Source organism: Telopea speciosissima, chromosome 11 (assembly GCF_018873765.1).
Source record: "Telopea speciosissima isolate NSW1024214 ecotype Mountain lineage chromosome 11, Tspe_v1, whole genome shotgun sequence".
Classification (NCBI taxonomy): Eukaryota; Viridiplantae; Streptophyta; class Magnoliopsida; order Proteales; family Proteaceae; genus Telopea; species Telopea speciosissima.
Window position 1 is genome coordinate 911,752 of NC_057926.1, and position 144,179 is coordinate 1,055,930.

At 39.8% G+C, this 144,179-nt stretch overlaps 3 protein-coding genes across 4 annotated transcripts; 2 read left to right on the forward strand and 1 right to left on the reverse strand.

The window, feature by feature from the left end:
* The first annotated feature begins 9,704 nt into the window (after positions 1 to 9,704).
* Positions 9,705 to 10,895, forward strand: LOC122646151 (protein MODIFYING WALL LIGNIN-1-like). The gene is made up of 3 exons (XM_043839643.1): positions 9,705 to 9,818; positions 9,945 to 10,150; positions 10,413 to 10,895. Exons 1-3 carry the CDS (start codon positions 9,705 to 9,707, stop codon positions 10,660 to 10,662), a joined length of 570 nt encoding a protein of 189 aa, XP_043695578.1. The 3' UTR covers positions 10,663 to 10,895.
* A 17,525-nt stretch (positions 10,896 to 28,420) lies between these two features.
* On the reverse strand, positions 28,421 to 77,651 carry LOC122645919 (protein decapping 5). The gene is made up of 7 exons (XM_043839326.1): positions 77,266 to 77,651; positions 62,289 to 62,389; positions 53,028 to 53,099; positions 52,028 to 52,909; positions 29,134 to 29,331; positions 28,920 to 29,030; positions 28,421 to 28,825 (listed from the first exon to the last, which is right to left on the reverse strand). The coding sequence occupies exons 1-7, from the start codon at positions 77,405 to 77,407 to the stop codon at positions 28,682 to 28,684; spliced, it is 1,650 nt and encodes a 549-aa protein (XP_043695261.1). The 5' UTR covers positions 77,408 to 77,651; the 3' UTR covers positions 28,421 to 28,681.
* A 17,011-nt stretch (positions 77,652 to 94,662) lies between these two features.
* Positions 94,663 to 114,762, forward strand: LOC122645920 (protein BOLA4, chloroplastic/mitochondrial). 2 transcript variants are annotated; one of them, XM_043839328.1, is made up of 4 exons: positions 94,663 to 94,689; positions 94,738 to 95,029; positions 109,863 to 109,930; positions 114,357 to 114,762. In XM_043839328.1, exons 2-4 carry the CDS (start codon positions 94,751 to 94,753, stop codon positions 114,508 to 114,510), a joined length of 501 nt encoding a protein of 166 aa, XP_043695263.1. In that variant the 5' UTR covers positions 94,663 to 94,689; positions 94,738 to 94,750; the 3' UTR covers positions 114,511 to 114,762. The 2 variants fall into 2 exon arrangements, with proteins under 2 accessions (XP_043695263.1, XP_043695262.1); XM_043839327.1 differs by lacking the exon at positions 94,663 to 94,689 and having other exon boundaries at positions 94,709 to 95,029.
* The last annotated feature ends 29,417 nt before the right edge of the window (positions 114,763 to 144,179 follow it).

A 144,179-nucleotide genomic window follows, 5' to 3' on the forward strand; every position in this document is an offset into this window, starting at 1 on the left:
ACTCACACCTAAGAACTTTCTCTTGTGGCGTGAGCAGATCTCATTTTTTCAACGGCCAACTCCTTTCTTCTAATTTTGATGGCTCCAAGGTTTGCCTTGCTACTGACGTCGATAATTCTGATTAGCACTCACAGGATGCCGCTATTATGAGCACGCTCTTTGCCTCCATTGCAGAGGTTCTACCATATGGACTACGCTTCATACCTTCTTTGGTTTGACGTCTTCCACTCACACTATGTCTCTCCACATCAATTTTTAGAATCTCCAACAATCATCGGATCGGTCTTTGTTTATTTGCAACGTGCTAAAAGTTAATCTGATGAACTCGCTACTGTCGGAAAGCTGATTTCCCCTTAGGATTTCAATATTTATGTTCTTCGGTCTTCAAAACCTGATCTTCAAGACATTGTTACTCCTATTATGACTCGCTTGGAGCAGCCTTCCTTTACTGAACTTAATGCTCTTCTCATCAGTCACAAGAGCATGAAATCATTCTAGAACATGTGTCTTACTAAGGTCCCTATCACTACTACATCTCCATCAGGAAACACATCCCAATGCAGCTCCTCTCTTGCTCCCTCCGACAACCGAAACTCTTCCACTGGGCGTAGTTCTTCTCATGGTCGTGGGGGCTGTAATAGTGGTAATCATTCTAGCCAAGGACATGGTAGTGGTTGTACTCTCTGGAACAAGGCCGTCAGTAGGGCTCCATCTGCAACCACAACAACCATAGTACCCATAATTGTTATTACCGCACTCCTTCCTTCCCCCTCCCCCATCAGCCATTGTACGCATTATCCCCCATCCTTTTACCCTACCTAACATCCCCAACCTTTCTACTCGTCCTACCCTACACCTCCCCCATCCGCTTCCCTTACATGGTACCCAGATATGGGTGCCACCCATCATGTCACCTAAGATCTCCATGCCCTATCCTCCTATGACAGTTATAATGGCAATGACGATCTACAAGTTGGGAACGGTAAGTGTCTTCCTATTCATCATATTGGTAATGATTCTCTTTCCTCCCATTCTTCATCTCTTTCTTTTTAGTTGGCTAATGTTCTCCATGTCCCTTGTATTACTAAACCTTTGCTCTCTGTACAAAAGTTTAATTAATAAGATAATGGTGTATATTTTTATTTTTATCCATCTTACTTTCTTGTGAAGGTCCAGGTCACCAAAGTGCCTCTTCTCTCCGGACTGAATCAAGGGGGCATATACACCTTTGACACTCATTCTCCCTAAGCCAATATTGCCGAATAGACTACCATGGATTAGTGGCATCACCGTCTTGGCCATCCCCATGATTGTCTTTTACGTCAAATGCTTCATCTTCATCGATTACCGTGTCTATCCACATGGCTGAGTCATATTTGTTGTGCTTGTCAATTAGGGAAGTCTAGTCATGTCTCTTAAAAGAAACTAGTTCCCGTAGTTGTTTCCTCTTGATTTGTTATTTAATGATGTCTGGGGTTCCTCCCCTACTCCATCTATTGTGGAACATCGTTTTTATGTAATTTTTATTGATGATAACATGAAGCACATTAGGTTGTACCCTATGGTTTATAAATCTGAAATATTTAGCATTTTTAAGACCTTTAAATCCCTTGTTGAGCGTCAATTCTCTCGCCCCATTAAAGCCATATAAACTGAGTGGGGTGGGGAATTTCTCTCCTTTTCCACCTTCTTTTCTCAACTTGGTATCTCCCACCGTGTTGCCTGTCCTCATACACATGTGCAACAAGGTGAGGTTGAGCATCTCCACCGCCATATAGTTGAAATTGGTTTATCCGTACTAGCACATGTGTGATCCCTAGGCATTACTGGCATTTTACCTTTGAGAGGGTTCTTTACCTCATCAGCCGTATGCCGTCCAAGGTGTCTCATCACCTCTCTTCGTTCAATTGGTTTGTCATAAGCCCCCCCCCCCCCCCGACTATAGTTTTTTGTGTGTCTTTGGCTGCATTTGCTATCCTTAGATTCGTCCCTATATCAGGCACATAATGGACTTTCGTTCTATCCTGTTTGTCTTTCTTGGCTATAGTCGTGCACGTATTGGGTATTGTTTCCTTCACCTTCATCCCAATCGGTTTTATATTGCTAGGCATGTTCGCTTCAATGAATCATCATTTCTATTCACTATTAGGTCCTTACTCAGTCCACCTCCCACCCCACCTCTAAATCCATCGAATCTCTGGGGTGCTGCCCCTACGTGTGTTTCTCTACTTCTACCCACACCTCCTACTGCTCGTACGACCCCTATGTTGCCAGACCACTCCCCTCCCCCTGCCATCTCTCCATCACCATCGGGCTCTTCACCACCTATTAAAACTCACTCAGTGACTAACCTTTATCGCTCTCCCCTACCACTCATCACTGCCACTACCCCCCTTCCACTGGCCTCCAACTGATCCCCAAACCATCACCCTCAACCCCTACCTGCCCAACTCCGGTTCATAACATGACCCTATGCTCCAATCTTTCCCAATCTCAACTATTGGTTACCACCATTAACCTAATTCATGAACCCACCCGCTCTCCCAGGCTCACAGGTTTCTCGAGTGGTGGGCAACAATGTTTAGGAGTTCAATGCCCTGGTTCGAAATAACAATTGGTGCCTTTACCTCCCCATCTTGGAATGAACTTAGTCAGTTGTAAGTGGGTGTACCGCATCAAACGTTAAGCTGATGGTTCCCTTGAATGGTACAAGTCCCGACTTATTGCGAAAGGATTTCACCAACAACATGCATTGACTATACTGATCTTCAATCTCGTGGTCAACCCTACCACCATTCGGACAGTACTTACCATTGTAGTCAGTTAGGGGTGACCTTTACGACAACTAGATGTCCATAACTCCTTCCTTATTGGCGTGCTCAATAAAGAGGTTTATATGTCTCAACCTAAGGGCTTCAAGGACTTCACCAGGCCTCATCATGTTTGCAGACTTCATAAGTCTCTGTATGAATTAAAGTAGGCTCCCCATGCCTGGTTTCACACTCTCCTAGACGCTTCTTGCATTCGGCTTTAAGGGGTCCCAGATGGATCCCTCCTTATTTATTTTTCATTATGGCATGGACTTTATATGTGTACTTGTATACGCTGATGACATTGTGGTTACAGGCAATTCCCTTTCCCAGGTTGATCATCTATTGTATCAACTTGCCTAGGATTTCTCTATCAAGGATCTTGGACTACTTAGTTTCTTTTTGGGCATTGAGGCTCTTTCTTCACCTAAGGGATTATTCTTATCACAGGGCCGCTATATCATTGACTTGCTAACTCATGCTAGTATGGCTGATTGCAAACCCGTACTTACACACATGGCAACCACTGCCAAGCCATCTGCTTCAGGGGGTGCACCTATGGCTGCTACAACCAAATATCGATCTATTGTTGGTCCCTTATAGTATATTACTCTCACAAGATCTGATGTGTCATTCGTAGTCAATAGAGTGTGCTAGTTCATGCACTCACCCACTAAAGACCATTGGAGCCTTGTTAAATGCATCCTGCGTTACTTTAAACATACTCAGTCGTATGGGCTGCTCCTTCAGCATTCTTTTGGGTTTTCTCTACTACCAGTCACTGACGCTGGGATGGTATTGGAGACTACAAGAAATCTACAAGGGGCTATGAAATTTATCTGGGCAATAATCTCATTTCCTGGAGCTCCAAGAAACAGAAAATAGTGGCTCGGTCTTCCACCGAGGTTGAATAAAAGGCATTGGATGACATTGACCAAATTACCCTTCATACTAAATAAACTTCTTCCATTATTTTTCTTATTTCTACTCTTAAAGAACCCTAATGGCAAATAACCATCCATGGCGGACCAGGACATGGGGGGTTCGCCATATCCATTCACTTAATAGTAAAGATTTCCACTTTATGATTAACTTTTGCCACAAGTAGAGCTTCTTCTTGGCCGAGAGGATTTTGAGGGCAGTTGCAGCGGAGGGAAGATCACAGCAATTAAGCGATTCAATAGGGCTCAAAGCTGATTGAAACAAGGTGGTACACAACCTAGATGGGCTGAGAAAAAATGAAACAGATCAAAGGTATCCAGAGAAGGTGGGAGATGATAGCTAAGGTTATCTTTCCCTTCCATTTCTGAAACCTAAAACCGAAAACCACTTCTTCTCATTCTTTTTCTTTTCTCCTCCACTGAAACCATCTCTCCATTGAACTTCAAAACCCACTTCTGTTCCATAGACCAAAAACCTTTTCTCCTTTGTTGCATTCCCTTCCAGTTCTATTGTCCAAAACCGCACCACCCATTGTCTATTTCACCCACACCGAGCTACCATTATTTCTCCAAAAATCCTCCTTTGATTTTCTTCATCTCAAGCTCAACCATGATTGGTACCTGGAGCTAATTGAAACCCTAGCTTAAAAGTGAAATCGAATAGAGAGAATGGAAGATAGAGAGACCGAGAGAGAGTGAGACTTTGAGCTGGATTGAGACGAAGAGGGTTTTGTGAGTTGTTATTACTGATCATTATTGTCCATGGTCCATCATCACTACCCATGGAGTTGCAAGACGATCAATGAAACGGAGAGACCGAGGAAGAGGGATTTCAACATCCGTGAAGACTCGAAGATCGACCTTGTGTTCGATTGGTTCTGCGATTTGATCGTTGCATCTCCGTTTGTAAACAGTATCAACATCATAAAAAAATCCACCGATTTATTTTTCTTGTATTTTTTGTTTGTTTCCATTAACTCTATTTTAACTCTGGTTTTTAATAAATCCTTTCTTATATTGTATCATCTGATTTGATCAATACACTACTGCGATTGAGGTCAACATTCACTGGAGTTCAGCATTTGACCATTGGAAATGAGGGAGAACAAGAGTTAAAGAGAATGGGTTATAGGTAATACCCTAAATGAGCTCATAGGGAAAGGGTGAGATTAGTAGTAGTTTTAGGCAGCTTCTGCAACTCCTTGGCCAATAATCCTTTCTCCTGTTGCGGTTTCTCTGGCGACTGTGATGCGGGTGCATTCCTTGAAGCACACCATATACAGATCTGAGAAAGATGAGTTGCAAGTGGTTGTAGCGGCGTTGCAGGGAGGCCGAATCAGTTGTTAGTCATCGTTTGTGGGGAAAATGAGTTACAGGAAACATTCTTAGAACTCGTTTGGGAACGTTTCTGTTTTTTATTTTTGACGTTTTTTAATGAAATAAAGTATTTGGATCCACCGGTCTATTTTTATGTGCCAGTGATACAGGCCGGGTAAAAAAAACAAAAAACAAGTAAAACACAAAATTACGAAACAAGGTAAACCTTGTTTCTTCAATTTTGAAACGCTTCAATTGAAACAAAATAGAGACTTTTACAAATCTGTGCCCGATAAGTTCTTGGACACTAGCGAAGGGACTTTACCTAGCGACATCGTCTTCTCCATTTGTGAAGATCTGAAGGTCTCCATCGACGAGACAGAAGCTCCATCTCTACTCTGCGACATCGTCTTCTCTTGTGCCCGATGAAAAGAGACTCCCTAGCTCCATCATCCTCTCCAACGAGCCGTTGGTTCCTTGTGACAGCGTCTTCTCCAACGAAACCCTAGATCTGTTGGTTCTTTGCGACATCATCTTCTCCAAAAGGTAACCATTCTTCTTCTTCGTCTATTTTCTGTGAGCCACCATTCTTCTTCTTCATCTATTTTCTTCTCTTATTCCTCTGGTCTGCTTCTCTTCTTCTTCTTCTTCTTTTGTTAAATTTATTGCTTGCGATTTAAGCCTTGTATTCTGATTTTTGCAGAAACCCTAAAAATCGAAGTACTGATTGTGTGGCTTTTCCCAACGATCGAAGTTCAACTCACAAGTTCTGACCTCTCACACACCAATCCAAGCTCCACAAGTAAAACCCCTCTCTACTACCTCATATTCGTCTAAAAAACCCCTTCTTTGATAGAAGTGTATATTGTCATCTGCTTGTGCCAACAACTAAGGCCCCGGCTAGAGAACGATTCCGTCAACTTAGAAGGGGGGGTCAGATTGATCACCGGTACAGCTATTTCATGTCTTTTGTCTTCTTAGATCAAAATCATTTGTGATTGCAGATCAGGCGTGAAATCAGATATTTTTTTTTCTTTCGTAGCCTACAAGTGGGAAGAAGTTTGATGAAATCCATGGGTTTAAATATCAGATTGGAATCCCCTGCCATAAGTGCACAGAGATCTCTTCTTTTAGCCATTGTCTCTTTCTTTTAGTCACTAGCTGATTCCAATATATTTCTTAGCATGACACCTCAGGGGGTCATGGAAATCTTATCTCCAATTATGCATTACCATCTATATCTCCTTGTATTTATCCTTTCTATTCTTGTATTTATTTGTTTCCTTGTATATAGGAATAGTTATAGGATTAGATTACTATTATCCCTTGTATATATTACACTTCATAGATCAATGGAATTACACAACCGAGATTGCAATTGCAACTCAACATAATTATCATCTTATCAATATTAAACCTTGATGAAATCGTTTGATCATGTTCCTACATTGGACTTGAGGAACCAGGTTGAATATTTATAATTCGTAGAGGAATAGAAAAGAAGCGAAAGGGAAACGGATTGAGACTCAGGTTGGTGTACCTCTAGTCAGAAGTTAAGGTAGTAGATTGACTGCTATGAAGTCTATTCATTTCATGGTCCACTGGAGTTGGGAATTGGGTTTTGGGTTTTGTACTGAAAAACTTGTCATCAACCTTTGTTATTATTTGTAACTTGCGGCAGTAGATTGGTATAATTGTATATGGGATTTCTTCTCTACTCTTCTCAAGATGTGCATTTCTTCAATATTTGAACTCTAGAAGATAGATCCTAGATAGGTCTTTCAACTGGTTATATTATAAAAAATTGGAATCCTCAACTTATGGAGCTTGAAATCTGGCGTTTATGTTTGTTTTAATTGTCCTTTTCAGTTTTCTCCACTTTCAGTTCCCTACCCAATTACCCATGATACACGATGTTCTATGATCCTATCAGAAAATGTTAATTTTGTTAACTGACTTGAGCTGGGTTTGTCTCAAAGTCCCTTTCATGAGATGGGATCCTTCAAAATTTGGACTCATCTTTCCACTCACCTTCTGGCCTCTGGGCCTACAATTCTTTCATCTGGATTTGGGTTTGAGTTATATTTGGTGGTGGAGGATTGTATTCATTGTTGCAGTATTTCTTGATTGGTTCTAACCTTGTATGCAGAATTCCTATATCTGTTTTGTAGGTATTTGTCATGTTGCACTTGCTTAACCAAGCATATTGGTGAGTGAATTAGGTCTCATGCAGGGTGGACATGTTTGTTATAGGCTGAGTAATCTTCCATGGCCTGCTTTAGATTTTTTAGAACCCAACTTTCTGTTGGATATTGTTAGAAGAGATATGATCTCAATTGATCATTTGCCATCATTTTCATGGTACAATATATAACTTGTTCCCCTTCCCCCCTCCCCCCTCCCCCCTCCCCCCCAAACCTCCAACTTAGAAGATGGTCCTTGTGAGCACCCAAGAACCTCTTTCTGAATTGGATTTTATAATTATTTACCCATCCCTTGCTGCCCATATACACACACTCACACACCCGAGCACAACATGCAAAGATGTTCATTTATGATTGTAAAGAAAACCATGGTCTCCTTAAGATGTAGTTGTAAAAGTAAATTGAATGCAATGAATAACAAGAATTGGGTTACTTGTAAACTTCAAACTCCACTTGTTGGATCTTTAGCTCAAATTGGTAGAGCACTTGGAACATGAGCATGTTTCAAGCATGTTCTAAGGGGATGGTGGTTCGAATCCACCAAGATCCTTCTTGGATAGACATACATGATCATGGTGGATGTTTTCATCTTTAATTTTAAATAAGTTTAGTCAAGTAATGGCATTTCTGTAATTATTCCTTAATTTGGTAAAAGGTGTTTCAGAACAGGTTTTATCAAATGGATTTGTGTTTTTTTTTTTTGTTCTAAAAACATTTCTGAAACAAGTTTATCAAACAATATTTTAAAATTCAGAAACATGTTTCCAACACAGAAACACAAAAAAATAATGACGGTAACAAACACATGTTCTTGAAGCATTACCAAACGCATCTTTACCATTCACAACTCACGGAGTAGATTTATTTATTAATTAATTTGAAAAGCAGGGAAGGAGAGGTACGCATAAATAACAAAACCTCACGAGTGGATGTGTAATTAGACCTTACCTCAGGGGAGATATGTGTAAATAACCCAAAATTTTTGCCGATTCAAGCGGAGCCTATGAATTTTTTTCTGTCCGAGACAATGGTTGGAATACATACATGGTCAAGGTTGAAGACTTGGATTGAAGTTTGAAAATTCAAGAAAAGGAACCGTCAGCTTTGATGGATGTTTTGTTTTTTCTCTGAATTGGTGGCACAGTGACATTCTTTGAAAGATGGGTTTGGAGTTTGGATAGTCTGGGAGGCCAAAAAGTCATAAAACGAAGTCGACTTGAAGCACACGTATTAGTCCCATAAAAAAAAAAAAAAAATTTAAGAAAACTATAAATTATTAGAATGTTAGAAGCCCATCACATCTGGACCAGGAGTCCTTTTGCCCATTTAATTGATGCCGGTATAAAATGGTGGGTGGGGGCATGGATGTCGAGTGATTCCATTCAAATCTCAATCCCAATCTGATGTTGAGGTGCTGATGACTCATGCTGGGTGGGGTTCCCTCCTTGAATTGGAATGCATAAGCCAAAAAATAAAGTATCAGCCATTCCTTCTGGGGCCGGGGGAGGTGGGAGTTGGGAATAGGGGAAACCCAAGCTTATTAGAGGTTTGGCTTTGGATAGGAATACTACAAAAAGTAATAGGCATTCCTTTTAGGGTAGGTCATGACTCATGAGAAGAAGAGAAGAAAAAGGTCATTAAGCTTAGAGTTGAGACAGACCACTACTTATTTTATATTTATTAGTTTAATTACCACAATTTGCCCAACCTCTTATAAGCTTCCTTAATCTAATAATACTATTTTGAATTCTTCTGGCAAGCCAGGCCAGCTAAGAGAATAAAATTTTATTCAAAAAGGCAAGATTGATTAGAACGAACATCTCTATCTATTCAATTTCTTGTAGGTTACAAGGAAACCTCCGACGATCAAATGGTAATGGATAGTGATGCTCTTGACCCACTTGCCATTTGATCAACTAACCTCCCCCTCATTGGTTCCCACAACCCCAAGGTGCTTAAGAACCTTCTGGGGAAGAACCATTGAAAACAACCACGTCCATGAGCATCTGTGTAAGGACTATATTCTATAGAAAATGTCATAAGGTCAATGAGGCATTAATTAATTCATGGTTGATTTGATTATTTGCACTAAGAACCATGAAATATGTAGAAAACCATTTACAATTTGGTGTTCCACAAATCCATAACTCCACCTAAGAAACTAGCAGTTCTGATGAACTGAGTTTTAGATTCTTATCTTTACATAATAACAAAATCTGTGAACTGCCCAGTTTAGAATTGGAATGGTGTCTCTCCTTGCAAGCAATGAAAGACTTTAGAAGAAAGTCTCAACAACCACCACTAGGGAATAAGGCTCTGGGGGAGGCCAACAGCCCTCCTTATGTATGTCCCTTCAGTAATCTCCAAGTTTCCTGTTTATTCAAGTTGGGCTAACAGCTTCTTCCAGCACCAAAGTTGATCGAGCTTCTCGAATGGAGAAAAACAAACCCTCCTTTGTGTTACCAGTTATCTGTTCAATCATAATTATCGCTCTTGGCCTTGTTTCCTTCTCGGCCTGTATTGCTGCGGAGTTCAAGAGAACACGGGTAAGATTTCTTTTCCATCACATTTGGATTCTTAATTTACTTCTCTGGGTTTTCTTGATTAATGTTTTGAGTACTCTAAAGCTGATTGATGATGTCATTGCATTTTTATTTTTTATTTTTTTGAAGTTAAAAGATATGAAATTGGATGGTGAACTCTGTTTTCTTCCAAGAAGTCCTGCATCTGGGTTAGGACTTTTGGCTTTGATCTGTCTCCTGGTTGCTCAGATAATCGGAAACTTGTTGATTGGAAGCCAATTTTGCTTGAAAGAGAAGAAAACCAGTGACCAAGCCAAAAAGCACAGGATAGTAATCATCCCTGTTGTTCTATCTTGGTAGGTAACAAATCCCTTTTCTCAAGCCAGAACTTTTCATTTAAAATGTGAATATTGCAATTCTGAATAACACTAAATCCATAATATCCCACCAGCAAAAAAGCTCAAACTATTGAATTGGTGGGCAACCAACCTCTTAATTGCATTCACGAAATCACCAAATGTTTTGCTAGCTAGCCCTGAAAACAACTTTTGAACCAATGTTTTGGCCTATTGCCCTTGATTGTGATTTTAGTTGGTTGCCATCCTGCACGTTCCACAGGATAAGCTCTGGATTATCAATTATATTATTGGGTACAGCAACAACTATGAGCCAGAGGCAGCCTTACGGCAAAGGATGGTTAGATGGGGAATGCTACTTCGTTAAAAGAGGTGTATATAGCGGATCAGGTGCACTAGTTCTGGTTACAGAAAGCCTAATACTTGGCTCAGTGTTCACCATTACAAAGACAAGACATTGGAGAAAGCAGGTTGAACAGGAGAAGAAAGTTCATGATGAAGAAGCACGATGAGATTAAAGAGGTTGTAGAAATTAATGATGAGCCACCCACAGGAGACAAGTCTTCTTCTCCCTTCTCATGATAACCAGCCACCGGGACCCAACACCCAAGATTGGAAGAGTTGGAGGAGAGCAGGTGAGAAGGAAAACCAACTCCACCAGATAAAACTACAATTGCACAGAACTTAATTAAAAAAACAGTAATACTGGTTTTTTTGTTTCTACACTTTTTTTTTTTTTTTTTTTTTTTTTTTTTTTTTTTTTTGTTTTGTTCTTTTTTTAATTGAGGGATTGGGATTGTCAGCAAAGTTGAGATGCTGGCTTTGGGTCCCTGTCAAAGGAAAATCAAGAACCACAATAAAGAAATACAAAGCATTCTTGGAAAAGGGTTCGTCCATCTTGCTGCATTCGTTCAAACTGTGTATACTTTACATAATTGAAAATAAGAGGACTCTGGATTTGAACCAATTGCAAATGAAATCATCAATATTTTCTTCTTTTAGGTGTTCTGACTTCTGATTTCTTTTCCTCTTATTGTCAAATGAATCAACCATTTGCATTTGGATTTACACATTAGAAAAGGGCATTCAATTACAAGTATGTAGAGTTTAAAGAATTGAAAATTAAGAATCAATAGCAGATCAAATCAAAATTCTTCCTCTTTCGTAGACCTTTTTTTGTATTTGGATGGAAATCAAAGAAAATGTGTATTCATAATTATTATTAGGGAGAAAGAACACTAATCGGTCGCGTTGTTAGTGTGGCTCCTGTGCCTAGACACAAACCAATGCCTTTGTGGACGAAAAAACATTTCAGCCCCCAGTGAAATCGAAAATCACATCTAAATTAATGCCTTTCTGCGCATTTTCATTGGCTACCATGCTAGTGTAGAGGCTACATGACCGGTTAGCGTTCTCTTGCCCCTATTTTTTATGCATAAAATATATTCAATGAAGTGCAAAGAAGACATGGAAAGCTCCCCAATAGAGGGGGAGCAAAAGAAAAGAAAAACAATCACCCTAGACTCACCCTCAGGGATCCTAGCAATAGATATCAGCCTAATTGGAAGGCACCAAGAACCAACAATATGCCTATTCTTGAGTATCCACACAATCACCACAATAAGTATCAAGCCTGCTGTAGATTTCAAAGGCAATGCAATTCCAAATTTTCGGGAAAGATCTTATTGTGATGGTCCATCTTTTTTGGTAATGTTCCATCCATATGTGATTGATAGCGGCACAAAAAGTAAACTTCCCCACCTTGTCACATGAGGTCTTTCCCTCGAAACACTTCTGAATCCACTTTCATTCCCCTTTAAAGGCCTTGATTCTTCTCTTGAAAGGCCAACATTGTGAAGCAACCCCTCCCATAGATGACTGGAGAAGGGGCAAGCAAAGAACAGATAATGGATGCTCTCTAACGCATTCCCGCACAAGTAGCAACTAAAGGACACAGATATCCCCTTATAGATGAGGAAGGATTGTATTGGAAAAGACTGAGTGAGCACTCTTCAGGCAATAAAGTTGTGCTGGGAAATGTGATATTTGAGCCACAATGTTGTGCCACCCATCGGACTGCACCAAGTTCCAAACTGGAGAAGATGGGGGATCGAGAGATTTAAGAGTACGATCAAACTGTATGCAAGTGCAACAAGGACCGAAAGATTTAAGAGTACGATCAAACTATACGCGAGTGTAGTGGGGATTGAGAGGTTTGAGAGTATGATCAATTCCATTACAATCAAAGGAATCCCTATGGTCTCCCGCTGTGACCTTTGTAATCAATCATCTATTTCCTGGAGTGTTTCTTTTCAAAGTCAATATGGAGCAAGTTCCTAACATTTTTTGGGATTAATTGGCAGTTCCATAACTCCATTGGAGATCTTCTTGTATGGTGGAAATCTAAGGTCAATTAAATTAATTTAAAGGAGCCTTGGCTGGCGGGGTTAATTCTAATCCCATTATTCATTTGGTTAGAAACAAATACTCGACGATTTGAAGGAAGAAAATCTTCAGCAACTCAAATTGTTAGATCGGTTGTTAAATCAATCTACAACGTACCCTAGAAGTCCACTGGTGCAAGCCGAATTCTAATTGGATTAAACTCAATGTATACGGTTGTTCTTAGGGCTGCAACAGGGTCGGGTTGGGCCAGGCTTTTTAAAACCCTAGCCCAACCCTAAGTGCCCTTAGCTGGGCCCAGGCCCGCCCTGACCCTGATTCATGGCCTAAATACCTTGACCCTAACCCTGACCCTGACGGGCCAAGCCCATCCCAAGCCCACCCTGATTGGCCCTGGCCCTGCAATAATTAAATTAAAATAAAATTACAAGATAAAAGATATGAGAGAGGAGGCTTGAACCCAAGACCTTTTGGTAACTATTGGATTTTACACAATACAAATTGTCAAATGCGCTAAGTACTTATATACATATAATACCTTTTATTTTTTAATAAATAAAGAAATTTCTTCAGGGCCAAAATCAAGGTCGGGCTGACTCGAGGTCTCAACCCTAACCCGACCCGACCCTGACTCAGGGCCAGGAATTTCTGGCCCTAACCCGCCCTCAGGGTCAGAAATCTTAGTCCAGGCCCTGTTCGGGCTTAGGGCGGGCCAGGGCGGGTTCAGGCCAACAGGGTCAAATTTGCAGCCCTAGTTGTTCTTTAGGTAATACAGGAAGAGCAGGCTTCAGAGGTGTATTCAAAAATAACTTGGGACAGGTTATAATTGGTCCTTACCTTGACTTTACACCCACCGTTGATGCAAAGACACCTCCGTTAAACGATCCAGATTAACCCAGCCATGAATTTGAGAGTGCACACACCCCTCTACATCTATAAATACACCCCCTCTCACATTGAGGAGGGTTACACAACCTTTACATACACTTGACATGAGCTTCACTTAGCCATTGCACCGCCTTCCCTTGGTGATTCCTTATCCATATTGCATTGAAACACCCCTCCATCTATACTTAGCCTCCATTCAAGAGTTTTAAAGCCTTGGTCTCAGCCTATCACTCCCTTCACCTCTTGAGTACTATAATTCTACTTACAATGTCAAGGTTCGAAGACACCAATCCGAAAACCCCGGCTTGCCAACAAAGTGCAACTTGCGGAGAAACAAGAGAAGCCACAACAAGCGGCGATACTTGCTCAACGTACAAATCTCCTAAATTACACAAGGGAAACCTCACATCTCTTATTTCGATCTTCTTTCACTAGGTAGGCCCTTTGGTCTTTGGTATTATTCAATTTTTGGTGTTTTTCTTATCTTCATCGCTTTTTGCATCTCCATGGGAAGTGTGATCCCGTCTTCCTAGGCGGTGATCACATCCTATTATTTCTTCTCTTCTTCTTCATGTTTTCTCTTATGTTGTATCTCATTTTCCATGCATGCATCCCCATGATCCCAATCCCCCATAGTTTAAGACTCCCTCATACACACTCACCATTGGAATTTTTTTTTTCATTCCCATGTTTTTCCATACATGTGTATTAAATTATCATTTTTGTTCACATGCATTCATCAAATTATTATGCTTAGCCTAGAGTCAATCATGTTTAGGTTATTTAGGTTTTTGAGTCCTTTATTTTACATTCTAGTATACTAACCCTTACCTTGCAACCAAACTTCTGGGTATGTATTCCCTTCGTTCTGTCCTTGTATCTTACTTTCCCATAATTTTACTTGCATTTTGTACTCTACCAAAGCATGTTATGCCATTCCATAATGCCTAGCAATAGAAGACCGGCTTGACTGGGCGGACTGGGGTACCTAATACCTTCCCCGAATCGTAACTTGACCCGTACCCAGACCAACAGACCATTTGTCCCCAAAAGAGCGTTTATGAGAGTCATTACATTACAATCTTGGGTCCTAGACCCTCCTCTTGGTGGTGACTCCAACATTCGATTCACTTCTCTCTTCTCCACAAAAGAAGGATGAGGTGGAGGACATGTGGCGATCCCCCGCCATGCGGTCATTGTCCTCACAATGGCGACTCCACTGAGGATAACTTTTACTTATGTAAACTATGTCAGACTTTAATGTGCTTGCCATATATATTGTACTGTAATAACATGCTTTTTCTTTTATTGTGTGCTTTTGGATGCTAACTTCTATGCACTAACTTTGCATCATACTCGCATACACTATCACACACCGTTGGTCATCCAACTACTACAAAGTTCTACCCCATTATTTACACCTCATAGCGTAACCTTGGGCCCGGTGTATAGGCAAGCGGCATACCCTTGGTGAAACTACAACTCTTAATACCGTACCATCTGATATATCAAAGAGTCTTGCACCGTCGTACCGCTTGATCATCTTACTCGTAGGAGTGGTGAAAGATATATAGGAGCAACTTGTTAAGGGAACCCTTTTTTCGGTCCTATTATCTTCTAAACTAGCATGCATCATGTAGGGATCTAGAGCCCAATGCTTAGGTCATGACACACTAACTGTAATATTGTTTGAGAACCGAACTGGCACTTTGTTGAACTCGTTTTTAATCGGCCTGATCAACCTTGATCTTGTCTTGGGCTTACTTCGCCATATCGTTGCCTTTGACATTTGGGCCAACTTAGAACTTGATCAACTTAGCACCCACACTTACTAAACCTCGTTTGGGATTGGCGTGTTTGTTGTGAATTTGTTTACGCATCATGTTGCATATCATACCCTCCTTAGGATGACATACTAGGGGTACGAGGTTTGCCACAGAACCAATTCTTTCCCAACCTACCTTATGGTCTAATCGTGACCCTATTCACTAGGAACCATTACTTCAAGATAGCAAGATACCGGTTCTACAAGTAGTAGGACCAGAGTTAGAAGAAGATTAGTCTGTGTTTCAAAACCCCTAAAACTAAAAATGCCTGACGAAGCCATCCGAGTTGATATTGAGGAACTCAAGACCCAGATGCAACAGTTAATGGGCCTAGTGACGAAGCTATCGACAAGTATTCTCGTTCGGGCTAGTCCAAACCAAAGTCGTACTTGACTTCATGGAGGATCCTCACAAAACCCTAATTTGGCCTTAGAAGATGAGGTCATTACTTCTGGACTACAACCTACTACAGATTCAGTCGAAACCCGACTTTTGAAACAAAAGGTCAAGAAACTAGAGCATACCATGAAAAACATGAAAGGGGTGGAAGACCAAATGATCAATTCTGAGGGACTCTATTTCTTCCCCGAGGCACGATTACCCGAGGGCTTCAAGTGGAAATTTGAGAAGTTCGACAGAACTGGAGACCCATGAGCCCACCTTAGAGTGTACGTCGGCCAGATGAGAATCTGAAACTTTTATGAATAATAGATGGGCCAAGCATTCCAAATGTCTCTGATCGGGCCCACTTTGAGATGGCTCATGTCCTTGGACTCATCTCAAACCTGCACTTAGGATGGCATAGTGAAAGCCTTTAAGAATCAATATTCATACAACACTGAGATGTAGTTGACCCATCGGGATTTGGAAACAACCAAACAAGAGACTAACAAAGGGTTCACCCAATACCTGATGAGGTTTAGGTCCAAGGCTACGTTGATGTGGGACCGGCCCACGGAGAAGGAACAGGTCAAGATGATCATCAAAAATCTCCAAATGTCCTACAAGACTCATCTGTTTGCTCAACCTTTGACTACCTTAGAGGCCTTGTTTGAAGCGGGTCAGCAAGTTGAAGATGTCTTAAACCCTCCTGAATTAATCCAAAGGAACTAAAACAAGGCGTGACTCTGAACAATCAGCAAACTGGGGCTTGAAAGAAGACTTCCCCAAATAAGAATATTGAGGTGAATGCGATAGCACCGACCATAGAAGCTCCACTTGTGACTGAGAATAATGCCCCAAGGGCAGGGGCGAACCGACAGAGAAGATAGTTTACAGACATAGGCATGCCATTGAGTTTAGTCCTCAAGAAGTTGATTAAAAAAGGACTCCTAACTAAGATCCAGCCGGCTAACTAGTCAAACCCATTACGAAAATGGTACAAGCCCAACCTCTTCTGTGAGTACCATCAACAAAATGGACATTCAACCGACAAGTGCTACCAACTGAAACATGTAGTTCAAGATCTACTTAATGAAGGGAAGTTTGCGGTTCAGCCAAATCAGCCCAATGTTCAAAATAATCCCCTTTCGCAACATGATGGAAATTCTAAGTCCATTAACAATCTTGAAGAGGAGGACCAACCCATTAATTTGCAAGCCTTGATCACACCAGTCGAGAACCAACCTGATCCTCCTGTCACAGAATGGACTGAAAAATTGGTCCAAGCCTTGACCACTCTCGGTCTGACAGAAGCTCTACCTGATGACTTCCTCATGATAAACATAGGAGTTGACAGTGATGAAGATTCTCACGAATCCGATGACGAGCTTTCCCATCCAGAGGAAGAAATCCCCGACGAGTCAATACCAAAGAGATGCTTAAACGAGGAAGGCCAAGAAGGCTACTATGTTGATGTTACTACTGACGAGCAATTCTATGACCCACCTCATGATCCACCTTCTGGCCCAATTGAAGTTACTCTGTCGCATGATCATACCCAAGAAAGGGATGCCATAACCGTCCAACAACTGAGACATGCAATCATAGCACTCGATCATGGTCATCGCAAATAAGATGAGAATCTATACAACATCTTAGAAAGGACTTACCAATTCATAAAAGAAGCCGACTCGTCTCTTAGGGTTCATGTTGCAAAGAGCCCACATCCATTTGGACACCATAGCCGAAGAGCATACTGACAGTATGAGCGAGACGAAGACATAAGGTCCTTACCAGGGATTACTCAAGAACTAAAGAATCTGGCCCAATTCATTCGAGGACATACTAGGGACATGGAAAATCACCGGCAAGGCATGCAAACATTCTTTAGAGAATGCCAGGATCAAAATGAGGAATTAGTTTAAGAGAGCTGGAACATTATTACGGCCCAAAAAGAGCTAATGGAAGAACTCTGTGATGTCAATCGAAGGATGGACGAACATTATTGGAGACTATGGGATAGGCACACCAACCTTTAGAACAGTGTCCAAGATTATTTGGAACCACAGCCGGAAAACTCTTAGGGTTCATAGTAAGCCATAGAGGCATTGAGGTTGATCCTACCAAAATTAAGGCAATCATGGACATGCCACCACCAAAAATCAAAAAAGAAATCAAGAGTTTTCTTGGGAGAACCCAATACATCAGTCGGTTGATTTCTCGGTTAACCGTGGTGTGTGAACCAATCTTCAAATTACTCAAGAAAAATGAGCCAAAAGAATGGAACGAACAATATCAGACTACATTCGATACAATCAAAGAATACTTGGCCAACCCGTCAGTATTGGCACCTCCGATACCTGGCAAACCTTTGTTGTTATATCTGTCTGTAATGGACACGGCCATGGGAGCAATGTTACCAGAACATCAGGAAGATGGTAGAATAGAGCAAGCCATACACTACCTAAGTAAGAAGGTTATGGACTATGAAACCAGATATACAACTTTGGAAAAAATCTGCACGGCTCTGATCTGGGCCACAAGGCAGTTGAGGTATTACATGATAACCCACCCAGTATTCTTGATCTCGAGGATGGATCCAATCAAATATCTCTTTGAGAAACCCACCTTAACAGGGAGATTAGTACGTTGATTGCTCTTATTATCAGAGTTTGATGTCAAACATGTGACATAAAAATCAATCAAAGGACGAGCAATTGTTGATCTCTTATCAGCGCATCCAACCCTTGAAACCAGACCCTTAGAAGACGTATTTCCCGACGAGGACATTGCATAGTTGGAACCAGAAGATACCAACACAGTCTGGCAATTACTATTTGATGGAGCAGCCAATCACAATGGTTGTGGAGTCGACATACTACTAATCACACCTGACGGGACCCATATGCCCCAGGTGTTTAAGCTAAATTTTGAATGCACCAACAACATGATTGAATACGAAGCTTGCGCCATAGGACTTGAGGCCGCCTTATCAATAGGACTCAAGAAACTGGAAGTCTATGGAGACTCTTCCTTGGTCATATACCAAATGCAAGGAAAATGGAAAACCAAGGACGAGAAGTTGATACCATATCAAGAACATGTGGAGTTGTAATCTAAAGGGATCAAAGAAATCACTTTCTCCTACCTGCCAAGAGATAACAATCAGTTCGCTAATGCACTAGCAACTTTGGCATCTATGGTTGAGATGGAATCTAAAACAAAGGTACATCCATTATCGATTGAACTAAGACATCAATTGGCGTACGTCAATCACATCTATACCTTGACGATTGATGGAAGACCATGGTACGCAAACATTGTGGACTTTATTAGGGAAGGACGGTACCCTAAGGATATTATGACCAAAGAGAAGCATTTCTTATGGAGATATGTACACAATTCGTCCTACTATAAGACATTCTTTATAAGAGGTTATATGGAGTACAACTATTATATCTTGATGAAGAACAATCAAAGCTATTCATAGATTAAATCCACCAAGATATATACGGGCCTCACATGAATGCAAGAATGATGGCCAAAAAGATCCTTAGATTAGGATACTATTGGAAAACCATGGAAGCCGACTGTGCGCAATACGTGAAGAAGTGTCACAAGTGTTAGATTTTTAGCAACCTCATACATACACCACCTTTGGAGTTTCATACTCTAAGTTCTCCCTAGCCATTCACCACTTGGGGCATTGATGTCATAAGCCAAGTGATCCCTAAGTCCTCTAATGGTCACGAGTACATTTTAGTAGCCATCGACTACTTTACCAAGTGGGTGGAAGTGCAATCTTATGCCAAACTAACGGCAGCCAAGGTGGCTAAGTTCATTAGCAGCAACATCATATGCCGATATGGAATCCCCTGTGAGCTCATATTAGATCAAGGATCTCACTTCAGAGGAGAAGTGAAGAAATTGTGTGATAAGATGAACATTCAAAGACATGCTTCTTCACCCTACAGACCTCAAACTAGTGGTGCAGTAGAAGGCGCCAATAAGAACATCGGGAAGATAATACAAAAATGACCGACAAACACAACGATTGGGCCAACAAGCTACCCTATGCACTTTAGGGATATAGAACCTCCATCCGAACTTCGACTGGGGCAACGCCCTACTCATTGGTCTATGGAATGGAAGTATTCCTTCCAGTCGAATTAGAGATACCCTCTCTACGGGTCATGATGGATGGCAATATTCCCGAAGCAGAATGGATCAGAACAAGATTTGAGGAACTAAACCTCATTGATGAGAAAAGGATGCGTACCATCGACAACATAAAGAAGTACCAGCAAAGGATGATACAAACCTTCAACAAGAGAGTTGTGTCACGCCAACTATCCGTTGGTAATATGGTGCTTAAAGAGCAAAGAGCACCATAGACGATCCACGGGGCAAATTCAAGCCTAATTAGAGTAGCCCTTACATGATCAAGGAGATACTACCTAGCCAAATAGTTCGAGTAGTGGAACTAGATGGGATCCAGCTCCCTTATTTAACAAACATGGATCAGCTCATGAAGTTCTATGTCTAAAGTTTCCTAAACAGAGAAACTACATTCGACCTAATCCCTTAAAAACCTAAGGGTATGTAGGCATCTTGGTGGAATAACATCAGGACTGGTCACACTTAAAAAAAAATAAAATCAAATCCATAAAGTTCAATCACAAATTTAAATTTTCGTCCATATCAAAGTTCAAAACAAGCACTTATTCAAAAATAACATAAAAGAAGCTACTCTTGGCATAAAAAATAAAAAATAAAAAATAAAAAATAAAGATCCTAGCAACTCAAGTCTTCCACTTTTTTCTGCAACTTTGCAATTCTCGCCTTCAAAATAACCGGGTCATCTGTATCTTTGCTATCATCTTTCTCCACTTCCCTGGAACATTTGGAACTTGAAGAACTTGAAGCTTCGTTCCGCTCCCATATCAACCTCCTCCTTACAGTCTTCTCCTTTCCCTTTCTTTGGGTCTTTACTCATTCTTCATACTCCATAGTCATCCCACTATCATCAATAGCTCCTACATTCTTCAGTATTGTCTTGGTCCGCCACAGACTAGCAATCTTTGCCACCAACTCCTTGTCCAGTTTTTTAGGGAGATAAAAATTCACCAATTCCTAGGGTACAACCTAAGTCAATCCATATTGTCGACGTAGTCGATTGGGTATGTAGAAGGAGGTGTGACCTAACCCCAGCAGGCTCACATAGTTACACACAGAGGAGTTCAATACTGGAGCATTAACATGCCACCAAGAGCACCGCCAACGAATGTCATCAGAAGAGATATAGGAAAGAGCACGCTCCTAGGTATCCCAATGGTGGTACTCCATCACTACTGAGCAGAGATGATAATGCTTAATTTTGAAGTCTCCCCTCATAGGCTTCAAGAACTTTAGCCTCTCAAAAAGCCAAATCTTTCATAAAAACAAAACGAGGGTAGTTCTAAAAACATGGAAAAATAAGAGAGAACATCATAGAAAAGGAGAGCAAAAGAATACCTGCAACAAGTAGAGACTGCCACAAAAATATTCACTACAAGGGGTGTGGCTCCCACTTAAGATATCCAATCCTCTCATCGTTTCCGGCAATACGATAGGAATGATATCACTACCCCGTTGGACTTGCTTGACAACCTACATCAACACAGGTGAAGCCCCACGAGCACCGAAACGAAGAAGGAATTGGGCAATTACATAAAATAGGAAAGCTCTCTTCCTACACTCCATGAAGCCATCCATGGTCTACGTTAACCCGCAAAGAGGCGAATAGCTGCCAAGATATCAATATGGTGACCATGCATAAAGTGGAGAAGATAACCCCTTTCCAAGCCAAAGAAGGACATGAAGTCTTTGGAATAGTCATCTTTTAGAATGGGACATACCTTAGCACCATGACGAGGAGAGAGGAAGTATGCACAAAATTCTTCATAGATAGGACATACCTCAGCCATGTTGAAATGAAACATATGTACCTCTGGGATCCAATAACGGGAGACACCCCAAAGAAAGTACCATGTTCTTCATGTCCACTAGAGGCTGGAGATGTAACCCTTCCCAAGGCTTCACGATCGTCCCTTAGCATAGAATCGATCCAAGAACTCAAAGCCTTGTCTTTGACTAGGAAGAAGAAAAATCAGCAATCAAGTGGAGGAAGATGAGAGATTTCTCAAAGGAATACCCCAAGAGCAAGGGAGGAGAGAATGGAGAGTTTCCCCACTCCTTAGGACCCTTAATAGAGCCCCAAGGATGAGCAAGGGCTCAAAGAGGGAAGAAATATCAGAAAATCTTGCAACTGGACTTTTAAAAAAGGAAACAATTCAGAATTGGAAACACGGAGTCGACAATGAAGGACCCCGAGTTGACAGCGAACCATGCCCACTTCGACATCGACACACTGTCGAGGGTTCAAGCTCGATGTTGACGCCCAATGGTTGACTGTCGGGCAGTATACTTCTATTGTCTAAGTTCATTCGACAGTTAGACAATGACATTCGACATCCATAATACCAACCTCGATGTGGGGATACCCCATCACTGTCGATTGATAGTGACTCAATGTCAATTGTTGTAATTTCACAGCTAAGAGCGTCTTTGCATTTTTGGGCAATCCGCACTGCATCAGTGGGTCCCTGCCATCTCGACATGTCAGCCTATACCCTAGGGTCACGATGGAGCATCCCATACTATTTCAACCATTCGACTCATTCAATTGGTCAAAAATCCTAAATTTGGATTAAAACATCAATTAATCAAAATCACTCAAAATTATTTATAGGTCTCAAAGGCCTGAAACTGTACTTCATCCATATCCCCAAAAAAAAAACAAAACAAAACCAAAAACTACTACTCTCCACCCTCCTCTCTAGACCCTTCCTCATCATCATCCTCATCAGCATCACTATCCTTGTCACTCCCCTCCTGGCTGTCCTCCCGGTCCTCGTTTACCTCTGTCTCTTGGTCATCTGCGGGATCATCAATCCGGATCATCGAGGACTATAGCAACAAAATCTCTGGAGTTGGGGCAGGTTGGATAGTAGCCAAAGCCTCGTCTCTTTCCTTCTGGAGCCGGTTGGCAATCACCTTGTACCCCAGAATGTCACCCTCCTGCATCACATACCAAGCATTAGCATCACCATATATTTCTGTTATGTACTAATCATACAGGCAACAATACAAGAAACACACAACTCACCAGCTGGAGAATCTGCTCGCTTCTGAGAGGCAGCGAATTCCTTCAAACCAGCGACCATCCTCAATAGGTCATTGTACCTATAGCCAGGAACCTACACCACAAATCGATGGTCAGCTTCCGTGAATGAAAGGAAGTGCAAAAATGAACAAGGTTAAGCTACTTACGATGTCATAGCCACACGGAAAGCCAGCCACAAACGAAGAAGGTCGAGGAATGGGTACCTCCTTGCCCAAACAAACAAAGGACCACCCCGGCACCTGGAAGAAAGCATTCAACACCTTGTGCAAACACAAAGGCGTCGAAGATGATCTAGCCCCAGTCTCACCAATAGGAGGAGGTGTCATCATAGGAGTGGACTCGAACAAGGAGGCCTCACGGGTTGAAGTACCAGCAGTAGCAACAGGAATGTCTCCAGCCTCGTAGGGCTCAATACCAATCGGGGCCTGACATACACCAAGGATCAGTCAAAACTAAGATACAAATTGGGTACCAAAGCATAAAATACACTAGATGCAAAACTTACCCACGGACTAGAAGAAGTCAACCTGCACACATGAGCTCCTTCATCCTATACCTGCGGTAACATCCCCTCGAGTTCATCTCAACGAAGGCTCATACATCAATGCCCTTCCTGAACCGATGCATCTCCTTCTTTAAGAGCCTCTCTGGCTCTAGCATGAAGCCAGGAGGCCATGTGGGAATGCAAGGCCTCTCAACACCAGGCCATTGCCTATAGGCTCTGTCACCCAGGTACCAAGCATACCAAGAAGGCCCGACAAACACCATGCGCCGAGGCACAAGTCTCCTAACAGCCTCCAGTCGAGCTTGCATGTCCAGTTTAAGAGACTTAAAAGGATGCCACAGCACCTGACAAGCAAACACAATCAAGATTAGTGCCCAATTATAAAACGAAGTAAGACAAGACAAGAGAATCAAAGAGCAAATTCTTACCTCCTGTGGGGAAACCCGGTCCAATATTTCCCTAACAACGGACACTGGGACAGTCTTGTCCTTGGGACGGGTGTTATCAGCTTACCACATCCCCGCCCTTAAAAAAGTAAGAATTATCCCGAGACCTCACTCTTGGAGCACGTACCCCCAGGTAATCATAACACCAGCACTACAATCAAGACAAGAGAAAGTATCAGTACAGATAACAGATCAAGTCAGTCCAAATACAGAGAAATACAAGAAAAAAATAATGGATTACCTCTGGTACAAACCAAGTGCCGTTGATGCACTGGGTGTGCCACATGGCCAAGGAATCTAATCCTTAGCATATAGGCATAGCCTGCCCCAGCTCAGTCGAAGGTCTTCACCTTTGACAGATCTTTGAGGAACCACACCATGGAAATATGGATCCTCATGCCACTACTGTTAAACAAGGTGTTCCCCAAGAGATAGAGGATGAAACACCTTACCAGCTGATCAATGGTGTCATGGCTGGAAGAGTCAGTCACTATCTTCTTGTCCCGTGTGCAACGAAACCATTGAACCGCCACATTCGAATTTAGAGGAAGGGATCTGAGCTGCTTCTTCAAGTCCTCATCCGAGTACTCCCAGCCGCCAGGGCGCCTAGTCACCGCCTCACCACCAAATGAGAGGCTAGTATACAGAAAGTAGCAGAGGGGCATAATGGCCATTTCACCCATAGGCAGATGGAAAGTGTGAGTGGTGGGCCACCACCTCCCAGCCAGAGCCTGAGCCAGAGATGTATCGAAGGACCTAGTCTGCAGGAGAGCTAGATCCTCGAAACCGGTAGCTGCTATCCGCCTCTGAACGGCACCACAAAGCTAATTATACCAACTGAGGATGATCGTACGTGACCCATACTTATGGTAGGTCATAGGGTCCTGCACATCAAGAACAAGGTAGAGTTCAAAATCAGAACAAAATCCCCAAGAATCAACAGAGCAAGCAAAGAATGCTACTACCCCAGTGGAATCCAATCAGGAACAATCCACTCAATGGAAATCCCTCACAACAGTACAAATACCCGACACAAGCATGACAAACAATAGAGCAAACACGATCCAAAGATCATGCAAGCACAGGTTTCCAAAATGGGAAAATAAGCATAACACTCATCATTTGTTATTTGTCATCTCTTGGTGGTTTGCTTCTACTAATACTTTCAATCATGAACACTTGTTCTGATTCTCCACCAACATCCCCAATCCAATTAAGTGCAACGGTGCGTCATACTCTTCTTATCGCTGATGATAGTTTCCTTCAGTCCACCAAAGAAGCAGGTTGACAGTTTCCTCATTCCACCAAAGAGGTGGGTTTGGATTCTTGTCTATTTCTCAATGATGATCAAATTAACATCAGCTATTATTATGGATCTTTAGGTTCAGCAGTTGAACGAAGGCAAAAGCAATTGAAGACGATGTCAAGACTGCACTCAAAAAGGGCATCAAGTATTTGGCTCCCTTGATTGAAAGAATAAATAAGAGACTGGCATCTTGGAAATCTAACGTGCTCTCTTTTGCAGGTCGTTCTGTTTTAATCAAGTCTGTTTTGGTTTTGTTACCATCTTATCTTATGAACTGCTTCTCTTTTCCTTTGAACACCTGTCGGAAAATTGATTGAATTTGCCTTAACTTTTGGAATGGTGATTCTTCAAGTAGTAGGAAAAAATCTCTTATCTCTTGGAACAAACTCTATGCTCCCTTAACTAAAGGAGATCTTGGATTTAGGAAAGCTAGAGTCCATAATGATGCTGTCCTTTTAAAATTAGGCTGGAAACTTTTAACTGAGGAAAATTCTTTATGGGTCAAGGTTATCAAAGCCCGTTACTATCCCATCTCCTCTCTGTTTTACCCCAGAACCCGCCTAAAGAAAGGATCTTGGACCTGGAACAATATAGCCCATATTATCCCTACCCTAAGATCCTTCAGTTTCCAAAGGATTGGAAATGGTCACGAAACTTTTTTCTGGACTGACCCTTGGATCCCATCCATCCCTAGATTTGCTATTCACCTTGATATGTCACCAAATAGATACCCGGAAAAGGTGTGCTTTTTTAAAAATGATCTTGCTTGGAATGTTGATTTAATCACAGCCTCTACCCCTAACCTTGTGTCAAATATTACCAATATTCCTTTTTGTGAGGGCACTGATAGTTGTGGTGTACCTTAGGCAAAGATGGAAGATTTAGTACTAAATGGGTGGCAAATTTTCTTTACTCTAATTCCACTAATCGTGATATTTCTGTTTCCTCTTGGTGAAATTTTTTTTGGAAGCTTAACTTGCATCTTAAATTTAAAATCTTCTTCTAGCGTGTATTACATACAAGGATTCCAGTTAAGAATATTATTTCGAAATGGACTCAGATCGATCCCACTTGTGCTTTCTGTGGCACTTGTGATGAGACCCACTGGCATATCTTTCTCTCATGCGATTGGGTCAAACGTATCTGGGCAGCTAATCCTCTGGGTCTAAGAACTGAGCTCATTACCCACCCTTCTTTGGAACATTTCTGCATATCTACTTTCCCGAATCACAAATTTGACAAAGCATCTCTCATCTAGTTGTTTTCAATGTTTATTTTAACCTATTATTTTATTTGGGATGCTAGAAACAATCTCCTTTTAATTCTACTAAGCCTAATCCCTTTGTCATATTGAAAATGATAGAACAGTGGATGAAGGATTTGCACATCTCCCCTCCCAATTTTCCATCCCTGGTTTTAACTAATTATGATGAGGAGGTATTAATCATCAATCATTTGCCTAGTTTACCAATTCTACAATTTCGTGTTTTGTTATGCGCAGGAGTTAACTCCAGAGACTTAAGATCTTCTAGATAGGCATCTTGCATTTTGTTAGATGGCAAATTCATTTTGTTCACTGTAGATTCTCTAAGAAGCAACCATGATATGGAGCCGGAGCTAGTTGGAATCACTACTGGTTTAAATTTTACAAAGAAGAGTTGGTTGAAGCTTAAAGAAGTTTGGTGCTCAAATAAACTACTGCCTAGACTTCTTCCAACTGCATCCCATTCTCCTTGGCCGCTGGAAGTCCTAACCTATTTTTTACAGATCTTTGAAAACTCTAAGGGCGTGGTATTTCGACCTATTCAAAATGACTTTTTGCTAACTACAATCATCTTGTGGGCCCACCAAGCTTGTAACTTAAAAAATCCTTGTGTATGAACCACATAATAATTTGCCATCTAGTTAATATGAATTAGCAGAATGGCTATCCTTCGAATGTCTTCAAAATGGCCATGGCAGCTTTTTTGTTTTGATTTCAGACCTCAAAATCATGCTAACTTCTTTTAAATCTTTTGTAATAACTAAAGTAGATAGGCATCAAGTGGCTATAACTCAAAACTATGCCAAAAATAGGAAAAATTATCAATTCAACATATCGGCTATGCAACAAAGAACTCTTTCATCTTTTTATTTCTCCTATCAAACATCCCATACTGTGGAACCTCATACATCTCTTTTTTGACTTGGCCGAAAAAAACTGACAACTTTGATAATATTACTTTCCATTACTGTAAAGCTAAGACTAGAACTTGCGTATCCCCACCGTACTCTCTTGTTTAGGTTATATAATCTTCTCTTTTCATCAAAATATAAAGACTCAAAACTCAAAACTATGCCACTACAGGTAGGATTTCTATGCCCTCATTCTGTAATTTAGAGAGCATTCCTCAATGTAATTACTAATCTTAGGGAAGTTTTCTTAACACCCAAAAAAATACCCTAGCCTCAAAGAAAGAACGCCATCTGGACTTGTGCGTTGCGCTGACCCTACGCCCAGACACAGATGCACAAAATGATCGCCAACACCCACGATTTTTTACTTTTCCATGGGGGTGCAGCTGTCATTTCACACAACCCTTTGTCTTGGCACAGGGGCAGCGCACCGCACTGGTTAGCATTCTCTTTCCCGAAAATCATACAAGTATCTTGAGAGTTAAAATTGTCCAATACGGTATCAATCCGAACCAATCCTGTGCAATAATTTCCTGCCACAGCAACTTAATTCTCTTGAAACTTTGCGTGCATGTAATCAGCAGTAACAGCTACCAAAAAAATAAAAAGGTAATCAGCGTTTGGCCTTTAGTCACCTGATAAACCTTCAGCCCAGACCGAGCTCATCATATAAAACCCCAGAAAAAATACACAACCATGAAATGGTAGAAGAATAGCAGTTTCCTAGCCAAACAAAAAAAAAAAAAAAAAAAGTGCAGCAGTTACCGGGTAAAGGTTAGAATACCAAATTTGAGATGGTGGCCCTACAATCACCGAAAGTGACTGATCTTAAAGTACCCCATATCCCCCTCTCAACATTATCTAATACATGTCCCGAACTCACCCAAAAATGTGAGTTAACCAGATTAAGGAGCCAACATCTTCTGTTGGGTTATTTTTGGCTGCAGAGCCCCAGTTGACATGGTTACCATCACTCTCTAAACACAAACAATCCCAACCCCCCCCCCCCCCAAAAAAAAAAAGGGGTAAAATAAATAGCCAAAGAACTGTAGCTTCACTCCTTAATTCAAACAAAGTCGGGATGAAAATTGTATGAATTAATGTATCGGGGAAAAAAGACAAAAATAAAAGGCAGACAAAACATGTCACTCCCTGAAGATGATTTCCATAAGCATTAAGCATACTGTGATCTGAACTGCCCATCAGCACATGGAAATGACCAGCCCATAACCAAAAAAATGATGGGCCTTCCCTTACCTGTAACTCAAAATAGCTAAAGTTTCAACTTGATAGAAGCTCCAAACACCCGAGGAATTTTAAACAAAGACAGGTGTGGCTTGTGTGCACCTCTGGAACAAATGGAAATTCAAATTGTGCTAAATGGGCAAATGACCGCGCCCCCTAGGACCATATCCATATCCCCTTCCCCAGTTATAGTAAGAGCCCCTGTAATTCCCAGCACGTCCAATTCCACGGCCACCACGACCCAAATAAGGCCTCTGCTGGAAATCGCCAAAAGTCTGCAAGCCAAATAATGGATGAGATCACAATCAGTGATTTTCCCCAATTACCCTTCCATTTCTAGGTGGAACAAATAAAACTGGATCAGCTAACCTCGGTATCAAGCTTCATTCGCTCAGAGAACTTGGTCCGTCCATTCCTTGCTGCACGGGTTAGTGAATTACAAGAAAGTGTGTCGAAGAAGTCATCCTTGTTATATACAGGCTGCACAGGAAAAGATCCCAGAACAATTGTTGTCAATCTGTTCCAGCAAGCAAAAAATGGAGAGAAAACTTAGTCGTATTTTGAACAGATTCTTATGACCTACTTTAACAGTTGACTTTGAAACCTCGTTGTCACCGTGCCCATCTTCTGCATATTGATTAGAAGGACTGTCCTCTGTTCCTTCTTCTTCATGCCTTTCTTTTGCCTTTCCAAGGTAGCCCCACACTTCATCCTTCCTAAACTTCTCATTCATTGCTATAAAGTCAAATTCTTCACCGAAATCTGTCAGAGACTGATGAGACTGCACAAATATTACAGAAAGCAGTGGACATAATCAGAACACGAAACATGAACCTTTATGGTGTTGGTACTTGATACTGCAACCACCATAAACCATATTTCTCCCTGTTCTATCGAAGTTAGCTGTTACTAAGGTTTGAAACACGTTTAATAAACGGTTTGCCGCATTTTTTTCTTATTGATAGCATTGTTCAACCAAGAACAAGAAAACTACAAAATGATCATGAAAGCACGGTCAAACCAAACCAAACCAAAATAAATAAGATACATTTGAAGCCAACAAACTAAAGTATTTGTTTCCATACGAGTGTTACTAACTATAGAGCATTAGTCATCTCAGATCTGTGAGAATCATCAGCAAAGTTTACAATGGATCACTCAAATAATATCTTCTGAGTAAAAAATTACAATGTTGGAATTCTACGACAGTCTACAGAGCAGCAGGTTAATACCCTCCAATTGGCATCATCCACAACAAACAAAGAGAGTAACAACCTCCTCAGTGTTGTAATTATTCCCAACCCCCCACCCCCCACCCCCAATATAAATATAGGTGGAGTGCAGGGGCCACACGTGCGCAGCAGCCAATGAGAGAGCGCACGCTGACATCTTGGGGGTGCCGCCTTTCATGGGGGGTGGAGCGGTCTAATGCAGATTTGGGGTCCCAAAACCATATTCAGATCGCTTGTGAACCCACCCAATTAACCAATAGCTCAAACACTAGAAGGGAATGGCAATTTTGTAACAAACCAGAATGTGTAAAGGGGAGGAAGGGCAATAATGAAGGAGAAATAAAGAGAGAGATGAGAGGGGTTTAGAGAGAAGAAGAATTGAAGAAGAGACGGAGAAGACGAGAGCACACACTCACAGTTGGTAACCCGCAGGTAAAACCATCTTTTAAATTCAATTCAGTCCAACTCTTACATAGGTTACATTCTTGCATTTAAAGAGAAAAAAAAGACTCCTAATAGTAATCTTAACTGTAAATTAAATTCCTAAATCAACTCTACTATTAATTAGCCTATTAAAACTTAAGTATGGAAAGGACTCCAACACTAAGTAGCCCATTTAAGATTAAAGATTACCAGATAAAATCCCAACTAATAAAAACCCTAATAAATTAATTAATTAAATACCCTATTGAACCTAACGACCCAATTGGACCCAGTTCATCTTCGCATGGATACCCAAATGGTTTGGGGCGGTCCAAGGCAGTGCACCTGCATCACAGTCGTTTCGCCCTCCACTGTCTGGGCATGCCCCCCCCCCCCTCTCCCACACACACACACAGACAAAGAACATTTTCCCATCTCTTTGCAATCTGAAGAACAGGGAGGTGGGTAATGCCGAATTGGGTTGGTTGGTTCGATTCAGCTGTGAACAAGTTTTTTGGTTCAACCTGATTTAATTGTCTAGGTTCAACCTGAAATCTTATCTGATCTGTCCAGTCAGTAATTCAGGTCGTGGAGTAGTACTAGGGCAGTTTATTTTCATCTTATTTTATTATACTTTTATTGTAAGTAGTTGGCTGGATTAGGGACTTTATAAATCCAGCTATATTTTAGGTTGGTCAGATTAGGACACCCACATAGGCAGGTTGCTTGGATATAGTTTCCTTTCAGTTCACGATTTTTATTCCTTTAGGCTCCGTTTGGTTGCAAGGGGAATTAAAGGGAAGGGAAGTGAAATTTTTAAACTTAAATAGGAAACTTTTGTAATCATTACCCCATGTGACTATATCACTTGCTCCAAATCATTCCATATTTGGTTATTAAATTTCACATTACTTTGCATCCAATTCCCTTTGGTTTAAAAAATAAAATAAAAATTACATGTAAAATGTATCATTACTAAATATGGTACGATATTTAAGTACTTTATACAATCACATGGGGTAATTATTACAAAAGTTTCATTTTAAGGTTTGAAAATTTTCCCTTCCCTTCCCTTTAATTCCCCTTGCAACCAAACATAGCCTTAGTATTTTGAGACAATCAAGAATTCTCCTTTTTTCAGTCTGCGGCAGAGATGAGGTTACCTTATCTGATTAAGTTGTTGTTAGGTGGTTGAGTGAAGATAGAACTCCTCCCAAAGCAGTTGGTCGATGGGAAGGAATTAAGGATAAGTTTTAGTTAATAAAGGACTGCCAACTCAGCCCATCAATTGGTAGTTTAAAGTCCAGTTTTATATCTGCTTTCTTCTATTTTAAGCATTATGAAATGATTGTAAAGGCTAACTGTTAAATTGTATGTAATAAGCCGTGGGGGGTATATTTGGGTTTTACCCCTTCACCGACTCAAACTAGTAGAGTCGGTTAGTGAAGAGGCAGACATGTTTTTCCTCTTGAATTTTATAATAAATTGAGCTCTTGGGCTGATCTTATTGATCACTCAAGCATTACGACATCAGAATCTGTTCTGCTAACATGGTATCAGAGCCATAAATCTGATCTAGGTTACAGAACAGCTCCCCCCATCGTTTCTCTTTCTTCTCTTCTTCTCTTCTTTTCTCGATCTTCTTCCCTTTTCTTCTTCTTGGTTCTAATCATTCTTAAAGGGCAGCACCAATGAGGTGATCAATTGATCTAGTTGCTGCCCTCCTCTTCACCTCAATCAATCAATCAATGATTTAGAAACAAAATCTGGATCGATAGCTGCTGCCCTCTTTCCTGCGATTTGGAGTCTTCACCTTTTTTTGGAGATCAAGTCTTCTCAGCACTAGAGATCGAGTATTCCTCTATTGGAGATCCACATCTACCATTCTGGACAGCATCTATCACATCCATCTTCAGAATTGATTTATTTTTCCACAAATCGATCTGAGTTCTAGGGGTAATTTGGCTCATCGATTTGCACATCTTACTTGTTGCTGGTTGTTGATTGATGGGCACTAATTCAGACATCAGTACAGCCACATCAGGAATGGAAGGACAGACTCGTAATGAGTACCTTCCCTATGCTGCCGCAATAAAGCTTGATGGTACCAACCTAATGTGGTCTAGGTCTACATACTTGACTATTGCTGGTCGCGGCCTTACAGGACGCATTACTGGGACTACTTTGAAGCCATCTGAAGAAGGGGCTGCCCTTGATCGATGGATCTCCAATGATTCCCTAGTAATTTCCTTTCTTTTGAATTCTATGCAATCTGATCTTGCTAGTGGATACTTGCTATTGGATATTGCCACTCAAATCTAGACAGTTGCAAAAGAGACCTATGGACATGTGGGAAATGATGCTCAATTGTATGGACTCTGGAAAAAGATTCATGACACCATCCAGAAAGAACTGTCCACCTCTCAATATTATGCTGTTTTTCGTAGTCTGTGGCAACAGTTGGATCATTACAGTGATTACCAGCCTACTAATGCACATGATATTGCCACTTATCGTAAGCATGTAGATAAAATTAGAGTGTATGATTTCCTGGCTGGGCTGAATGTTGAATACCATCAGATTCGTGTTCAAGTTCTTAGTAGAATACATTTTCCCACCCTGGAGCAGGCCTATGCCTTGGTACATACTGAAGAGACTCGTCGGGCTGCCATGCTGCAAGTACCCACTACTGATCAATCTGCATTATAGACTGCTTCCAGCCCTACTCCTGTTACTGATGGATCATCTCGCACTAATACCTCCTCTAAGGAGATAGTTAAGTGTGAGCATTGCAACAAACCTTATCATACCAAGGCTACATACTGGAAACTCCATGGGAAACTTGCAGATTTTGAGGCCAAACATGCTGCCCGTGGTAAGTCCAAGACAAAGGCCAATCACACTGAGACAGTCACCACCGCACCCATTACCAAAACTAGTCTCTCCCAGGAAGAACTTCAAGCCTTTCGTCGAATGTTGAAGGGTTCATCTGCTGCCACTGCTTCTTCCACTCCTGCTGTAACAGCTCCTACATCAGGTTCCCATTTTGCTCATTCAGGTATTCCTTTCGGTGGTCATTATGCATCGGTTGTATCCAGCCCTTGGATTATCGACTCCAGTGCCACTGATCATATAACAGGATCATCTAGTCTTTTTCATAAATATTCTCCTTCTTCAGGCAAGGACAAAGTTCGAGTAGCAGATGGTTCTCTTTCTTCCATATCTAGAAAGGGTTCCATATGCTACTCTCCATCCCTTACCCTATCCTCTGTTTTACACATTCCTAATTTTACTACTAATCTTCTCTCAATTAATAGCTTAACTAGAGATTTAAATTGCAAAGTAACCTTATTTCCGTCCCATTGTATTTTTCAGGATCTAGTGACAGGGAAGACGATTGGATGTGGTAAGGTGCATGGTGGTTTCTATTTGCTCGAAGATGGTTGTCCTACTCCACAAGCAGCATTACCCTCTCCATTACATCAGCTCCCTTTAGCTACTTCTGATCTCCATCACTGGCATTGCAGCCTTGGTCATCCACCTTTGGGAACCTTGTCTCATATTTTTTCTAAGTTAGTTCAACATTGTAATAAAGACGAGTTTTTCTATGAGGCATGTGTTTTGGCCAAACAAACTCGGTCTACTTATTTACCAGTTAATAAAAGTCCTTTTGTTTTTCATTTGGTGCATACTGATGTATGGAGTCCTTCTCGCCGAGCATCCATTTTTGGTCATCGATGGTTTGTAACCTTTATAGACTGTCACTCTCGTACAACATGGGTCTACATGATGCAGCATAATAGTGAAGTATTCCAGTGCTTTCAGCTATTCCATAAGATGGTTCAAACCCAGTATCAAGCTACCATTAAAATTTTTCGGAGTGATCACGGCAAGCAATACACTGATGGTCAGTTCCAGATGTATCTTGTTGATCATGGGATAATTCACCAAACAAGTTGTGTCAATACCCCTGCTCAAAATGGAGTGGCTGAACAGAAGAACCGTCATTTGTTGGAAGTCGATCGTGCGCTCATGTTTGCCCGTCATGTTCCTTCATAGTATTGGAGCGATGTTGTCCTTACTGCTGCGTATCTCATAAATCGTATGCCCACTCGCATTTTGGATGCCTGTTCTCCTATTGAAGTCTTGCAGGGGTCCTCATCTTTCTTTGTTCCTCCAAAAAATTTTGGTTGTGTTTGCTATGTTCGGGACACCCATTCTCCTAGAAAATTGGAACTCGTTGTTTGCGCTGCATTTTCTTGGGCTATTCTCCTACCCAGAAAGGATACAAATGCTATTATCCTCTTACTCGCTATACTATAGTGAGTATGGATGTTGTATTTCATGAGGTTGTATCCTCTTCACCTTCACCTCTTCAGGGGGAGAGTAGTAGTGAAGATGTGTTGGTTCTTGAAGACTCTGTTCCATCTCTTGATAGTGTTGTTGTTCCTGTCCCTATTCCTAATAACCATGTTTCTCAAAGGGAGAGTGGTGCAGATATTGCAGTTTCAATTCAGGGGAAGCGTACTCCACGTGTTCAGAAGAAAATTGATGATCCAAATCTTCAAACTTATCAGAGGAGTCGCACCAGAAACAAGCAAGTTGAGACAACCACCACTCCAGCACCTATACCTATCCAATTGTAGTATCTTGAACCAGATCCGATTTCTCCTGGTAATATTTCTTCTCCTGAGTTACCAAATGCTCTTCGTAAAGGTACCAGGGCTTGCACCCAGCATCCTATCTCTTATGTTGTTTCTTATGATTCATTATCTCCTTCCTATCATACCTTTGTTTCCTCTCTTTCTTCTATTTGCATTCCACAAAATTAGCAGGAAGCTATTGCAGATACAAAGTGGAAAGCAACTATGGTAGAAGAAATGAAGGCCTTAAAGAAAAATAATATATGGGAGCTTGTGTTTCTTCCTCGAAGGAAGAAACCGGTTGGTTGTAAGCGGGTCTTTATGGTCAAGCAGAAGGTTGATGGTAATGTGGACAGGTACAAGGCAAGGCTGGTTGCTAAAGAGTTCACACAAACATATGGAATCGACTACCAGGAGACTTTTGCTCCAATGGCAAAGCTTAATACTGTGAGGGTCTTGTTGTCATGTGCCGTAAATCTGGGATGGGATCTTCAGCAACTTGACGTGAAGAATGCTTTCCTCCATGGAGAGCTTGATGAGGAGGTGTACATGGATGTTCCTGCTGGTTTCTCAACTGATACAACCAGTAGCAAAGTTTGCAAGCTGAAGCAGGCGTTATATGGACTGAAACAGTCCCCTCGGACCTGGTTTGGCAGATTTCACAAAGTCATGACCTCTGTTGGTTTCAAACAGAGCAATGTTGATCACACCTTGTTCATCAAGAGGACTAGTGACAAGGTTACTATTCTCATTGTATATGTTGACGACATTGTGGTTACTGGGAATGACAATGGTGAGATTATTCGTCTCAAGGATTTTTTGGGACGAGAGTTTGAAATAAAAGATTTAGGAAAGCTAAGGTATTTTCTTGGGATTGAGGTTGCTCAATCATCCAAAGGCATCTTTCTTTCCCAAAGAAAATACATCCTAGATCTCCTATCAGAAACAGGATTATTGGGTTGTCATCCTAGTGACACACCTCCGGAGCAATTGACAAGGGCCGTTATCAACGGTTAGTAGGAAAGCTGATTTATCTCTCTCAAACACGACCTAAAATTGCCTTTGCAGTGAGCTTGGTAAGCCAGTTTATGCATGATCCTTATTCCACTCATATGGATGTTGTCCTTCGGATCCTCCACTACTTGAAGTCAACACCAGGAAAGGGAATACTTTTATCTCATGATAAATTTCGGGTTGAAGCCTTCACCGATGCTGATTGGGCTGGTTCCCCGGACCGGAAGTCTATTACTGGGTATTGCACATTCGTTGGTAGAAATCTAGTCACATGCCAGCAAGAAGCAAAATGTTGTGGCTAGATCGAGTGCTGAGGCAGAATTTTTTGCAATGGCCCAAGGAATTTGTGAGCTGTTATGGCTTCGAAGTTTACCCCAAGACCTTGGTGTTCCTACTCCTCTTTCAGTGATGTTATATTGTGACAATAAAGCTGCAATCAGCATTGCTCATAACCCAATGCAGCATGATCTCACCAAGCACGTGGAGATTGACCGACAGTTGATCAAAGAAAAGCTTGAAAGTGGATTGGTTTGTGTACCCTTTGTGAACTCTAGTGATCAACTGGCTGATGTGTTACTAAGGGATTAGGAGGAAAAAAATTTCATCCTTTTTTGTCCAAGTTGGCATGTCTGATATCCATACTCCAACTTGAGGGGGAGTGTTAAATTGTATGTAATAAACACATGGAGAATGACCGACACTTCATCAAAGAAAAGCTTGAAAGTGGATTGGTTTGTGTACCCTTTGTGAGGTCTAGTGAGCAACTGGCTGATGTGTTCACTAAGGAATTAGGAGGAAAAAATTTTCATCCTTTTTTGTCCAAGTTAAGCATGTCTAATATCTATGCTCCAACTTAAGGGGAAGTGTTAAATTGTATGTAATAAGCCGTGGGGGGCACATTTGGGTCTTTACCCCTTCACCTGACTCTAACTAGTAAGAGTTGGTTAGTGAAGAGGCAGGTATGTAATTTTTTCTCTTGAATTTTATTATAAATTGAGCTCTTGGGCTGATCTTATTGATCACTCAAGCATTACAACATCAGAATCTGTTCTGCTAACACTAACAGCCGCCACGATGTGATTGTGGAACAGAATTTGTTTTTTGAAAGTGAGATTGTGATGATCTCCTCTCTTTCTTTCTCTTTCCACAGGTCACTATTCATGGATGCTGTTTACAGTCCCAGAACAGTCCCTTATCTCCTCTTCTTCCCTAGCACATCGAGTTCTTCTCTTCCAGTGATCTGAAACCCACCACCAGCAGATCTATCTATCAGATTTGCATCAGTGGATCAAAGAAATAAGAAATCACGGCCAAGCGAAACAAGCCCTTATAAGAGAAGAAGTGCCTATAGAGGTTCTGGATGGAAAAAGAAAGCTCAAAGAGTTCTGTTATAGCGGCAAAAATGGTCCTCGATTAATGGGAAAGAAACCAGCTCAAGAACAACTTCAGATATCCTGCGGAAGGGGATCATGAATCTCAAGGAGTGAATCAAGAGGCAAAAAAGGATTCAGGTGTATAGGGGACAATAAGTACTTTTATAGGAGAATCCGTGGTGTTCAGATACCCCTCTTAAGTTACTATTTCCCGACCTATACAACATGCAGTCAATAGACAGGCTCTAGTAGCTCATCATTTCCATATTGTGGATAGACCATGTACTTTATATCCAAATAAAACTTTAATATTAGGATATAATCCTCTCGTTGCCGTTTTACAGATTATCACTAGTGATGAAATAAAAGTGGGCTGAAACTGAAGAATTTGGAAACAGGAAGCTCCCCACTGGATTTTTCGCGTAAATCCAAATACGAGGTTATCAAAGTGATGCAGCAGCCAAGGGCAAAGTCAGGAAATCTCTAGCCATGGGGGTTTTCAGACGCCTTTTTTAACCTAGTCATAGGCTTTTCTAAAAGCTCTTATCTTTTCTGATGCAGTAGCATTATTGTGGCTGGACCGCATGACCCAATCTGGAAACCCAAACCAGAACCCAACCAAGCCTTTAGTCTATTAAGGGCTGGTAGGGATTTTTATTTTATTTTATTATAGAGTTAGATACACATAAGAGATTGAATTGAGTTGTTTAGTTTCCTTGTTTGAGTCCACGTCAGTTTTAAGATTTTATATTTATAAAACATCAGCTGAGATGGATTAGAGATGGAATGAAGAAAATTTAGTCGGAATTGAGCTACCAGAACTTGTTGTAGCCAAGATTTGGCTGCCCATCGATTCAGTCCTCTTTCTCAGGTGATTTCTCCTTAGCTTATTCTTCCATTTATTCTTCTCGTTCTTATATTCCCCTCCAGTTTTTTTTTTTTTTTTTTTCTACTTTCTGTTGAAATTCTGGAACTCTACATACAGTAACTGTTCAGTGGTATCAGCAGCCACCTACGTGGTTGCGTCAAACTCCTTAAACCTTTCCCTTTCCCTCTCCGCTTTTGGGAATTACTACCTTACCCTAGGGAGATTCAAACCCTAGTTTCAGTCATAAAAAAACTAATTATTTGCTAATTATTTGGGGTGGTTATCAGTTGGAATTAATAGGTCTTTGAACTTTTAACTTGCACCAGAATATTCATACAAATCAGACTTCATATGAAAGAGCTCTCAGCTGAAGCAAACAGAGTTACCAATGGCTGTGTACGACAAGAGGATGAAGACAATAAGTCTCCTTAATTAAAGATACGGACTTGTCTCCCTGATTTTACAGAATAACCCTTACCTTTTAAAACATGATTTGGTTTATTCCCAGTCCTATTTCAATTTCCATACTTGCTCTTCCCTTTAGAATTAATTCCTAATTTGTCCCTTATTCTGTTACCATACTCTTAAGGGCCTAACTTGTCTACAAAATTACAGAAGTGCCATTACCTTTAATTTTTAGTTGTTCAGCATTTGGGTGGGCCCATAGCGACCTATAATCAGGGTTTTGAACCCCGAGTCGCATCATCTTCTTTTCTAGTTTCTATTTTATAGTCCTTCTGTAACTAGGATTACATAGCTTATAGTCTCTGTTCCTGATTAAAATTCCTAATACAACTAGGATTTTTAATTTCTGTCGTTTCTTTTCCTATTAGAAAATAAATTAGTAAGTACTAAGTAGAGGGACTGCCTTGGGCTATATACATGTAAAAGCTCTTAATTGAGACCACAAATTTACGCAATAAAGCTCTGTTCTCCAAAGCTGTGTGGCCTCATGTAGCTTGTTTAGGTAGATTCCTCACAAACCTAGGTGGATCCATTTGGCCTTTTCAACTAAATCCCGTATGCAACTCTATTACACATACTTTAGGTCCATAAAAGTGACCTATTACATTGGAAACCCATGGGATCAAAGGCCCAATGATGCAAATTCATCACCAAATAGGACTTGTTTGTTCAGGAATAAATCTAGGGTTGGGTTATATACATGTTGGGCCTTTGATCCCATGGATTTTCTATGTAGTAGGCCACTTTTATGGGCCTAAAATATGGGTAATTAGGTTGCATACGGGATTAGCTGTCTGAATTCCTTAGTTTTATTTTTATGTAATTAGTGATCATGTGACTTGGTTAAGTGGTCATGTGACAACTTAAGTGATCATGTGACTATTTAATTGTCATTTAAGTTGGGCTGGATTAGGACTCTATAGGTCGAGCCATGTTTTGAGTCTATTTCCTTTGTTATTTCACTTTCCTAGTCAGTTTAGGTAACCTAATAGGTTAAGGATTGGGTTAGGCCATTCCTTTTTGGCATAGGAGTCTATTTTTGAGTCTTTTATATAAGGTTGTAAGGGGGGGCAAGTATTGAACACGAATTTTGACATTAATGAAAAGCTTTTTGCTGCTCTTCTTCACCATTGAAGATTTTTGTCTTGTATGATCAAGGCTAGTGGGATCGGTGTTTGATCTGATTAACACCTTGCAGTGGGAAGCCCGGGTTATTCGTTGGTGGATTGATGTTTGATCCAATCAACTCCTTGCGGTGTGAAGCCCAGGTGGTTCTTTTGAAGCTCTCCTGCAAATTCTTTGAAGATCTCCTTCAAGTTCAAGATCAAGATTCAATCTTTATTCAAGAACATCAACCAAACAAGTTGCTGCCAAGACTTCTCTACAACGACAATAAGTTTGATCCATCCCATCAATAATCTTTCTTCTTCTAATCCTCTAAACCACCAAACCCTAACATCCCCTCCATCTCAAATCAAAACCCAAAACCCTAATCTTGCCCAGCCCAAACCAACCGTCAGAACAATCTACATATCTGACCAATTATCCCTCATACCCTCCTAAGAAAACCATTCAAGTTTGGTTAACTTTTGTCCAGCCAAACCCTAGAAATCCATTTTTTCCACTTTTCAAAAACCCGAAACCCTAACCCTAAATTGCAGTTAATTCAAAACAGCATACTTCTCTCCATTAAAACATCTCAGGACCTTCACTGTTAGACTCCCCTACCTTGACTTCACATAACCCATACATCAAACCCTAACCCTAATTTCACCAAAAACCCTATTTTGACCTAGCCGATTCACCTGTTCATAACAGATCCTGGTTGATTGGCTCCTAGTTGGTCCTCTACCAATCTAGAAGTACATTACCCAACATATATATAACCCAACCCTAGACTTATTCCTAAGCAAAGAAGCCCAGTTTGGTGATAAATCTGCATCATCAACCCCTTCCACTTGACAAGGAAAGAGTGATTGCAATCCCTCTCCGTGTCATGCTATACGTATCATCTACTACATCTTCAATCTCGTCATTAACGGCAGTAGGAAGTTGTGGGATCGTAGAAACTTGTTTGGTATCTCGGTCATCGGAAATTCAAAATGATGGCCCAAATAGAGAGTAAGGTTGGCCACATTGAAGACTTTGCTAATGGCCAAATCTGGTGGAAGATCAAGTACATAAGCATTGGGGCCAACTTTCTCCAACACTTTGTAGGAGCTCATCCTCCAAGGGTGCAATTATGTGTTGACATTTGGAGCAAATCTTTTCTAAGCAATACAAACCAACACCATGTCTCCCGGCTGAAGCTCGACATGTCATCCATGACAATCAGCAGCCGCCTTATAGACTTCATTATTGAGGGCAAATCGTCTACAAACATCTGCTTGGACTTCTGTAATATGGCACAAGAACTCATCAGTTTCAATACTAACTCGTGCCTCAGATGGTAGTGGAATAAAGTCGATTGGTCATTTGGGCTGAACTCCAAGCACAATTTCAAATGGAATTGTTTTAAGACTAAACCTAGGTCAGATTTAGTCCCAAAATAAACCCACAATAACCAATAAGCAGTCTCAGGTATAGGATGTTAACCAAAACAGGTTCAGCAATATAGGATGGTGCTGGAACGAACGTTTCAGCCAATAGAATGGACCAATATCAAGGTCGAGTTCAAGTAGGAACCAGTACGAAATACTCCCAAAGTTTGGGTCAGTTTGGATGACCAGAAACAGCCAAACAGAAAATTCACAAAATTAGAAGGTAAGAGAACTTAGCTGTAGAACCCAAATCAACCAACAGAATAGGATCAAACTCAGGTCGAGTGGAGTTTGCATAGGGGAGAAGCTCTGCAGAAAACTTCACTCAATTTTGATGGTGGGATTGAGAGATCTAAAGGCTGCACCAAAATTGAAGGTTAAGGCCTACAGGCCAAACCAGCCAACAGCAGGGTCCCAGGTTGGGATCGAGTGTAGTTCTCCTTGACAGGAGTCAGCCCTCCAAAACTCAGCTCAATCTGATCAGAGATCTCTGAGTTATGGCCTCCACAAGTTGCAGCAGCCAGACTGGATCACAGGAGCAGAAAGGGATCTGCAGAGGTGAGCCTCGATTCTTCTTCTGGTGGTGATCAGCAGCAGCAGTCAAGTGGTTGAATGGTCGAACACTTCTGATCTTCAGAAGCACTTGTTTGTTCACAATAGAAAACACAGAACACAACAGCAGTAGGCTTGATTGGATGTAGGAGACAGTTGGAAGAGAGGGATAAGAAAATAGAAAGTAAAAGATAGGATGATTTAGCTCTCCCAGCAAGGCTCCTGCAGCCCTTCAAGTTCCACGCATAACTTGAGAAGAAATCATGTTTTGCTGAAAGCAAAATAACTTTCATTCAACTTAGTAAAATCGTGGGGATGGCTGTAACAACCTTACAAATAAATAGAAGCAATACTTGCTTCCCAAGAAAAGACAGAAATAGAAACTAACTTATTGACTCAATCATAAGAATTAGAAACTGCCTTAATAACTCAATGACTAACTTAGGAAAATAAGTTACTAACTTAACTACACAAGTGGGGACCACTATAGTGACAATCGGCCCTCACTTGTTTACAAAATCTTGTCATAAAAAAATGACATAACCCCCTCCCCCAACGATTCTGGGTTTGAGAGACCCAGCAACTCCCAGCCTAGTTGGGCTAGCCCAACTTAAAGTTGGTTGGCCCTATGGCCCAGTGGGTTGGTCCACCAGTTGGTGAAGTGAACCAGCCCTTTTTCCTTGAGTCTTCTTAAAGTATTTCTTGCCAAACAACTTGGCTTCTGCATCAAGAATACAACCCGTCGTCCTATTGACAAAGCTGTTGCGGGAAAATTCGGCCACATCAAGTATCAATGGCCACTTCTTTTCATAATCACAAACAAGGCACCATAACAAATTACCCAAGCTCCGGTTAACCACCTTGGTTTGTCCATCAGCCTGAGAATGAAAGACTGTAGAAAATTACAATTTTGTATTGGTCCTCATCCACCTAGGTATTCTAAAAATAATTCGTTAACTTAATGTCATGATCAGAAACAACAAACTCTGGTAAGCCATGAAGTCATAATACTTCCGAAAAAGAGTGTAGCAATATTTGAAACATCATCATATGTCCTGCTTCCCACTTGGCCGTGGTCCTCCGCTAGGCCAGCGCCCCTCTGCAGCGGCTGCTTGTTTGTCGGTGACGCTCCGTTTCTCGTCTTGGCGGCTGGTCGAAATTGTGCTGAGACAGTTGGTTTAGGATTTCTGGTTCCCTACCTGGAATTGACTAGGCTGCCCTTCTCCTTCTTATGGGCTTCTTTGCTCTTGTGGGCTTTTGTATTTCTTGGGCTTCCTTCTCTGTCTTTATGCCCATGTGGGCTTTTGATTTTTACAGGCCTAGCCTCCTCTAAGGTAGGCATTGTAATTTGTTTGTGGCTTTGTGGCTTTGTGCCCTTGTACGCTCTCTCTCCCCCCCCCCCCCTTCTTTTCCTTGGTAATGAATTAAATTATTTATTCATCCAAAAAAGAGTGCAAATTTCAATGTCCCCATCATTAAGCATAGTAGAGCAGCAACAACAAGAAGAATAACAACAAAAAAAAGAATATAGGAATAAGAACATAGAAATCTCGGTGGTTTCAACCGAGATTTCGTGAAATATTTCGGTTTCAACAAAGGTCGAAACGAAAAAAAGAATATAGGAATAAGAACATAGAAATCTCGGTGGTTTCAACTGAGATTTCGTGAAATATTTCGGTTTCAACAAAGGTCGAAACGAAACTGGGTGCGACTAAGTAAGAATGTAGGGCTTTGGCCGAAATTTCAGTTTCGACTCGGTTTCGAGTGGTTTCGCCTGTTAGAGGAAAAGTAAAAAAAACAAAATCCCAAATTTGGTACTTTTGGCCGAATCACCTACATTTCTTAGTGGAACAAAGTGTTGGGGACTACTACAATGCATCTACAGTGACCATTTTCCGCATTTAACCAAGATTTGTGGAAGATTCACAGTTAGGTATACCTTTTGTCCCCAAAGATTTCGAGCCTTCCCAGAACTCTGTGGGATTAACTTAGAGTTGAAGGAACAATTTCGAATGGGTGTTTTAACCTTGGTTGTACACTTTGTGTAATATTAAATGGTTTTTCTTCATTCCTAATGCACATTTTAGCTGTTTCCATTGAATTTTGAGTGTTCTAATACTAAATTATGTGTAGAATAAGCTATATTTGAGAAAGTGTACAGCAGGGTACCGCATACACTGAAGGTTTAAAGTATCGGTATCGGGTATCATATTGAAAAGGGAGATTTTAAGAGACGTATCATATCGGAGAGACGCAAGATACGCTAAAGATATGCATGAAAATGGTCAAGAAACATATGGAAATGATTAGGATATACGCAAAATACAATTTTGAAGCATAAGACACTATAAATAAGTAATATGTAAAATATATCATCTATGAAAAAGAGAACAGCGTACAACGAGACAAGGTGCATTCAATTGATTATATATAAAGGATAAGGTTTCATATATGTACTAATACCCAATTTTTTTTAGGTATCATATCGGTAGTCGGTATAAGAAACGATACGTATCGGTTAGTATCAGCAGATACGGAAGAGGATACTTAAAACCTTGCATACACTACCAACCTAGGTTACAAAATCAAACTACCATTTCGAGTGAGATTAGAAATGCTTAATTAGGTTTTCTTACAGTTTTGGGCCTGTTAGAATGTAAATCGTGGGCCATAATAGGGTCTTGGCATTAGCGTCAGAGCCTAACCCCGAACAAGGTACTAAAACTCGAAACTCGGTACCAACTCGACCCTTGGAAAAACCGAGTCAAGTCGAGATCTCGCCGAGTTGGTGCAATTATATTTTTCGACTCAAAGCCTCAACTCGGTGGGGTTTAGACCTAGTTTGGGTCTAAAACTTGGTCTTCAACCTATTTTAGGCCATTTAAACACAATGGCACTATCAGATTTGGCAAAAACAAAGTCCAAATATGAGTTTCACTTCGGACCATAGGTTGGTAGGCGACGACGTACTAAAATACCCTACTCTACATATAATGTAGTAATAGAAAGCAATCAAAACATTCAATTAATGTAAAACAACTTAAATAAGCATTAGAAATGTTAAAGACTTAAAGTGTACAATACATCAATCTTTAAACAAATGTTACATAAAATGTGATATTTTAATGTATTCAGTCCCAACACGATCCACAAAGAATTCCCATGTCATAATGTTGTTGTAGTTTTGCACAGAGTTTGCCACAACACTCATATAACTATTGTCATCAGTATATGCCAAGTCCCCTATCCTAGGGTATGGAAGAGGCGGTTGCCATGAGGCGTGAGATCCACTGCTACTGTCATATTGAGGCATGTATGGCTCTGGTTTGGGACTGGGAATATGGGCCCAAAACCAGACACAGTGCTTTGATTGTCAAACTCATGTGTTGAAAAAAATAGATTTGGGGAAAAATAGTTTACCTTTGAAAAATCCTTCAAATTTGTGGTGAATCTTGAAGATGTGTAGTTGAATCCTTCAAATGTGTAGCTGAATCACCTCTCCCGAAGGTGAAGTCTTGAAATCCACAAGTAAAATGAAGAAGGAGCTTCAAATGGGGAAGAAGAGAGTAGTGTTAGGAGCTTTGGACAGAACTCGACCAAGATATGTCGAGTTCTGTCAAGTTAGGTAAGTAAAACAAGAGGTAGATGGGTCGAGTTTTGGGTCTACCCGAGATCCGAGATCTCGCCAAGATAGTGTACTTTTTAATTCCGTATTGGAATTCGACTCGGTTTCTCAAAAAAACCGAGATCTCGCCGAGTCGAACCATGATCCCGAGACTCCCTTTAGGCTCTTCTATTGGGGACTTTTTTGTCTTTTTACCCTTTCCCTAATCCCTATATGCTGTATCCCTTTTCTCTCTTCTCTTTGATTGAATAAGATAGATTCTTTTGTAGCTGCAACTCTTTTCTTCCTTCTTCTTCTTCTTCTCTACTTCCCCTTCTCTGATTTTCGCAGGTACTGTAACATGGTATCAGAGCTGACTTCCTAGGCCTGGTACAAATCTGAGCAAGTCGGTCTTCTCTTTTCTTCTTACTTTTTCTGTTCCTTCATCTTCTGCGATTTCTGGTTACCTCAACTAGAGGTTCACGAACTTAAGGCATAGTTATCAAGGCGTCGCCATGGCGTCCATGCTACTTGGTCACCTTGGACGCCTTGGGCTCCATGGTGGGCGCCTTGCCACCATGGTGGTGTCGCCTTGAATTTTGCCCCTCTAAAACACCATGGTCGCTTTCCCGCCTTAATAACTTTGACTTAAGGAAGGGGGTGATTTTTCACCCCTGTAATTGTTGGTGTGGTTTGATTGCGGATAGAGTGCATATAATGTAAATCTGCTATTCTTCAACTCAAAGCAGATTTGTGAGTTGTTCGTGGTGATGCTTATGGTGGTGTGATTGGCAATCGATTGCCACAAGTGCTTATTTGATGTTTGATGAAGATTCAATTCATGGGGGCAGCAATCCCATCGTATTTTCCTGCAGTTGTGATTGGTATTTGATGATTTGATTACCAGCAGCAGCTATATTGGTGTGATTCGATTGGTGGCAGCAGGTGTTTTGGTGTTTGTGGAAGGTTTTGGGTGAAGTGCTTTCCCTTTATATTGGTGTTTGTGGAAGATTTGGGTCCTTCTTCAAAGAGACAGCATGGGTTACGAAGATAAGAGCAGTGCGATGGTTACTGAAGTAGTGTTCTCCTTTTCTAATCGAATCTCGGAGAAGAAACTTGATGGTATTACCAATAAACAGCAATGGCGGAAAATTATGAAGCTGGTTCTAACAGGTCGAAATCAGCAACTACACTTGACAGGACCTACACCACCAGATGATGCAATGTGGGACACTGTTGATTAGGGGTGTCAATAAAGCCCAGCTGGCCCGAACCCGCCCTGAGCCCGGCCCGGGCCCGACCCTGATTTTTCAACCCTGAGGGCAGGTTTGGGTTTAGTTATAGTCTGACCCTGGCAGGGTCGGGTCGGGTCAGGGTTTAGATCCTGGGCCTAGCCCGGCCCGGCCCGACCCAACCCTATATTAATTATAAGTATATAATATTACATATATATATATATATATATTATATACTTAATATAAGTATTTTCTTAACAAAAAAAAAACAGAAGAGAATTGTAGAGAGATAACTACTAGCTTTGTCATCATCATGAAGTGGGAACCCATAAAAAGAGTAGATCATCTACTATTTTGATCAGGGCCAAAAAAAGAGTCACTGACATGATTGTTATTTAGTTGTAGCCCCTATAAGCTTTCAGGCCTATTGAGGGGACACCGTTACAATTGTAGAGAGAGAGTCTATACACACGCCGTTTTTTTCAACATATTTATTAGCTGTCCCATAGGTTGAGATCCTATGTTACAAAAACATGGTCTAATGAGACACGTGGACAGTGCCATAAATCAGGACCAACCCGACCCTGGCAGGGTCGGGTCAGGGTTGAGAGTTTCCTGACCCTGACAAGGTCGGGTCAGGGTTTAGGGCAGGCCCGGCCCAACCCAACCCATTGACACCCCTACTATTGATGCCAGAATTCTTGGGCAGATGTTGAACTCGATGGAGAATCATGTTGCGGATTTGGTTACTCACATCAACACTGTGAAGGATTTATGGGATTATTTGTGGGTACTTTATTCTAGTCAAAATAATTTGTCCAGAATCTATGAATTATCACAGGAGTTCTATAGAACCGAAAGAAAGGGTCGCTCTATCACTCACTACTTTGCTGACTTTAAGCGAATGTATGAAGAATTGAATGCCCTTCTCCCCATTTCGTCAAATGTGAAGTAGATGCAAGTTCAAAGAGAACAATTGGCGGTTATAGGATTTTTTATCACAAATTTTGGATAGTGAGAATATTGCCTCTCTCACATATACATTTGCTTGTGTTCTTGGCGTATCTCGTTAGAGTTCTCGTGACTCCACACCAGCAGCTGATAGTTCTGCCCTAGTTTCACAAACTGGGGCTGGTGGTGGTAACCGTGGAGATGGTGGTTACCGTGGGGGAAGTCATGGATGTGGGACTGGTCGTGGAGGTGGTCGTGGTACAGGACGAGGTCCAAATCAGCCAAGTAACAGCCATGGTTATGGGCATTCTAATGCCCCTTCTGATGGTTCGGGTGCTGTCCGGATTTGTCATCATTGTGGTCAGCCTAACCACATTCAGAGATTTTGTTGGAAGCTTCATGGGAAGCTTGGACAACAACAATTTGCAAACTCCGTTGCTAGCAGTGATTCAGTCCCTCAGTCTCAACCTTCTGAGGGTAAGGAGATCGTTATGTCAGACGAAGAGTATGCCCGGTACAACCAATTTCAGATTTCACAGCCTACTTCCACTGCTACTTTGGTTAAGACAGGTAATGCCACTGCATGCCTTTCTGTTGCTTCTCGTCCCTGGATCATTGATTCAGGGGCATCAGATCACATGTCAGGAATGTCAAGTATTTTTTCTTCTTTGTCTCCGTCATCATCCAGTGTTACCTTAGCTGATGGGTCTTTAGTAAAGGTTAAGGGCACTGGTACTGTACATCCTAATTCTTCATTGTCCCTGTCCTCAGTTCTCTATCTTCTGAATTTTCCATTTAATCTCATGTCCGTAAGTAAATCAACCAGTACCTTTAATTGTTCAGTGACATTCTACCCTGATTCATGAATTTTTCAGGATCTTGCTACGAAGAAGACGATTGGTAGAGAACGTGAGTCAGGGGAGTTGTATTTACTTGAAGGCTATCAGTTTGTTGCTTTCTCCAGTGTTGCTTCTCACCATCAGATCCATTGTCGGCTTGGTCACCCTTCTTTGGAAAGTCTTAAGAAATTAGATTCTAGTTTTCATTCTCTTTCTAGTCTTTAGTATGAGTCTTGTCAGTTTGGGAAACTTCACCATGTGAGTTATCCCCCTAGAGTCAATAAGAGATCTATATCTCCTTTCTCTTTGGTCCATTTTGATGTTTGGGGTCTGTGTCCTGTTGAATCAAATTCGGGTTTTGAGTATTTTGTCACTTCTGTTGCTGATATGATTATATTTAATGAAAAATCGGTCTAAATTATTTTCAATATTTTGTGCCTTTGTTTCTGAAATTCAAACTCAGTTTGGTGTGAATGTGAAAATTCTTCGTAGTGATAATGCCAAAGAGTATTTTTCGGCTCCTTTTTCTGCTATTATGGTCCAACATGGTATGGTTCATCAATCTTCCTGTTCTGACACACCACAACAATATGGTGTGGCAGAAAGGAAAAATCGTCATCTTATGGAGGTTACTCGTTCCATGTTATTTGAGATGAAGGTTCCCAAAACCTTCAGGGCTGATGTTGTACTTACTGCATGCTATCTTATTAATCGCATGCCTTCATCCCTTTTGTAGGGCAACCGTCCTCATTCTTTATTGTTTCCAACTGAGCCTTTGTTTGCTTTGCCCGTTCGTATCTTTGGTTGTTTGTTTTTATTCATAACCATAAGCTTGGATTGTCTACGTTAGATCCAAAAGCTATTAAATGTATGTTTCTTGGATATTCTCATACCCAAAAGGGGTACCGTTGTTATTCACCATCTTTGTGCAAATACTTTATTACTGCAGATGTATCCTTCTTTGAATCTACGCCATATCATGTTGATCCAGTAAATGCTTCTGAGTTGGACGATGGCTTCCCTGTGTATATTGTTTCGTCCCCTGATCCACCGCCACCAGCCCCTGCATAGGAATTACCGCCACTCCAAGTGTATATCTGCCACCACAAAGTAGCTACTGCACCTCCAGTTCTCACTGACTCGACCACGTCTTCCTCTGCTGTAGATCCTACTATCGATAGGCCTCCAATTGAGCCAATTACTTCTGATCTTGACATCCCTATTGCTAAACGGAAAGGTATCTGTAGTTGTAGTCAGCATTCTATTTCTAACTTTGTTTCTTATTTGGCTTTGTCTTCTTCATTTCGTTCTTTTCTATCTGCTGTTGAGACCATCCATTTCCCAAGTCTGTGATAGAGGCATTGTCTAGTCCTAGCTGGAGGACAGCTATGGAAGAAGAATTGAAGGCGTTAAAGGTGAATGATACTTGGGATATGGTACCGCTGCCCCAAGGGAAAACTGCAATTGGTTGTCGATGGGTGTATGCAGTGAAAATAAATCCAGATGGTTCTCTTACCCGTTTGAAGGCAAGACTTGTTGCTAAAGGCTATGCACAAGTGTATGGTGTAGATTATTTAGATACCTTCTCACCTGTTGCCAAGCTTACCTCTATTCGAATTCTGATCTCTCTTGCAGCAACATTTCCCTAGCCTTTATTTCAGCTTGATGTTAAGAATGCATTTTTACATTGTACTCTATAGGAGGTGGTCTATATGGAGCAACCACCAAGGTTTGTTGCTCAGGGGGAGTCTGGACTGGTGTGTAGACTAAAAAAGTCCTTGTATGGACTAAAACAGCGCCCCCCCCCCCCGGGTGCGTGGTTTGGCAGATTTACTGAAGTTCTTGCTTTTGGCCTGTCAAGGTGTAGAAGTGACTACTTGACTTTCATAGACAGTCAGGTGCAGGGAGGATTTTTCTGATTGTGTATGTTGATGATATTATCATCACGGATGATGATTCTGTTGGTATAGCTGAGTTAAAGTCATATCTTCAACAGAAGTTTCAGACTAAAGACTTGGGGAAGTTGAAATATTTTTTGGGAATTGAAGTGGCTTAGTCTCAGAAGGAAGTGTTTTGGACCTACTCACTAAGACAGGAATGCTCGGTTCTAAGCCCGTTGACTCACCAATGGATCAGAATGTGAAACTTGTTGCTGAAGGAGATGCTCTCGATGACCCTGAGAGATATAGGAGATTGGTGGGTAAGCTAAACTACTTGACAGTTACCCGAACCGACATTGCCTTTCCAGTTAGTGTGGTGAGTCAGTTCCTTTCCTCTCCTCAAACCTCTCATTGGGATGCAATTGTTCGTATTCTACGATATCTTAAAAAGGCTCCAGGTAGAGGAATTGTGTATCGAGATCATGGCCATAGCAAAATTGAAGGGTTTTCAGATGCCGATTGGGCGGGATCTCCAATTGACAGGAGGTCGACCACTGGGTACTGCACTTCTGTTGGAGGAAATCTGGTATCATGGAAGAGAAAAAAAGTAGAGTATGGTGGCTCGTTCCAGCGCTGAGTAAGAATATAGAGCTATGGCACATTTGACATGTGAGTTAATGTGGATAAAGCAAATATTGTGTGAGTTGGGATTCAAGACTCCAATTCCCATGCATTTATGGTGTGATAACTAGACATCAATTCATATTGCTTCTAATCCTGTATTTCATGAGAGGACGAAGCACATTGTAATTGACTGCCATTTTGTTCGAGAAAAGATGCAGGGTGGGTTAATTCTTCCAAGGCATGTTCGAACTGGAGAGCAGCTTGCAGATGTATTTACTAAGTCATTGGGTAATGCGAGGATTGAGTATATTTGTAACAAGCTGGGCATGGTTGATATATATGCTCCAGCTCGAGGGGGAGTGTTAGAATGTAAATCATGGGCCAAAACAGGGTCTCGGGATTAGCGTCAAAGCCTAATCCCAGGACTCCCTTTAGGCTCTTCTATTGGGGACTTTTTTGTCTTTTACCCTTTCCCTAATCCCTATATGCTGTATGCCTTTTCTCTCTTCTCTTTGATTGAATATGATAGACTCTTTTGTGGCTGCAACTCTTTTCTTCCTTCTTCTTCTTCTTCTCTCCTTCCCCTTCTCTGATTTTCGCAGGTACTGTAACAGGGCCAAAATATGGTAATTTGACCACCAAAATGGCCAGCCGAAACATGCAGAGCTACGGTCGAAACCCGAAATATCTTGGTTCCAACCAAGGTCAAAATCGAAATCTCAAACCTCAAATAAGAATAATGATGATCATCATCATCATCATCTGATCAGATCTTTATCAAACCGAATCAAGGTAGAACCCTGTTTGATTTATTATAAATAGATCTTTAACAATCATATTGTACCTCAATTCAATCAGGATATATACACTAACTACTAAGTTGCTGAATCAAATTTAGACCAGAGACTTATATAATGATGCGACACATTGACAGCTCAAACTGACATGAAACCTACAGTATAATTGACCTCATTCAATGCCTTATAAATATGAAAATATAAGTCTAAGTAACCAATATTCCCTGATCCATTTATAAAAATGTTTATAGTTATTAAAACCTTCAAAAAATAACATATGGAGAAAAAATCCTGTGCAATACTTGAAACCTACACTTAATAAGGTAACACCTAAAGAATTTTACAAAGCCATCAATTTGCAAGTGTGTGATCATATATTGAAGCAACAAAAATAACAGAGGTGACAAATTTGCAGCCAAAGACAAACACCAACTGACCTGCTGTGAAGAGAGAGGCAGAGGCAATAATGGCACTTGAAGTGGTGTAGAAACTGAGGATGAAGTTGTTGATGATTCTGCCATCAGACCATCCACATTTTTCTGATCAGAGTATGGTATCTGGATAGATGAAGATGCTGGTGGTCCAGGCTGTGTCAACTGGTCCGGAGTTAACAGAGTCGGAGGTTTTGTTAATAAAGAACCTGAAATAGAACCAGCAATGGAAGGTGAAGAATAAGACAAGGACTGAACAGGAAGGACTGACAATGGGGCAGACCCACCTTTACCAGAAACTGAAGCTGCAATAGGATTTACATATTGACTAGATAAAGGAAGTGAAGATACAGTTAATAAATTAGAAGAAGAATGAGTAGGCACAGATGCCTTAATGAACATAGAAGCTGGTACATCACTAAACGAAGTAGAAATAGCTGGATTAAGAGAGGGTGAAAATTTTGAAGGAACAGAATTAGCTGTAGGAACATTTGAAGGTACAGGAGCAACAGGTTCTGATAAGTTTGTCATGCTAGTACTTAAAGATTCCTGAACTTCAGAATACAGCAGCTGATTCTGCAGCGTCAATGGAACAGAAATGGTAGAAGGAGGCTGAAAAGGCATAGATTGCTGTTGAGCCTGAGGAAGACCACCTGAAGATCCATAATACCCTTGCCAGTACAATGGCATAGAAAGAGATGCCTCATTGCTGTTTTGAGTAGCAGGAGAAGAACCCCAGTGGGCTCCTGGTTGATACAAAGGGAAAGCACCAGGATAGGCTTCTCGGGCCAAAGCAGTTGATTCTCCATGGGAGCTTAAATCTGTCAAAGTCCCACCACCAACAGAAGCTGAGTTTGAAGAACCAGAAGGTCCAGAGGCATAGTGTGACTGTAAAGAAACAAAAGCAAATAATTGGTAAGGGCATTTCCCTAGATGGGAAAACAATAAACCCTTCAAAATGATGATTCATAGCAAATTGCCACCATATAAAGTAAGGCGCAAATACCTGAATAATAGCAGTATCATTTTGTATATGCTGTTCTGCATGAACAGGCGGAGATGATTTAACTTGCAAATCCTGAATCCACAAAAATATCTTAAACAATCAATGAATGATCACCACTAGATTCATGGGAATCTACTTTTACAAAGCCTACAATGTGAAAGCATGCATGAAATAATCATTATATTTCTTGAAATCACATTTTTGCAATTGGCATGAAGGAGACAACCATGTACTTGCAAAAAAGAAACTAAGACAGCAGCAAAACCTGTTTTTCACTTGTAATTAGCATTTGAGACATAGATAAGGAACTAAAACACCAGTAGATATGATGCCAATGGATTGGGTTTAAAAAGAAGCACAATGGTGGATGCTATCACATATATTAAAATAATATCCAAGTCAAGCACACATTGTTTATCAGTTCCTTTTATCATTCTCATCTTTGAGACGCATGAAATTTCTGGTGGATAACATCAAATTACCTTCAACCAAGCACTGAACAGGTAAACAAACATGACTTGATATGACCAACCTAAAAGGAACTAGTGTTTGTTCAAGATTTTGATCGAAATTGTTTGAGATTTATAAAATATTTCCATTCTGCAAGCCATCAAAACCAAACAAAGAGGAAATAAAAAGAATACCATATTTCATCAAAATGATATGGCAAAATCTGCAAAATGGAAGACTCGTTTTGGTGAGACACATAAATACTAGATTTTGACTCATTTCAATGGTTTTGACTATTCCAACTGTGGAACCACCGAAATGAGGGAATGACTCCCTAGGCTTATTTTGGCTCAAATTTTTCCATGTTTCTGGTCTTTCTTGAGATTCAATTATCTTCCAAGACTTTAGGGGCTTCAACTACAAGATTGGGTGTGGGTTAAGAGGCTTTTCTGTAGGAGAGTTCAGAATAAGGATGGGCAAAGATGCGAAAAATCCCCTCTTGTTAGACCCACTCCTTATGCTTTATTTCTCTATTCTTGTGACGTTTGTTAAGATTACTTTGTTTCTCCCCTCTTCTGGTGTGGTGTCATTGTGTTCTGAAAGGTAGGGGCTGTACATGGTGGTGGTTTAAGGTGCCAGTAGCGGCAGTTGCATATGGGCAGAGCCATGGAGCCAATGTTACCTAGTCATCACAAACTGAGCGCCAAAACCCTATTACATGCATCACCAACTGGGGTGCAACTTGGGCTGGTCTCAACCTGAGAATTTTTTCAGGCCAGGCTGGGCAATGCCTACTACACCATGTGTTAGCCTTGGATTGATGCCACAACAAAATTTCTAATATACTATCATTAGTCATCATTGTTCCCCAGTTTCCTCTCAAATCTTAAACGGCTAAACCAAACCCTAAAAGGGAATTTGATGCAGAACAAAAGTACTAACAGAAGTAACAAAAAAAGAAAAAGAACCAGAGTCAACTAAGTAACTCAGTTGAGTTAAGTCAGTTGAAGTTTCATCCACTTTTGGTTTAGAATTGAACAAGCAGCAGTCCCCCATCGTGGGACAACTTTTTAGTAGTTTATATCATGGTTCTTAATCTCAGACGAAACTACAGGTTTCGACAGGTAACAAGACAAAATCATAGGTTGATACTGATTCGTAAATCGTAACAGGTTTCGACCAAAACTTGGTCCAACCAGCCACTGTCTTATTTCAACAGGTTTAGACTGAGAGAGGGAGATTTCAACAGTTTCGACACAAGGGGGTGGATTTTGCCTAGAACTTTGATTTTTAGCCCAAATCACTTCATTGATCACCACTCTTTTGAATTTCCACACCTTCAACACTTTCATAGTGTGTATTTGCGTCATTGAAGCTTGAAGTTAACAATTTTTTCCCCAAATCTAATCTTTGGAAGAATTGGTATATAGACACGGTAGTTTGTTTCGATTCGATTTTTGATATGTTAGATAGAATGACCCAATCTACAACTTCATGGAGTCGGAGTATTTTTGAGGTAGTTAGATTATTTACAAATTTTTCTGTTTAAAAAATATGATTTTCTCGAAATAAATTATTGAAAAAAAAAATTAATATATGATGGATGGACTTCAAATTAATATATGATAGACACCATTGGCAGACCTACAGCTTGACAGAGTCGGAATTTTTTTGTTTTTATTTTTTAATTTTCGGATTTTTCAAAATTAATTGATGAAATAAAAAAAAATAAGAAAAATATTCTGTTTTGGTTTGAAAAACCAAGAAAAATATTGAAAGTATTGGAAAATCTTTTGATATTTCCTAGGACTATTAATTAGTCTTTTCAGTCTTCTAAGTAATAGTCAAAGAGTCTAGTGCTGAGTTTTAATTTTGCTTTGGTCTTTTCACTTTGTAATGTAGTCCTAGATAGGTAGGAGACCTACTAGGAGTCCGATAACAGGATCAATAGCAAAAGGGGTTGCTGGTTCGAATGGACAGCACTGGGTTTTAGGTTAATTCTAGGGTTTAGGATGGGAATTTGGGAATGGGTCTTATATAGGTTTAATATGCAGGTTTAGGGGGTTATTATGGGATAAAAATAATTGGGTTTGGTTAAGTTTGAAAAATCTGCAGAATTAGGGTTAGGGTTTCGGGTTTTAGGTTTAAGGATCTAGGCTGAAAAGTAGGGTTTAGATGGTCAGATGGGACTCAAATTGGGGTCGAGTGTAGGAGGGAGAGGGAGGGATGTTTGCTGGAAGTTTGGCACAGATCTGAGGTTGGAAGGTGAATGCTTGGGGATCAAGCTAAAATTCGAAGGAATAGTTGCAGGTTTAATGGAGGGGATGGAAGGCTGGCTGTAGTGATCTGATTAGGTCGATGGGAAAGGATGGATTAGGTTAGAGGATGAAGAGGGGAAGGATATATGCAGGAAACTAAAATTACTTACTGGTTTGATCTCCTTCAAAGGCAGCAGCAGCAGCTGGAAGAAGCTCGATTGAAGAAGAAGAAGAACCTCCCAGTACTGGACAGACGCAAGGAGTCGTGAGAGTCCACTCACCCTAGCACCTTGAGGTCCACAAGGCAACACTCACACAAGAGAGCAATAGCAGCAACAAAGGCAGCAAACATAAAGCTGAGTTTTTATTAATCATAATTCGTATTCAATACTTGGCCCCCTTACAACCTTATATAAAAGACTCAAAATTAGACTCCTACACTAAAAAGGAAAGGCCTAACCCAATCCTCAACCTATTAGGTAACTTAAACTAACTAGGAAACTAAAATACTAAAAGAAATAGACTCAAAACATGGCTGGATTTATAGAGTCCTAATCCAACCCAACTTACATCACATGACTACTTAAGTTGTCACATGACCACTTAACCAAGTCACATGGTCACTTAAATTGAACCAATTGGATGCAACCAATTTGAACCGGTTCAATTAAAAAAACATAAACATAAAAATAAACTAAATATTGGGCTAATCCCGTATGCAACTTATGTACCCCTAGTTTAGGCTCACTAAAGTGGCCTAATACATAGAAAACCCTTGGGAACAAAGGTCCAACATGTATATATCCAACCCTAGGCCTATTTCTAAAGAAATGAGCCAATTTCTATGATGAACCTGCATCACTTTGACTTCTTGGGAACAGTTTTCTATGTCTTGGGGGCAGATTTCTATGTCTAGGATTTGTTTGCCGATGTATGGGGAATTCCAAAGGGGCTTTGGAATTCTAAGAGTCTACTTTAATGCTACTTGATGTACTCAAGGCTTTTAAAGCCTTCCCCCCCACCCCCTCTTCCATATAATGCAAACCATGGGCTGCTCTCAAAGGACAGCAAACTATCTGAATATTTTCTTGTGTGACTCAAGAGGGCTTAGCTGAGATTCCTACAACAGGCCTAGGTGGGACTCCTATGGTTGGGCAACTAGTAAGACTCTAGCTTGCCAAAGTCATCTTACTATCTTCAACATTCAGCATTCATCATCCATCACCATTTGCACCATTACCACCTTCATCATTCAAACACCAACACAGCAGGATCAAAACTAAACCAAATCTGACCCAAGCTGTCCAGCACCTACCCCTACTCTCTTCCAGATTCGATCTTGGCTTGCTTACCCTCTCAGGTCTCAAAAAGATGCTACTGTAACTTTGTTGAGGGAAGCTTGAGGTTGAAGAAGATAAAGAAGTTGTAGATCTGGAGTCCCACCAGTCTACCAGCCGTAGGTCAACCTAGGCCCGCCGAAGGATACCCACCTTGGCAAATGCTGAGTCCCACAGCTACTTGAGTCACACAAGCATTTAATCTCAAGAGAGAGAGGGGTTTTTCACAATGTTCTGGATGCTGTAACAGCAACACACGAATTTCATTATATAGGAGGGGGAGGAGAAGAGGTTGTTGTGGCCTCTTGGTTACATCAGAAAGTAATAAGTGCAGTCTTAAAACTCCAAACAAGAAAAGGAATTCCAATACATTGATCCTATCTCCCATACATAGAAAACATAAACCAAGAAAATTAACTCATTCTTGGAATTCTAAAAGACAACACTAAGAATACCAAAAGTCTTCTCCAGTAGCTGTTCCAAAATAATGGACCCAAGTGGACCAAAAAAGAACCATATAAAATAAACTCAGCAAGCCAGGTCCTGGCCAGCCTATCTGCAAGGTCTGGCCTTGGCTTGGTGCAGGTCTTGGACTCTTGAACCAACATGTGGACCAGGTTCTATATGAGAACCGCAGGATCCATCTCTTTACCGCATCATGTCACGGGATACAATGTGTAACTTTCCAAGGAGTGGCTACGATTTATTCAATCATATACAGCTCATGGAATGAACCCACGAAGAAACTCCACTTGGAACTGAGTGGTGAGTGTTGTATGCTTGTATTTCCCTAACCTATTGTATATTTTGATTGTTTTAATTGCATATTTACATTTCCAATAGCTAAGTTATATGTAGACTCAATGTTTATAATGGCTAGTGTACAGCAGCATTCAGCGTACACTAGCAAACTTGGGTCCAAACCACAAGTACCATTGTGGGTGGTGTTTTTGTGAAACTAATTCATGGAATATCTGTAAAATGTTAAAGACAGTCAAAAAATACATTTTCTAGGCCTCGAAACCTAGGTTTCCAGTTTGGCCCAGGTTTCAATCGAGACCTGGCATATCTCAGTTTCGACTAGTCAAAACCAGCCTCAAAACTGAGAATTTAGAACCTTGGTTTATATGATTTCTTATTGCTCTCAAGCAGTCACTTGTATTTGTGATAATAGAATTCCACCTTATTAGAACTCTTTCTTATCCTTATCTTATTTTGCTTGTTAAAGTTCAATAGGTCTTTTGTTACTGCTGTACAATTTTGTTTATTATTTTAATTCCTTGTTGAGGTTAATTGACAATTATGACCCCCTATCATCTTTTTTCATAAATAAAGGAATTATGGGGGTGCAGCCCATGAATTGAACATTCAATTGAGCTTTGCTTGCATGAGTTCCGTGTTGATTCAGCAGCTTTGTGGTGATTCAACAAGTCGGTTGGTGATGATTCCTTTGGTCATATCCCCCTCATAAGTCATATCCTACCTTTCTTCTTGTTTTCTTGTTGATGTTGCTGAAACTCAGGTCAGTACCATCCCTGAGCATAGTTGTCACGGCGTCACGGCGATCCAAGTCGGTGGAGGGGTGTCACGTCGATATATCGACATGTCGCCCGCCATGGCGTTGCCATGGCGAGCATGTCGACCATGTTTTATTTTTTATTTTCTCTATTTTTAATGTGTTAATAGCTGTATACTCAAGCCATGTTTTATTTTTTCTCTATTGTTTCTCAAGTTTTAAGAAGAAAATTCAGAAATCGAAGAAGAAATCGAAGAGGGAAAGAAGAAATCGAAAGAAATCGAAGAGGGAAAGAAGACAGGAAGAAGAAATCGAAGAGGGAAAGAAGACAGGAAGAAGAAATCGAAGAAGAAATCGAAAGAAATTGAAGAGGGAAAGAAGAAATCGAAGAGGGAAGAAGAAATCGAAGACAGGAAGAAGAAATCGAAGAGGGAAAGAGAGTCAGGAAGAAGAAATCAAAGAGGGTCGCCATGGCGTAGGTCGCCATGCAGCCCTCTCCAGCGCCAGGACGCCATGGCGTCGCCATGGCGACGCCATGACAACTATGTCCCTGAGCATGCTTTAATCTCTCTCCCTATTAATTCTGTTTACATCCCACTGATCTGTTACCTCCATAACTTCATTTTGATTTTCTGTTACTCTTCTGAGATTCCTTCCTTGAGTAGGATCTAAGAAATCTCAGTTTAGCTTCTGTTTTCGTGATTTGATTTCAGAAATCTGTGCTGCTATATCTGTAGTCTTGCAGCCAGTGGTGTGCTGTTCTCTTCATAATCAATTACTGTTTTGAAAACTGTCCAATCAGGTATCGATTTCTGGTACTTGAAGTTTTCAACTTCAGATATGATTCTTCAGTAGCTAGTGATCCAGCCCTTGAATTGGTTCTAACTTTTAGTATATTATTCTTAGCTATTTAGGCCAGCCAGATTTGGTATGATTTCTATTTCAATTTCGGATTGATTTCATGAAATAGTCAACAAATAGATTTTCGATCAAAAACTTGAAATTGTTTTGGTTGTACCAATATGAAATATTTCAAGAAAAAAAAATCCATTTGGTAGTTCAATTTCTAAGAATACATTCTCTATATTTCTTTACGAATGGTGGTGGTGGCGTGGTGGGGTGGAAGTGGCGGTGGTGGTGGTGGTGGCGGTGGCGGTGGTGGTGGCAGTGGTGGGCGGTGGCAGTGGGGTGGTGGCGGGGTGGTGGTGGCGAGACCATTAGGAGAAGAAGAAGTTGGTGTTTTATTTTTAATATGAAATTACTACTTTGCCCATCAAATAAACCATGTGCCCATTAAAGAGCAAGAGCGAATTAAATGAAATAGAAATTCTGAAACAGCCTCTCAGCTATTTCAGAATTTCTATTCCACTTGATTTCCATTTCACTGAAATAAGGTGCACAAAATCAAACCAAACAATTTCTGAAATAGAAATCACCCCCTTAAATTGAAATAGAAATCATACCAAATCAGGCCTTAGTACACTCAACCAGATTTCTGGCCTTATCAGGTGTTGATCTATTGGTATTTGCTTTTCTTTAAATCTGGAATTTCTTCTTGTGTCTGAGATTCTGTTTTTGTTGGTTTGTGAAACCTAGTATTAGCCTATTAGGGGGATTGCAAACCTCATTAGAACTCATTCAATAATTTAGCAAACCCCTTTGATGGAAAGCTTGAAAGTTCAAACTTTCATTAAGTTGCCTCCAATCCTCACTGTTATTAACATCCAATCTATTTGGCTCAACCGATCAATTCCTTCAAAAAATTGCAGCTAAATTCTGAAGCCCCTTTATGTTTTGGTACCCATCAAGCTAGACCTAGAGGAACTGTCAATACTACTAAACCCCTCTCTAAAAATCAGTACGAAAACTTAATGGAACTTACTTTCATGTTACATGTTTGCTTGCCTATCAAAGGGAGGAAGGGGATAACCAATGAAAAGGATACTGTACAATTATTTAAACCAACAGAAACTGAACACAAGATGAATGCCCTTTGTTCCAAAAGAGAGAGGTAAATTATATTAAAAGGAAAAAATTCCCCACGACGGCAAAGTGCAATTTCCCTCTCACATGGGATTTTTTATTATTCTCTCTCCTATTCTGAATATGTGGGCCACATATGGATGATACCTTTGAAAAAACCTCCATTGCTGTGGCGTGCAGATTACTCTCTACACTGGCATCATGGGGAACCCTCTCCCTTTATTAAAATACAGAGTGGAAGCTGCAACTTGGTTTCATAAAAATGATGCCAGTAAATTAGGTTCTTGTTAAAGGAGGAAGAAACAACAGGAAGGTTGATGCAGATAAGTCACCTAAAGATCTTATTTTATCGGAAATAAGCCCTGGGATGGGTTATGTATGTATTAGGCCTTTGATTCCATGTGTTTTCTTTGTAATGGGCCACTTTAAAGGGCCTAAAGTGTGGGTACAAGGTAACCATACGGGATTAGGCTTAGTAGTAGCTTATTAAGTTCACTTTCATTCCTAGTAGAAGTACGAGAAGCTATTTAACAGTGCTTTTATTTTCAGCCAAGTTGTAAGCACTCCTATTCATAGTAGGAGTATATTTCAGCTTTCCTAGTTAGCATAGGAGTTTATTTTCAGTCTATATAAGCAATGTAAGGCTTAAACACAGATACAATTTGAGTATTGAAAATTTAAATAGCCATTGGCCTTAAAGTTCTGTGAGAGACAGATTGGATGGGGTACCCTGTGCCTACGATAAGTTTCTTCTTCTCTTCCCCTGTTCTGCCGCTATTACTCTCTGAGTTTAATTTTCTGATCAATATCTACTGCTGCTGGGTGATGTTTGCTTTCTGATTCCAATAGGTTTGATTGATCTTCATCCTATATCATCCCTATCATCAGGTAAGATCAGATTCAACCATAAAGTCTGATTTAATAGACTTGCGAGTGCTTTATTTTAGACTAAGTTTCAGACCTTGGTATTTCGACTCCTAAATCTGACCTGAGTACCTGATCAACTCCAAACTTTGGGATATCAAAACTCAGTTCTGATTTGGGGGGGTATTCTGACCAGTATTTTGATTGCTACTTTAAAATCACTTTAACTCAGTGAGTTCGGGATTCAGAATTCTTGTTGATCTAATTATTCCCTAATTAGCCATCTGATCTGTGTCAATATTTGGGGGTTTTGATAGCTCATATCAAGGATAGAACTCAATCTGAATTTGCGTGAATTCTATCGGTCTGATTGGAATTAATTTCAGTTTAATTATTCTTCCCAGATTTCTATCCTGAATCAGAATTCTCTAATTACTCTTAAATTACTTAGGCAATTGCTCTCATAATCTAAAGGGTGTTATTATTCATTGTGAGGATTAGAAACCTCAAGTTTGACCTTCATCTGAGACGGTTTACTTTTCTGCTGACTTTGACTTTTAGGTTGACTTTTGGGAGTTTGACTGTTTCTTGAGATGACACAACCTTGATAAAAAGCTAAATAGAAAAGCACTTTTTTCATTTAATCATACAAAGTTAAACTTAGCACTTCACATCATTTATTAACTTTTATGCAGCACTGTATCCACACCTTTAAACAGATATATTCATAGGTAAATTTGCCAAAAAAAAATTCCCCAATACACAAATGTAATTGAAAACCTGTTCATATCATGCCTCACATCCTATTCATGCCATGCCACAGTAACGGAACCAACATAAGTCTATCGTTTACCTTGATGTCACTGCCACGAAACAGAATGTACTCATACACTTTATCACTTGGGGGAATCTGAGGGCCATCTTTCTTTCGCCCCTCAGTTCCAAAAGACCTGACTGTAATCAAGAAAAATACAAAACACACACACAAAGATTACATCGCCAGAAATTGATCCATAACAACAGTAAACAACTTTGACTAGCAAGACTACCTAGCTAACATTATAACAAAGTAATTTTAGAACAAAAGATTATATAAACATGACCAACCTACATAATAAAGGGCGTACCCAGTGCACGAGGCTCCCGCCATGCGGGGTCTGGGGAGGGTCATAATGTACGCAGCTTACCCCCGCTTCGCGTGGAGGCTGTTTCCAGAGACTCAAACCCATGACCACTTGCTCACAATGGAGCAACCTTACCATTGCACCAAGGTCCATCCTCTATTATGACCAACCTATATAATGCCACTTTAAATCAAGAAAACAAAATCAAATAAATTTAGCATACTTTCTGGTGTGGATCGATCAGAGGATCTGTTTGTGGTGTGGTTAAAATAATAGGGGGTTGTTCCAGGACTGTGAACAGTACACGTGAAAGAAAGATGAGAGAGGGGAGAAGGGAGAGAGAGAAGATTGTGTGGGGGAGAGAAAAACCCAAATCGTGGGTGGAAAGAGCGAGGGGAGAGAGAAAACAATCTCTTTAAAACAAACTAATTCAATCCATCACTCAAATCAGGGGCGAGGGCTAACCAATTACATGTATTTATAAAACAGAAAAAAGACATAAAATAGAAGTCCAACTAACCTAAGCTTCCTACTTGACTCAAACAGTTAAATAATTAAAGAAAGGGTAAATTACAGATCAGGTACCCAACGTTTAAAATAACTACGTTTGGGGTACCTCATGTTTGAAATATTATGTTTGAGGTTCCTTATTAACCAGTTCCATTTAAGACTGGAAGTGTTTCCATCTTTGCCCAAGATCAGTTCTGTTACCACTTCTCACCTCCGCCCCCGTGTCCGGCCTCTGCCCTCACCTCTGCCACCACCTTCTGCCCCCACCCCCATCATCTCTCCCCTCTCCCCGCCCTTTGTCCTACCTCCCCCACCCCAGCCCCCTGCCCTTTGTCACCCTTTGCAGCTCCCTACCCCATAGTCCGCACTCCATGTCTCCATTCCACGTACAGGCTTTTACAGGTTACAGTCATGAGGACTTCAACCTCTGCTTCAATGGACTCTCTCATCTTGTCTGCTTACTCTGTTGTAGCTTCAGGAGTGTCAAGCTTTCTGCTTTTCAGCAGTTAATAGTGAGAACTGCTCCTCTCCAACCAGAATAAGCGATGATCTACGGATCATGTTCGCCACTGGAGATACCGGTGGCCATATCTACCTTGTCGTTGCCACTGCCAATGAACTCAAAGACTATTAACCCTAGCATACAAGTCCTTTTCGTTGGAAAGCAAACATGGAATGGAAAGCGCAGCAGTCCCTTCCGTGAGCTACACTTTCATATCTGTCCCCGCCATGTCGTTCACCCATTCCTTGTTTTCTCTCGAAAGCTTTCTCCTCCAATTCCATCTGATCAAGTCTGTACTAGAGGGTCCAAAGCTAGGTCTTCAGGACTGGAAGCTATGTCCCCTTCCCTGTGTGCCCAGCTGCGGCACTCAATCGGTTGAAGCTCGTGATTCAAGAGCAGAACTCTATGTCTAGCTAATCAGATTTTCTCGCTCTTCACTGATCTCATTTTTGTTGCTTTCAATTCATCACTAGTGTGTTCCCAAGCACAAATGTATTGTAATTTGTAAGTGGGAATCTTGTTAGGTTGTCTCTGAGGTGTCACATGTCCAAGGCCGTCGCTATGTCCCATTTCTTTTTGAAGGCAGCAAAGGCTAGGGATTCAGAGGCGAAGGTTGTGATGCAGTAGAGTTGGCATGGTTGGACCGACACGACCCGCTGCCCGCTGGGGAAGCCCAGGCCGAAACAGAACTGATCAAACCCAACTTTTTGGTCCACAAAGGGCTGGGACAATATATTTATTTGGGTAGATTATGTAGGAGTTATTTGGTAGTTTCCTTATTTGAGTTATTTCCTAGTTGAGTTGGTTTCCATATTGAGTTGCGTTTCTATTAATATATTAGGAGTTTTTCTTTATTCGCACGTACTGCTGATGGAAATCAGAAAATAGAAGTGAATGAAAATTTGAGTTGAAGTTTCTCACATTATGAGTTTGGTGCGAGTGCTGGCCCAGCCTTGTTCCTCCTCCTCTGCGACATCTGGCTCCCTGTGGATATCTCCAACCTCTTCTCTACCGGGTTGGACTTCCTTTCTTTCATCCCTTCCAGGTGAGTCGTATCGTAACTCCTGTCCCTTCCCCTATTTTCCTTTCTTCTTTCCTCTTCATCCTCATCATTTCTATTCTGTATTTTCTGTTTCGCCCTTGCTGGTATGCCCTGTTCTGGCGACTGGTACAGCCCCTTTGCTACCGTCCTATTTTTTTATTCTGCCACCCTTTCGACCTGAAACTTTGTGGAGGAGTCACAAGCCTCTGGAGCCTGGGCGATTCAGACTGTAGGATTGGAACCTAAAGCCCACCAGGTCTATGAGACCCACACAGGAAGGAACTCAGATCTGGTTCTAGTTTTCCGCCAGGTTTGTGTTGCAGAGCAGTTTTATTGTTTGTTTAATAAACTGGGAAACTGTTATTAACTGCTACAAGCCTACAATTGGGGAAAGGGATAGCGATCTTCTCCCTAAAATCCGATTTTGATTGGAACACTGTGGGAGGAGCTGCGCTCATCGCAAACTCCTCCATTGCTGCTGGTTCTGATATCGGGATGTTGAAGACAACCCCCCACCCCCATGATATTGTAGCCTTGGTTCCTAGAAGACCTAACTGTCCTTCCTTTCTTTCTTAAGTTAAGCGGTATCCTTACTTTGTATTAATTCCAAGTCTGCCCTTAAGTTTTTAAATCCCATAGTTCAAAATATCGGCGGGATCTCGAGGATCTCGAGCTTGTCGAGACGAAACCATATCCAAAATGTCAAACATGCAAGGTCTCGAATAACTCAACCGAGATTTTGGAGAGATTTCTGTACTGTTTGTACCATCTCGCCGAAATGCTACAAAACCCCTTATAAAAAGGCCAAGTTTCGACCAGAATTTGAAATTTTGAAACAAAACTCGACAGAGAAGGTTTTTTTTTCCTACAGAAGGGGGAAAAACCTTTTTTTTTTTTTTTTTTTTTTTGCCCACATCATCACCCAATACTACTGGGATACACTACCAAGGGTTGCAACATCACTATGTAGCATTCATATGTCATGCAGACAGAGGACAATGCATGTCATCTCCATCGGACCATGAGTGGACTCGATCCAGCACTTCATAGTTCATATCAATAGGCAGTCGTCACTTTTGGGGAGTTGGGACTTGGGACTTGGGACTTGGGACATGGAAGACTAGAGTGTCTATGATTTATGTATTATTGTTCATTGTACTCTTAGGAGAATGGTGTCTATGACTTATGTATTATTGTGCACTGTAGTTTGGAGTAGAAACTTTAGGTCTTTAACTATTTCTTAAATAATTATTCAATATTATGTGTCTTCATCCATTATTGCATAATTTACTAGTTTTACTCGCCAATTATGTCTCATATTATTCAAACAATGTGTAGAATAGGAAATATTACATTAAGGATTAGACGTTCACTACCAACCAAGGGTGCAAATCCAAAACACCAAAGTGGGTGCTTTTTTTTTCAATTTGAAGATTTAAATATGTTTACTAAGCCTAAAACAAGCTTCCCTTAAAGTTTCAGAGCCAACTATGGCCATTTGCCTACCAAAACATCATTCCGAAACCAAAAAAAAAATGCACAAACTCGTCGAGATCTCGGTCCAGGTCGAGTCGAATTTTTGAACCTTGTTAAATCCTAATTCCCTTCTTAACCCATCACCTACTTGACTACCAAGTTGTCCTTTAATATTCTGTTTAATTATGCCACTCCCCCGTGCAAATCTTGAAATATTTACAAAATTGCCATTTTCTTCCTACTTTTGGCTATTGTGCAATTGGGTGGGCCCATAGCAATTCCGAATAGGGTCTTCAAATCTGGGATCACACCTATTTGGTATTAGAGCTAAACTCCCACAAGGAGGAAAACCGAGTGGACATCACATGTCTCGTGGACTGGGTTGATAAAGTCACCACTAGCGTTGATGGTTTCAACTCCACAATCACTTCCCTTAAGTCCATGATGGTGTGACTACAGGCTTCTATTGACAGCTTCAACTAAGGGAAAGAGTCCCATTCAGTCTGAGGATTCTTCCAATTCCATTCCACAGGGTCCAATTCATGTTGCCCCACCACCACCACCGACACATTATACACCACCATCACCCCCTCAAAGCGATTTTGACAGTGTTATAATATAGGTTCAAGGGCAAAATTGTCATAAGGGTAATATTGTCCTTGTACCTATTCCAGAATGTTCTTTCACATATTATAAATAAAGGATGGCTGTAGTCACTCTGACTCAAGCCAGGATTCACGGAATTCAACATGGCATCAGAGCCAAAAATATTCCGGAGATATAGGAATTAGAAATTTTTTCCTTTTTTTCTTTTTCTTTCTCTCTTCTTCTTCTTCATGATTCTGCCCTAAGGAGCGCCACCCCCGCAGGCCCCTCCACCACCGCCAGCCCTTTCCCACCTTCCGCCAGCTCCCACAGGCAACTCTACCACCTCCGCCAGCCTACACCAGTCCCTCCACCACCTCCCGCCACCTCCACCAGCCACAGCAAGCCACCCCACCACCTTCCGCCACTTCTCCCAAGCCTGCAGGCCTCTCGCCTCCTCTCTTTCTCGCAAGAGGTCCCCCCTCCTTTTGCTGTAATTTTTTCCCACCCTTGGTGGTGAGTTGACTCCCACCGAGGGTTCCTTTTTTCCCCTCCATATGTTCTGATTTTTTTGGGGGATTTGTTTATTGGTTTCTGTGATTTTTTCCAGCCACCATGCCTGACGTTTCAGAGATCACGTCTGCTTCCTCTAGTTCTGATGGGTCATCCCAACGTGACTTTATTCCGTTTCCGGTGAATCCCATCAAACTCAATGGCACCAATTATCTTTTGTGGTCTCGTTCCTGCTTGTTTGCTATTGGATCCGTGGTCTCTCTAGCTATATCACGGGCACTCAGGTCAGGCCTACCGAAGTTGGTTCTGTAGTGGATCGATGGATGAACTTCAATTTTTTGGTCATGTCATATCTTGTCAATTCGATGGAGCAAGATATTGTCGGGTGCTATCTCCTTCTTGATTCAGCTACGAAGATTTGGAAAACAGCCAAGGACACTTATTCTCAGGTTGGGAATGCTACCCAATGTTACGAGCTTCGTCAGAAGATTCACTCTACCAGGCAATTGGAGTTGTCATTGTCTCAGTATTACAATACCTTGTGTACTATGTGGCAGCAGTTGGACTTTCTGGGCACCTTCACTGCTACCTACGATGTTGATGCCACGGCCTTCCGTAAGAGGGAGGATGGCTTTCGTGTTTTCGATTTTTTGGTCGGCCTCAATATTGAGTTTGATCAGATCTGTGCCACTAATTTGAACCGAGACCCACTTCCATCTCTGGAGCAAGCCTATGCGATTCTATCGACTGAGGACAGTAGGCGTACAGCCATGGTTCATCCTGTCACTCAAGAACGATCGGCTCTTGTCTCTGGTTCGCAGTCTTCCCAAGGAACTTCTACCAGGTGTGCTAGTACTGATCGGACATCTGGTGATCGTCCTCCCATTAAATGTGATCAATATGGGAAGGAGTGGCATACCAAAGACCGTTGTTGGAAGCTTCATTGTCGCCCTACGGAGACTCGCGGGCGTGGGAGGAGTGGATCCAATCGGCCTAGTAACACCCGTGCTCATCAGGAAACTTCTGACAACCAGCCTGATCAATCTCTTTCTCAAGTAGTGGCTGAATTGCAAAATCTTCGGGATATGGTGAATCGATTGGACACATCTTCTTCGGCATCAGTATCTCCTTCCATGGCTGCCTCGGCTTTGTCTCTGCCTACCAACCCAAATTCTTCTTCTTCCACAGGTATTTCTTTTGGAGGGAACTGCACCTCAATCATGCCCGATTCTTGGGTAATTGACTCAGAGGCAACCGACCATATGACAAGTTCTTCATCTGTTTTTTCCAAGTATTTTCCTCTTTCTGGTCATAACAAGGTTCGTGTTGCTGGTGGGTCTCTTTCTCCTATCTCGAGGAAGGAATCTATCCAGTGCACTTCCTCTCTTAGCCTTTCCTCTGTCTTACATGTTCCAAAGTTTACTACTAATTTGCTTTCCATTAGTAGCCTAACTAAGGATTTAAACTGCAAAGTAACATGTCTTCCAACCTATTGCTTGTTTCAGGACTTGGCAACGGACAGTACGATTGCATGTGGTAAAGTGTTTGGTGGTATGGACGTACTTGACAGTTCCCGGGCAGCTTTGACATCTCAGCCGGCATCTTCTAATTTTGATTCTGCACTTTTTTAGTTGAATAATTGGCATCGGCGTTTGAGCCATCCTCCTATAGGAGTTTTATCTACTTTTTACCTAGTCTAGTGAAACGGTGTAATAAACATAATTTTTCTTGTGACAATTGCACTTTAGCAAAGCAAACTAGAAGTATTTTTCCTATTTCTGATAATCAAGGCTCAATATCTCGCGATATATCGGTATCTTAGGCTGTCCGAGATATCCGAAATGTACCGAAATTTTGTCGAAATATGGGATTTTTTCTGCCATATTTCGGCAGTCCATTTCGTTGGGTTTTTGGCCATATTAAGGCCTGATACTTCATGTACACCCTATTTAAGCTAAATAAACACATTTAAACCTTTATATTGCAAAAAAGTGAACTTAAAATGGTGTTTTGGGTTTGCACCCTTGATTGACAGTATATGATCGGACCCTGATGTAAAAATAGTTAAATACACATTGTATAACTATATAAGTACTCAAAGATATAATAACAAATTGAAACAAAGTAATGAATAAAAAATAAAGTCAAAATGTGGCCTTTAGTTTTCCGAATGAGGCTCCAACATGTTTCCGGCAACAATCCGTCGAAAATGAGGATGAACAATGCTTGGATGATGCTTGAAAGAGTAGAAGAAGGGGGAAAAAATGAAGGATTTGGAGCTCTATGCAAGTCTCAATCGAAATATCGACTGAGACTTGCGAAATTTGAACTTTAAACCCATGGTCACGTGAGCCATTTAAGTTATAAAGGAATATTTTGACGATATTTCGTGATATCTCGAAATATCACCAATATCTCACGAAATATCGTCGAAATATTGTATTTTTTCATTTCAACCAAGCATTTCGTCTCGGTAGGCTCGAGATTTCCGAAATATGCCAATATATTAGCGATATTTTGCGAATTCTTGAAACATGCTGATAATCGAAGCAATGTGCCTTTTGGTTTGATACATTCTGATGTGTGGGGCCCTGCCCGATGTATTTCTGCTTCTGGATTTAGATGGTTTGTCACATTCATTGACTGGTTTAGCTGGACAACTTGGGTGTATTTGATGCATAGTAAAAGTGACGACTTCACTTGTTTCACTCTATTTCATAAGATGGTCCAGACCCAGTTCGATGCCAAGGTGACGATTCTCCGCTCAGATAATGGAAAAGAATATATGGATGGTGCCTTCTGCTCCTATTTGGACAACCATGGAATCATACACCAGACCTCTTGTGTTAACACTCCTGCTCAAAATGGAGTGGCTGAATGCAAGAACAGACATCTCTTGGAGGTTGCTCATTCTCTTATGTTTACTATGGTTGTTCCTCCTCGCTCCCAGGGTTATGCTGTTCTTACAGCCACCTATCTAATCAATCGCCTTCCTTCTCGAGTCTTAGGTAGCCGTTGTCCCTTGGACATATTGGTTGGAAAATCGACTTTTGTTGTGCCTCCAAAAGTCTTTGGCTATGTCGTGTTTGCTAGGAATCACCATGTACACGGCAAGTTTGATCCCAAAGGACTGCGGTGCATTTTTCTTGGTTACTCAGCTACCTAGAAAGGGTATAGATGTTATCATCCTCCTACACGAAAGGTATTTGTCACTATGGATGTCATCTTCCAGGAGTCTGAGGCTTACTTTAAACAGTCGATACCTCAGCAGGGGGAGATTCTAAGGGGTAAAGAGGTCCCGTTGATTGCTCCTCTAGACATTGAGATACCTACTATAGAGGATGTCTCTGTTGAACTAGAAGATGGAGTTACAAGTCAGGAACAAGAAGTGGGACAGATTGAGCAACAGCAACAGGTGCAGGGGGAGAATGAAGTACAGACTTACACTCGGGAAACTGATTTTCCTTTGGATGGCCCTCGGTACAAAGAGTCCACCACCACCGACCCTACACAATCGGCATCTGTTCCTGCTCCTAGTCATGTTTCTGGTAAGCCACCTCTTGATCCCAGTATTGATTTACCCATTCCTATTCGGAAACCAAAAAGGAGTTGTACACAACATCCTATTTCCAACTATGACCTACTCAGGCAGAAACTCTTAAGGAGAAAAAGGAGGAGGAGAAGTGGACGCGATTGGTTCCACCTGATGCACTGAAGTTCAAGACAAAACAATCTTCACTCCCCCTCTGGTGAATCAAGCTAGACGGAAATTCCCTCAAAGAGAATTCATTTTTGGCAATATGACTCCTATCCGCCTTTACTTTAAATTAAAGAGGAAAGGAATGCTGAATATGGTGCCGCCTTGGTATGCGGATGTGGCTAATTTACCCTTCGGGTATAAGCCGGCTTTATATTGCAACTACCATGAACAAAAGGGTCATCACAGTGACAGGTGCATACACCTCAAGCATGCAATCCAAGACCTGATAGACGTTGGGCAGGTCAAGATTGAGACAGAGCAGCAGCCTGTTGGTCAAGCAATCAATGTTCTAGAAGAATATTCAGAAGGGTTTGATCCCACCTCCTTGATCCAAGCTTTGCCGATTTCGTCAGATCAAATGCCTCCATCAATGACCAATATGACTAAGCCAAATGGGCCCGAAGGCAATGAAGAGACCGAAGAAGAACGGGTTTTGGTAGGATTGCAATCTCGGATTGACCATTTGCCCTTCCATCTCCAAGAGCAGATCATGCATAAAGTCTTACAAACAAGGAGTAAAGATTGCCTAAAACTGTTTCATGAAATTACTCTCTTCAACCATGGGAATGATGACCTCGAAGGACTCCCTGTCCATCCGGATTATCCTTTCTTCAATATCTTTGGGATAAGAGATTTTTACCAATTGCCTACTGAACCCCTTTGTTTCCTCTCATACCTCTGTGAAAGATATGCGATAACGTTCAGCTTCCGTGCCCCAGAATTGTTGACCTACATGAGCCAAAATGGATTGCACCCAGATTTTGTTCCCCCCTCTGTAAAACACATTGAAGTTTCTTCTTCAGTTTCAAACACGAACTTAATGGCTCGAGCAATTATTTGGTTGTGCAAGTGTAATGTCCTCTATATCCTCCATAATCTTATGGAATACCTACCTCACCGGATACAGGAGTCGCAACAAGAACCGAATGCAAATCTGATCATGCATCGACCTCGCAGCAGCTTCCATTCAGATGCCGCATTTAGTTTGGTGGATTTCTTTAACAGAGGATATGGAAGGGATGATTGGGAGAAGATAAGAAGCCATCTGTGTGAGATTAGCAGAGTCCCTAAGGAGCAGATTCCCCCGAGTTTATGGGAAAATCCTCTTGAAGCTACCACTAGTTTTAATAGGGAATACATCTTTTGCATTGCCAGTCTACAAAGTGGTGGAATCGTCAAAGAAAGTTCTCCATATTCCTCCGATGGAACAGGGGCAGATCCTGATTCAAGGCATCACTGTCGCCCGAAGGCGTTAAACTACAGTCATTAACTTGATGAGCATCAGCCTTGCTAGTCGATTTAAAATGGATCTAGTACCCAGCTCTAGTTAACAACTCTCTAACTCCTGCTTTCCATGCTTTCGTATCTTCTTTATCCTCTGTTTCCATCCCTAACAATTGGCAAGAAGCAATAGCCAAACAAAAATGGAAGGATGCGATGAATGAAGAAATGCTTGCCCTTGAGAAGAATCAAACCTGGAATTTGGTAAATCCTCCACTAGGAAAGAAACCGGTTGGCTGTAAATGGGTCTTTGTTGTGAAGCACAAGGCTGATGACTCAGTGGAAAGACACAAAGCAAGACTCGTAGCCAAAGGGTTTGCCCAAACCCAAGGAATTGACTATCAAGAGACATTTGCTCTTGTAGCAAAAATGAATACTGTACGGGTTATCATCTCGTGCTGTAAATCGAGGATGAGAACTCCAACAACTTGATGTGAAGAATGCATTCCTACATGGAGATTTGGAAGAAGATGTTTACATGGAGATACCTCCTGGCTTCACCTCTTCAAAGACTCAGGGAAAGGTATGTAAGTTGAAGAAGGCTCTTTATGGTCTGAAGCAATCACCAAGGGCTTAGTTTGGCCGATTCCATAAGGCTAGGGTTGCTTATGGGTATAAGCAGAGCGCTAACCATACATTGTTTGTTAAAAGGATGGGACAACAAGTGACCATTTTGATTGTCTATGTTGATGACATAGTGATCACGGGTAGTGATGCACATGAAATCCAGAAGCTGAAGACATATTAGGGCACCGAATTTGAAGTCAAAGATTTAGGGAGATTGAGGTTGCCTATTCAGCTAAGGGCATATGTCTTTCCCAAAGAAAATATAACCTGGATCTATTGAGTGAAACAGGGATGCTTGGGTGTAAACCAGCAGACACCCCTCTTGAGTCCAACACACATTTGAAGAGTAAGGAAGGTGACCTAGTGGATAAGGGTAGCTATCAGAGGCTAGTTGGCCGATTGTTATACCTCTCACATACTCGGCCAGACATCACATTTGTTGTAAGTGTTGTCAGTCAATACATGCATGATCCTCACTCTTCTCATTTGGAAGCAGCATACAGAATACTCCGTTACCTCAAGTCCTCTCCTGGAAAGGGAGTCTTGTATTCTTCACATAGCCATCTCCGGATAGAAGCATACACTGATGTAGATTGGACTGGCAGTCCTGATGATAGGAAGTCCACATCCGGATATTGTACATTTGTTGGAGGGAACCTTACTACTTGGAGAAGCAAAAAACAAGCTGTTGTGGCTCGGTCTAGTGCTGAAGCTGAATTTCGAACTATGGCACAAGGTATTTGTGAACTTCTCTGGCTCAAGGAGCTTCTTCAAGACTTGGGGATGAATGCTGATCTTCCAATGCGGCTCTACTGTGACAGCAAGTCAGCAATCAGCATTGCTCACAACCTGGTCCAACATGATCGTACCAAACATGTTGAGATTGACCGGCATTTCGTCAAAGAGAAATTGGAACAAGGAACAGTTTGTACTCCGTTTATCCAGTTTAGTGAATAGTTGGTTGATATCCTTACCGAAGGGATCAATAATAAGTTATTTTTTCCTATTATTAGCAAGTTGGGCATGTTTGATATGTATGCACCAACTTGAGGGGGAGTGTTGTAATATGGGTTCAAGGGTAAAATTGCCATAAGGGTAATATTGTCCTTGTACCTATTCCAGAATGTTCTTTCACATATTATAAATAAAGGATGGCTATAGTCACTCTGACTCGAGCCAGTATTCATGGAATTCAACAAACAGCATTTGCGCACACCAGATTAAGTTTAACCGGTACATAACTCCTTCAATATAAATCAGATTTAAGCAATCTTGGACTTGTGGGAAAGCTTTCAAAATAAAGCTTTCCAAAAAATATTCAAAGTGATTTTTACAGCATTTACGCACACCAAATTAAGTTTGAAGGAGTTATGTACTGGTCAAACTTAAGTTGGTGTGCACGCATGCTGTCAAAATCGCTAAAGTTGAAAATTGCACCTACCGCCGAAAATCCAGTTTTTGTTCTTGAACTGGGGGGTTAACATTTTTTCCTTTTGGAATTTGATTTTTTAACTATTTTTATTATTGGATTCAAATAAGGGGGTGTTGGCTTATTTATGAATAATATCTTAAGTAAATGATTACCCCAAAAAAACAAAAAAAATAAATGAAATACGAAAACATTTACTTAAATGATATTAGGCATTAATAAGTGTTTGTCCCGGTTTTTGACATAAATAAGTGTATGTATACCAAGGTTTGCATAGATAGGTGTCTGTATACCAAGATTTCCCACCGAGATCTCGCCTCCCAGTCGAGATTTGGCACTCATATAAATGAGTTTGGGTCAAGATCTCGACCCAACCAACATGTCGCTCGAGTTGGGGTAAAATATCAGATCGACCTCCATCTCATCTCGAGGTCCTGAAAAAGCGAGATATTTGCGAGATCTCGTCGATATCTTGCGAGTTTTAGTTCCATGCTATCGAGTTGAACCAGCGACCAAGAAGCTGAACTAATTCCTCTGAAAGCAAACCAGCGAAGGTTGCAGGCTCAGGAATGATTACTCGTACGTACCCCTCCATCTAAACAGAGCTTCGAAGCTGAACCCCTTAATTTAGTGTCGCCTGGGGTAGGATAAATCACTCCCAAAAGATGAGGGAAAGCAGAAAAGGGAATGGAAGAATTCAAACCTAATTTGGACAACTATGGTACCTCTGGAACAGGGATACTGTGAATAAAAGGGTGAAGACACTCACCAAAGAAGAGACCTGGGAAAGGAGAAAGAAGAAGAAGAAGAACTCAGAATTGGGAAGGGAGGTGTGCACAGCTCATGGCAACCATCGGTTAACCTAAACAAAATTTCATTCCAAAATTCTCTAATCTAATTGTCTGTACTGTTTGATCACAATGGTATTTAAAGAACATAATTGAAGACTCCTACTCTAAAACTGAAACAAACTTTGACTCAAACTCTACTCCAAACTCTACGGACGACTCTAAAAAGGAAATTACAATTTTTAAATCAAAAGATAAATCCTAAATCTTATGCATCACTGCATCAGTAATGAACCCAACCCAAGAGTTATTTCCACTAAAATATATGTGATTTATCTGCATCAAGTAATTAGGGTGTTGGGCATGCAGGCACCTAAAGTTTAAGGGTGGGCTTTGGGGTTATGGATTAAACAAAGGATCAATTGTTAGGACAATTAAGGACCCTCTGGATTAGCATGATTAGCCATTTGATCATAGCCAATGTCATCAGAATTCAGATCCATATAAGCTCCAAATCTCACCCTCTGACTCTTTCCTTGCCACCACTAGCTATAAAAAATCAAATTTCCAAATGAATTACTTTATACATTTTTGTTTGGACACATGAAGAAATACTGTAATACTGTTAGAGCCGAAATCTGCACCCTATACACCAGACAAAAAGGCCTGGGGAAGAATTCTGAAGGAAGTTAGAAAAGTTGTTCGATCGGGATGTTTCTGATAAGAAGGGAACAAGTAGAACTGCTAGGGAGGAGGTCCATCGGCTCCTTAATCATGAGAGCCTTTCTGATGAGTTTATTAGGCATGAATCATTCTTTCTAGCAGTTTATGCATATTCGTTGTGCACTGTGAAAGATTTGAGTTCAAAAATTACACACTCTGCTTGGATTTCATAATCTGTATATGTCATCTTGTGGAAGGAGCACTTCGGAAATAATAAATCTATTGTCTTTTCAAGCTCCATTTATAAGGATGCTGATTCTTATGGTTCTTATGGGAGTTTTTAGATGCAAGGGAGGAGTCTCTTGTTGTCGATATTCAGAGGCTGAACCAAGTTGATTGATTTGATTGGGAAAAAGAATGCTACACTGCCTAGTACAGAATCCTTTATACTTCACATAATAAACAGTAGGGCCAACACTGACATTCTCTCTTCTATTCTGACCATGTGGGCCCCATGTGGGCCCCATGTTGGCCCCATATGGATGATACCATTTTACAACCCTTGTTAGTGTAGTGTGCAGATTCCTTCTAACACTGCCCTGGTAGGAAACCCTCCGCCGATTTGATTTTATTGTATCTTCTTTATTGAGATGAGCTTCAACTGATTAAAGGGTTTTGGTTTTGGAAGTTTCCTTGAAGTTTCAGCAACAAATCTTTCTAGAGTTGCTATTGGAGGGATAAATCTAGTTTTTGGATATTTTAGCTCCGTATGTATATATTGTGTTTCTGTTCTCTTTTGTACGCAGCATTCTTTGTACATTCTCATCTTTTTCACTCCCAAGTCTTAAAAGTACATTTTTCACTTTGATTATAAATTTTTAGAAGATAAAAATTTGCAACCTATTTGGCTGCCAACTCAGACACCATGAATGAGTGAGAATCAGATGCCCCTTTCATTTCCCTCTTCTAAAAGAAGCCAGTCTGACTAGCCACTAATGAAAAGAAGCAATAAGAGTTTGTAACAATAATGCAATTGGTAAGGAACAGTCTTCCTTCCGCTGTTAAATCACAAGAAGTCCCAGTAAACCCTGTGCACTTGCCGGGGAGCTTCGTATAAAAATAAGTTTTAAACAAACAAAAACAAAAAACAAAAAGAGAGAAGCGATATAAAACAAATCCAATCCGTTAGCAGCTGAAAATGTATATATGAGACCAATTACAATAGGAAATGCGCCTCCTAGTGGCTTATTTCCCTTCACGTCTACTTTCGGGAAAGGAGGGGGAAACATTGACACTAATACTAGAGTAAACTATTCAGGAAACAGAGGCGCAATAATAACAAGATCATAACTCGAATTACAAATAACCGTCATTACATTTTTTTCGCTGTTGCAAAAAAATTATGTAAGATTGTAAATCCAGCCACAAACTGAGCCGCATAATCGATGATAAAATCATTAAATTCGGTGAGTAAACCCTCCTTGAATCAAGAAATTCGTAAACCAACAAATCTAAAACGAATCCTCACAATGAATCGTAACGAGAACGTTAATCTCGATTAACTAAAAGGATTTCGGAGTACTAACTTACCATTCTGCAATCCGATTGTGGATTCTTTAGTGTCGATGCTGTAAAGAACGCCCTCGTAGCGAATCTCATACTTGGACGTCAAACTGATGAGACTACCGATATAAGAATCGGCCGGACTAGCAGATTTGCCGGACTCCGCCATTGACGTACGATCCGATTTCTTCTTCGACTGCTAGGGTTTTCTCGACCACTTCAGTTTCGGTTGCAGAGTCCCGCTCGCTCTTCCACCACCTCAAGTGTTAGCCTTACTGTGAAGTTCCGGTTGGATTCCAGGGAAGAGTATGACGTACTTGTATAATTGTGTGGTGGCCTACCGGTCTTGTGGATGCTTAGCGTGTGCAGTGGACCTAGTTACTACATATACCGCAGTTGTGCGGGTCCTTTTGGCCTAGGCTTTAGGCTTTAGGCTTTAGAGCAAATACAGCTAAAGTGAACCATTCTCCCTCTCTTTGGCCCTTTGACGCTCTGGCCCTTTGATGGAATGGTGGATAGATATGTAAGAAATATTAGTATAGTGGAAGTTAAAAGATACTTTAAGAATGATGAAAGTAGGCAAGACTCTACGCCTTGATAGGATTCCAATAGAAATGTGGAAATACCTTGGAGGATGTGGGGTGAATTGGTTAACCAATTTATTTAATAGAATTATGAACACTTAAAAGATGTCAGATGAATAGAAAAAAAACATTGTAATCTCAATCTACAAAAATAAAGGTAATATTCAAAGTTGCAATAACTATAGAAGCATAAAGCTTATGAGTCACACTATAAAACTTTGGGAGAAGGTTATTGAAGCCCATTTGAGAAGGGAGATCATATCTCGGTAAACCAATTTTGCTTTATGGCAGAGATAGCAAGAAGGATCTCCATATAGTCTTTATTGACTTGGAAACAGCCTATGACCAAGTCCCTAGAGATTTAATCTGGCATGTTCTAGTGGAGAGAGGGGTTTCAAGTAAATATGTGGATGTAATAAAGGATATGTACGAAGACGTGGGGACTAGTGTGAGAACTGTGGGGGTCAGGGCAAGGAATGCTCAATTACGATTGGGTTGCACCAAGTATCAGTCTTAAGCCCTTATCTTTTTTAGCTTATCATGGACGACCTAACCAAGAGCATCTAAGATGAGGTCCCATGGTGCATGCTCTTTTCCGATGATAATGTTTTGATGGATGAGACAAAAATAAGAATTAACGCTAAATTAGAGCTTTGGAGATCAACCTTGGAAACCAGAGGTTTTAAGATAGTAGAACGAAGACGGAGCCTGAGTATATGATGTGTAATTTTAGTCACACTATGATGGATTATGACATTGTGCAAATTGAGGAACGAGAGATACCACAAAGTGACTATTTTAGATATTTTGGGTCAAGCATTAATAAAGAAGGGGACAAAAAAGTGGGATGGATGAAGTGGAGAGGTGCATCCGGAGTGCTGTGTGATCAACGTATTCCTTTAAAGTTTAAAGGAAAGTTCTACAGGATTGTTGTATGACCAACTATGATGAACATGGCTGAATGTTGGACAATTAAGAAGTGTCATATTTCGAAACTATTTGTGGTAGATATGAGGACGTTAAGATGGATGTGTGACAAAACAATGAAGGATAAAGTAAGAAATGATCGTATTAGAGATAACTTGGGAGTTGCTCCGAGCGAGTCGTTTGAGGTGGTATGGTCATGTTCAATAGAGGCCTAGGGACGCTCCAGTTAGGAGTAATGATTTGATTCCGATTGAAGAAGCTAAAAGAGCGAGGGGCAAACCGAAATTGAACATAGGAGAAGTTGTGAGGAAGGACATGCATAGTCTAGGTCTTGGACCAGGTATGACCTCAGATAGAGCCTATTGGAGGGTAAAGATCCATGTACCTAACCCTATTTAGCTGAGATTCTCCTAACTTGTTGGGTTGTGTCTCCTTCTACTTACTTTTATTTTTCACTTTCTTTTGTTTTTACATCATTCATTTGTCATTTCCCAATTTTCACTTCTCATCTAATTTCCCTTCCCTCTTTTTCTATCTCTCCATTCCCTTATTTTGTCTAATCCTCAATTTTACCTACTTTATTTATTCGGATCCATGTAACCGACCCCATTAAGGTTGAGCTTGTTGTTGTCGTCGATAGGTCCATATCCGATACCATGGACCTCTATCCAAAACCATTATTTAAGATATAGATAAAATTACAAGATTAGATACTATTGGGGTTTACATTACAAAATTATCCATTTAGTGTTTCAGCTAACAAAATTACCCAAAATTGAGTTTGGGATTACAAAACTAGTCAAAAGAGTGTTATTTCCAAACAAATATTTTTTTGGACGATTTTACCCTTCCACCTCCCATTCTTCCTGCTTGCCTGCCACTGCTAACATCCCCATCCCATCTCCCTGCTTTTCCGCCCTCTTACTGCTGCTATCCTCCCCACGCAAGAGTGAGCATCATGTACTATGGAACTTTTCACCCAAAATATAAAAAAGGGAGATGGCAAAAGTTGTAGAACCCTTCCATCGTGTCTTCTTCCCCAGTTTTCCACTCTATCTTTCTTGGAAATAGATCCTCTATGGCGCAGCTGCTCGGGCGGCCATAGCAGCGCAGGCACAGTGAGGCGTGCAATGACCGCCTGACCCTTTCTTGGGTAGGGGTAAGGCAGTAAATGCATGCCTCACATGGTCTACGCCGCTATGGCCGCTCAGGCAGCTGGGCCACAGAAGATCTGGATCCATCTTTCTTCCCTTTATCTCCAATGACATCAGTAGATTAAGGAGAAAAATTATCTTAAAAAATATGGGAAACCACTCACTCAATCACTATTCAGAAAATCAGAGGGGATTCTCGATTCCATGGCTCCTCTTGCCCCAAGATCTGGAGATCTGGAAGTAGCCAATGTTGAGCGTGAAGTGAGAATTCCTACTTCTTATATAAAGATATGTTAGATTTAAAAGGTCAAGGTCCTTTATTTTTTTAAGTTTCAAAAAGGTTTTGATTGCTTTGTTATGGTGTGGGACCCATGGGATCAAGGTATTATTTGATCAAAGTTATAGCTGAATTCCAAAGGGTTTATAACATCCTATAGGTATCCTAAAGTCCATTTATGGTCACTATTATGAGTGGGAAGGTGGGTCAAAAATATTGATTGAGATTAATTCCATTTATGAAATTAATTCTCAATTCTTGATCATAGGTTATGTTATTTCCTTTATGGGTTTTAAGGCTTTCCATAGTCTTTAGTGGGGAATGAATGGATTTTAAGGTATTTCATGGTATTTAGTGGGGAATGAATGGATTTTAAGGTCTTTCATGGTCTTTAGTGGGGAATGGCTATGAATTATAAATTAATCTTCAATTCATGTTCATAAGTTTCATTCTCCAATTAAATTGGCCATTAGTGGGTGGTTATTCTTAGGGATTCCAAGGATGTGCAAAGGTTGGTTTTGGGTCTATATAAACCCAACCAAATACATTGTAAATACACATTGTTTGATATATATCTATGTCTACACATTGCAAGTTAGAGCAATATTTTGTGTGTGGTAAGTTAAGACACTTCAAGAAAGATTGCCGGTTCAGGAAGAAAAATTCTGAAAAGATGAACCTAGTTGAAGACAACGTCTTTATTGCTATGATCACGGAAGCAAATTTGATTGAAAAACCAAAGGATTGGGTATTAAATACCGGTGCTACAAGACATATTTGTGGTGATCTGAAGATGTTCTCCTCCTATTCCATGAGTATAGAGGATGAAAAAGTATTTATGAAAAATTTTCAAAGTACCCCTGTTATGGGAAAAGAAAGTGACTTTGAAGCTCACTTCGGGGAAGACTGTGGTTCTCACCAATGTTCTCAATGTGTCGAACATTAGACGCAATTTAATTTCAGTTCTTATGCTTAATAAAATAGGAATGAAATTAGTTTTCGAAATTGATAAGGCGGTTATCACTATAAATAATATTTTTGTGGGGAAGAGATGCCTTAGTGAGGAGTTGTTCGTCCTAAGCGTTGAAAATATTGTAATTGATAAAACTAGTATTTCTTCCGCTTACATGGTTGTCCCTTCTAACTTTTTTGGTTTGTGGCATGATAGGTTGGGTCATAGTAGTGTGAAACATATCACCAAACTATGCAAGTTAGGCATGATTACCGATAAGGTGGAACCCCCCGTGAACAAGTGTATGACTTGTGTAAAGGCAAAGTTAACCAAAAAGCCTCATAAGACTATGGATAGGAAGAGTGGTCTCTTAGAATTAATCCACAGTGACTTATGTGACTATAAGTCTTATGAGTCTAGGGGAGGAAACAATTATATCATAACTTTCATAGATGACCACTCTATATATACCATAGTGTATTTACTCAAATCAAAGGATGAGGCCGAAAAGACGTTTATTTCTTACAAAATGAAAGTTGAAAATCAACTTAACAAGAAGGTTAAAAGACTTATAACCGATAAAGGGGCTGAGTACTTTACCCTTAATAAGTTTTATGAGAAAAATAGAATTATCCATGAAACAATCGCTCCATACCAACCGAAATCAAATGGGGTTGCCGAAAGAAAAATAGGTCTCTTAAAGAGATGATGAACTGTATGTTATTGAGTTCAGGTGTACCACTTGATATGTGGGGAGAAGCCATGTTATCGGCATGTTATCTATCAAATAGAATCCTACATAACAAGACTAGTATGTTTCCATTTAAGAAATGATTTGGTATGAAACAAAGTCTAAAACATCTACGGGTTTGGGGTTGTTTGGCTAAGGTGTTGTTATCGGATACCAAGAAAAGAAAATTCTGACAAAAAAACATATGATTGTGTGTTTTTGGGATATGCTATATGTAAGTACCGTGGTCCTCGGGACGAGGGTTCCTTATCCTTATGGCGACAATGATTGGCTTCGATGAATAACGGCATATCGCTCTGACATATCATCATGGGGATTGAGATCATACTTCATAAAGAAATGGAGTCGCTACCTAGGATTAGGGCCTAGGACCCAATGGGTGTAGTCCCATCAGAATTAGCGAAAAGGGTTACGTGATTCCATATGGTCTGGTCAGAGATTCAGGGTAAGTAGTCAGGTTATGAGAGTGAGAAGGTGTTAGGCACCCATCTCGTTCGGATAAACCGGTCTTTCTACTAGATGCTTGTTTTCGAATATTCTCTTTTAATAATATATCCTATGCTAACATGCAAGACTAAGTTATGATGCACTAATCATAACAAATAAAGAAAAATCATTTACTATGTACACTAAAGCGTCTATATTACGCCAAAAATAATAAGAAGGAAAGAGACAGGTACCTGTCAAGAAATACAATAAATAAATAAAATGTACCAAATACAAAATATGTGATGTCCCACGGCTCAGGTGGAGACGGACGATCGGCTTGCCTCTCTCTTGTCGGACAGAGTAAGGACTATATGCGATGGGTTTCGTTACTCAGACTTCGAACAGAACAACAGCTGTATAAGGGATTCTCGTTATCTGCATACAAACATAATAACGGCTATAAAAGGAGGCTTTTGTTATCTGTATGCGAACGAAATAACGACTCGGAGGGAATGAAATCGCTCTCTTATCGAACGGATAATCGAAGGATCTACCCACACTCAAGAATCGGACTTTAACAAACCCTCTCGAGAGAAAAACTTAGGGCTAAAAGGGGTGGATCTCACACTTGGAGGGTCTCCCTGCCCTTCCAATCCATGAAATGAGAGGAGGGGGACCCTCCTATTTATAGGGGGAGTGCCCCACATCTCTGGCCAGATAGGTCCTCCACGGCGCCGTGGGAGACTTTTCCACGACGCCGTGGATGACATCAGCTTACTGACATCAAAAACCTCTGCGGCGGCGTGGATCCGTACACCATTGCCGTGGGTGACCTCCACGGGGCCGTGGACAATGTGGTCCCCCTCTCCTCACTTTTTGGGCCTAAATAGGCCATTTTTGGGGTTAAGGGTGTGTCTGGGCCCATGGGCCCTGTCTTCTTGGGTTTTTTTTTCCCTTTGGACTCTTTAGAAAAAATTTTGTTGGGGGCTCCGCCCCCCTACACCCCCGTAGGGCCGCAGGGGGCTGCCTGCCCCCTAGATCCCCATGGCCCGCTAACCGACTAACGGGACCGCCGTAGTTGGGGAAGGTGAGTAGTACCTCCTTCAACATTTGGTAAAAGGGTCTTATAAGTCATTTTAGGGATGTTAGGGTGATTTAGCTTAGATATAGGGAAAAAAAATCCTTCCTGAGAGAGATACTGATATCTGTCTGTGTCCTGTTGTCATCATCGCTGAGGGGGTGACAAAATTCAGTGTCTACATTATAAATAGTACAGCATACCGATTCATGATAATTAAAGCCATGGATGATGTTATTGAACCAAATAGCATCATAGAATCAAGGGACGTTGAGTTTTTTGAAAACTTATTTCCCTTTAAGTCTAACTTATCTACAAGTAAGGATAGTCAATTGACTAATGGGAAAATGGAGTCAAATGAAAGGATTACCAATCAAGAATTGAGTAATGATGACGAAAGTCGACCTAGGATGAGCAAGCGACTCAAAAGACCCAAATATACAGATGATGAGTGGCTTATCTATCTATAGACAAGCACCCTTTTACATACAAAGAGGCTATTACATCACTGGATGCCGTCTTTTGGAAAGAGGCAATCAAGAGTGAACTAGATTCAATCTTGGCGAATAACACTTGGAAATTGATGGATTTTCCATTCGGGTCCAAAACTTTGAAAACCAAGTGGATATTTTGAAATAAATTAAAAGGTGATGGGTCACTTGATCGTTTCAACGCCAGACTTGTTATCAAGGGTTTTAGGCAAAAGCCTAATATTGATTACTTTGACACATTTGCCCCAGTATCTAGAATTGCCATGATAAGGGTTACGTTGACAATAACGTTAATACATAATCTGGTCATCCATCAAATGGATGTAAAAACATAATTTTTTAATGGGGACTTAGAGGAGAAAATTTACATAAAGCAATCAGAAGGTTGTGTTGTAACTGGACAAGAGCAAAATGTTTACAAATTTTGAAAATCCTTATATGGATTGAAGCAGGCACCAAAGCAATGACATGAAAAATTGGACAATATTTTAATTTTAAATGATTTGGTTGTAAATGACACTGAAAGATACTTATATAGCAGGTTCTATGGTGGTAGGGGCGTATTCATACTACTATATGTAGATGATATGCTTACAATGGGAACAAACTTGGAAATAGTGAATCAAACTAAGAAACTTTTGATGTCTAGTTTTGACACAAAAGACTTAGGAGAGGTTGATGTGATCCTTGGGATCAAGATCATCAAGCAAGGAAATCATATTTCACTACCCCAAGCCCGTTATGCAGAAAACATACTTAAAAGATATGGGTACCATGAAGTTTCAGCGGTTAAAACACCTTTTGATATGATGTATCATTTAAAAATAAACCTAGGTGAACCAGTGAATCAAAAAAGGTATGCTCAAATTATTGGTTCGGTCATATATCTAATAAATTGTACGCGTCCAGGTATTGCCCTTGCGGTAGAAAAATTGAGTCAACATACTTACAATCCAAATAAGGAATATTGGAGCGCGGTTAATAGGTTGCTAAGGTACCTAAATGGTACCATAAACTATAGTTTACACATAATTGTAAACCAGCGGTTTTGAAAGGGTATTGTGATGCAAATTGAATCTTGGATACAAGCAAGTCCTTGGCTACTAGTGGGTATATATTTACACTAGCAGGCGGTGCAATCTCATGGAAGTCCACAAAGCAATCTTGTGGGACGGGCTCTACCATGGAAGCTGAGTTCATAACCTTGGAAAAGGCGGGAACGGAAGCCGAATGGCTTGGGAACTTAATGGCGGATATTCTATTGTGACAAAAATTGGCTCCATCAATATCACTACATTGTGATAACCAAGTGACTATTCATCTAGCCAAGAACCAGATATACAATGGTAAAAGGAGGCACATACGCCTAAGACACAATCTTGTGAGATAATACATAGATGAAGGAATGATAGTTATCGATTATGTGAAGCCAGAAAGTAATCAAGCTGACATGTTCATAAAGTCTATGTCTATCAAGAACTTGTATAGTGCATCTACAGGAATGGGGTTAATACCTAATCCTTAGATCATGTGATGGATACCCTACCTATGTGAAGAGGTTAAATGCTTGAATTAAGTTCAAGGGGTACAAACAAAGTCACCGATTGACCGGTTCTGTACTATTACTTGTATAAATATTCATTCCAAGCTGTAGATGGTGAAAGTAGTACTACCACAAAGAAAGAGGTTGAGCGGTAAAGCTCTTAATTAGTCTTATCCCAGGAAATGTGGGGGTTTGTCAGTTGTGGTGTACACCAGGGACTAACCTAAGTGATTGTAGGGGGTGTGACCGCCACCGATGAGAACTTATAGGTAAGATCTCTAAAATATTCATGAGTTCAAGATAAGGGACATGGCCGGTTCAAAAGTCCAAAGTGGATATATGATAGGTAGCTCAAAAGTTGACCTATGGGATATGATTGATGGGACGGTCAGCTACACCAATGAGAAAAGGTTCAAGGAGTCTGACTCCACCTCTACTCTGTAGTGCGGTCCATTAGACCTAGTGTAGGTTCAAGTCCGAAAGACACCTATAACGATGTGTCCTATAGTGTCTAATTCAGTCTCAGCATGTGTCTTTCATGTCGTTTTGAAACTTGTGGGGGATTGTTAGATTTAAAAGATCAAGGTCCTTTATTTTTTTAAGTTTCAAAAAGGTTTTGATTGTTTTGTTATGGTGTGGGACCCATGGGATCAAGGTATTATTTGATCAAAGTTATGGCTGAATTCCAAAGGGTTTATAATATCCTATGGGTACCCTAAAGTCCATTCATGGCCATTATTATGAGTGGGAATGTGGGTCAAGAATATTGATTGAGATTAATTCCATTTATGAAATTAATTCTCAATTCATGATCATAGGTTATGTTATTTCCTTTATGGGTTTTAAGGCCTTTCATGGTCTTTAGTGGGGAATGAATGAATTTTAAAGCCTTTCATGGTCTTTAGTGGGGAATGGTCATGAATTAGAATTTAATCTCTAATTCATGTCCATAAGTTTCATTCTCCAATTAAGTTGGCCATTAGTGGGTGGTTATTCTTGGGGATTCCAAGGGTGTGCAAAGGTTGGTTTTGAGTCTATATAAACCCAACTAAATGCATTGCAAAATACACATTGTTTGATATATATCTATGCCTACACATTGCAATCAAGGTTTATTTTTTTTTATTCCCCTCTTTCTTTTCTAAGTCTGTGTAAAGTTAGAGGTTTGCTGTGTTGAAGCTTTTGGTTCTTTCAAGGGACTAGAAGAACTGCTTTGTCTTCTAGTTGGAGGTTGTTTTATCTTGGAGACAGTGGTGCAGATAATATGCTTGGTAGTGGGGAGCATCAATTACCTTAAATACAGCACCACAAGTGTAACTCAACCTAAAGTTTGTTCAAGTTGCTACAGGTGTGACTCAACATCGAATTCAAGACTTATTCTTCTCTTTTCAGTTAAAGGTCAAAATAACAACAACCTAGTTTCTACTGCTTAAGCCATTGTATTGAAATTTGTTTTATTTCAATTGATTATAAGAAATTGTAATACAATTACCCAACAAGATATCTTTGTGGAGTTTCATCATTGAGTTTGTGGCGATCTCTCACACTGTTTTCCTATACCGATCAACTAGAATTTTCGATTGTTTGATTTGTAACTGTGTAGAACGCAAAATTGTTTACCCTCACAGGATGATCGTAAGACATCTGCTTACGGATTTGAAGGAGATCGAGGAAGTTAGGAAGCAGCTAGATTAGAGTACCAATCCTTCTCTATTCCTTCTAATTCACTTCCTCATGCGCTACCGGCTTGATATCAGTATATATCAATAAAAATTCCATCCATGAATATAAAGTGATTGAAATAAATTTTCTTATTGTTCTTCTTCTTCCTCCTGCAATCCCACGTCTATTTCTTCCCTGCTTTCCCGTCGGACCACCTCCACCCACCCCCACCTTTGTTTCTTCCTTAACAACCCACCGTGGTCCCCAAACCACACCTTATCCCTAATCTATCAGAGCATGAAACAAAGTAAAGTAGATTTTCTCTATTTTTTTTGTTCACTTATACTCCCCTATTCTGCTCTGCTTCTTCTTCTTTCTTTAACCCCACCCCACTCCCAAAAAAAAAAAATGGTATGGATTTTCATGGTTTTGTGATTTCAGAGTGTTGGTTATTATTATCATAATTACTTGTCTATTTTTGCTTTTGATTTTTGTTGAAGTACTCATCTTTAGAATGGATGAAAACTGCTACAGATAGCAGCTAATAAGGTAGAAACTGAAGCTTTTACCATCGCAACTGCTGCCTGTATAAGGTGCATAAGCATTGCTTGCTAGAAGAGAATGGGTTAGGCGAATCGGTGAGGTGGGGTCTCGGGAAGGAAGAATAAGAAGCACGGGTAGGGCCTGGGCGGGGGGAAGAAGACAATCCAATCCCTTCATTGTCCTTAGGGGTAAAATCATCCAAAAAGAGGGGAAAACACTATATTGGCTAGTTTTGTAAAGCCAAACTCAAGGTTGTGTAATTTTTTGTTAAATCAAACACCAAGTGTTTAATTTAGTAAAAGAAAACCCAAAAGGGTGTAATCTTATAATTTTCCCTATAATATATTGGGACTCCATGTCAAAGTTCAAAAAAATAATGCCAACATGAAAAAAGACATTGATCTAATGATCAGACATACTTCCTAAAATTCTAAAGTAGTGGTTTCTACTTTCTAGAATTTGCTTTAATCAACAACATGAAAATAGTTATTACAGAAAGTCCTACCAACAACAGAACAGGTACACAAATAAATGGAGATTGGATCGGCGTCTCTTACAAGGTACGAGAAGTGGAATAAACCTCTTTGTATGCTGAAAACTTGACACGTGATCTTTGCCAACATTTGGTACGATTTCTATTCTAATCTTAATTGATTTAATGAAATAGTCAACAAACAGATTTTTGGTCAAGAAATTAAAATTGTTTTGGTTGCATCAATTTGAAATATCTCAAGAATAAGAAATCCAGTTGGTAGTTCAATTTTTTATAATAAATTCTCTATATTTCTTTGGGAGAGGGTGGTGTGGTGGTGGTGGCAGGGTAGCAATGGCGATCGTGGTAGGGAGGTGGTGGCGGTAGCGGTGATGGTGGCGGGGAGGTGGCGACATGATGGTGGTGGTGAGACCATCAGCAGAAAAAGGGTGGTGTTTTATTTTTAACATGAAATTAGTGCTTTGCCCATCAAATTAGCCATGTATTCATTAACTAGTAAGAGTGAAATCACTTTCAATTTCAAAATTGGAACAACTACTCATCTATTTCAGTATTTCTTTTCCATTTGATCTCTTTCCAAAATAGAGATCTCCACATAAAATTGAAATAGAAATCATACCAAAAACGTAAGCCGTGTATTAATAAAATAAGCATTGTCAATTCAAACTTTTATTCTCTCCTCACATGGCAACACAACATGTATTATCTGCAACTCAACTCCTAGTAACTTGAAAAAGGGATCAGGATGTTAACATTAAACCTCAACTCCTATTTTTCCAACTTTGCAACTCAACTCCACAATATCTATGAGTGTTTCTCCAATGAGAATGGTATCATTACACCTCACATTACAAAACTCTTCAACTACACTTCACATTCATCACTTTCCCACGCTACCATGCTCTGCTTCTTCTATCTGTAACTTTGTTTCATCGTTAAACCCATTTTTTCTTTGTCCCTCGATATCTCATATCTTTCTCTCAACAACTCAACCTATCTTGTTTGAGTTGCCACAACAATTCAAACTGCCCGAAAAACTAACTTTGAGTAGGTCAGAGCTGACTATTGTGAGTTCGCCATAGCTCTCCCATTTTATCATCAAACTTGTCACATATTAACCAGAACCTCAATGGGTCTATCTTATGACTGGTGAGCTCTCCCATTTCTCCCCTAATAAATTGTAACTAATATTACAACATGTTCCCATTAAATGTTCTATTCAACTACCTTTTTTTTTCGCTTAATTGAAATAGATTCGAACCCCCCCCCCCGAATTTTCTTTGAGGTTTGGTTCCATGGTTTATAACTAATATTTTTTGTTGTCCCATGTGATTAATTAACTATTAAGAATTCCATATTATGCTAATAGATTAAGTAAATATCATCAAAACCCGTAATTTATATAAAACTTTATATGTAGCGTCCATCCTCTTAACAACATCTCACAATGGACTTCAGGGTATGAAATTAAATTACTGTCACTACCCTAGTCCATTGAACAACTAGTATAAAGAATCATGATCATTGATGGATAATAAAACAACGTGATTAAACGTTTATAAAATATATATATGAAATAATAATAATTTTCTAAATTCTTTTGTAAACACTTTACAAACCATCGAGCCTGGAATTTCAGTCCAATCAAGTTCAAGATTATCTCTTGAGATATTCTCCCAACACGGGAAATGGATTCCTTATTAAGCGTCATTTTCGTCCATAGGCAAATACAGTGGATCCAACATAGTGACATATAGTCGTATGTAGGCATCAACCTTATGTACACTATAGTACCTGCGACACTCTGCAACGATAAAGACCTCTCAGGTTTGGGAACCATACAACTATCATAAGAACTCATTTACACTAAACATCCAACAGTGGACCATGTCGGGTTCTTCAATGATTGAGTCCGATACGCAAACAAAAGTGTACCCACATTTGTGTCTAAAATATCCATTCCCAAAAAACACACAATGCGACAAGCATGTAAACAGAGACCCCAATTCCATCTCTGATTGCAAACACTTTAAGGTCATACCTCAAACACACAATCACCCATATAAAAGTAAATGTGAATTGATTAAAATAAACAATTTATTTGGATTTGATAGACACTATATCCAATAATTTCCCACTTGTACATCAAAGCCAATGTCTTGCATGCATTAAGCCTATGTTCTCAACATGTCTTTTAAAACTATTCAGATTCAGTCCCTTGGTGAAATGATTTAAAAGATTTTAGCCTTATCAATTTTGGCGATGGATACATCACCATGCTGAATGATCTCTCCGATAAGATGATACTCTCTCTCCACATGCTTGTTATTCTAGTGTGATCTTGGTCCTTTGATTTGTGTAATAGCTCATCGATTATCACAATACAACAAAATATGAGTCTTCATAAGTTCAAGTACCAATTCAAGTTCAATTAATAACTTCTTTAACCACGCACCTTCCTTGGCTACTTCACCAGCTGCCAAATACTCTACTTTAATGGTGGAGTCAAAAGTCAACTTCTCTTGGCACTTCTCAAAATGATAGCACCTCCCACTAATGTAAATACCATTTCTATGATTGGTTTCTTATCACCTAGTTCAGTTTGGAAATCAGAGTCTGTGTAACCTATGACTGACAAATTATCTGCACCAAACATAAGGAAATAATTATTGATTTATCTCAAGTACTTGAAGATACACTTCACTGCAGACCAATGCTCTTGACTAGTGGTGGATTGGAACCTACTCACTATCCCAACTGCATAATAGATATCTGGTCTAGTACAAAGCATGACATACATAAGACATCCCATTACAGATGTATAGGGAACTCTCTTCGTTTCCTCAATATCCTCAAGAGTCTTGGGGCATTGAGAAAGTTTTAGCATCATTTTATTGCGATTTCTCAATGTAGTTGGCCTGAGAACATATCCTTATTTTTTTCTATTTCTCAGCAACTTTTTTGTCCCGGTTCATTCACAGGAACAAAAAAATGAACCGGTGTTAACAAACGGATTTCTCTTATTTTTTTTGTTCCCATGAACAAAAAAGCAGAGAAATAGAGAAACAAAAGTGTTATCATGCAGGCCCTAAGGTAACCATGAATATTCTTTTATGAAATTGTTTCTCCCTCTCTTGGATCTGAACGAAAAGTACGTGACCTGATCCAGTTCCGCTGCGCCATCAGGTTAAATCCAACAACTTGCACCCTTAGCGAGAAGCGCCTCTTAGCGTGGTAGTGGCTATCAATGCAGTAGAGTACTAGCCTAAGTTGTCACACCCCGAAACCATCCCCTGGGAGGATCCGATGGTTGACTAGAATACCCGAAGTATTCGAAGATCTCTAGGATCCAGAAGCTGTAAATACACGTCACAAGCTCAACACAATAATAATTCAACAAGTGTTTCATTGATCAGAGTACACGTAAGGTAAAGAGCTTACTAGATTATTTACATGTTATTTACATTGACAACCTTTTCCCAAATTACTTGAACATACGATGCCCAACCATTGGGCAAAAAACTACCAAACTAGGAATATATACAGTGGATCACATCCACCAAAAGAAAAATATAAACATAAAAAAGAAAGAGAGTCTCTCGTCATAAATCCCTATTCTTTAGGGAAACCCTAATCGTCCGCATGATAGGGGTCACACCCCTCTGAGTCTAGACTAGCATACTCACAATTATCATAATCCTCCGCTTTGAAATAATCATCCCCGCAACCACCACCTGCAAGATCATCTAAAAAAAAAACACTCCACAGGGGTGAGCTCCACCGAGCCCAGCAAGTAAAGGATAAACCACACACAAACACATGCACACACAATGCAAAATTCTATATCCATAGATTCAATTTTAATCCTAATTTCTCCTGTCAAAAAGTCGAAGTCTCTAAGTCTGTACTACGCCAACAACTCGGAAAATTTTCTCGGATCCTTTTCACTTCCCCGAGACGTATCCTCTGTTGTTGTATGGGGCTCACACCGGTCATAATCCTCTAGATCCCCCCGTGGGTTGACTCCGATAATCATAGCTTGGACCCCATCTCGGCGTACCATCACACTCCTCAGTGACAGGGGGTTATGATCACCCAACACTTGTACCCCTATTGGTAAGGGTTATAGCACCAAGGAATGACATTCTTAGCCATATACAATCTAAATGACATAGTACGAGGTGTACAGTGCTCTCGCATCCCATACTACGGCACACCATACCTCTCGTTTCCAAACCGACTACGACATCTATTCTAGCACAAGATTTGCATTTCAAATCATTCCACATTGCATCAATATAAACCCATAGTTCCATATCCATAAGCCGTATCTGTCAACCAATAGATCATTACCAAACAAGAATAACATTCATTCATATGCATGATTCCTAGCAAACCATCTAAATGAAATAAACATTTCCAAATTAATTAAAGTCTATCCCCACTTACATTGTATTACTTGAGTTTACGAAGCCGGACTGGTTCTCGAGTTACCAAAGAGCTATGTCCTAATATTTACCAACCAAACATATGTGTTAGGAGGTATACTAATGTTACTGGAGTCTTAGGGTAGGTTAGGGTTAAGTTAGAAGAAGTTTGGAATCAAGAACACACTTGACAACAACACTGGTCTGTGTGAAAGGTCGACCACTGATACAGATCAGTGTGCAGCAGAATACGAATTTCATAAAAGAAATTGGGGTTTGGAGGGCTTTTGGGTTAGTTTTCATCATTTGATTCCAGAGATGAAATATACATATAAAATTGAGTTCCTATGGCTCGAATTAGGTTGGAGAAATGAGAAATGGGTAATTGGAAGAATTGAGATGGGAAAGGAGTGCATGCAATTGATTTTGGTCTCAATCACACATACTCAGGCATACGAGGCAGGATTGAGTTTTGGTTGCTCAAAATAAGGCATACCAGATGGCAGTTAGTGAAATCCATCCCCAATTATGGTTAGGACTTGATCACAAAGATCAGATTGAACATGCAAAACAGTTTTAAATCTAATTTCATGATTTTCAAATAGATTTCCATTAAATTTTAAATGATAATTGATAATCTATGATTCCAATTTGAATCCCAAGTTAAGGAACAGAATTAGATGGAGCCATGCATAAGGTTTGGATTACAGTAAGTACAAAGGAATTGGGTTCCAAGCATTCAAATCCATCGTGGAAGGTGTTAGATTGTTAATTTTCCCGTTATACAACAAAATTACAGCATGAAATCAAAGCTAAGGAAATTGTAATTAGGTAGGTTTTAGATTTGAAGCTTGGATCATACATGCATAAGAGGAATTGGATAAATTCTATGGTTTCTAACCGAGATCAAGGGTTGGGATGATTGGATAATCAAACCATGGACCAAATCAGAATTATATGATGTTTTCTATGCCAAGAGTAGATTTTTTTTTTTTTTGGTTGAAATGCCCAGAGTAGATTAGAAGAGGGGAATTTGGTTGGGTATAGAGGTTTACGTCAATGTGGGAAGACTAGGCTTAGGCTTCCGCTCCTCATCCTCTCTTCTTCTTCTTCTCTTCTTTGTTTCTCTTTAATTCTCTGCTTCTAATGAACTAAACAGTGTAAAATGAGTTTTGGTCTTTAGCTTTTGTTTATATAGTTAGTGAAGTTAGAGGTCTATTTGGCAATACCCAAATTGGCTCAAAACTATTTAATTGACCGAAATAATGTACGTGGGTTAATTAAGTGGGCCCCGTGTACCAACATTGTTGGGGGAACATTCCAATTAAGTAAATGGGATGCGGCGGCGAGATCCCCGAGGACCCCGACTCAAGACACCGGGCCCCGCATTTTCGAGACAAAGAAAAAATAGTGACAGCAGCACTGGTCTATGTGAGAGGTCGACCAAATTGTCGATTTATGCTGTCCAAGTGTCAGGACACCCCGGGCATTGGTGTTTTCGTGCACAAACACATTCCCAATATTATTCATATTCCCAAAATACCCCAAGGCATGATTAGAGTTGCTTATCATGGATGATACATTTGATGGTGAATCATGCAACTGCACCGGGGATGTATCCGTTGTTTTACTGGCATGTGACGCATTGCCATAAAAATTTCTTCTTCATCATCGACCCGTTCGAACACCCTACCGACATTCCATAACTTTGTTTTGAACAACATTACTTTTTGCAATAAGGATCCAACTTATTTTTTTTATGTCAGGAAATTAGCTTATAGATCCAACATTACTTTTTGCAATAAGGATCACCTCAATTTTGTTACTTTAGGAAATGGGTATGGGCCAAATGACCAGTCCACCCCCTAAATGATTGAAATGACGCGCCTGTCCTGCGCCATGTGTCTGGGTGCAGCTTGCACCCCGTGCGCTCCCAGGCAAAGAACATTGCCCCTTAATGTTATTTTATTCTTTTCATAAAAGAACAGGTTGTGACAGAAGGTAATGTCACAGCGCCTGGTGAAATGTATCACAGATAAAAAAAAGAAAAAAAAGAAAATGAAAAAGAAAAGAGAATGTGCAAGGGAACATGGCGCTACAATTTACGATAGCTGCAAGCGTTTCGCATTTTCGTTGGCACAATACTACAGTAGGCCGAAACAGAAATTCAAAAGAAGCAGGGAATTTTAGAACTCCAAAACATGGCTACGAAGCTGCTGCTTCTGCCTTACGTGTTATCTGCCTTCCGAGCCCCTCTCCTTTGTCGCGCTCTCCCTTGTTTTCGAGTCAGACCCTTTGTTTCTTCAAGTGCGTTCCGATGTCTCCAAGGCGTATGCGGTAATAAACTCGAAATTCGCGGCGTGTCCATTGATGGGAACAGATTTCAGACGGTCAAGGGACGTAACTTTTGCGTTCGAGCAACGGAGGTTAATGATTCCGGCTCAATCGACTCCTCCATGATGCAGTCCATGGAGAAGAAGGTTTGTCTCCGAACTTAAAACCCTACTGTATTACGTCGATTGAATTGCTTGATCTATGTTTGGTCGTGACCCATAGGATTCTACTCAAAAAAAAAAAAAAAGTGACCCATATGATTTTGCACTTTGAATCGATTTCATAAATTGTCTGCGTTTGAAACTTTCGCGAGAACATGAGATTTGATTGTTGGATTTGTATTCCTTTCCGATAACCTAGAGCTCTACGTGTCCCTCTTTTGGCGGATTCCCTTTGGACGGTGAATCGGTCATACAAGGCTTAGTAGTGGTTGTTATACTAGTTCCTTGAGACGTAGTTATACTGGTTTGGACTTTGGCTATAGTTTGTAGCTAAGATTTTTAAGTGTGTTTACGATGGGTGGTATTTGGTCAACATTTTGTTTTCCTCTTCATTTTTTTAGTGTATGGGATCAGTATGTCAGTGCATCTGCTTGCTTGGTTTGAAATCATGTCAATGTTAATACTATGGAACCCGTCATAACATCTAACCCTATTGAACCTAGATAGCCAACCTTGCATACACTCAGGCTAATTATTATCCAATAATGATTGTGTGACTAACTCAAAAGAACTACTCTATATGATAATTAATTTTGACATCACATGAATTCCTTGCATTGAATTTGAAAAATATGATAGAGTAAAGGAATATATTTGATTTGTTTAGTTACCATATTTTGTTACATTTATGTTAGTTGCATAATCATAAATATAATTGGCGTAGGACAAGTTTGAGAACTCTAATACAAGTCCAAGGATTGAGAGAATTCGGCTTTGTGAAGGTCTACTAACACAAAATTCACAACATACATGTAGAAAATCTGGTCAAACAACAGCCATAAATGCTGAAAATCTCCAAATACAAGTGCAGAGAATTCATGGAAAACTTTAATAAAGGATACATGATTACTTTCTTAGCTGTCCTGCCAGTCAGAGTGCTGTGATCAAGTGCTAAGTCGCTACGAAACTCCGAAGAATGTGTCCTTAGTGCCTCCTTGCTATTAATTGATGAATTACATAGTGTCTAGGTCTGTAATTTAAGCCAAAAGTGGAAAAAACTGGGACTGGTATAAAAATTTGTGTAAGTCAAGTGTAGTCCAGTAGGGAAAATTGAATTTCTTGAAGTTTTTAAGTCAAAAGATAGTGAACAGGTCTGGCAGTCCACCACAAACCACAAACCACAAACCACAAACCACAAACCACAAACCACAAACCACAAACCAGTCCTATTCCAGGCCAGAGAGAGATAGATTGCATGCAGTATCTTCCATGTACCCTTTGGAAACCTCTTAGGTCGGATTCTCGGCATGATCATGTCTCCCTCATCAAATTTTTAATACTTGTGATGAACATCGGCACTGAACTAGTAATATTCATTACTTATGGCAATCTTTTTCCTTATTCCTACATGTACCTCATGGATATGACGTGCAAAGGACTCTGCAGGTTTGGAGAGCCTGGCTTCTAATTGCAAGGGAATGAGGTCTATAAGTTTCTTGGGTTGATAATTTAAGACTATGTCAAATGGACTGCAACTAGTAGACCTATTGACTAAACTATTTTAAGAAAACTCTATCATAGCTAAGGTCAAATCCCAACTTGAGACATGATTACTCACTAGACAACACAACAAATCCCCAAGATTGGGGTTGACCATCTCGGTCTGGTCATCTTTTTTGGGATGAAAAGCAGATGAAAACTGTAGCTTTGTTCTTAACATTTTCCAAAGTGTTTTCCATAAGTAGCTCACAGACTGAATGTCCTTATCAGACACCAAACCGTGTAGCCTAACAACTTCTCTAAGGAATAGCTTGGCCGTACGTAAAGCATCAAATATCTTGGAACATGGTATGAAGTGAGCCATCTTAGAAAAATTGATGCAGATGCATTACCTTGGACCGACCCAAACCCATTTGGGTATCCAAACAGAGATGAACTACGTCTAGTAGGATTTTAAGAAGTTTATTTGGGAAAATATTATGTAATCTTTTATTTTGGGTAGGATACATAGGACGGTAGCTTTTAGTTTTCTAGTTGGATATGTTTCTATTTCTGTTTTAGGCTACGTATAGGTTTTCTTTTCCTATTTATATGTATGCTGGTGCCGAAAAAAGAATCATAGATTTGAGAACAGAATGAATTAAGTTTGGTTGAAGCCTGTGTGGCATGGTGTGCATGTGCGAGCTTCTTCTCCCCCTCTCCCTTCTTCTTATGCGTTTTTCTCTCCCCTGCAACTCTGATATCTTCCCAAGTTTCCCCTCTTCTCCTAACCAGCCCTCCACCAATTTGGTATCAGAGCTGAAGGATCCATCTCCTTCCCCCCATCAACCTCTCTCGTTCCCTTCCCTATCAATCTCCCTCATCTCGTTCTTCTTCTTCTCAAAACTCTTTCCTGTTACTGGTATACTGTAACAACAGTAAACCTTCCTTCTCCCATCCCTTTGATCCCACTCAGTTTAAAAAAAAACGTCTCTGTTACAAAACAGAGATATCAAATCAAAACCCCAACCCATTTCCTTCCTGCAGCAACTCCAACTGAAATCCACAGCAAACCCCAGCCCCATCCTGCAATTACCACATAACTCTCTTCCCTTATATTCCCACGGAGTCAACCCAAATCCCTCCCCAAACCAGAACCACTTTGATTTCCACTGCAAATCACCCCATCCCTTCGACTAAAAAAATAAAAAATAAAAACCCACTGTCGATTACTAGCAACAACTCTCCCCACCGCCTACTTCCATCTCCCCCTTGTGAATCGATCGACCCCTTCCCCCCGCTTTCGGTTCTGCCAGCAGCAACCAGAACCCAAAAAAAAAAAAAAAAAAAAAAAAAATAAATTTTACATACCTGGTTGATGCTCCCGCTGCGAGTCATATTCCTTCCATTGAAGTCGCAGTCTGACTCCAACTCTTTGTTAGGATCCCACCATTTTCTCCGCAAGAGTTTTAGATATGGTATCCCTTCCCACGATTTCCCTTTTATCTATTGCTTTCTTTATTTTATTTTTTCCCCTTGTTTTCCCAACTTACCCCTCCCATGTAGCGTATCACTCTTGCTTAAGTTCCAAACTTTTATCCTCTTTAAACTCTTATTTTATTGTTCTTCCAATTATACCCCCCTCTCACGGTTCCTTTGTGTTTTTCGATTTTTTTTAAAAGTTTTCTATAATACCCCTGTCATTCTCTCTTATCACTCCTTTAATTTTATTTGGTTCCAAGTAGATACCTAGTCTTTCATTTTGTTACCCATTATGTCCTTTTTCTAGTCTGCTTAGTAATCTTTAAGATTCCTCTTAATCGCCATGGATTCCTTTGTGTTCAAGTATAGAGTGAGATTGCCCAACAGAAAGCTTGCTGCTTTGTTTATTGATGCAAGGCAAAGTGACAATTTTGTCTCACGATCTGTGGTCGAGATGCTCTCAAAGACCGACTAGATCATTATTCACTCTGAGGATCATGTATTCGTCGAATTCTTTGTTTCTCAATATTGTGATGGAGTTCATTGTGAAGTGTTTGATTCTCCTCAACACATTATTAAGTTGGATCGAGAATGGTTGGAAGAACGAAAAGGCATCGTTGATCATGATGGAAACTTGTGCACCCTACAACCTTTTCACGTGCGCCAGGCATTTATTTTTCATGGGTTAGTTGATGAAGTTTGCTCAAAGCCACAAGAGACAACACAGGTTATGCAGCCTCAACTAGAACAACAAATAGTGGCAATTACAGACGAGAAGATCGTAGAACAGGTTAAGATGGAATCCAGTGCAGTGAAAGCCATTTCCCCATCATGAGTTCGTTCTTCCCCATGATTTCCCTGACATGGATGCAACCCTAAAGCTTCATATTTTGGATTTTCTTAAAGTTGCAGACATGGAGCCGATAGCCCCCACTCGTGAGCTTTTAATTCTTCCATTCTACAAAACTCGTGGACAAGTTTTTCTTAACACGGGCGGAATTAATGCGGGGTATCTAGACGGAGAAGAACCGGGTCCTGTTTGAGTCTTTTATCTAGTAGGATTTTAGGAAGTTTATTGGGGAAGTGTTATGTAATCTTTTATTTTGTGTAGGATACATAGGACAGTAACATGATAGTTTCCTAGTTGGATACGTTTCTATTTCTGTTTTAGAATACGTATAGGTTTTCTTTTCCTATTTATATGTATGCTGGTACGGATCAAAGAATCATACATTTGAGAATGGAATGAGTTAAGTTTGGTTGAAGCCTACGTGGCTTGGTGTGCGTGTGCGAGCTTCTTCTCCCCCTCTCCCTTCTTCTTATGCGTTCTTCTCTTCCCTGTAACTTTGATTTCTTCCTAGGTTTCCCCTCTTCTCCTAACTGGCCCTCTACCAAAAACGGTTCACAACAACGAAAATATAGTCATGTCCTTTAACTGACCTAGGAATACCCAAGATGAAATCCATACTTGAGTCTAGCCACGGTACATGTGTATAGGCCAAAAGAATTTTCCTTCCACCATGGCAATCGTCTTGTTTCTACCAAAGGGCCCTAATGCACCTCCGGCATGCAACTCTTGTACGACAAACTCTCCGATGGATGTACTCGGAAGGCATAATCATAGTTGTCAAGGCGGCAAGGCGACCTAAGGCGGTGGAGGGGTGCCTAAGCGCTTAGGTGACAAGGCATCCGCCTAGGCGCCCAAGTGTTATTTTTTATTTCACATCTTTTCTAACATTATTTAGTATGCTACAATATGTACCTTATATCATCAAAAATCAACATTAAGCCGCATCAAGCCATAAAAAATCAATATTAAGCAGCATCAAGTCATCAAAAATCAACATTAAGTAATCAGAAATCAATATTAAGCCACATAAAGTCATAAAAAATCAACATAGAACTAGAAGACAACAGAACTGAAGAAGCAAGCTATTGGAAGTTTGAAATAATCAAAACATTCATTTGGTTTATACTGTTCTTAGATAATATGATATTATCAATAAGTAATTAAACGGCTCTCGATTTAGAAAAATGTTATTGTTTAAGAAGTTTGACTGATCAAATGATTTTATTTTTACATGAGACTTTTTGTATTAGGTAGAACACAAAACCAGCTTTCCCACAAATCCTAGATTGCTTAAATCTGATTTATATTGAAGGAGTTATGTTTCGGTCAAACCTTATTTGGTGTGCACGAAAGCTGTCAAAATCGCTCTGAATGAAAATACTTTTTTAAATCTCAAAGCAAATGAATATTTTACGCACTTTGAGTTTTTAGCAATGTTTTACCATATTAAGATTTATGGAATTTTTAGATTTGAGAAAAAACTCAGCATTAGAAAGTTGAGAATTTCACCTAGAGCCAAAAATTTAGTTTTTGTTCTTGAACTGGGGGGTTTGACTTTTTATCCTTTTGGAATTGATTTTTTTAACTATTTTTATTGGATTCAAATGGGGGGTATTTGCTTATTTATGAATAATAGCTTGAGTAAATGAAATACAAATATATTTTATTTACTTAAATGATATTTGGCATAAATAAGTGCCAGGACCTGGTCTGATACCAATTAAACTGGTACAAGGCGCCCTACACTATGGCGGCAGTCGCCTAGGCCCCTATAGATCCGCCTGGACGCCTTGACAACTATGGGCATAACTTGCTGCTTTGAAATAAGAAGCCATCTTCTTGGAGGGTATATTCTTTACTCATCCCTCGGTGTCCCTTACTTAAAGATGCATTAATGTCCCCAAAGTCTTGGCGTGATGCATAGTTGCTTTTAATTCTCTTGAATCCGATTGTCGTCGCACTCATAGGGTGCAAAAGGGCGGACATGCAACTTAAGGTGTTGGCGGGTTATTTTTTACACTTGCTTTGTGTTTCAATACAAATTGTTCTTCTTGCAGAATTTCAACCCATTTTGCATGTTGGGTTGAGCTTCTTTTGTGGGTTCAAATACCACAAGGCTTGATGATCGGAATAGAGAACAAACTCATGTGAAAGTAAGAAATAGCTCCAATACCTCAAAGCCTTACTACCGAGTAGAACTCTTTATCATAGCTCGAGTATCATCCTTGGCCTCATTTAATTTTTCACTAGAAAGCAACGGGATGTCCCTCCTGACTTAGGACACTATCTATTCCTACTCTAGATGCACCATACGTCACTTCAAAGACTTTAGAGAAGTCTGGAAGGTGTAACACAGGAGCTTCAGTCATTTGCTTCTTGATTTCTTGAAAGGCTTTAGCAACAACCTTTGTCGAATTGAACTCTCCTTCAAACGTGGCTAAACCGTGAAAACTACGTACCTCGTGAACACTCGTTGTTTAGGTTACTTAAAAATCATTTTGACCTTCTCAGGGTCAGCAGACACTCCCATAAAAGACACAACAAACACAAGGAAGACCATTTGGGGACTCAGAAAGGTGCATTTTTTCAAATTCACAATCAACTTCTCTTGTCAGAGAACAGTGAAACTTGCCTCAGATAAGAAAGATGATCATTCATGGTTCTATTGTAAATGAGAATGTCATCGAAATGGACGACCAAACCTTCCGACGAAAGGCCTTAGCACATGAGTCATCACTCTCATGAATGGGTGGCGGTTACATTCGTAAGGCCAAATGGCATGACTAGCCACTCATACAAACCGTCCTTTGTTTTGAAGGCGGTTTTCCGCTTTTCCCCCGATTGGATGCTGATCTGGTGATATCCACTTCTTGACTGTCTACACTCATGTGCCAACTGCCATCTTTCTGTGGAGTTAGCAATGCTGACACTATGCATGGGCTTAGACTTTCCCTTGATAATCCTTTTTCTCAAAAGTTCATCAACTTGTCTTTTCAAGTTAGGGTGTTCTGTTAGATTTATTTAGTATTTGGAAGAATGGGAAGAGATGATCCCGGATCAAGGTCAATCCCATGTTGAATAGCCCTCATGGGAGGAAGTTCATTTGATAAGTTCTCGGGGACAATATCACTAAAATCAGAGAGTATAGGGGAACAACCTCTCTCAGGATCTCTAATGCTACATCTAGGGAGTGTTCTTTCACTTCTTTTGAAACCAGGACATAAACAACTTCAAGTGTTTTGCATTCTCTTTCAAACTGCTGTCTATTAAGGAAGTATAGTTGCTTCTTTGCTCAATTTAGAAGGAGTCACTGTCTCACCACACTTTCAACTCTCGAGGTTGGAAAGGATTGAGTTTGATTTTCTTCCCTTCGTAGATAAACATACAAGTTTTCATCAACCAAAATGTGTTGCAACAACAACAACTCAGCCTTACCCCAACTAAATGGGGTTGACTACATGGATCCTTTCAAAAACAAAGTAGGGAAAACTGAGGTCCTCACAAAAGGAAAAGAAAATAAGAGGAATGAAGAATAAAAATGAAGAAAAGAGACAAGAGAAGTGAGAAATGGAGAATGAAAGGAAGTGATGCAGATTTATCACCAAATTGGGCTTCTTTTATTAGGAATAAGTCTAGGGTTGGGATATATATATGTTGGGCCTTTGATCCCAAGGGTTTTCCATGTAATAGGTCACTTTAATGAGCCTAAACTAGGGGTATATAGGTTGCATACGTGATTAGCCCAATGCTTAGTTAATTTTTGTGTTTTTTAATTGAACCGGTTCAAATTGGTTGCATCCAATTGGTTCAATTTAAGTGATCATGTGACTTGGTTAAGTGGTCATGTGACAACTTAAGTGGTCATGCGATGTAAGTTGGGCTGGATTAGGACTCTATAAGTCCAGCCATATTTTGAGTCTATTTCCTTTAGTATTCTAGTTTCCTAGTCAGTTTAAGTTACCTAATAGGCTAGGGATAGGGTTAGGCCATTCCTTTTTAGTGTCTAAGTCTATTTTTGAGTCTTCTATATAAGTTTGTAAGGGAGGCCAGCATTGAATACGAATTTGATTAATGAAAAACTTTTGTTTGCTGCCATTGCTGCTGCCCTGCTCTGTTGAGTGTTGCTCCTTGTGGATCTCAAGGTGGAAAAGGACTGGTGGAATCCGGTTGACTCCTTACGCCGTGACGGCTGGGAGGATCTTCTTCAATTCGAAGGTGGTTCTATCCTTCACATCTGTTCAAGTTGCTGCCAGTGGAATCTTCAGTAAGTTTGACATCCAATTTCTTCTTCTAACCCTCTAATCCTTTCCCCCAATCGATCCCCTTTATTTTTGGTTTGAATCCCACAAACCCTAACTCCATTAAACCTGCAACTCCTACCTTAACTAGGACTCCCTCATAACTTCAGATCTGTCCATCAGTTTCAAACCAAACTTCGAGCATACAACCCCCACACCTCTCCCTACACTCGACCTTAAACCCAGCCCTCAATCTCCAACACAACCTCTCCATTCCTTCACTCCATTAAAGCCCAAAACCTGCAACACAATTCTGTCCAGAATTGCAGAATTTTAAAACCTTCCGAAATCCAATTATTTTTATCCCATAATAACCCCCTAGACCTGCATATTAAAGTCATATAAGACCCATTCCCAAATTCCCATCCTAAACCCTAGAATTAACCTAAAACCTAGTGCTGTCCATTCGAACCAGTAACCTCTTTTGCTATTGATCCTGTTGTCTGGCTCCTAGTAGGTCTCCTACCTATGTAGGACTACATTATTTTGGTATCAGAGCTATGGCGGAGGGAAGCTCTAAGCAAGCCTCGAAAGACCCACCTCCCTTTGTTTTCAAGACCCGAGTTCGTCTACCCAATGGGAGCACAGCCCCATATTAGTTGTTGATGAGAGGTGACGTAACAACATTATTGCACAATTTGTGGTGGATATGTTGTCCCAATCAGGAGAGATTTGCATCATGCCTACAGGTAAAGTCTTTGTTGAATTTGAGAGTTCCTTATACTCTGACGGTGCTTGGTGTCAACCGGTACCATTTCCAAAGAGCTTTATTGCAGTAGGTTGTGATTGGTTGGACGAGCGACAAGGTTGGATTGAACCTGAAAACAACTCGTGTGTCCTACCTGATTGACACCGTCTATACCATTGTTTTACTCTAAAAGGGTTACAACCAAAGGTGACCACATCGACTGTACAACCACAGGGACTGCCAAACATGTCAACTCAAATGCAAGTGGCATCGACTGTGTTTGAAGTTTCACCAATGGCGGATGCACCAACAGAAGATTCTACTAAGGCAGTTTGTGTTGAAGAGATTCAAGAATCTATATCTGAAGAAACTCAAATAGACCAAGCGGCACCAGTAGTTAAGATCATGGTTGAGAAGCTCAGCCATCAAATTGATGTGGAGGTCCAAAACACAATGGTAGAAGAAACTACTGAAGAGGTCTACACTGAAGAGAGCAAAGTATACAAGGCTGAGGACATGGAAGATGAAGTGGTGGTTGAGAACACTCCACAAGAAATCATCAACATTCAAGATGCTGTTCTTTAAGAGGTACAACTTGTGCCTCAAGTCCTAGGTGAGAAGGTTACCACTGCTGAAGACTCTATGAATACGACATACACAGTTGATATTGATTCAGAGGTCGAACACATAGAGTTTGTTATGCCACCATGGTTCTTCGAAGAGAAAGCTCCACGCCTTGAAGATTTTATTCCTAATGTCTCTGCCTCACTAGAATTTTGTTTGGGAATGATTAAAGCTGCTACTCACAAGTTGTTTCCCCCTCATCACTGCAAAATTCGAGGACAAATTTTTTCAAGCTGGGGAGAGTTGATGCAGATTTATCACCAAATTGGGCTACTTTTATTAGGAATAAGTCTAGGGTTGGGATATATATATGTTGGGCCTTTGATCCCAAGGGTTTTCCATGTAATAGGCCACTTTAATGAGCCTAAACTAGGGGTATATAGGTTGCATACGTGATTAGCCCAATACTAAGTTTATTTTTATGTTTTTTAATTGAACCGGTTCAAATTGGTTGCATCCAATTGGTTCAATTTAGGTGATCATGTGACTTGGTTAAGTGGTCATGTGACAACTTAAGTGGTCATATGATGTAAGTTGGGCTGGATTAGGACTCTATAAGTCCAGCCATGTTTTGAGTCTATTTCCTTTAGTATTCTAGTTTCCTAGTCAGTTTAAGTTACCTAATAGGTTAGGGATAGGGTTAGGCCATTCCTTTTTAGTGTCTAAGTCTATTTTTGAGTCTTCTATATAAGTTTGTAAGGGAGGCCAGCATTGAATACGAATTTGATTAATGAAAAGCTTTTGTTTGCTGCCATTGCTGCTGCCCTGCTCTGTTGAGTGTTGCTCCTGGTGAGTATGCATCCTTGTGGATCTCAAGGTGGAAAGGGATTAATGGAATCCGGTTGACTCCTTATGCAGTGACGGCTGGGAGGATCTTTTTCAATTCGAAGGTGGTTCTATCCTTCACATCTGTTCAAGTTGCTGTCAGTGGAATCTCCAGTAAGTTTGACACCCAATTTCTTCTTCTAACCCTCTAATCCTTTCCCCCATTCGTTCCCCTTTATTTTTGGTTTGAATCCCACAAACCCTAACTCCATTAAACCGGCAACTCCTACCTTAACTAGGACTCCCTCATAACTTCAGATCTGCCCATCAGTTTCAAACCAAACTTCGAGCATACAACCCCCACACCTCTCCCTACACTCGACCTTAAACCCAGCCCTCAATCTCCAACACAACCTCTCCATTCCTTCACTCCATTAAAGCCTAAAACCTGCAACACAATTCTGTCCAGAATTGCAGAATTTTAAAACCTTCCAAAATCCAATTATTTTTATCCCATAATAACCCCCTAAACCTGCATATTAAAGTCATATAAGACCCATTCCCAAATTCCCATCCTAAACCCAAGAATTAACCTAAAACCTAGTGCTGTCCGTTTGAACCAGTAACCCCTTTTGCTATTGATCCTGTTGTCTGGCTCCTAGTAGGTCTCCTACCTATCTAGGACTACATTAGTAAGAGGAAAGAGGATAGCCCAGGAAATCAGGAAAATCTCAGCTACATGGTGTCGACAACGTGGATCCTTGCCCTCCAATAGGCTCTGAGGTAATACTTGGCACAAGGCCCAAACTATGCATGCCATTCTTCACAACCTCTCATATGGTCATTTTAGGCTTGCCCTTAGCTCTTTTAGCTCCTTCAATCGGGATCGATCACTCCTCATTACTGGGGCGTCACTAGCCCTCCGTTGAACATGGCCATACCACCTCAGACGACATTCTCGGAGCTTGTCCCTGATCGGGGCAACTCCCACAACAGCTCTAATACGTTTGTTCATCACTTTATCCTTCCTAGTTTTGCCGCACATCCATCTAAACATCCTCATCTCTGCAACACATAGCTTTGCTATATGACACTTCTTAACTGCCCAATATTCTGCCCTATACATCTTAGCTGGTCGGACAAAATGTGTCACATCAAGGTCAAATAAATAAGGCTTTCCCAATAGGATGTGTGCCACATCCATGAGTAGTATGTCACACCAAACGATGTCCATATACTTAACAAATTGTAAGGGAACTAAACAACGCTGATTAAATGGAATGGTGGTATGATCTACCCAAGTAACTTTGTATGGATTTGGACGAGGCTTGGGCTTAAGGCCCAATCGTGAAATGGTGGCCTGAGAAACCACATTCATAGAGCTGGCACTGTCTATAATTACCTTACAATTCTTATCTCCACACTTAGTGTAAGTATGGAAGATAATGGTTCTTCACTAGTCATCCTCGGATTTTGGTTTTGTGAACATAAACCTCACAATTTTCAGTTGGGGTGTCACTCATAGTTATCAAGGCATCGTCTAGGCATCACCTAGGTGATGCCTTGATCGCATAGGCAGTTGCCTTGGACGCCTTGGTCGTTTTGTTGGTTCGCCTTGTTTCCAAGCCCTACCAACGCCTTGGGTCGCCTAGACGCCATGACAACTATGGTGTCACTTCTCCAGGTTCTTGGACTTCTTCATCAATAGCCCCTTCTTCAGGCACATGTACGCACTCAACCTCAACATGTTTTGACTCTCCTTCACTTTCCTCGGCCCTGGTGTAAGGGTTACAGGTTGGGCATTGATAGGATAATGCCCAGTGCCATTGCAGTGATAACACACAACTTTGTTGCTGCCCTTAGAACTCTCTATAGTAGATCATTTCCCTTTGAATCTTTAGGTGTGAACTGGGAAGTACTGCTTCCTCTATGTGTAATAGATTCAGATTTAGATATCTGATCACCATCGGAGAATATTCTTGAGGAAAACTCTGCTGATTGGGATCTGTATTTCCTCGTGAATGGTTGTCTAACATACTGTTCTAATTCCAATGCCAATTGGAAGGCCTGCACAACTGAATCCATTGTGTGTGGAATTATCTCCTTTTTTATCTCAAGCTTAAGACCGGTACAAAATTGAGAAAGAGTCACTTTCGGATCTTCATTCGCATCACAGCAGAACATTAATTCCTCAAACTTACTCATATACTCAGCAATAGACATGCTGCCCTGCCAAAGAGTAATCATCTGGTCCAAAATCCGTTCTCTATAGGATATTGCCCAATATTTTATAGGTTCATGTCTCACCTTTGATTGAATGTGACGCTCCACACTCATCCAATACAACTTGGCTTCCCCCATGAGTTTCGTTTTGGCGAATCTTACGCTATGGACGTCAAACATATCATACCACTCAAAATATCCATGTTTGCAAGCCAATCCAAGAAGACTTTTGGATCAAGTCTTCCATCGTATGTGGGACCTTCAATCTTCACTTTTTGTGTTATGTCACCAGCCTTATCTGGTCATTGCATGCTAGGCATCCAATCTGACACCTCCCATTCGTCTTCGTCCTTGTCATAAAAGATGACATGGACCTCTTGGTCGGTAGGGAAACCTATGTCGTCTAAAGGGCTCTCTGCACACAAATTAACGCGTGGGTGGTGGACATTAGGGACTTCACGCTAAGTTCCATCCCATCTTTCCACATACTCTTGCTGAATGTCATTTTCCCTATCTCTACCATAGTTGTCAAGGCGTCCAGACGCCTTGTTGATGCCCCCTTGATTTTCAAAGCCTTGGGTCGCCTAGACGCTGTGACAACTATGATCTCTAGGATTATGCGGGAGCCTCAAGAGCTGTCACATGCATGTCTTGGGTCTCAAACTGGTTTTAGATCTCATCCATTCTGGCATTTATGCAAGTTAGCTGTTCAACCAAAATATCTAAATTCATTGTTCCTATTTGGGTACGCTGTTGGTACTGTGTTCCATTACGGATTGACAAACAACAATGGGAAAGTTTTATGAGGACACTAAGGGCTACAACCTAGAACCGTGCTCTGATACCAAATATGGTGCAGAACAGGCTTGGGAAATCAAATACAACTCCCAGGAGGCTAGGACTGAGAGAATTTGGGTTTGGAAGGTTTACTAACATAAAATTCAGAACATACATGCAGAAAATCAGGTCTAACAACAGCCATAAATGATGAAAATTTCCAAATACAATTGCAGAAAATTCATTCTGAGGATTCATGGAAGTTTAGTAAAGGATACGTAATATTTCAGTACATTCCCTTGCTGTCCCATGAATTGGAGTGCTGAGTCACTACCGAACTCCAAAGAATGTTTGTCAGTGTCTCCTTGCTGTTAATTGAAGAATCCCCGTTGTATTTGGGGCTCTAATTTAAGCCAAAAGTGGGAGAAACTAGGACTGGTATAAAAATTGGTGTAAATCAAGTTTAGGCTAGAGGGGAAAGTTGAATTTCCTGAGGTTTTTAATCCAAAAGATGATAAACAGGTCTGGGAATCCACATCAAACCACAAACCAGTCCTATTCTAGCTCAAAGTGAAGGAATAGGGTTGTTGTGGGGGGGGGGGGGGGGAGGGGGGAGAGGGTAGCCTATGAGAGAAGAATTAGGGAAGAGAAGGGGGGGCCTTGGCTTCACACCAACTTGGATTCACTCCAAGGTTTGCAGGGAATCATTCATGGAACAGAGAATGGGAGAAAATCTCAATAGTTCCAACATATTTTCATTCCTTTCGTCCCAGAATACAGTCTTTTAAAACCCAAAATTAAAAAAAAGAAAATTACTCCCTAAAAACTACTCCTCCAGCAATAACTACCTAATAACTACCTTCTCCAATAATAACTTCCTAATTACTACTACACTTTCCATTACAACATTAGTACATAATAGTTTGACGCCATATAAAATAAAATACAACGAACAAAACAAACTATACATAAGTAAGCAAACATATGTATCCAGACAAGTTAACAAGGGACATCTAACCACAATGAAGTGATCCGTGGCTGTGTATTTCTGCATCTCCCCTGATATGTCCTAAATCCCTGAGTGATGTCCTCATTAATAATATTTTCTGTTTTCTTTTTAAAATTAGTTTCACTTCCCTTCATTTCCCTTTACTTGAAACCGGATGGAGCCTCGGGAAATCCAGTTAATTTGATTTCTTGCAAGCTTATTTTCTTGAAAACTGTGTCCAGGGCCTTAGAAGTTATGCAAGTCTACTTTTGATTGTGTGATCTTAGGATGATATTGTAATAGTTCTGTCATACAGCACATGTATACATTTTGGAGGATTGCAAGTGGGTATTTACCCCATGGATCATGTGGTTACAGATGCGCGATGTCACATAGTTGTGTATGATAAAGGAAAAGAAACATTACAGGGTGCGACTTGCTATTTTAATTTGATGATTTGGATCTATATGTCTAATCATTTAGAGGATGGTCTGCAGTTGCCTTCAGCAGCTAAAACTGATGATAACATTTAATTTTCTTTGGTAATGCTGCATTTTGAGGTGTAGCTTTATTGATGTGATTTTCATTTTATCTACCCCTGGGTGGTTGGTAGAAACATTTAAAATAACTATACATGTCAACAGATCAAGGAGCAACTAAATGCGGATGCAGTCACCGTCAAGGATGCTTATGGAGATGGTCGGCATGTTAGGTGCGCATATATTTTCTGTTGTTGTATATAGTTTGAGATTGGATGAATGAGCTATGCATAATTCATCTTCTTGTGGTTTCTTTCCTAGTTTGCAAAGGAAGTTCCTGTTAATGGGAGTGATTACATAGTTGCATGGTGCATACTCTAGAATTTTCAAACCCAGATTACAAAATAAATTGCTAGGAAAAGGTGATGCAGTTACATAGAGTTTATTAGGGATATTTAAATTTAATTTTTTTTTTATTATGTTGAGGTTAGATACATTAGTAGAACTATAGTTTGAGTCAAGTTCCAAGTCTAATTTCAGTTTTAGAAACCAACTAGGAGTTCTTTTCTTTATTTTCCTTATGGGAGAAAGAATGCCACTCGGTCGTGCCAGACACGCCACCTCTGTGCCCTGGTACAGGGGCATGCAAAATGACCACCACACCCCTGGTCATTTCTGGGGTTCCAGGGGGTTGCGGCTGTCATTTCGCGTGCCCCTGTGGTGTAGTAGGTACACTGCCTTGGACTGACTCAAACCAATTTGGGTATCCATGTGAAGATGAACCGAGTCCAATTGGGTCTTTAGGTTCAGTAAGACATTTAATTTATTTATGAGGGTTTTTATTAATTGGGATTTTCTCTTGTAATCTTTTACTTTGAATGGGTTATCTATTAGCGGTAGTCCCTTCTATATTTTAATAGGTTAATTAAAGATAGATTTGATTTAGGATTTTATTTCAGTTATGAGTCTCAATTAAGAGTCTTTATGTTTAATTTCAGTTTTAGATTACAATTAGGAGTCTTTATTTTCTTTTTAAATCCAAGTTTGTGACTGTCGCTTTACTCAGATTTGAGAATTGAATGAAAATTGAGTTCGTCGGTTGCAGCCAAGAACCAGTGAGTGTGTGCCCCCTTCTCTCTCTCTCTCTCAAAATCTCTCTTCTCTCTCTTTACTTCTCCATCTTCATTATTATTCTTCTCTCTCCTCTTCACTTCCCAGCGATCATTCTCTACTCTTCTTTTGTTTTGTTCTTTAAATACCATACCTATACTGTTACTCTGTTTCTGGCGGTAGAATCAGACCCATATTGTTGGGTTGAACCCCTTTGTGTGTTGTCTTCTCCCACCTGAACCTTGATTCCCTGACATTTATCCCTGGAGTGATTCTGCAGTTGATCTTTGTTAGCAATATTTTATTATCTGTATGAATCAAAACCTGCAAACCAGGTTGTTCCAAAACCACCTTCGGATCTGATTTCAAGGGGTGAAAGTCCTCTCTTCACTTGCTCATTGGGTTGAACATTAGTTGCATTCAAGAAGTCTATCTATCATCTACCTCCCCCTTAAAATCCTAGGTCAAACCAAGTAGCACTGAAGGAGTGCTATCCTTCGAAAGCCTGCTGGTTTGTCTGCCTCTTGCTTGGCTGGAGGTTGAAGACAACCCCAAACCCAAATTGTGGGTTTTGTTTTTAAGGCCTTATTTCTTAGTTTCCAAAATTTCCCCTTCTTATTCCTTTAATCCACTTATTCAATATTTTACTTACCCTTCCAAGTTTGTCCCTAGATAATAAATAACAATCCCTAACATATCCCTTTCTCTCTACTTACCTTGTTAACCCTTGAAAATTCTGGTTAATTTACAAATGTGCCATTGCACCTTGGAATTGAGTTATCTATTATTTGAGTGGGCCCATAGGCGATCCGAATAGGGTTTTCAAACCCCGGATCTGCATCACCCTGTGTCAGGGCGCAGGGGCAGTGTGCGCTGCACGACCGGGTGGCGTTCTCTTTCCCTTTCCTTATATATGTAATCAGTAACTGTGACATGGGATGAATGTGATTTCTGAGTTTTTTTGGACTGCTTTTAAGCATATGTGATTGGTGAGTTCTGGCTTGGCTGATCATCTCCCTCTTTTTCTTGTCTTAATCCTCTGTTCTCCATATCAGGTGTGTCCTCTCTATATTCTTCCTCCCATATTCTTCTTTCTTCTTTCTCATCTTTTCTTTCCTTACTGTAGGTGGTACCTTTTCTTTACAGTTTCAGCTTGTCTTTTTTTTTTTTTTTTGGGTGAATAAAAATTTATTAGCAAAAGGTCCAGTGCGGGAGACTGAATTATCAAATGGTTCAGTTTTCCCAGGAAAAAACGGTTGGGTTTAGTGGTTTACGGAGCAGAATGCAATAGACTGTGGGGTTCGGAAGACGAAAAATCTGGAGGGGGTGGGGGAGGCAAAGGAATTGAATCCATGAAGGAGTTGATTCCGATGAGTTTCTGGGTCATGGACAATGGTGGGTGACAAATTGGGAAGGTTGAGGGAGGGAGGGAGGAACGTTTACAAATTGAGAACTTTTAGTTGAAGTGGGTTTAAACTGAGGAGCTGTCATGATTAATGGACTAGGAGACCTTTACAAAGAAGATGCCAAACACGATCCAGCGAAGATGACTGTAGGCTGGAAGGAAGGAGCAAAGCCAAGAAATAATATTACATACAATCCTGAAAATAATAAGAGCAGCAGCAGGGGAAAGGGGTAGGGTTTATTCATTTTCAGGGTTCCTCTAACCTCTTTATCATATTCAGAATTAATTGGGCGACAGGGATGGGGTTCTGTAGTTCTCCATTCTCATTTTTGTCAAAACGTGAGACTAGCACGGTTTCAAGAATCAGGAATCTGATCGGTGAATTAGGCTTGGATCGGCCGTGCTGATCGATTCTATACGGCTGATTCATGCCAAGACACCCTTGAGTTGTTGTGTTTTCAGAGGGTCGAGTCTGGTCAATTCCAATCCGATTCGGATCTGAAATGGGAAGGATTGATTCGATCCCATGTTTTGAAACACTGCGTGAGAGCTTCCAATCTCTACCCCTCATGGTTAGAGGAAGCGGATTCCAGCCTGTTCGTACTGAATTTTTGGGGTTCAACACAGTTTTAGGAATCAATATTGGTATGTCTGACTCGTACCGATTAACCGAAGATGACACGGCTTTAATTATTGATCTTTTCCTCCGAGAGCATATGGTTTTCCTCCTTTTCCTTATCCTGAATGATAGCCTGTTTTACAATCACTTCTTCCTCATAAAGTTACATTCTCCTCTTTGTTCCGGGCGTTACGCATGGCTTTTAGAAACTTCAGCTTAATTTCTCCTGTCAAACTGGAAGGAACTCCACCACTTTCTAGCCATCTCTACAGTTTAGGGGACTCACGTCATTAAATAAGGAGAGTCGAGAGAGCCTGTGAGGGGTGTGCACATTGCGGTTGCATGCCAGCCTTTTCCCCTAAAAATAAAAAGAGAAATATGGGCTTGCTAACCATGGGCAAAGCTAGGGTTTGACCATCAAACCACTTAGAAAAGAACCATTCTCTTAACTATAACCAGAAACCTGTAATTTTTCTTTTGTTCCAAGGGAGCAGAACTCTGTTGCTGACTCCCTTGCCCGGAAAGCCCTGTCTTTGACGTGCGAGACAGTTTGGCCGCTTTCCATTCCTTGGATTCTAGAGTTATGAAACTGATTCTTTGGCCTCGCCACGTCCCTATCAATAAAATTTTCTTCAAAAAAAAAAAAAATAAAAAAAAATAAAAATTTCCAGAAACCATGCCATTCTACCCAGAATATGCTGTGATCACAAGGCTTTTTATAGATGATAACCAAATCTCTAATTCCCCGCACGAGTTTGACCTTTTTTGACTTTCAAAAGACTTCCTAATGTGACTCTAATTACAATTTTAGCAACTGCAATGAGACAATTAGTGCTAAACCTCTTTCTTTAACAAGCAAAATACTATTTTTAGAAATAAACCCAAAATAAGACTCCTTATCTAATTAGACTTTCTAAAATAGTAAGCCCATCATAAATTGATACTATATTAGAAAGTTGGTAATGACTTCCCAAATGTAACTTGGAAAGGCAAGGTCTTGGTCATTGGATGGGTAACTCAACAAGCTATCAAATGCAACAAAATTACTCAAAACAAAGAAGTTTTGTTCATCCAAAATTTATCCCTTAGTGACAGAAACAAGCAATATCTTGTAATATAATGCTCTGGGAAACCATTACAGATCCAGTGGTTTATCAAACCATATAAATACTTCTCTAGGCACCATCAACCAGCAGGCCAGAAAAGTCTGGTGTTGGATTCAGTTTCAACAACATTGCACAATTCCTCTTTCTTACCTAGTGTCTGCTGAAATCACTCGTATAAACCACCCTTTCCCATGTCACAATTCTCACATAAATCATTCATCTCTGTGACATGCTTCATGCGGTATTATTGATCAAGAATTTCATGATAGTGATCAAGTAGAAATTCTTGTTGCTATTCTAGATTTATTTTTGATCATGGCATCAATTGCATGCTTGCATGTTAAGAAGCTGGTTTACTTAGTCGTGTAAAGCTTTTTTTGTTTTTTTCTTCCTATTTTTGAGTTCCTCTGCTGTTGCAGCATTGACGTTATATCCTCGGCCTTTGAGGGAGAATCTGCTGTGAACAGGCAGAGGATGGTCTACAAAGCAATATGGGAAGAACTGCAGACAACCGTGCATGCAGTTGATCAGATGACCACCAAAACCCCAAGTGAAGCCACAGAGAGCAGATAAATACATCCAAGTGAATTGCTATACCAAATCTCATGCCTCCTTATGGTCCTCTCTTGTGAGAAGCTCAACTAATCTTGATTATCATTACCCTATTTTTCTTCTACTATGTTCTTTTACCTGAATGGTTTTCATATTATCAGATCTATAAAAGAGGACATTAATTGCAGTTAGTTCACCATTGAATTGTGTTGCTTTCTGGTGATAGAATATTGTTAACAAAACAAGCTCAAGGGAAACTTTTACCCACTTCAATTGCCATCCCACCTTTCTTGAGAATCCACTTAAACTTATGCCCTTGCTGTTTGGTGTCTTTTAGTAAACTCATACCCATTCTACATCAAAAGGAAATAATAGGTTACATCCAAAGAGGTGCTCTAGACCCGAAGTCCAAGAAATGTAACATGTAAAATGGTCTATCCAGAATAATCAAGAACAGTTGTCAGCTTTTGGACCCAGGGATTGATGGTCCAACCATCTAGTTGACTGTTCTAACCAGAATCTTCTTGAATAAACTATCAACTCGTTGGGCATTTTTGGTTAGCACTCCCAACAATTAGGCCCTGATCTAACTGACCAATCCACTGGTCTTATAAAGCATGGTTAAAGGTTCCCTTTAAGGAGCCAAATATGTGATGGCTCCAAGGTTTTAACAATCAAATATTGATTGGTATCGGTCTCAACCGATTTTGCTGTAGAACAATTGTATTGGAACATATAAGAGCGGACTTGGGAGTTGGCTGATTGATGAGAAACACTAAGAGAGTCGTTTAAGGTGGTATAGTTATATTTAACGGAGGCCTAGGGACCCCCTAGTAAGGAGTGATACGATTACGATTGAACGAGCTAAAAGAGCTAGGGGCAGATTTAAAGTGACCATAGGAGAAGTGGTGAGGAAGGATATGCATAGGCTAGGTCTTGTACCATGTATGACCTCGGACAGAGCCTATTGGAGGACAAGGATTCATGTGACAGATCCCATTTAGTTGAGAATCTCCTAACGTGCTGGGTTATGCCTCTTTTCTCTTATTATCTTTCATCTCTCTATTTTTTTTTTTCGTATCTTTCTTTCTGTATTTTTCCGTTTTCATTTCTCATCTTTTTCCCCATCTTTTCTTTCCCTTTTTGGTTAGAACTCTGTTTTGTTTGTACCCCATTAAGTTGGGACAAGACTGAGTTTGTTTGTTTGATCGAGCCGATTTGTTGGACCGGTCCACTTTATGGGGATTGGCTAATGTATCGGCTAGAAAATCCAAAAAATCTATAAATCATTATGAAAAAAATGCAAAAAATATTTTTGGGTGGAATATTTGCACAAAATGCATTCTAAATCACAATAATTGGGCAAAATTTAAAAAAAAAAATAAAAAAATTTCAGAAAATTATACATCAAAATTTAAAGGAAAACTCAAAAAATAAATTTTTATCCTGGAATATTACACAATATGAAACCATGAAGTACAAGTAGTGTGTATCAAAAATAAAAAAAAATGGGAAAGAGAACACTATTTGGGCGTGTGCGTTTCAATGCCCCTGCGCCTAGACAAAGGGGCACGTGAAATAACTTCTGTGCCCTCGGGAATTTCCTCCTTTCCATGGGGGCATGATGGTCATTTCACACGCCTTTGTGTTTGGGCGTAGGAGCAGCGCACCACACACGCTCAGGTAGCGTTTTTTCTCCCTATAAATATTTATAGAAAAAGTATGTGAATGAATAAAAGTGACATTGTAAGGTTTATTAACATTGTTACCTACTCATCACATATTTTATGGAATTAAACAATGAATAAATTGAGATAATAGCAAAAAAATTTAGAAAATTCCAATTCAATCATACACCATAAAACAGTATAATATAGATATCATTCCCCACAATAAAAAGTACAAAAAACTTAATTACCATGTCACATAATATTGTTGCAATCCCACATCAAAGTCATTTTTATATATGCAAAATAGCATTAGAGTCCAGTTTATTTATTTGGTTCAAGTATCAAATACATATAAAAAGAATATCGTAAAATAAAAAGGCATGCAATCTAAAGATAAATATAAATCTTTACAAAAAAAAAAAAAAGATAAATATAAATTAGAAGGGAAAAAGATCTTTGTTTGGAAGTGTGGCCTACGCTAGCACTCCCATGAGTCTATATCTCTCTTCCCCATGTGAAAAGACACCTTTGCTCCCTTGTTTTAAGGAGGAGAGATATAGACACATGGGAGTGTTGACGTAGGCCACACTCCCGTAAAGAAAACTGCTTCCCAAATTAGAAATAGCAAACACTTGCCCTAGTGCACCAAATATCATGGTATATTGTAGGTATGAATGTCGGAGCACTACAAGAAAGCAGAGGTCTAGTGGTGGTTTTTAGTTCAAAAGCTGTATATTTTTGTTTTTAATCATCAGAAATCTGCCCGAACTTGACACTGGGACCCCATCCTTACCACTACTACCCCATGTCGCCCAACCCATGCTCCCACCCTTCCCCTGAAACTCCCACCCTCCCTCGGCCCTCGCCTTGAGTTACTCATGCCCCCTTCTTCCTCATCCCAATCACCATTTCGGCCTCTGCTCCTTCCCTCACCAAATCATGGATAAAATGAATTAAATCATGCATGAAAAAGCTAATGTGCATATTGATATTAACCATCACTGATACATTGATACTTGAAAGACATTACATAACAGGGGAAGGAACCTTTACATGGAAACCACTACATTGGCTATGAGAGAGAGAGAGAGAGAGGAACCATGTAACAAAAGCCAGGACCCATTGAATCCATCAGATGTTCCTTTATTAGATGGTTGCAAAACAGTACTCCCTCACCACTTCCCCAAACCCCTGAAATCCAAAAGCGACCGTCACGGCCACAGCCTCCCCCCTCCCTCTATTGCTTCAAGCTCTGCCTCAATACTCGCCCACACAACCTTCAACTCAAAGCGTACCTCCATCCTTCTCTGTTAGCCCCACCCCCTTGCAACCATCGCCCCCAATCCTGCTCCACTTAACCCATCCCATGCCTTCCAAGTCCCTACTTCAACATTATAAAATTCTCACACCCCCACTTAAAATAACCTCAATAGTCAATAACAGAATCCTTAATAATTAAAAGATCTGGTGACAAGTAAAAATTAAACTAATTAAATTATTACATCTGTTGCAAATCCTAGAACATAAACTATTGAAATATGATAAAATAAAGTCCCATACAGAATCACGCCCGCTCATCAAAAACTCTATTCAAGCGATTCTAACCACATTCACTACTGATCTGTAAGGAAAATAATGGAATGAGTTCCCAATTGCGAAGCCAATAAAAGATAGAACAATACTATATAGGGAATTAAGTACATAAGTCACCCTGTAAATCATGCAACATGTGGCATGTGGCATTCTGATTTCTGCACATTCGATGAGAGATTTTCATAATCTTTCTCATTCTTAGGAAGCTGGAAATGGAAATTAAAATGGAGAAAGAGAGATTTTGAATTGAAAACAGCTTCTATATATATGATATGATAATGGCAGACATATATAGATGTTGTTAAAGCGGAGAAGTTGATTTTGCAGGAACATACAAAGAAGATAAGAGATTCGACAGTTGACTAAGCCTGCATTTGGTTACCACCTAGAACCCAAAAAAAAAAAAAAAAAAAAAAAAAAATTTTAAATTTTAATGCCTTATCATTTTGACTTCTACATGCTTCAAGATGGATTCTTCTTCAACGATAGAAATGATGTCATGTTGGCTTCTTTTCACACATGGTGAAGATAAAATCTCCTCACCATCACCATGGAGATTTATATCCTTTAGTTAATATGGGAAAAAGTAATTTCGACCCTATACAAAAGGAGATGGGAGAATTAATGATGACATAAGAATCAAATTACAGGATCGTATCACTAATGGAGAAGAGATTTTTTCTTCTACATTGGGTGAAAGAAAACTTAATTCAACCAAAAAAGAAAACAAAAAAAGTAATTCCACTATTCCTTCTTTATTTTTTTCCAAGGAAGGCTTTTTTGTGCATGACTATGTGCATAACCGTCAGATGGGGGGTAAAGGAGGTCCTTGCTCTTGTGAATATCAAACAATCTACTTACATGAATCAAGCCTTACTTGCTAAAAATGGTTGGGAACTTATTCATTCCCCGACTTCTCTTTGGTCAAAGAGATTCATTTGCTTCTCTAGAGATCTTCTCTACAAAGGTTTATTCATCCAAGTAGGGAATGGTTATTCCACAAATCCTTGGTTAGATTTTTGGATTCCCTATCACCCCCCTTCTATAGCTCCCTTTCCACTTCCTGTAGGGGCCCCTTCTTCTATTGATTACTTCATTGATCCTCTCAATCCTACTTGGAGAAGAGATTGGGTATTCCATTGGTGACCTCCTAATACTGCTTTGTCTATCCTCTCTATCCCTCTAAGGATAATTTTGTTTGGACAGCAACTTCTTCTTGACACTTCTCAATTGCTTCTACTTATAACATTGCCATTAGTGGGTATTCCAACAACAGCTCTTCCGGCAATTGGTTGAAGATTTGGCACCTCTCCACAATTCAAAAAATTCAACATTTAATATGGAAAGTACTTCAACAGAAAATACCATTATCGGATGTGCTTAACTCTAGGGGTTTTCATCTCAACGCTTTATGCATGCTCTGTGAAAACCAGAACCAATTTGCAAATCATCTTTTTTTTTTGGAATGTCCTATCATTAAGCCGATTTGGGAGCAGTTGGGTTTTCTTATCGATCTTCAGAGAGGACACATTATAGATGGAATCAGATTCTTCTTCAAATTAAGCTCTTCTCAAAATAGGGATTCCAGGCTTAAGGTCTCTACATTTTGCAATATTTTATGGCATATCTGGAACAACTATTGTGATTACATCTTCAGAAACTCTCCATTTAATTTGGGGACTATCATTCTAAGAGCTATTACTCCCACGAGGGATCATATCAAGGGAGCTCAAGTCGGAACAAGACAATGTGTTTGGTTGGTGAGATGGCTTCCTCCTCCTTCGTTGTATGTCAAGTTCAATGTGGATGATTCCAGTAAGTTCAATCCAGGTAAAGCTGGAATTGGTGGAATATGCAGGGCGGCTAACTCTTCCTTCGTTTGATGTTTTTCTGTGAGCATTAGGTGGAACTTTGCAATCGTAGCTGAAGCTTTGGCGGTCAGATTCGCTTTAAGGGTGGCGTCGGTCCTGAGAGTTCCCAACCTTATTGTTGAAAGTGATAATCTCCTCATTATAAACATCCTCAATTATAAGGTCGCTCAGATCCTCTGGAGGATTACGGATATTGTCAAGGATTGCAGGCTGCTGTCTTCTTCCTTTACCAGGCTTACTTTCAGTCATACCTCGAGAGAAGCTAATTGTGTGGCTGATTGTCTTGAGACTACTGGGGGCTACCTCGCAATCCTTTTGTTTTGGGCTTCTTTCTGCTCCTTGTATTTCTCTTTCTTTGTTTGTTGATTCTGTTGGCTCTTTTTTCCAGCGTCAATAAGTTCTCATTATCAAAAAACAAAAAAAAAAGGATAATAAATGGCCTTCAGGAAACGTGCCAATAAACAATCCAGATCAGACCAAAGTCTCTATGAAACTTTAGATAACAATGCACAGTGATGAAGCAATGAGTTTTGAAGCCAAGACCCCCCTTTTCTTTAAACTGGCATAACCAATTCCAAGATATCTAATGTATCTTTTGATGGCCATCTTGTTCCCCCTAGAAAAATTAGAAGCAACCTGTGTAAGATGCCAACGATGAGATGCAGGCATCTTAAAATGCATTCTAGCATAGTTCCCCGTTGAGAACACCACCGATTTCAATAGGTCCTCCTTACCTGCATGAGAGAGTAACTTAGATTTCCATCCCCATAAGCGTGTATAAATTTTACCAGAGATATCCTTAAAAAATGTAGCCTTAGAGAGTCCAGAATCTATAGGCAAACCTAGATACCTTATCGGCCCAGAGGCATAATATTTCTTTAGAATTGTGGAGAACCACCTCTTAATCTTGAGGCCGGGTGTGTATTTGATGTAAATGTCAAGGAAGATTTCTTCAAGTTAATTGACTGACCTGACCGCTTACAATCCCTTAAGTGACATACCTCTATCATTCTGTTTGATATGAAGAACTGAACAGAGAGTACGTCAAACATCCATAGAGATTCAACTTCTATAATAAACCACCTGATCTCCATTATTGAAACATATTATCTCCATAATGAGGTGAACAGTTCTAAGTTTTGCGGCAAAATTCCTGATAATATTGTTCTTCCACAAAGCTAGTGGAATGCCATGAGATTGCACCGAAAAAGTCAGAGTGGTGAATTGATAAACATATAAACATCCTTGGGGGACCATTTGTCTAAAAGAAGACAATTCCCATTGACAGACCATGGTCCATCAGAAAGAACATTTGTTTTTAAATCCATTGCATGAGAGAAGTGGAAGAAAAATTGGACATTCACCTAGAAACACACTTCTACAGGGTATGATGGATTCCATGCTTTCAACAGACCCTCTAAAACCACTTGCCTAAGATATGGTTTCACAACCAAAATCTTACCGACAAGAGATAAGGATGGAGGTGGTCCAAAAACAAGAGTGGATGGAAAACAGTGTCATGTTCATGCACAACTGTAAAGATTACGTTACAGAAAAAAGGAAAATGTTAAGAAACTGGGGTTGAAGAAAGGGAACGGCTACTTCGAGGCGTAGCAGCCCTCCTAGAAGAAGAAGATGAACATAAGAGATTTCCTATATTGTTTGATGCCCTTTACAACGGATCCCCATACACTATATAAAGCCATATCTAAAATTACCCATCTACCCTTAACAACTAAGGGAATACCCTAAATCCTATGATTGTATCAACAACAGATGACACAAGAATTCAAAAAAAGGAAGTAACTATCAATGATGGATAAAATCTCGAGGAAGAACAATGATTACGAAAGACAATATGCAATCATGGGAGACAACACACATGAATGGTGGAATCATAACAAACAAAAAAGGGAGGGTACTTATATTTTTCCAAAAATTCATACATCGTGTCAAAACCCCAAAATCTTGAACACATTTGAACTTCTTATCCACCAAATCCAAAATCTAAAACAATACCTAAGTTTAAACCGTAAGGAGGGGATTCTTCCTCCCCCACTGGTAAACTCTTGCTAAATTGGACCAATCATAGGCATCGGTATTGTTGGATGCCCAAAAGGAGGGTAGTTTTAGCCCGATTAACGGGGATTAATTAGGAGTTTGATTTCCATCCTATAGTCACATCACCGATAGTGAGCGGACTCTTCCTTCCTCACCCATGAAGGAAAAGTTTTGCCAAACCGTAAATCCTGCCTGCCTTGTCTAGATTCTAGGATAAAAGGTTTTTTTTTATTCATACCTTAGTAGGATAAGAATAAACAACCCTAAATCCATTAGAAGGAAGGGTAATGCCATGACCTAAGCGAGAACAGCTGCCTAACGTAGTTGGTGCAGTGTTGTCTTGATCCCTCTTCGCTTTTGCATTTGTATACATCATTTACTGTTATGTGCCTAATACGGTTCGATCTAGTGTATGGGCGCTAAAGGTATTCAGCTTAGTATGAGATAGGTTAAAGGTTTTGATTTAATGCATTCCGTAGAGCTTTTGGCGTGTCCGTCAAGTACCTAACATTTACCTTATAATTATGGAATTTGGAGGCACTAAAAAATCTCCTAAATAAATCCTAAAAATAATAAAAAATTTATGCACTCTTTGTATCACATTGTTAGGTGTGATCCACTATATATATGATTGATCATATCCCATATCATAGTCTTTCCAAATCTTAGTTAAATGAGTAAATTATTCCCCCTCCTCTCGATTATGCCCAAATGACAAGCCCTTCTCTTGCATATTGAGTAATAGCTGTACCCTCCCCCAAACTCAAAAGATTCTATCAACCATACCCATTCCGTGAAAAATCGCTGTTAAGTGATAGAAAATAATAATAAATGATAATAAAAAAAACAGCAGGAAAATTGATTTTGAAGGGGATATTACAGAGAAGTGAAAAGATTAAATTATAGGAGGAGATTATAAAAGACATATTTTCATGCTTTGCATTTTCACAGATGAAGCAACAAACCGCGTCAGATCAGGTATTTTACAGATCAAGAATAAACTTGTGTGCAGTGAGAAGTTGAATGTGGTCATGGTGTTCATACAATCTTACAATAATATAGTCAGGGAGAGATGGTTTATCTAGTTGACCTGACCAGGCAAGGTTTTGCAGTCGAGGGATCCGTTGCGTCTGCTGGATGGGCCAAAAGGTAGGACAGGGGTGCCCCTAGGGAAGAAACTAAACATCCTCCCGCTACGTATTCGGACCCTAACTGAATTCTCCTTCTTGTTGTTGCTGTTGTTGATGATGTCTTTGGCAAGGAAGTTGGCTGGAGGAGCTCTGAATATAACTCCATTACCTATTGAAGGGAGGATAAGGAGGAAAAGGAAGAAGAGAAGTATGATAGGAAGATATTTGGAGGCCTTCGTTACTCTATGACTGCTTGGTTAGAAAAGAGAAAAACTGAGTTGGGGAAGAAAAGCAAGCTCAGGTAAGGTTTGGTTTATACATGCACTAGTAATAAATGAAGGCTATTGGAAAATGTCAAAAAGCTTAATTGTAGAGTAACGAACGTCTGCCTTTGACACTGGTAGGAGATTCACTCGTGTTGCAGTTATAAGTTTATTAACTTTACTTTGCTTACGTTGGATTTGTTGACCAGATTTCTCAGCTTTTTCTTGAATTGACTTTAGTGAACATTATGGCCGGCTTTTTCTCATGAGTTCCCACCCAATCTCTTAAAAACAAACTTAAATGCTACTTTCATATTCTATAACGGATCCACTTTCCTCTTCTCTCAATTGTTTTTGGGCCCAGAAATTGATGGTCCAACCATCTCTAGTTATTAATTGCATGAACCATGAATGGTCCAACCAGAATCTTCTTGAAGAAATTATCAACCCGTTGGGCATTTTTGGATAGCAATCCCAAGAATTAGAGCCTGAGTAGTCAACTGACCAATCCATCGGTACTGGTCTTATAAATTAAGCATGGGTAAAAAGGCTCCCTTTAACGCCCCAAATATGTGGTGATGCCCACAAGGTTTTACTAATCAGATATCGAATAGGTATCGGTCTCGGATGATCCCAATATTGATGAATTGTATTGAATTTGAGGTAATTGTGATTCAAGCCACTGCATCGAGATCCTGATAGTGTTATGAGATGTTGGTAAACATCTTAGTCATATCAAAACGTAGGGTGAGGATTGGGGTGTTACACCCTGAATTTTTTTCTTCTCCTGTTCGCTGCCCGGATAGGACTGTGCTGTCCCCTCACATGGGGGCGTGAAATGACGACTGAACCTCGCCTGGGCAGTGTGTTTGGGTAGGGGGTTAGGTAGTCATTTCGCGCCCTCATGTGAGGGGACAACATGGTCCTATCGGGCAGTAGACAGGAGAGGACGATTCTTGACACCCTCTCTCACCAATAGGGATTTCAGGCTTAAGGTTCTACGTTTTGCAATATTTTATGGCATATTTGAACAGCTATTGGGATTACATCTTCAGAAATTCTCCATTTAATTCGGGGACTATCATTCTAAGAGTTATTACTGTCGCGAGGGATCATATCAAGGGAGCTCAAGTCAGAACAAGACAATGTGTTCGGCTGGTGAGATGTCTTCCTCCTCCTTCGTTGTATGTCAAGTTCAATGTGGATGGTTCTAGTCAGGGCAATCCAGGTAAAGCTGGAATTCGTGGAATCTGCAGGGTGGCTAACTCTTCCGTCGTTTGTTGTTTTTTTGTGGGCATTGGGTGGAACTTTGCAATCGTTGCTGAAGCTTTGGCGGTAAGATTCGCTTTAAGGGTAGTGTCGGTCCTGAGAGTTCCCAACCTTATTGTTGAAAGTGATGATCTCCTCATTATAAACATCGTCAATTATAAGGTCGCTCAAATCCCTTGGAGGATTGCTAATATTGTCAAGGATTGCGGGCTGCTGTCTTCTTCCTTTACCAGGCTTACTTTCAGTCATTCCTCGAGAGAAGCTAATTGTGTGGCTGATTGTCTTGCGACTATTGGGGCTACCTCGCAATCCTTTTGTTTTTGGACCACCCTTTTCTTTATACTGGCATAACCAGTTCAAAGATATCTAATGTTTCTTTGGATGGCCATCTAGTTCCCCCTAGAAAAATTAGAAGCAACCTGTCTAAGATGCCGATCATGAGATGCAGGCATCTTAAAATGCATTCTAGTATAGTTCCCCGTTGAGAACACAACAGATTTCAATAGGTCCTCCTTACCTGCATGAGAGAGTAACTTAGGTTTCCATTCCCATAGGCATGTATAAAGTTTACCAGAGATATCCTTAAAAAGTGTAGCCTTTGAGAGTCCAGAATCTATAGGCAAACGTAGATACCTTATCGGCCCAGATTATGGAGAACACCTCTTAATCTTGGGGCCGGGTGCGTATTTGATGTAAATGTCAAGGAAGATTTTTTAAAGTTAATTGACTGACCCGAAGGCTTACAATCCCTTAAGTGACATACCTCTATCATTCCATTTGATATGAAGAACTAAACAGAAAGTACATCAAAGATCCATAGAGATTCAACTTCTGTAATAAACCACCCGATCTCCATTATTGAAACCTATTATCTCCATAATGTGGTGAATAGTTTCAAGTTTTGCGGCACAATTCCTGATAATATCGTTCTTCCTCAAAGCTAGTGGAATGTCATGAGATTACACCGAAAAAGTCAGAGTGGTGAATTGATAAACATATAAACATCCTTGGGGGACCATTTGTGTAAAAGAAGACAATTCCCATTGACAAACCAAGGTCCATCAGAAAGAACAATATTTTTTTTAAAAATCCATTGCATGAGAGAAGTGGAAGAAGAATTGGACATTCACCAAGAAACACACTTCTACAGGATACAATGGATTCCATGCTTTCAATAGAACCTTTGAAACCGCTAGCCTACGATATGGTTTCACAACCAAAATCTTACCAACAAGAGATAAGGGTGGAGGTGGTCCAAAAACAGGTGTGGATGGAAAAACAGTGTCATGTTCATGCACAACTGTAACGATTACGTTACAGAAAAAGGGAAATATTAAGAAACTAGGGTTGAAGAAAGGAAAAGGCTACTTCGAGGCGTAGCAGACCTCCTAGAAGAAGATGAACATAAGAGATTTCATATATTGTTTGATGCCCTTTACAACTGATCCCCTTACACTATATAAAGCCATATCTAAAATTGCCCCATTTACCCTTAAGTGCTAATGACCCATCTACCCTTAACAACTAAGGGAATACCCTAAAACCTATGATCGTGTCAACAACAGATGACACAAGAATTCAAAAAAAGGAAATAACAATCAATGACGGATAAAATCACGAGGAAGAACAATGATTACGAAAGACAATATGCAATCATGGGAGACAACACACACGAATGGCGGAATCATAGCAATAAAAAAAGGGAGGGTACTTATATTTTTCCAAAAACTCATACATCGTGTCAAAACCCCAAAATCTAGAACACATTCAATTTCTTATCCATTGAATCCAAAATCTAAAACAATACCCAAGTTTAAACTGTAAGGAGGGGATTCTCCCCCCCCCCCCCCCCCAACTGGTAAACTCTTGCTAAATTGGACCAATCATAGGCATCAGTACTGTTGGATGCCCAAAAGGAGGGTAGTTTCTGCCCGATTAACAGGGATTAATTATGAGTTTGAGCTCCATCATATAGTCACATCACCGATAGTGAAGGGATTCTTCCTCCCTCACCCATGAAGGAAAAGTTTTGCCAAACCGTAAATCCTGCCAGCCTTATTTAGATTCTAGGATAAAAGGGTTTTTTTTTATTCATACCTTGGTAGGATAAGAATAAAGAACCCTAAACCCATTAGAAGGCAAAGTAATGCCATGACCTAAGTGAGAACAACTGCCTAGCGCTGTTGGTGCAGTGTTGTCTTGATCCCTCTTCGCTTTTGCATTTGTATACATCATTTACTGTTATGTGCCTAACGTGGTTCAATCTAGTGTATGAGCGCTAAAGGTATTCAGTCTAGTATGCGATAGGTAAAAGGTCTTGATTTAATGTGTTCCATAGAGCTTTTGGCGTGTTGGTCAAGTACCTAACATTTACCTTATAATTATGAAATTTGAAGGCATTCAATAATCTCCTAAATAAATCCTAAAAATAATAACAATTTATGTATTCTTTGTATCACATTGTTAGGTGTGATCCACTATATATATGATTGATCATATCCCATATCAGTCTTTCCAAATCTTAGTTAAATGAGTAAATTACTCCCCCCTCCGCTCGATTATACCCGAATGACCAACCCTTCCCCTGCATATTGAGTAATAGCTCTAATCTCCCCTGAACTCAAAATCAAAAGATTCTATCAACCGTACCCATTTCGTGCAAAAATCGGTGTTAAGTGATAGAAAATAATAATAAAGAAGCAGGAAAATTGATTTTGAAGAGAATATTACAAAGAAGTGACAAGATTAAATTATAGGAGGAGATTATAGAAGACATATTTTCATGCTTTGCATTTTCACAGATGAAGCAACGAACCGCGTCAGATCAGGTATTTTACAGATCAAGAATAAACTTGTGTGCAGTGAGAAGTTGAATATGTGGTCATGGTATTCATACAATCTTACAATAATATAGTCAGGGAGAGATGGTTTAGCTAGCTGACCTGACCAGGCAATGTTTTGCAGTCGGTGCATCCGTTGTGTCTGTCTTTTGGGCCAGAAGGTGGGATAGGGGTGCCCTTAGGGAGGAAACTGAATATCCTCCCACTGCGTATTCGGACCCTAACTGAATTCTCCTTCTTCTTGTTGTTGCTGTTGCTGATGATGTCTTTGGCAAGGAAGTTGGCTGGAGGAGCTCTAAATATATCTCCATTATCTATTGAAGGGATGATAAGGAGGAAAAGGAAGAAGAGAGGAACGATAGGAAGATACTTGGAGGCCATCATCTCTCTATGCCTGCTTGTTAGAGAAGAGTAAAACCGAGTTGGGGAAGAAAGGCAAATTAAGGTAAGGTAAGGGTTTATACATGCACTAGTAATAAATAAAGTCTATTGGAAAATGTCAAAAAGCTTGATTTCAGAGTAACGGACGTCTGCCTTTGAGACTGGTAGGAAAATCACTCGTCTTGCAATAAGTTTAGTAACTTTACTTTACTTACGTTGGATTTGACCAGATTTCTCAGCTTTTTCTTGAATTGACTTCAGCGAACGTTATGGCTTTTTCTCATGAGTACCCACCCAATCTCTTAAAATCAAACTTAAATGCTATTTTCATATTCTGTAACGGATCCACTTTCCTCTTATCTCAATTTTTTGGGCCCAAAAATTGATGGTCCAACCATCACTAGTTATTAATTGCATGAACCATTAATGGTCCAACCGGAATCTTCTTTAAAAAATTATCAAATCGTTGGGCATTTTTGGTTAATTATCATTCCCAACAATTAGACCCTGAGTAGTCAACTGACCAATCCACCACTGATCTTATAAATTAAGCATGGGTAAAGGTTCCCTTTAACGCCCTCATATTCTTGTTCTTGTACGTATGCCTGCAAGCCATCCAGATGGAATCCAGTACTCTTCCTGTGGTCGACCCCATTTAATTGGGATAAGACTGAGAATTTGTTATTCTCAAATAAAAAAGATTATGATGGTCATCTATGAGGATGAGGATTCCCCACCGATTGGAATTCATCAACAACAATGAATTTTGAAATTCTATATTTGAAAGTTCTAATAGAAAAAACGTGAGAAAAATGAGGGTAACCGATCATAGATTGTGGTGTACACAATATTTTTGTAGGCAACATGGGCTCAAGCAGGGCACTTAAGTAGATGACTATTGAGTGAAAACATCAATGATGTAAAACTGAAACTTAAACATACATGTAGACTACCAAACAAAATACTCCTCGGGTCTCTTGACTCTTTTCTCCACAATCCTTCAACTTGCCATTGCAACTTTGCATCTTTCAAGGTTTATAAGCACATTAATAGTTTAGCACAATGAAACGCCTCTCTCTCTCTCAACTATCAACTTGGTGTGTAGCATCTATAATACCATAAATGTCAATTAATGAAAATAAGCTATTTCTCTTACCAAAATAAATAAATAAGTCATCTCTCTCTCTCTCTCTCTCATAGTATCAATTTGGGAACTTAAGGTACAGTTTTGCTTGTTTTGATGCATTTGCTTTGAGTTTGTGGGTGGACAATTATTTATTGTACTAACAAAAGAACATGACTTGGTCTGACCAAGTTTGACAAAGCAGTCATAAGGTTTTCTAAAAGGTGAGTCAAGTAAAAAAAACTTGATTTTCCAACTATGCTCTAAAGAAAAATAAATCAGTTAAATTCTAATACTTTAAATCATTTGACTACTACATGCTTCAAGATGGATTTTCTTCAACAATAGAATGATGTCATGTTGGGTTCTCTTCACTTATGGTGAAGAAGATCAAATCTACTCACCGTGGAGATTTAAATCTTTTTTGTTGGTAGAAATGGAGATTTAATCCTTTAATTAACATGGGAAAGAGTAATTTCGACCCAATACAAAAGGAGATGGGAGAATTAATGATGCCATAAGAATCTAATCACATGATCGTATTACTAATGCAGAGGAGATTCTTTCTTCTACACGAGTAAAGGAAAACAATTCCAAATAGGCCCTCTTTTTTTTCCTTGATGAGTCAAGAAATAATAGACCAATAAAGGAACGACACACGTGGCCACCCAGAGACAATAAGAGTAACCGGTCAGACCATGCTGTGACCCAAGGCCGGCTGGGGACGAATCTTCAGGAATCGAGTGGAGTACCCTCGAACGTGGCCAAGTACCCTCAGTCGGCGCTTTGATCAGCAATACGCACCACGGGAAGACCCCGAGTGCTCCCACTCGGCACATGATCAAGTGAGTCTGAGTACTCCCACTCGGATCATGATGAAGAAGAGCCGAGTACTCCCACTCGGATCATGATGAAAAAGAGCCGAGTGCTCCCACTCGGATTATGATCTAGAAAACCCGAGTGCTCCCACTCGAATCATGATTGTACAAGACCGAATGCTCTCACTCAGATTCAGGATCAAGGTTGGACAACAAGGATGACCCGAGTGGTCTACACTCGAACGACAAGGCAATTACCAATGGAAGAGCCAAGTGCTTATACTCGGACCGAGGCTTCACACTCGGCCCTCACATAGGGTCGGCTTCAAATCATGGGTCGGCCTGACGTAAGGTCAGCCTAGTATGAAGAATCAGATCTCCTTATAAAACCCTAAGTCGAAACAACAAACGTAGCCCAAGCAATTCTGGGGGCCACGTCACCTCATCCCGAAGATCACGGGATATGCTGAGTCACTCGGAATCAACTATTATCAAACGACAGAATCGTATCCTACCCAACTAAGGTCTCTCACCATGTAAAGAGTCCACTTCCACATATAACTCCGACACAAGATCTCCTACCCAAATCAGACTCTTTCCTTACAAGGACTCTCCCCATAACCGCCTAAGGCCACACTATAAATACCCAGGTATGAGGCTCAAACGCCATCTAACTTTTCACTAAGTTCAAACGCTGTTGCTTTGGAGACTTTACTTAGGCATCGGAGAGTCCTCAGCCGGAGCCATACCGGCTCTCTTGTGCTAACTCGGTTTTTGCAGGCTCATCTGTGGACGGACCGAGAGACAAAGGTTTTCAGACGCAACACTCCTCATTAAATATGATGTTTTGGTTTGAAACGTAATGCCAATATAAGCAGGAAGCATGGATATTCCCCTCCCTTAATTTTAAAGTAAATGAAAATTTATAAAAGTGCCACTACATTCCATTGTAGTGAAATGTCATTCATTTTTGTAAAGTTAATGAAACTATAATCTCAGTTTTAACCCTCTTTCCATGCTTGTTTTAAGCTGAAAATTCAACCAATGAGATGGATGTGTGGTCCTCTATCAGATGAACCCACCCTAGTCAGTCTCCTCTATCCCATTTATTTACTTACAATCCACTCTGCCACTATTAACCAAATACAACCCTATGTCCTATCTATGTCATGGTAAGCCTATATCTGGCCCAATTTAATTAATGGGCTTAATTTGGGCCCATGCTAGACCTTTATTATTGTAGACGCAATCATAGCCTGTTAAATCCAAGCACGCCGGCCACAACAGTACAGGCCTGAGGCTGGGCTGAGACCATACACTGAAATTTATGTTATACAAATTGAATGTGAGAAATGGGCTCATGGGCAGACGTTTGGACCCAAAATCCACTCCTGATTCTGCTATTGGATTAGGCAAAGAATAAGCTTCCATCCTAGTTGCGGTGGTAGATTATAATAAAAATCCAACTTGACAAAAGAATTCCTTGGGTTATTATGTAACAAGTGTCTGTCTGTTGATTGTTTGATATGGGACTTGAATCCACCAAGCTTTTTAATCATGGGCCTCAGGCCTAACCAGGACTGACCCATCAATTTTCTATTATGCTTGAATTTTAACCTGATTTGGACAATTATAGGCCTATGCCTAAGGAGATAAATTTGGCGATTTTTGGTACACAAGAAATTTTTTTCTTTCAATGAGGTAAAATTTTGACAAGCTCACATGTGTACTCGAGAAGGGTGCAAGACAATGATGATGGTAAATCACATTCAAATTATTTTTAATACCCTTTTTTATCACTGACATAAAGAACTTTTAACAATAAAATAAGAGGTAATCGAAATAAAGTTACATGTTCTAAATACAACTATAGAAGTGTCATTCAAATTGTCACTTTAAAAATTAAAGCGATTGATATTGACATAGTACAAAATCATATATCATTCAAACATGTTCGTAAAAATTACAATGAGAAAATGTTCATAAGAAATAGCGGGTCAAACTTTTAAGCTACCTATGGTTTTCTAGATACATTAGAGCATCCCACTGTAGTCGATCTCATACACCCGCTTTTAGTTTTGAATACTGTTTTCCATACGAAAAACTCTAATCAGACTAAAACTTGAAATGTGAATAAGAGACTTTAAAATCTACAAGTCTACAAATTTTCAGCCCCGTCTAAGCTGAGTTCATCCGAATCCATTTGAAAGTCCGAAGCTGTGAGTGGCGGTGCAGTTGCTTCGTCAGTTGCGGCCAAAGCTTCAAGTTTGGCGAGAGCCTCCTCGACTTCATAGAGAAGGGCAACCGGAACATCCAACAGGGTGAGTCTGTGTAGGTTAAGGACCAAGTCTTGGGAAGCAACTGCAATTTCATCAGGAATTTCGTAATCCATAGGAAATTGGGTGATGAAAATACGTCTACCGTCAGCTACAATATACCGAAAAGTGGGTAGACCATGCTGTGCAGTGAGAGTAAGGGCTTCTTTGTGTAGAGCCATGAGAGACAGCTTGAAGAGCTGGTCTGCATGGATGAAGTGATTGGCCATGGTAGCAGCTTCATCTTCATCTGTGATGACCAAAGGTTCCTGGAAGGTGTAGCAGGAGGCCGGTCGGAGGTGCTAGATTTGATATGGCTGAAAGAAGTGTTCTCTCTGTCGCCATCTCAACGTACTGGTAATGATGAATTCCAGTCCACCGGAGAATCGCCAATTAGAAGTGGCGTGAGCAACCATGGTGCGGATCATCATGGGTAATTGATCGAGGACTTGTGTACAACCGCTTTGGAAAACGAGTTATCCGACGAGTCCCCATTCAACAACAGCAATACTCCAGGGTTCATGTCCGGGGTAAAAGATAAGTCTATGCTGTTGGTGATGTGTACGAAAAATGCTTTTAGGATACTCAAGCATAAATTTTTTGTAAAGAAAATATTGTTCTTCATCACATTGACGTTGTATCAATGGGAAGATTTCGCGGGGAAGGGTATCCCTTGCTTTTTCATATAAACATATTTTTCTAATTTTATGAAAAAAGGGGTCTTTGAGATTATTATCAACAAAATCAGAAATACGGAGAAAGGTGTGTACTTTCTCAGGAGAAACAGTATCGTCCCAATCAATTTGTTTAATTGAGTCGAGAACAATGTTTTGAAAATCTAGGTGTTTTCGGTAGAAAGCTCCTAGAGATTTAGAGAATTGAGTTAGAATTGTCCGGAAAGGTTTCTTTTGTTCGGACAAATGTGCATGCCAGAGATTATTGATTGGTTCGTACCATTTGGTAGGTATTCCCTCATGTCTGTGGAAATCGATTGTCTGTGTAACAGACCGAGAGAAAGAAGATGAAACATTAGTCATTGCTGGCAATTGTTGTACCGCCTGTGAATAGCTGACTGGGGTCATGTTCCATAAATAAAAAGGATCCTGATTGTCCTGTTCTTGACTATTTCTTGGGTAAAAATAGGGACTATAAGGTTGAAAAACGGATGGAGTGAATTCTGCTATGGTGGTAGGAATTCGAACAAAATCAGTCCTTGGGGTAGGACAGTATGCTCCAAAAGCAGTCCTTTGGGTAGGAGCTGCAACTGCTGACTGGGGATCTCGGATGAGTATTCCGCCAGGACGAGAGGGGAAGGGAAGGATTCCTTTGGAAGATTTTTTCTTGTTATTTTCAGAGACGAGTTTACCTTTGCCTTTGTCCGGAGGACGAGGATTCATCTTCACTAAGATAATCAGCCAAACAGTTGTCAGTACCTTTAATATGAACAATTTCTAATGAATATTGATTACCACATAACAGGGTTAGATCCATGGCTACATTCTAACTAGTAACTAATTTGGTTTCAAATAGAAGCGCTCCCAAAAATAATTGTGACTTAAAATATCTCATTTGTATCTTCATGTAAATAGAATATTTCAATTCATCCAAAAAAAAAAAAAGAATATTTCAACTCCACCTCGATTTTTGTAAAAAAACTATGAAAGAAGAATTTTTTAAAAAAATTTCCTCTACTAATCTAGTATTGGAAAGAGTTGGCATAATTTTTCATTATATTATTGGTCCTTTCCATAATATAGTTTGACTATATAGCCTTTGATATTTTCGAACCGGGAGCCTGACCAATCAAAGGCAAGTATTGAGGTCAGTGGAGACCAAAGAAGGGGCAAAAGAGAGAGAGAGAGAGAGAGAGAGTCAAGAAGAGGTCGGGCTTTAGTAGAAGAGAAGTGGGTAGCAGTCCAGTGGGTATGAGGAAGCAAAACACTGAGCACTACTAAGCAGTAAAAGGAATATCTAGAAAATGTAAGTCATTAAGTTAATAATAATAATTTTTTAAACAAAAAATTAATAATATTAGGTTGTAAGAGTACCCCATGCCAACTGGCCTCAGCTGGTTTTGGCTCATCTTCACATTAAAACAAATATTTTTTTTCTTTCTTCTTGAAATTAGGCTTTAGCTAATAGCTAGCTAGTACCTCTTAATGTGGCCCGTACGGCTCAATTATTCCTTATAAAATAACACTTTAATTATTACTTAACTTCAATTAATTTTCTGCCACGGGATTACTTACTTTAATTAATTGATCTCTTAACAACTTAAGCTGAGATTGATGCTTCTACTTACTGACGAACGGCACGTATTTCAAAGTCATAATAACGTGTGTCGATGGTTGCATGTGTTAATTAAGCTTAATTATTATGATTTTACAAAAAAATATGTATTTTGTTATTATTATTATTATTAATTTTTTTTGTATGTGATTAGCAATGTCAAAGGTCCACTATTATGTGACAAATGTAACTGATCCTAAGGAGTGAAATTGGATCGGGTATATTTATATCCGGATCTGGTGGTATGTATGTTCTAAATTGTTGTTGACCCGACCCATCTAGTAACTTGGGTTGGAAATGAATTAAAAGTCAAGATTTAGATCCATGGCATATATATAAATAATAAGCACATGAATTGGGGTCATTTCATTTCATGTCCTAGCTTTAGCTATACACGTCACACTCTTCTCTTCTCCCCGGCCTCTCTTAAAAGTCAAGAGTAGGATACTCTTATTAATTTTAATCAATAAAATTAGTAATAAAGGATGACTCTTCCCTCTTTCTCATTAAATTAAGTATAAAAATTGGGGTTAGTGAAGTGAAAGTGGTGGTGTCCGACACCTTAACTCTAAAAATGAGAATAACTTGTAAATAAAGGAGTCAAATTATACTTGAATAGAGCGATTAAGAGGATATAATTCAACTTCAAGGTGAAGTGAAGATATTTTTCATTTGTAGAAATCTTTTGTATCTTGCAGTTTTTCTTATATTCCAATGTTCTTCAATTCTGTGGTGGGTTTCTTGGTCAAGTCGATTTTTTCGATAAAATCTACGATTGTTTGGCCTCTCACCTCTCTGTGGTTTCAGCACTTTTGTAAGACATGCTATTGTTTTTAATAACTCTTCTTTTCAATAAAACAAAAAAACGGAAGTGAAGTGATTTTCCACCACAACAATAGCATAAATATCAGCATATGGATGTGGGGCACGATTTCGTTTGGTAATTTTGAGTTAATAATAATAATAATAATAATAATAGTAATTATTATTATTAATAAAATAGGTGGTGTGGTGGGTTCATGATCTTTATCTAATCCTAATCTGATTGAACATAGATACGAATCCATACGTTCATGTAAGCAAGAAAGAAGAAAGATTGGAAGGAAGAGTGAGTGAGTGAGTGAGTGAGTGAGTGAGTGGAGACAAAAGACCTTTTAATTTGTGTCCCCCTCAATCAGATCACCGAAGCTTTGCGTCATAACGGTTCCGGGATTAATTAATTCTCAGATATTTTTCTCATTTTTCAATGTTTTAACCTATCCAAAAATAAATAAAAAATGTTTTAATTTTTATTTTATTTTTTCTGGTTAGGGTTTTGTTTTATAGTTGATGAGATTTTGTAATGGTAATGGATGAGAATTGAGATAGGGTGGTGGGTAAGTGGTATTGTGTTTTTTAGTTTTGTTGATGGTTTGGTTTCTCTACTCTCACCCACATGCACTTTGGTTTTTGAAATCCATCCCTGGTTTTAGGCCCATAGATAAAAGATAAAAGAAAAAAGAAAAAAGAAAAAAGAAAAAAGAAGAAAAAAAAAGAAAAAGGATGGTTTGTTTGGTTATTAGTATTATTATTTGTCTTTGCATGATGAAACCGGCATCATCAACAGTGTTTATATAAAATGAAATCACATCGATGATGGATGTGTGGCACACAAACAAAAGAGACATCATCATTTCATCATATCATATCATATCATATCATATAAAATATATGAATAAGGAATAATGAATGAATGGTATGTATCTGGTCATGTCAACGTTTTACAAAGTTAACGAGTCAACTCGGAAGTCGCATCGGCCGACTTGAATACGGACGGACTTGACCCACCCCATTTTGAGATGAGATTTGGGTCCGGATAACTCTCTCTCTCTCTCTCTCAAAAGGGGTCTGAGGTCGACTCGGTCCAACTGAACGTACCTTCCCCTTTCTTTCTCTCTCTCTCTCTCACGAGTTTGACTGTGCTTGTCGTTAGTTCAGTTTAGAAGGTGTTGTTTTTTTTTTTGTTTTTTTTTAAATTTTTTGAAAGTTATGCGATGAAGGATCCACCACGTCCGAACTCCGATGGATGACGGATGAGAAACGGGAGAAATGGGAGAAAGGGACAAAGGTTTAAAAAGAGAAGAAAAGTTCAAAAACTCCTCTATCATCAGTGTCTTAAACACGTGTACATACGTGGCAATGTTCTTCGTTGTTTCCAAATCTTGCTGACTGACCTGTTATCGTGTATATATATATATATATATATATCTCATCATCTATCTCTCGTTGTACATACGTGGACTTTCATGTCCTATTTGATTTTGCCATGTGTTCTATTTATTACCAAAATAATAAAGAGACTTTGAAAATTATTTAAGAGAGAAAGAACACCACTTGATCGTCAGACACGCTGTCTTTGTGCCCTGACACATACATAAAATGACTTCCACACCGCTGATCATATTCAAGATTCTGAGGAGACAACGATTATTTCATACATGCATGTATCTCTTTGTCAAGACACAGGAGTTACATGCGAAAACTGTACGACTAGGTAACATTCTCTTTCCCATTATTTAAAATACACACTAACTAACCAAATGAGATGAGAATTCATCATAGCGTCAAATGATGGAAGGAAGGAAGGAAGCCTTGGAATCACTATTCATATTAGACGGAAACTCGATCATTAATTACATCCATTTGGGGGGCTTTGTACAAATTAAAGGAATTAATATAGACAAAAAGAAGGTTCATCGATCAAGAATATTATACAATGGGATTCATGCATGAAACGAAATATTACTTAAAGGTGTACACTAAGACTTGAGTGCTACTCCATGCCATATCCTGTAGTGATTCATATCATGCATCATTCATCATTCATCATTCATCATTCATGTCATACAACTGATCAACTCATGCATTTAAGATCCGATCCTCAATCGGAATTTAAACCAAACATAAAATGTAATTTAATTACTTATAATTCATGCCAGACATACCTTGTGAATTGAAGCATTTTTATTTTTCAAAAAATGGACCACAATAGATCATCTATCTATTGTTTGGTAATTAAAATCAGATTTTATTGGAACCAATTCAACCTCTTTTAATTTTAGTCTGGAATATAATATCTAACCCTAGCTACCCAGATCCGATTCTCAAACTATATACCTAGCTAGATGTAAACACAAAATAATTCAACTCATCATTCTGCTCCACCCAAAAGCTATTAATCTTATGTTTGCTCTTCATCAGTTGGCCATTTAAATGCCCTTAACTGGTTTTTATATGGTAAGCCATATATAGCGTGGGGGTAAAGTCACTTTTTAAATCCTTTTATGAATTTCTTTCAATTGAAAAAGATAACTAATATTTAAGGCTATTATTATTTTGGGAAAAAGATCTCTACTTGGTGGTGTTTCCTATGCCCTCTCACAAGACACTGTGAGATGACGCCTCTGCCACCTGGATAGAATATCTAGTTGGAAAACCAGCTAGTTTTTTGACTCGACTCGTCTTTCAGAAAAACCTAGTGACTCAGTCTTGTCCAACTCGATCAAGGCGAGTCACATTCTTTTTTAATATAATAAATATATACATATATATATAAATTAGTAAAAAATACAGCAAAAAATAAGGAAAAACTCAGATAAAATAAGGAATTACATATATATCAATGCATTTTGAGTTTATACCATCGAACAAGAGAAGGGAGTCGAAGAGTTGAGGGTTTCTTATTGTCTTAGAATACATATTTAGTATTTTACTCAACTTAGTTTCTAAGTGAACTGGCTTTATTGTTTCTTAAAAAATGACTAAACTTGTTGAGTTTGTCATGACTTGGATAAAAATACCGAGTCTTATTTGATTCGGTCAATTTTTTTTCCAGTCTCGTCCTTTTTTATCCTGACCTAGTCTACATGACTTTAGACCAGGTTTTCCAAAATTTTGACTCGACTCGAGCGACTCACCCTAGTCAAAACCCGATTTTCCAACTATAGGGTAGATACCTAAACGTGCTCACCCATTGGCCCAAACGCTTGTATAGAGACTATGTGACCAAGTAGAAATCTCTTGCCCTATTATTTTACACACATATATAAAAGATGAAGAGATTAATCCAAAACATGGGGCTGACATTAACTAATCAGAGAAGTAAGCAATGTACATATGGGTAATGAATGTAGTGGGGGATCTAGCTCCAAATATTTATATGGATAGTACGTATCCGCCATGTCAATCCTCTGCGTGACAGATAATCTCCTGAGCTAGCTCTATATATATATATAGATTTCAAACCCACCACCATTACACAACAAAAGACAAAAAGGAGGAGAGAAAAAAAAGAAGAAGACCTCATTATGAGAGAGAGATTAATGGCCACAAACAGAGAATCTAGATTGATCAAAAAAAGAAGAAGAAAAAAAATTCTTCTTGCAATATTGATCTTATAAGTAAAATCCAAGATTTGCATGCTTTGGATATGGACATAGTGGTATAAAAAATAAAAATGATTAGTGGAAGTCGTTTTCAAAGGTCACCAAAATAGGAGGAGGAGGAGGAGGACCCTCAGAATCAACATAGGCTTATTTAAGTCTTCCTTCTCATCCACGAGCCATGCAAAGAAACAAATATATATTAGCTGGAGCCAAGTACTACTACTGCTACTCTTTCTCTCTTTCTCTCTTTCTCTAAAGGTGTGGGCAGTAGCAATCATACAATCATACAATCATACAATCATTCAAAAATACTTTTCCAATTCAAATTGAGATCCCACATTATATTTGACCTTGCTTTTAAGTACTATCTTGTCTCCTTCAATTCCTTCTTTCCTTCCTTCATTCTTATCATATTCATATTCATATTCCTCATCAGTCATCACTATAGTAATAGTTGATCCTGAAAATATTAATTGATGGTGTATATGGCAAATGCCAAACCCCACTCATCACCCTTTTCTGAATTGAATTCAAAATTAAGACCTCCTACCCAAAAGTTCCATTAATTAACAAATGAGGATCGGAGCTCAATGCCTACCTTAATTATAACCAACTATCAATTACCATCTCCTAACCCTAAACTCATATATATACTACTTACCAAAAATAAAAGATTAAAAAAAAAAAAATATATATATATATATATATATATATCATATGTGGTTAATTAGTGTCTTAAGATTCGATGGATTTGGATTTTAATTTATACTTTAATTTGATTAGTTGATACTCTACAACATTAATTGACATGCTTTGAGTTTAGCATATTCACTCAAAAGTGGGAAAAATAATAGATTCCCTTATTGGACCATCCAATATATATGTCTCAACCAAACTCCATATTGTGTTGTCTTTAATTAAAAAGTCTACTTTTGGAAGTTATATTATTTTTCTTTGTGACGAATATACATGTACATTATACGTACGGTGTTTGCTCAACACCTATATATAAGACAAGAACATTTTCGTCAATAAATAAAATAGATGTCAAACAAACACCATACGTACAAGTGGACGAGCCAGCTTCCTTAATGAATGCCTTTTGCAGGAAGCTTCCTAACCTCTATGATCCTCCATCAAAAAATTCCTAACATGTATGTTCATGCTTTCCCTACTTACATTATTATTACTTTTGCTTCATTGCAGATATAGGAAATACCAAGTGATCTTTTTCTTCTTTTTTTTTTTTTTTGTTTTTTTGTTTTTTTTTGTTTTTGGTTTTGGTATATCTCATATATGGCTATTGTCCGTAAGTTCTCTTGAAAAGTATTAATTAGAATATGTAGAAAATGTATTAAGGGATTAATTTTCTTCAATAGCTATTAAGACTTAAAGAGCACATTCCCCCCCCCCCCCCCAAAAAAAAAAAAAGAGCACCTTCATCTCCATATGATACACCCTTTTTAAGCCATGTCGTATGTTGGATGGGACCCAGATTTTACAGATTACGAGTATATCCCAAGAGGGTATACCAATCCATTGGAGAATATATGATTGAATATGAATCTAAAATTCAGTATGCTATCATTTTAGACTTTGTATTATTCATCCAACAGTTGAAGCATGTCAACATTAACTCTGTGTGTTATGTGCCTAGATGGCATGCATGGGTTGTGTACGTACTATATGTAAATATATGGGTTATGTTGCATAGCATGGCATGAGAGTAGGTGTTGCATGTATTGCATGGTCTCTCATCAGCTTAGTGCATAGTGGTTTTGTTATACTTGTCCCCAAAACAGGCCTAATTTGAATTTTTATGATGGGTGCTGCTCCAGCAATTGTCTACACTATAGACATATGGGCTATTGGAAGTGGTTTCCAAATGATTGATGGTAAGTAATCAGATGATTTAATTTTAATCTTTAAGAGCACGGTATAATGTCACCATTTTATAGGGTACAAACCCTGGTAAGCACCCTTGAGAGTGGTTAAGAACACTGGAGAAAATGCAGTTTGAACAATACAACAATGACCATTAGCTGGTGGAATGTTGAACTCCCTAGTATGGAGTTGATGTCTGTGGGACCCAGTGCTTCGGGACAAGCTTCCCTTCATGTGTCCCATCATGTTGTGCTACCCTTGTACCATAATACATCCAGTGTGGAGTTAAGGTGGTGGACCCATGCAGTCCAACTGAGAAAATAATGAGTTTGATCAAGTTTGGGCGCGCAGGCAAACAGGCCTCAGTGGCCTTTGCCTATATAAGAAAATGAGTCTCTAGGGCTCATTATTCTCACACCAAAACCGTTGAAAGGAGAGAAAGAAAGGAAAGGAAGTAGAATAAGAAAAAGAAGGAAGAGGAAGAAGGAGCTCGAATTACCAGTGTTGCTGTCCAAGCTCGAGTCCAGGTAGGAACTTTGATTCCCACATCTTTCCCTTTATTTTCAAGATTTTACATACCTAGGGTTTCGGGTTTTTTTTTGAGTTTCAATAGAGTGTGGGACTGAAGTGTTGTTGTGTGAGGGTTCTGCACCCTCTTACGCACTCCCAATTCCAATTCCCGATCAATTTCGGTTTGGTTTGGGTGAAAACTGCCCAAGCCCTAACTTTAGAGTTTCAATCAGAGATTTGATCGTATCTCCGATATAACCCGATGAAATACAATGCAATAAGACTCTGTGCGTAGGCAGAGTGATCCCCTACAATCTCTATGAAGTGAAAATAACCCCGGCAAAGTGTTGTATGACATCTGAGCTGAAGAACAACTCCCGGACCATCCACCGGTCCATGGCAAATCGACCGGTTGTAGTCTGGGAAAACCAAAGCTTTTGCCAGCACGTACCGACCATCCACCGGTTGATCATTTGATCTATTGGCTACATCAATCGGTTGGTCCCCAGTGTGGAACTGTACTTTGCCCTTCTAGGAAACCTTCGAACACTCGTCAAATATTGGATCTAACGTTTTGTAAACGTGATTAGGTCAAACTTAGTACATCGGTGAGGCGTATCTCGGATTTGATTAGACGTCATCTTGGGTTGTATTCACCAAGTCTTTGAGACAAGGTGAATGGGTGTGGTTTGACTTATTTTGGGAGTGCTTCTTATTTTAATTGTTGTATGATGCATGCATAACATGTTTTATTACTTATAATCATAACTATGTTTGCTTAACTTCATAACTTCACTATGTATGCTTAAACTACTTTGATTCTCGAATGTGAACTATGTTTGGGGAAATGGGATCCAGTGTGGCCCAGGTGGATGCTGGTACCATGATCGCTATACTAGTGAGATGATCATGTGCATCATGTGCATTAGATGTAGGCTTGAAAATGGGTTGCAGTGTGGATGTGGTCTACATTCTGTATTTGCCATACTAACTGTATTTAAATTTTATAATTGTTGCATTAGAGATAATTGATGCATTAGGCCATAAAAACGGGTTGCGGCGTGGTCGATGGGGATTCTGGTGCCGTATTCACCGTACTTATTGTATGCATGTGTATATTAGAGGAGACAGGAGGATAGTGAGGCCGAGGGGACTTCCAGTACTATGATCTCGGCCTCTGGTATATGCATATGCATGTGTCACTGTCATGATGCATTTGCATTTGTAGTGCTAGTATGTTGTTTATCCGTGGTATGAGACTCAGATTTATTACATACTTGGATAGCATCATACTAGGATTTATCATGCATTGACACATAGATTGAATGGTGGTTAAGATGGTTACCTGGTACTACACCTCTTACCAACATGGGGTAAGGTGTTGGATAACCGACAGACTGGTTATCAAGGGGGTTTGAATGAGGTACTGGGACCAACGTGACCGAATGAGGTATTAGGAGTGGTAGGCTTCCAATCGCGATAGGGGATACCACTGGGAGATGAGGCACTTACCGGTCTAGGGGGTATCGCCCGTGTTGCAGTAGCACGATTACCAAAGACTTAGTTTCGTTGTTAGGTGGATGATAATAAAAATGAACTCACACACTGCATAATCTATTATTTGTGTATACTTGTATGCCCTCATCTCTCATTGAGCTTAGTGAAGCTCACTCTATGTGGATACCCCTTTTTTAAGATGTTGTTGCAGGTGGTTTGACAGTGGCTTGTGATGATGTTCCCTCCTCCGCGGCGGAAGAGTGGTGACCTCCTAGGTCCGATGATCACGAGTCCAGTTGTGCCTGTGATGAGTGTGTCTGTAGTGACTACTATCTGATGTAATAACTTTATATTGTATGTTCTAATAACTTTTGATGCTTTTGATAATTTTGAATAAACTTGTTATTGTAATTACATAACACTTAGATATCCCTGTTTTGAGATTTATTATGATATTGTAAATTAAGTCTTTCGTTGATTCTATTATATGTGATTCTCAATGGTGACAGTGGCATTATGATACTATGTCAAAGATCTTGACAGGTTGTGTAGGATGATGGTAAGAATCCTAGTCGCATTCCCAGTGCTTTTGGGATTTAGGATATGACAGGTTTAGAGGTGGTTACGTAAGTGTAAGGGGATGGGAAGTAGGGGTATGTGTAGTGTGGGTGTTTAGGTAGTTTAAGTGGTTACGAAACTTTCTTGATAGTTTCTATAACCAAATTTTGTGAATGTATGTGGAGGTATATCATGGAGTGTTAGTTGCATGCATTGTATTATTTATTGAAAATAATAGAGTGGAAACGAGCTTTTAGATTTCATACTAATTCTCTTGCAAAAAAGAGGGAAGGCGACCTCCTAATTACGCCAAGTAAGTATTTCCTATTTTGTCTCAATTGTTCATCAATCTTATCTCCTTCACAATAGGTAAACCAACCAAGACACTACACATACCAGTGTGATGGAAATTTTGGCCATGTATTATGCACCCAAAATGCTTTCCCCCAAAAAGATGCACTTTCTATTCGAATTAATTTTTTTATAAGAAAAAACTAAAAGCATATATTAGATTGTGTTTGGTATGCATTTTAGGTCGATTTCGCATTCTCAGATAATAAAAATAGTTGTTTTTGTCATCCGAGAATGCAAAATCATCTTAGAATGCATTCCATTATTATTAAAAACTTCACAGTTTCCCTTTTCAGCTAACACCTTCAATTCCTTAACGACATGGATTAAATCGATGAAAATACCCATTCCAAATATACATGTGTCACATCTTAAGTGGATAGCATATGGAATATTTAATTATATAAAATAATCCTTGGTACTTGATTCAACCTAGCTAAATGTTGTTAATTACTAGGTTGAGATAGTTACGTGCATACATGTAAAATGAATGTGATATATAGATATACTTAAATATATATATATTTATTTATTTATTTATTGGATTCATATTAATAATTATAAATATAGAATGAGTAGCACAATGGACAACACCTAAGAGAAGTTACAAGGCGTAACCTTATCATCTCACTTAATATAATATACTTAACAAAGTTGCACAAGTTGAGAAGCCAGCATGTATTAGAATGCATTTAGACATATTTGACCATCAAATATCTCATCACCACTATAATCATCTTCAATTAATTATCAATTATCAACTTCTTAGGTGTCATTCTTAGGCTCTACAACCCTCAATGCATGGCTTAAGAATTATATATTAACACTATATGCTCATGTCTT

Bases quoted from the DNA above. Each gene is read 5' to 3' on its own strand.
- LOC122646151 (XM_043839643.1), top strand. From the start codon at position 9,705: ATGGAGAAAAACAAACCCTCCTTTGTGTTACCAGTTATCTGTTCAATC. The intron at 9,819-9,944 runs GTAAGATTTCTT...ATTTTTTTGAAG, and splicing joins CGGAGTTCAAGAGAACACGG to TTAAAAGATATGAAATTGGA. The intron at 10,151-10,412 runs GTAGGTAACAAA...CACGTTCCACAG, and splicing joins ATCCCTGTTGTTCTATCTTG to GATAAGCTCTGGATTATCAA.
- LOC122645920 (XM_043839328.1), top strand. From the start codon at position 94,751: ATGGCTACGAAGCTGCTGCTTCTGCCTTACGTGTTATCTGCCTTCCGA. The intron at 95,030-109,862 runs GTTTGTCTCCGA...ACATGTCAACAG, and splicing joins TGCAGTCCATGGAGAAGAAG to ATCAAGGAGCAACTAAATGC. The intron at 109,931-114,356 runs GTGCGCATATAT...CTGCTGTTGCAG, and splicing joins GGAGATGGTCGGCATGTTAG to CATTGACGTTATATCCTCGG.
- LOC122645919 (XM_043839326.1), bottom strand. From the start codon at position 77,407: ATGGCGGAGTCCGGCAAATCTGCTAGTCCGGCCGATTCTTATATCGGT. The intron at 62,390-77,265 runs GTAAGTTAGTAC...TCTTGATTACAG, and splicing joins CACAATCGGATTGCAGAATG to TCAGGTCTTTTGGAACTGAG. The intron at 28,826-28,919 runs GTTAGCTGATCC...TTTGGCTTGCAG, and splicing joins GAATGAAGCTTGATACCGAG to ACTTTTGGCGATTTCCAGCA.